The sequence below is a fragment of the Ruditapes philippinarum genome, unplaced genomic scaffold (genome assembly GCF_026571515.1).
Source record: "Ruditapes philippinarum isolate M1 unplaced genomic scaffold, ASM2657151v2 ctg2576_1_1_1_1, whole genome shotgun sequence".
Classification (NCBI taxonomy): Eukaryota; Metazoa; Mollusca; class Bivalvia; order Venerida; family Veneridae; genus Ruditapes; species Ruditapes philippinarum.
The window spans coordinates 28,091-172,269 of record NW_026853689.1 but is presented as its reverse complement, the minus strand read 5'-3'; the positions used below and the strand labels follow the sequence as shown (position 1 = coordinate 172,269).

The 144,179-nt window shown below is 30.6% G+C and overlaps 1 protein-coding gene across 1 annotated transcript; it reads right to left on the bottom strand.

The window, feature by feature from the left end:
* Nucleotides 1–37,094: 37,094 nt before the first annotated feature.
* Nucleotides 37,095–129,939, bottom strand: LOC132737541 (5-hydroxytryptamine receptor-like). The gene is made up of 6 exons (XM_060724842.1): nt 129,522–129,939; nt 128,891–128,940; nt 89,434–89,462; nt 71,927–71,964; nt 43,398–43,964; nt 37,095–42,549 (listed from the first exon to the last, which is right to left on the bottom strand). The coding sequence occupies exons 5-6, from the start codon at nt 43,683–43,685 to the stop codon at nt 41,587–41,589; spliced, it is 1,251 nt and encodes a 416-aa protein (XP_060580825.1). The 5' UTR covers nt 43,686–43,964; nt 71,927–71,964; nt 89,434–89,462; nt 128,891–128,940; nt 129,522–129,939; the 3' UTR covers nt 37,095–41,586.
* Between the last annotated feature and the right edge of the window lie 14,240 nt (nt 129,940–144,179).

The window sequence follows — 144,179 nt, the reverse complement described above, 5'->3', positions numbered from 1 at the left end:
CATTGAAGTATAAACGCACAACAAATTTCTACACAATATGTAAATGCTCATACGGACTTGTCTTGCCTGTGCTGGATTGGATTTAGTTTAGAGAATTAGAGACAATTCGAAAATTATAAGAGAATAACGGACACTCAGGGAGAATTATAAGTTTGTTCACCTACAGTATGTATCTATGATGTGATTTTATCATCACCTGATACGAGGATAGGTATTAAGTAAATATTAAATTACAAGAACGTAAGGTTCATGAAGTCTCATAAACGTAATGTGAGTGTTTTTTATTCCAACCTTAATTTAGCAGCATATACAATAAAAAAATAGACACACGATAATTGCATCATACTAACTTTATCTACAATTAGGTATGGATTTGGCTACTCAGTAGGACAGTCAAAAAGTTCAATATAAAACAGATCTAGCGCAGAGAAGATGTAGAGATTCTCAGATCTAACATTTAGTGTGATATATTTATCTGAGTAATGATCAACGTTTTTAGTTTCACATATATAAGTTGTTTAAATGCTAATACTCCTAAACGCAAATGTAGAGGTTCCGCATGTGTATTCCGTGTATTTTTTTTTGTATGTTCTAGTGATAACAACAATAAAAACTGAGAGTATATCATAGCATAGAGATATTATCCTATGTATTCATTATCATCAACATGTAAATATAGCATGACTAATTACATTGTTAGAACAAGAACCATGAAAACACTATTTCTAAAATGCTTACTCAGGAAAGTGCATCAGTATCAAAGTATGTTTATTAGACATATATACAAGCAAAGCAAGATGCTAAATGATACATGTCTGGGACCTGACTAGTCTATATTTGTTCTGACCGCTCTAGTGGTTCATGTATGTGGGTGAACAGTCTATAAATGAATAATATGACGCATTAGGAACTAAAGAGACACACAGCGTTAGGATACTTGTAACAATGTGCGCGTCTCCTATAAGTATGGTCAATATAAGTTGTACGACATATAGTATACTTCAAAAATTTCATCCTTTCAGGAGGATCTTTACTTGTAGACCGGATTCCGCCATTGTACGATTATTAATTTGTGAGAGAGGATAGGAGTATGATGGAATCAATTAATTTAAGAAAAAGTACAAAGGTTCTTGAGATTTTAATGCTCTATTGCATCAATTGTAGACTTTCAGATTAGTATAGTACTTCAGGAAACACTATTTAAACGTGATACCGATCAGTAAAGACTGGTGCTTTACCGTAATGATTAAGGTCGTCTAGATCTGTCTTCGGAGGATAGAATAAGTAATACTTTGATCGTGTTCATATATTTTTAGCATACTACTATTTTTGCATCGACGCAACAAATAACATATTGAGTCTATGTCCTAACCGAGGTTGTCAATATAATTCGTAGTGATATAATGCGTAACGTCGCAGTTTGAACGCTCGACCTTATTGTTTACGTTACAGGTGGAACGGATTAAAGAAGATATATAGAAATAGTTAAGATATAATAATGCATTAAATAGATTTGTAATTACTCCGTAAATGTGGTTTGCTCTCATATGTGTTTAAGCATGTATTGCATTCTATATCAACATAAATATGGCGTAAGCTATAAGAAAATAGTAGATAGCAAGATACAGTTTGAAGAGGAGTAATATATTAGAGAGATGATGTTATTGACTTATCGAGATCATGTTACTCCGCACTTAATCTAGTTGCTCATGTTTTCTATTTCTAGCAGCATAAAAAATAAATCTAACACAGAAGTGCACATTAACTACGGTCGAATGATTTAAGATTATAGCACAATGCAACACTCACCTAAATCAGTATTCAAGAGTAGAACTATATATGCCTCTTGGGTAGTGTGCTTAAGTTTCTCACTATTTAAGAAGCACTTAGAATTGAGGAGATGAGATCAGTTTCACTTGAATTTTATTAGAGATATATAGATAGCGAATATTGTACAAGTACTATTAGATTCAAGATTGGTTGTTTAGATACAGTAATGCAGGCCTAAATAGTACGTGTTATGTAATAGAAGTGGTATAATCTAATCTCTACTGTACAGGGAGTCCATACATTTAGTAGCTGTACAAAAAGATAGATGCAGGAACAAAAATAATACAATCACATGAGTCACATAGAAGTCGCATCTATTGCTATTATATTGTATGTGTTGTTTATAAACAGAAGAATAAGAACAAGCACAATAGTGATTTAAATATCTACGAGAAGTGCATCATTAATCTAGTGTTATCAAAGCAGCATAATATAATACATCTTTCATTTAAGCATTTTTGTCAATGACTCGCTCAGTAGATTATCTAGTGCAATTTATATACACAATAATGTCACGACATAGAGAGATATTAAAAATCTATAAGACGTATCATTGTCATTTATAATTCTTAGACCCGGTGTTGTTAGTTTGTTGGAGTAAATAAACGGCAGCAAGATTAAAATCTACAAGAAGTTCATCAATATCATAGGAATGTCAAAAGTTATATCATATTATTTAGATTAGCAGCACCTATTATGATTTAGTGTATTACAACCAAAAATATATACGAGCATATCATAGAAGTTGCGATCGAGTTAATGGATGTAGCTTGTATCAAATTAAGTTGGTTGATGATAAATTATAAGAGGTAGTGCTAGCAATATATACTACTGAATAATCACGACACTCATAAGCAAGTATAGGACGAGAGGTGCATCTATATGTCGTCGGTATAGTTGTTGTATCAAATATTGCTACGAGAGAGAGGATTATAAAATAAAACAAATAACAATATCGACAGTGTTCATCATTGTCTTTGTGTGTATTATTCAGTAAAAGTAGTATATACTATAATCACACAATAGTATCTAACTAGAAGATTGCAGTTAATGAATGTACTAGGAGTGATTGAATATATTGGTTAGAAGCAGCCTTTAAATAGTTATATATGATAAATATGACTACCTCTGAAAAGACAGCGCTTTTATTATCGAGAGATAATGTTGGGTATTTGAACAAGTAGCAAAATACATGGCTAAAATGTAAATTGTAATCCATGCCTTTAAGAAGAACGATGCTATTTATTCGCTTTTATTAGGGTAAGGTGTTGATTTTGTAAATCGTACGATGTGCGAGGTCTAAAACTATATATTAATCGCTATAACAAACGCCAGTTTAATGTACATTGCTAGTACAATTTTTCCTGTAGTGAGTTATTTAGGAGCAGATTTATGCAAGATGAAAGTATTTAGCAATAACAAAAGATGAAGGTTCTCTAGCTTATGTGTAGAGCAATCTCCAGAGTAATAAGTGATAGATTCTTAAAAATTAGCACTTTAGAAGCTGGTGATGGTGAAGAACCAAATCTAGTATACCTAAAGAGGGAGAATTCTCTGTTTCTTTCAATAAGTATTGTGTCTATATATTTAGAAACTTAGGCTAAATGTAAAAGAAATAAAATCCTACACTCAAAAGAGAGTTGTGATTTCACTTCATCTCCTTAGATGTTGTATCTTATTATGATATGCAATACAAAAAGTTTATGGACTTTAAAATACATTCACAAGAAGTGCATTTATCAAAATCTTGTAGTGTATATTATATTAATAGTACGACTAACGACTTATTTCACATACAAATAGAGAGTGTTATTATAGAATGTTGTCTAAATATTATTACCGATGTTGTTAGATTTTTGCCTACATTTGATTAAAGTTAATGTCGTCATAATATTAAATGTAAAAATCTGATACAATAGAATGTTTCGCAATAAATGTAATTCATCAGTGTATACTGAGTATGTATATAAAATAGTAAGCAGCAACAGTTATTAATTCTACATTTACTTCAACTCGAAACATATGTTCTATCAAAAGACTAGACTATGGTCAATTTTATCCGTTTGAGATTGTCGATTTCATTTTGGTCAGCTTAGACAAGCAGAAGCTAAAGTTACTAAGGTCGCCGGCTATAATCACTTTGGCAGCACCAATCGACTGAGAGTGAAGTTGGTCGACATTTACAGTTCAATAGAGACCTAGGTATTCTTATCCTAGAGGACATGGGCAGAATCTCTACAGTGTGTCGATGGTTCTACACAAAGGGATATCTTACACAGGCTATCAGTTTCGCCATTGACTATGATTCAGCAAGTGCTGCGTACAATACAATAAAGTAAGACAACCCCCAAAGCAAAATGAGGTAATAAAAAGAAATATTCACATGTCAAGCAAAGGAGCTGGCATATCATATAATGCTAGACTCGTAGCATTGTCAAGGTGTGCTATATTTAGTTGATTTAATTCTCAGACGAAAATATGCTATACGCACGAAACTAATAATTATAATGACATCATAATCAAGGGAGTTTGGCATCAATTTATAAGGTAAGCTCTATATTTTAGAGATGACAACAGACGTATTGTTACTGTTGAGCATGAGATGGTCGCAATGCGTACTGTCGCTATCTTTATCATAAGGTATATAACTTATCATGAAAAGATATACGGAATACGATTGATTGGACTGTTGAAGACTTATGAGCTTTTGCCATAGTTGCCATAATAATGATGAAAAAAAAGTGCCCTGAAGTATCAAAAATTGTATTTTTTTTTGTAAAAATTATAAATATTAGGTGATGATTCCACGAGATGATTCTGTCTCTTCGAGAGGTAGAAGATCTGTGAAGCAGTTCTGGCGTACGGCCGAATAGAGTATAACCATGTGACCAGTGTAAGGTCTTATTTACATTCTGAACATATAGTATATGGGTCCTTTATCTAGGTGAAATAACCCTTTAAATAGTTAATAGGAAGCGATCATCCTAAGTACACCTAAATGACCTTGTCCAAAATTATGCTAATTGTAGAGGAATAATAATCAGAAATAATAAAATATATAGTACGAACATAAAATAAACTATACAGTCAACTAGAATATGAGAGTCACACATATATAGACATTTCACGCACTCTTTTACTATCTGAGAAGAGATAGGAAAAGGGAATTAACAACACGAATAAAAGTACATTTTTTATATATTACAACTCTTCTTTTCCAGAATTTGACATGGTTAGTATCAATCATTCTATCACTATTTGTCATTAGACTCTTAACATGCAGATGGCAGAAGAACAACAACATCCAGTTTTACTCAACATGTCGGAGCTATAGTATAGAATTTCTATACTGGGATTTTGGCGAACAGCCAGGAGAATAAATATAATCACACATTTAATTATTCCTAATGTGCTAGCTATATATGTAAGCATCGAGGAATATATTCAGCTGTTTTTAGTATTGTGAGAACGTATTGGCGATCACAGAAATGAATTGTCCTTTGACTACAATGTAATAATTTAAGCGATAACTTGATTGCGAGCGGAAGTTTGTTATTATCTTGTACTTGTTCCTTATAGCTCAGAATAGACCCCAGTAGAAAAAAATGATCGTCATACACGCATCGACGAAAGACTATTTGACGATTATGGTTAGGAAAAGACTTTTCAAACAGCTGATTCACATTAAAGTTTGTCGAACTATATATGCAGATGCAAATTGTTCCTTCTCGATTGGTTTTATATCTCACTTGCTTGCTCAATGTATATTGACTGTTATATGACGGAAAATTCAATAACGAAAACTATTCACTTTTTTATCCGAGTTTCAGATGTCAGAATGTGCTCAATATATGGAGAATCGCTTTGGCGAGGACACTTGATCGTGGAGCGTCCTGATCTAGTAACTTTTTGGGATGAATATTTCTCCATAGTTTAGAGCTTTTAACTCACCTCATGGTACACAACAAACACAATCATATTTTGAATATATTTTAAAATGGTAATCTAATGTAAACAGATTTATATTTACATGGCTGATGGTGATACTAAAAATTAGCAAATATTTATTTCAGTTACTTTGTATAATTTACATGGATAAATTACTCTTAAATACGGAATGAGGTTATTATCTTTGTGTAGTAAAGACGTAATTGTACGTATGGTATAATATGTATAAGCTGATACAATACTAAGTACGGAAAAGGCTATTGAGAGAATTGCTGGTTTAGTTAGACAAGGAAGAATAAAGTGAACTAAGGGGAAGAATTTGGATTAAACTCATCATGACGAAGTAGAAGTAGCAAATCACGATGAGAAGGATGCATTACATTAATAAATGTTTGAATTGGCTCCAAAATGTGTACGATTATAAAAGTCAACGTATGTACATGATTTGTATACAAACTGTATATAATAAACATCTTTGCTATTTGTTACACTCTTTCTTTTTCTATATATAAGTAGGTATCTGTTGTGAAATAATTTTCTACATTTCTTAAAAAAGTACATGTATTTGATCGACATTTATCTCTGATTTTTTTAATAATATGTATAAATAGTATTAAATATTAAAATAAACTTATGACGAATCGTAGAAGAATATCATATAAAAACAACACACACGTAGCCACACACTGAGTTAAAAAAAAACACAACAAAAACAAACGAACAAAATACCCCAAACAAACAAGAAAAAATAACAACAATAACAACGAGCAAAATCACGTATTCAAGACCAAACGGGTTGTAAGTTGTACCACACGCGTCTCGTTTAAAAGTCAACATTCTCTTTGATTATCACACAGGATACATAATATGTCAGTCACGTCAACAAGTACATGACCGTATTAAATAAAGCTGCATGGTCAACACAGATATCAATTATAAGCTCCCCCCTCCCCCAAGAAAAAACAACAAAAAAACCAAAAACAACAACAACAACAAATAAAAAACAAAATACACATTCCCTTCTTTGACGTAGAAAAGGGATAACAAACTACACGTAAAAGACATTTTTTTCACTCTTTTTTTCAGAATGGATGGTTATATAATCCTCAAGCTCATCTCTGTCTAGGACTAACAGCAGAAGAGAAAACACTTCAGATACTCAAATGCGAAAGTAACGATAGATTTTACTGGGAATGGCGAAACACCGGAAATGAAAATACTTAATACTTCAGAGCTATAGAGTCGGAAATATTCGGATTTTCGTGGTTGAAGTATTCGTAGAAATTGAATGCTACATGTATATTTAACGAACTTGATTCGGTGCTTGTATTCTTTGATGTATTTTACGAAAAAAGAAAATGATGTCACGGAAAATTTAGATTATGTTTAGGAAATATTCAAACAAGACTTCACATAAAAGTTGTCAACAAAAGTTCCGGTCTGCATTTGACTTTTATGGAATCAATGACAAAAACCAAAAATGAATGTTCACTCGTTGTAAATGTGTAACTGTGGAACATTCAGCGGATATAATCACGTCTGACCTATAACTTTTTTGTGAATTTTACATGTTTAACTATTTATCTCAGAAACGAACACAATCATTAGAATATTTTAAAATGTAATTAAAAGATTTATTTATTATGTGATGAGATAATATATATATTTATTTTATGCTTTTCAGTGGATTACTGATTTATCCGTGAAAATTATATTTGATAATTTCACAGTGAAAATTATCAAAATATAATTTCACTTTTTTCAATGACGAAACTACTTTTTTAAGATTTTCCCCATGTGGTACCTCAATTTTATTTTTACTGACAATTCTGACAATGTCAGGCTGTTAAAAGAAATAGCAAAGCTGAAATAGATAAATAACTTAAATGTCAAAAGTAATAAAGAGAGAAAACTTACTTCTTTTCTATCAAATTCCAATCACCAAATTTCGTCTCTAAATTTTTTTGTTTCGTTTTTGCAGTCTGAAAAATACATTCCTTCCCCATGCAAAACTGCTCTTGATGACATTTGGGCATATTAAAGTATCCTACGAGCAATAACTGCCGTATGCTTTATGAAAAATTGAAAGCATTGATAGCCATCACTCGTAGAATAAGTAAAATAACCCAGCGTTCCTTAGCAAACTTCCAAGTTTTCCATTTTCCTAGCTCCTTTTCTGAATGTTTTCACTTCTGTCAACACTTATTTCTTGTCTGTTACAATCCTCAAATAAGTTTTCTTTCTTTTAAAAAGGTGTATGACTAACAAATCCAAATTATATCCCTCTGAATCTTACACAATTATTTTCCTCCCATGAAATACACAACTTTAAAAAATGGCTGCCGCTTACATTTTACAAAGCCAGGTCTAATATAAATTCGCAGTAAGTAACAGAAATATGGATGGATGGTTGGACTTTTTCTCCTACAAGAATTGTTTGTTTTTATTATTAAAACAAGCGATCATTCATATTTTTTTAGTAAAATGAATAAATATCACCGTCATTTAACCTTGATTGGCGGACTTATTTTTCAGCTTAAGACTTCTTGTTTTTAATGAGAAATTCCGTCTAAATGGGGCTCTCAATGGGGGAAACAGATTTTAATATTAACGTTAAAATTATGGAAATTTCGTTTTAACTTGTTTTTAAGCATAAAATAAAAAGAAAATTTGTCTGTTTGTTGTGTAAGATGTAATTTTATTTCATCTCGTGAACTTTAAAAACAGTATTCTCACTCGTGGCTACGCCACTCGTGAGAATACTGTTTTTAAAGCCCACTCGATGAAATAAAATTTCATCTTACACACAAACAAACAAATATCCTCTATTTCTTTATTCATGATAATACTTTACGGTGAGTTATTATCTTTGTGTATAACGAATTTTAATAATGATTTCGCCTTCGTTCTCTATGGAGAGGGATGGTATCTTGCGATAAATATATATAGCATCATAATGTACCAGAAAAAATGGGCAGTATGTCTTTAGTTCTTTCTAGGAAGAATAAAACCAGAAGTAAAGATTTAGCTTAGAACTGAAGACAATCAATGAAGGATGCATTATTATAAATGTTTGAATTAATAAACGTCTTTGCAATTTGTTACACTCTTTCTTTTCTACATATATAGGTATCTGTTGTTAAAAAGTACATGTATTTGATCGACATTTATTTCTGATTTTTATAATATGTATAAATAGTATTTAATATTAAAATAAACTTATGACGAATCATAGAAGAATATCATATAAAAACAACACACACGTAGCCACACACTGAGTTAAAAAAAACACAACAAAACAAACGAACAAAATACCCCCAAACAAACAAGAAAAATAAAAACAATAACAACGAGCAAATCACGTATTCAAGACCAAACGGGTTGTAAGTTGTACCACACGCGTCTCGTTTACAAGTCAACATTCTCTTTGATTATCACACAGGATACATAATATGTCAGTCACGTCAACAAGTACATGACCGTATTAATTAAATAAAGGTGCATGGTCAACACAGATATATATATGAGAATTGTTAAATATGAAAGTATGTTAACACATGAACATAATATTTTTCATATATTCTTATGAAATCTATAATTTTGTAAGGTCCCCCCCCCCAGAAGTACTCGCGTGCAAAAAATATGGAAGTTCCAGTTTTTTTTTATATAAAACACAGTTTGTTTTCTTCGTAAATATGATGACACTGTAAAACAAAAGTGTTTGTGCTGGACAATGTTTTGACTTGGGGAACAAAAAGAAGTCACATGAGGTGTAGCATTAAGAGAGCACATCAACATTTTCCTGCTTCAGAAAGTCGATTACATAATGGGTGTATTGTGTGATGACGTATTTGTCATTTAGACAGCAGTTTAGCACATGCTCATCTTTAGCTTAAAGTGACATTATGCCCATCCAAGTGTGTATAGTCAGTGAACGGGTGAAAGTCAAAATAGGTTTTCATTTTGCCATAATTCCTTTTAATTTAATAATTAAGTTCGCATAAACATTGAATAACTCACAGATCCACACGAAATTTCTGTAAATATCCATTAGAATTTACCTATAATGCTTAGTTTATAGAAAGAGTGGGGCAGTCTTTTTAAATTTTAGACAGATTTATAATTTTACCCCAAAAAATGAAATAAGAAAACTGCCATTTTTTAAAGACCCAATCTAATTATGCTGTGTTTACATATAGTGTTTAAAGTTTAAAACATTACATTTATTCTCTGTATGCACTCAAAATATGTATATCTTACATTTTCAAAGAGACTGTATAACACTTAACAGTATTTACAAATACTAAATGTAAGCATTATGCATCTTTAAGGTAGGGCAACTTATATATCGGGACCATGAGTTGTGAAGAATGCGACATTAATTACATGGCCAGACTTTGCCACTGATATTTTGTTATAAATCTTTTGATTGGAGCGTAGAATTTTCAACAATGGCGAGATTTACAAAATAACGTGCCATTTGAAAACTTTTTGTTGTATCCAAAGAAATCGCCGTCGTTCTATTCCAGTTTTTGATGTTACAATTTTACACTGAAATGTTACAAAGAAGCGAATTGTGAGAACATTTTACCAAATCTTTATTCCCTTAAGCCATAACTAATTTGTGTAACCACTTGATTGAATAATTATCGGATAGCGGTATTTATATATTTATGTACTGATCTTCAATCGAACGCATCCGATATTTCAATTTTAACAGTTTGTTTTAATCGAGGATTTTTTAAACGTGTTTTCCTTGTTCGGGACATGAAATAAAGGTTCGCTATAGCAGAATTTCGTTTTAAGAAAGTACGTTTAAAGCGATGTGATTTAATATAGAATAGAGAAGGAATCGGTCGGGGATTTCATATTTAGTTATTCACGATAATTCGTTATAAGCGAGTTCGTTATAAGTGGAGTCGAATGTACTTTTGATAATTTTATACGCTCCTTTGGTCGAGAGATCTATCTTGCATTTATAACAATTATATTTGCCACCCTACAGACGAGACGGTGATGTGGTCATTTTGTGTCGAGACTTCTAAGAAAAACAAATTTGAATTTGAAACAAACGAATAACTGCCGAAAGGGGCATTTTAATATGTATGTCCCATGAATTTCATCAAATCATACGCCAAGAAAACAAAGAATTTAAATATAGGATCACATTCTGATCCTCTTTTAACCATTTAATATTAGTTAACACGAGTATGAAATCCTCGTTGTTCATCGAAATACTGACGCTTTACTTAGTGGTAAAACAAATATCCAGCACGGACCAGCAGAAATTCAACAGAATAAACGAATTAGAGACTTATCTTTCATGTGAATTCACAAACAAGCCGAAATAGATATACATGTACTTAGATTAAATATTTGTTAATCTCTGTAATTATGATAATGCATTATACTATAATATTTACTGCTCAAGTGGTATATTTGCTAAGTAAGGGATAAATCTGTCAAGAACGTCTCTCCTAAATATGTTTAAATAACCTCCCGTTTTACAATGTTTTCTAAAAGTTAAGCCCGTATAGTGTACTGACGTATTTTTTCAGAATGAATTCTTTTATCACTTATCAATCTACCAAATAATGTTTGCCGATAAAATCTTGGTCAAACCGAGCCGTCCTAGGACTTTGGAGTGAAAGTTTACAGTAAGACTGCAAGCAGATTTGACAAGATCGTAGACGATGTGACAGGAAAGGCAATTATTAAATCAAGTCAAACCAACAGAATGTTGCTGATAAGGGAAATGATATAAAATTAAACAAGGTAGGTGCAGATGAACAAATGAAAATCTGTAGAAGAAATTGTTTAAGCATTTCTGAAAAACAATTTTAAGCTTAAGGATATGAATGGTCAATGAATTTGTCTTTACCGAGAATTTGAGAGTAAATTAATGGATGTTGATCACAACCAATATACTAAACCATTTTTTTATCTTTATAATAAATGTTTACACGTCATACATTAGTAGAAGTCAAAGTGTTTGCAACTTTTGTCGCCTGTAGTGCACTTAGCAATGGTCAAACTGTTGAAGATTGTGCCTATATGAAAGACCTTAGAGGAAATGTAAGCATTTGTCACTTGACAACATAATTTGTTAGCTTCAAGAATTCAGTATATCTTGATCGATAATGTTTCGCTATTGTTATGTAAACTATATCAAAAATGCTGGAATAACGCCCGAATAATCATAATTAATGTTCTTTTGGATATTATCATAGTTAGACACATTATTTTCTCACGATTTTCACATATATTTTCTCTTGAATAGCGATAAAGAACATTCCTTGAAATTTATGTATATCTTATTACTGCAACAGAAACAAAACTGTAATGTTATGATTTATTTTATAACAAAACATAAGCAAATAATGTTTTTGCAAATTTGGTACATTGTATGACCATGGAGGTATGTGAAAGAAAGATTTATGCATATAAACACTTGTTAGCTGCATGAAGTTCAACACATTTTTTCTTTACGGACGGGTAACTATCGCTCAGTCTTAGTTGCAAAGTAGTTTGTCTTCTTTTTGTTTAAGGGTCAGGTGTGCATATCTAGCATGCACATTAGGTACAAGACAAATATATGTTTATATTGTTGAAGTTGTTGTTGAACGCCCTCCGTTGCTATGGTACGTCAATATAATGTACCGTTCTTCCGCGCATGGGCAATCGGCATAGCAAAAAACATCACTTTTGCTCCGAAACAGAATTATTAGAAAATTTGTTTTACTGTGAAGTACTGTGAAAAAAATATGAATGCATGTATATAATGCAAGACCCTTTATTGTTTTATAGTTATTGTAGGAAAGGGACAAATAAAGAACGCACCGGTTTTATATTACATGAATATATGATATCTTTTTGATTGTAAAACATGGCACAGGGCTTCGTTAATAACATTTTAATGACAATTTATAGGTTATTTATGATCTATTTCAATCATTTTAATGCATGCGCAACTTCAAAGGCTAAGGACAGACCTGCAATTCAGGTGATCTAATCAACTGCTAAAACAAAAAAAAATGTGATATTGCCATTCCTTGTCGATCAATTTTACATTGTTGAATTGATTACGACATCAAAAAAATCATAATAATAAAACCCCAAAAGCTTATATCTTTATAACACTGACTTCATTTAATGTCTTCTTTCAAGTTGTGAAAGAATCATATTAATTCATACTACACATATTATGCATGCAATAATTTTCGTTTTCGTTTAAGCTACTCGTGTATTTTATTTCATAAGTAAAATGAAAAAAGAAATTTCAGTTGATACTTAACTGGAATATAAGTTTGAAATAATGTCATACAATGTACCACATATTTTACGTATGCATATCCCCTCTTTTTATGTAATCAAACATAAGTAGATTAAGAGAAATTATCACCTATGTATGTAACAGTACATAGCCATGCCAACTTCACAATATTTTCCTTTGTATAAAAATGTATAATATCTCCTGTCCTCTTAGGCTTATATTGTTCGAATTTGCGCTGGTTTTGTATTTTTGTTTATTTATCAGGTGCTGTGCCAAAATGTATTTATCGTGTTTGTCCATTAATTTTAAGGCAAAGTGCCCTTTCAGTATTTTATGTCTTTGTTTTGTTTATAGTCCAAGTAATTGCACTTCGCGTTGAAATATTGTGCTAATTTATGTATGGGCAATATCTCCCCTCTGACTCAGAACAAAACTATCTCAGAATCAAACTTTCGCACGTCAAAATATTTTGACTATTTTGTTCATAAACCAATTCATGTGTTTAGAAGTTCATGTGTTCATGCTAATGTATAGATGTACTTGGCTCTATATCGTATAGATGGCTTTATTTATGATCTTTAACCTCTTCGGTTTCAATCCCGTTTAAAGGAAACAGCTATCGCAATGTTTTACAGTAGTACGGGTTAAAATGTTTGCAGTTCTTGCTTCATAAGATGCGCTTCTTAGGGTTCGTAAAAACTGATATCATCGTGTGATTGTAGATGATTAGGTGGAGCATTTCAATGCGACAAGGTAAACCAGTAGCACGTCGCTGATAACGTATATTATGTAAATCCATCCTTACAGAGAGGGTGTTTCTTAAATTAATTCTATGTGCAATAGTTTAATTAGGGAGAAATTGGTGAATTATATGACTTCAACCGACATCTGTTTATAAGAGATTGTTTATAGAAATTTATCATAGTTCGATTGTAATGATAATTGGAACGCCTCTCTCTTATCTGTTCACCTCGCTGTACATTATGTTCATGTGCTAGTGTCATGTGAAAAAATGCGGTCGTGACTCCAGTAGGATTCGATTTAACAATTATTCGATTTAACGATAATTCGATTTACCGATCAATTAGCTGAAATGCAAATGTATCAACCTTAAAAAGATAATAATAATAATAATAATAATAGTAACAAGAGCCATGTCAACATGGCCATCCCCCGCCGAATGTGTTTGCTCATTGGAAGAATGTATATGTAGTAGAGCAGAATAATTCCATTTTAAGAGGTCTTTTGGTAATGAAAACTGATGGCTATAGTGATAACAGATTTGAAACCTATGTGAATACTGATGGCTGAAAATAACAAAGGGCAATAACTGAAAAATAATGCAGGGTAGGTTATCATCCTTGTGTGCTGCATCCCTCCTCAGTAAAATCTATCCACCTATGAAGTTTCAAGTTGATACTTCAAATACTTTTTGAGAAAAAAATTGAATTGAAAAATTAAGTATGAAAAATAACAAAGGGCAATAACTCAAAAATTATAAAAGGTACAGTTATCATTCTTGTGCAGTGCACACCTCCTGAGTGAGATCTATGCACCTGTGAAGTTTCATTTTGATATCTCAAAGGCTTTTTGAGTTATGCTCTGGACAAAAATTAATTTTGAAAAATAACAAAGGGCAATAACTCAAAAATAATGCAGGGCAGAGTTATCATTCTTTAGCACTGCATTCCTCCTCAATGAGATCCATCCACCTATGAAGTTTCAAGATGATACCTCAAATACTTTTTCAGATAAGCTCTGGACAAAATAGCATGAAAAAAACAACAAAGGGCAATAACTCAAAAATTGTTTAGGGAAGAGTTATCATTCTTGCGCACAACATTTCTCCTCAATAAGATCTATCCTTCTATGACATTTCATGTTGATATCTCAAACACTTTTTGAGTTATGCTCTACTCAGGTGAAAAATTAGGTATGAAAAATAACAAAGGGCAATAACTCAAAAATTATGAAAGGAAGAGTTATTATTCTTGTGCACTGCACACCTCCTGAGTGAGATCTATGCACCTATGAAGTTTCATGTTAATATCTCATAGGCTTTTGGAGTTATGCTCTGGACAAAAATCAATTTTGAAAAATAACAAAGGGCAATAACTCAAAAATCATGCAAGGTAGAGTTATCATTCTTGTGCACTGCACTCCTCCTCAATGAGGTCTATCCACCTATGAAGTTTCAAGTTGATAACTCAAATACTTTTAGAGATATGCTCCGGACAAAAATTTCGGACGGAAGGACGGACGGACGGAAGGACGGAAGGTCGGACGGACGGACGGACGGACGGAGACTATTACTATATCCTCCGCCGAAAATTTTCGGCGGGGGATAATAATAATAATAATAATAATAATGATAATAATAATCAAAATAACCCCGAACAAACAAGAAAAATAAAAACAACGAAAAAAATCACGCATTCAAGAACGAACTGGTTGTAAGTTGTATCACACGCGTCTTTGTACCACACGCGTCTTTATACCACACGCGTCTCGTATAAAAGTCAACTTTCTGATAATCACAGGATACTGGTTTATGTCATTCACGTCAACAAGTACGTGACCGTATTAAATTAAAGTGCACGGTCAACACAAAAAATACATATATATAGGAATCAGTAAAATGTATCTTTATTTGTACATAATTATTCTAATGAAATTTTAATTTTGCATTGTTCCCCAAAAGTACTCACGCGAATTACTATGAAACGTTTCAGTCTTTTGATGTAAACATAGATTTTAATATAGTGTTTTGTGTGTATAATATGAAAACACTGTAAAACAAAAGTGTTTGTGCTGGACAATGTTTTGACTTGGGAAACAAAAAGAAGTCACATGAGGTGTAGCATTAAGACAGCACATCAACATTTTCCTGCTTACATAATGGGTGTCTTGTGTGATGACGTATTTATCATTCAGGCAACAGTTTAGCACATGCTCATCTTTAGCTTAAATAATGTAATGGCAGAATTATTTTGAATTCTAGAAAATTCTTACTGAATATGTCTTAAATGAATAAGAGAATGCACAAACTATGACTGGGAGCTGCACTTCCTGTTACTGGTCTAATTTAATTTGGTAATTCATTAAAAAAAGAAAATAGGAAAACAGCCACATGTATTTATTCTGTGTTTACATATCGTGTTTACAGTTTAAAACATTACATAGATTCTGTGTGTACTCAAAATATTTACACATTTTCAAAGAGGCTCTATAACAATTTATTGTATTTACAAATATTAAATGTAACAACTAATGTAATACTAAATGGACAACTTATATATGGAGACCATGAGCTGTGAAGAATACGACATTAATTACATTGTCAGACTTTGCCACTGATATTTTTCTTCTAAATCTTTCGTTTGCAGTGTAAACTTTTCAACAATGACGACATTTGCAAAATAACGTACCATTTGAAAACATTTTCAGAAACATTTTTTTTGCGTATCATCTGTCAGTCAAGTCAAGTCAAGTCAAATAGTTTATTAATGTCTCTTCATACGTACAACATGATATAAAACTGTAGTTTAAAACATAATAAAATACGTATGCCTTTCAATGCAGAAATATAAGAGACAAATCAATCTATACATTACTTAAAACATTAGATAGCATCTATTTTAAAAGACCAAGTATTAAAATAATGATTTGGCCTAAAATATTGTTAACTATATTTATACAATGTTGTTAATAATGTGAAGTTTAAATGTATATGGATCATGAGGAAACTGTGTGTCCATCTGATACTAGTCTAGTAATATGTATCCAATAAATTTTACACTATAAACAAGTGTGTCACAAAAAAAAAAAAAATGTTATTGACAATAAATTGATCCATTGTTAACTGTTATCTGACTATCAGCATTAAGTGAAGTTATTTTAGAAACAATTATCCAAACCCCAATGCTTCAAATTGATGCTGATAGTATATATCCACAATTTCAAGTTCTTTATAATTGTGTGCCTGGACTAAAAAAAGAAAAAAATGAATACTATTTCCTCATTACTTTTCCATAAAAGAATGTAGTAATAAAAATAACTACTAATAATACAATTCAAATGTTAAAATAAACACTGTACTATTAAAAAGACATTTACATATTGGAGATCAGTAGATCCAGGACATTTTTGTATCCAAAGAAATCGCCGTTCGTTTTATTTCAGTTTTGCTGTCGTTGCAATTTAAACACTGTAATGTTACAAAGTTATTCAATACTAGCAAAGCGGCTTGTGAGAACATTTTACCAAAATCTTTATTCCCTGAAGGCATATCGACTTGTGAAATCACTCGATTGAATAATTATCGGGTAGCAGTATTTATGTACTGATCTTCAATCGAGAGCATCCCGATATTTCAATTTTAACAGTTTGTTACAATCGTGAGACTTGAAAAAAAAAAGTTCGCTATAGCCGAAAAATCGTTTTAAGAAAGTACGTATTAAGCGATGTGATTTAATATAGAATAAAGACGGAATCGGTCTGGGATTTCAGTTTTAGTTCGCTATTTACGATAATTTGTTACAAGCGAGTTCGTTATAAGTGAAGTCGAATGTACTTTTAAAAATTTTATACGCTATTTTGGTCGAGGTATATCTATCTTGCATTTATAACAATTATATTTGCCACCCTACAGACGAGACGGTGATGTGGTCATTTTGTGTCGAAACTTCTTAGAAAAACAAATTTGAATTTTAAACAAACGAATAACTGCCGAAAGAGGCCTCTTATTATGAATGTTCCATAAATTTCTTCACATTTTTTTCCACACAATACGACAAGGAAATAAGCATTCTAAATATTGGATCACATTTTGTTCCTCTTTTAACCATTTAATATTAGTTAATACGAGTATGCAATGTTTAGCTATTGTTCAAATTTGAACAATTCTCCTTATTCATTGAAATACTGACGCTATACTTAGAGGTAAAACAAACACAGCAGGAAATCAACACAACAAACCAATTAGAGACTAATCTTTCATAAACCGAAATAGATATACATGTACTTAGATTAAATATTTGTTAATCTCTGTAATTATGATAATGCATTATACTATAATATTTTACTGCTCAGGTGGTATATTTGCTAAGTAAGGGATGCAAATCTTTCAAGAATGTCTCTCCTAAAAATGTTAAAATTACCTCCCGTTTTTAACAATTTTTATAAAATTTAAGCTCATATATTGTACTGACGTATTTTTTTCTTTTTATCACTTACCAATCTACCAAATAATGTTTGCCGATAAAATCTTGGCCAAACCGAGCCGCCCTAGGACTTTGGAGTGGGAAGACCTTGAAGAAAATGTGCTGCTGGCTATTGAACAATAGAGGCATTGGACTTAGGTACTGTTTTAAGTATGGTTATATATGACGGTGGACCTATTGACCTACATGTATTAAAATTGAAGGTCAAGAACTGACAGTCCAAGTTGATTTTACGAGTACGTTCGCTGAAGAAATATTAGTTTAAAAGGGCACCTCTACGCCCGGCTATCCCTGTAAGACCATGCATTGTCGCAATCGACAGTCAAATCTGGGTAGATAGAAGAAAAACATGTCATAAGTACGTGAACAACAGCGCAAGATCATAACTAAGACGGGGCAGATTGTTATCCGGTGTAATGTTGTTCAGATCAGTCATTATCTACGACAAAAAGGGAATGCGATACTTAATGTACTGCTAATTAGCAAAACAGCCGATGGATTACAATAACATTTAAATCAGCTAGAGGACTATTGTAACCGATGGTGCTTAACTGAAAATGTAGAAAATACAAAAATGGCTTTTCAAATAAGATATCTCTACACAAATATTCCAGTTTATATGTTATTCTACAAACATGTTGTCTTCTTAAAATATCAGTCCACTTTCTTAGGATGCTACTTTAAGTATAATGGTTGATGGTGAGCTGTGATGATTAAATTTGAAATAAAATCTTTAATCTGCTCTTTATTATATTGATATCGTCCAAACTAATTGAAAGCACCGTTACAAATGTAAAACTCTTAATCCTGCTATCGGCTTTATTATCAATTTTAGTTAAACCATTGTCCAGTGGTTAAGGTTGCTGATCACAAAGCACATATTTTCACTGCTGTGGGATTCATATACCACCAGTGACTTTCGATTCTTCGTGTGTGGAAGCTATACATTAACAAGCTCCATAAAAGCTCAGTTGTTCACCCCACGTACCTGAAATAATGCACGTAGGGGCTATTCAAGTATTTTATACCAGTACAAATTAAAAGTCCCAATATAACATTTACAACATGACTTAAGATCCAATGAAAATAAATTTCAAGTTTTTGCAAAACGTTTTTTTTTATGTTGAATTGTTTTGGATTTTTATTGTATATATTAACCCCATGAAAAATATTTTGAAATAAGCTAATAAAGTAGCCATGATTAGAAGCACATTTTGCATTTCACCAATATTATATCTTCAAATATACAAAATGTATACATATATTTTAACGCCAATTGCAATATGATACAGATATCGCTTTTTCTGTTAAGCAAAATTTTCAAAATCAAATTGAATTTGCAATTTTCATGTAATTTTGTTGTGATTTATGCACAACATAAGGTGTCAAGTGCTGTTTGGCAGCTGTAAAATGTTTCTCGTACTACTCTTCGTTGTAGTTATATTTTTCTGGTCCTTTGGTGTTATTTATTCCAGCACTTTAAAGTGTTGAAAATTTAGTACCGCTCAGTCGGTGCTAGGGGAATGAGGGATGTTGCACTATTTCATTATCCCTCAAGACTCGGTCAATCCGAATCCGCAATTTTCATGTAATATTGTTGTGATTAATGCTTCCGAGGAATCACGCTTTCTTCAGGTTTTAAAAGTGCAGCAATCTATGCAAGCGTTGTCAACAAAATATAATAATATAAAACTTGTTCACCAGACTTCTTCTTGAAGACAAATGTCCTTTTACAGTAAGACCACAAGCATATTTGACAAGATCGTAGACGATATGACAGGAAAGGCAATTTTTAAATCAAGTCAAACCAACAGAATGTTGCTGATAAGGGAAATGATATAAAATCATACAAGGTAGGTGCAGATGAACAAATGAAAATATGTTGAAGAAATTGTTTAAGTATTTCTGAAAAACAGTTTTAAGGATATGAATGGTCAATGAATTTGTATCTACCGAGAATTTGAGGGAAAATAAATGGATGTTTATCACAACCAATATACTAAACCATTTTTTATCTTTATAATAAATGTTTACACGTCATATATTAGTAGAAGTCAAAGTGTTTGCAACTTTTGTCGCCTGTAGTGCACTTAGCAATGGTCAAACTGTTGAAGATTGTGCTTATATGATAGACCTTAGAGGAAAGTTATAAAAGTAAGCATTTGTCACTTGACAACATAATTTGTTAGCTTCAAGAATTCAGTATATTTTGGTCGATAATGTTTCGCTGTTGTTATGTGAACTATATCAAAAATGCTGGAATAACGCCCGAATAATCATAATTAATGTTCTTTTGGATATAGTTAGACACATTATTTTCCCACGATTTCTACATATATTTTCACTTGAATAGCGATAAGGAATATTTCTTGAAATTTATGTATATCTTATTACTGAAAAAGAAACAAAAATGTAACGTTACATTTTTTCTATAACAAAACATCTGCAAATAATGTTTCTGCAAATTCAGTATATTGTATGACCATGGAGGTATTTTAAAGAAAGATTAAGACCTATTCTGCATGATGTTCAACACATTCTTCTTGGCGAACGAGTAACAATGTCTCAGTTCCAAACTAGCATATCTTCCTTTTGCTAGGGGGTCAGTTGTGCATATCTAGCATGCACATTAGGTAAAAGACAAATACATGTATATTTGTTTAAGTTGTTGTTGGGAACTCGCTTTGTTGCTATATATAATCAAGAATATGCACCGTTCTTTCGCTTATGGGCAATCGACATAGCAAAAAACATCACTTTTGCTCCGAAACAGAATTATTAGAAAATTTGTTTTATTGTGAAGTACTGTGAAAAAGAATGAATACATGTATTTATTGCAAGACCCCTTATTGTGTTATAGTTATTGTAGGAAAGGGACAAATTAAGAACTCACCTGTTTTATATAACATGAACATATGATATATTTTTGATTATAAAACATGTCACAGGGCTGCGTTAATAACATTTTAATGACAATTTATAGGTAATTTATGATCTATTTCAATTATTTTAATGCATGCGCAACTTTAAAGGCTGAAGACAGACCTGCAATTCAGGTGATCTTATCAACTGCTGAAACAGAAAAAAATGTGATATTGCCATTCCTTTCCGATAAATATAACATTGTTGAATTGATTACAACATCAAAAAAAATCATAATAAAAAAAACAAAAGCTTATATTTGATAAAACCGACTTCATTGTATGTCTTTTTTCAAGTTGTTAATGAATCATATCAATTAATACTACACATATCATGCATGCAATAATTTTCATTTTCGTTTAAATTACTCGTGTATTTTAAATCATAAATAAAAAGAAAAGAAAAATTCAGCTGATACTTAATGAAATATAAGTTTGAAATAATGTCATACAATGTACCACATATTTTACGTATGCATATCCCCTCTCTTTATGTAATCAAACATTGGTAGATTAAGATAAATGATCACCTAAGTATGTAACAGTACATAGCCATGCCAACTTCACAATACTTTCCTTGTTCCCTCTTTCATTTCGTCCAGGCAGTATTTACTCAGAATATTATGTATATAAAAGACATAATAACGTACTTTCTAAGCATAAAGTTGCAGATGTGCAGTCAAACTGTACTTCAGTGCTTTGATTTATTTACATTGTAGTCGAGTCTTATATGGTACAGGAAAACATGAGATGCCCAGTACAACTCTATAATGTATAACTCCTGTCCTCTTAGGCTTACATTGTTCGAATTTGAACTGGTGTTGTATTTTTGTTTATTTATCAAGTGCTGTGCCAAAATGAATTTATCGTGTTTGTCCATTAATGTTAAAGCAAAGTGCCCTGCCAGTATTTTATGTCTTTGTTTTGTTTATAGTCAAACTAATTGCACTTCGCGTTGAAATATTGTGCTAATTCGTGTATGGGCAATATCTCCCCTCTGACTCAGGACAAAAGTATCTCAGAATCAAGCTTTTGCACGTCAAAATATTTTGACTGCTTTGTTCATAAACCAATACATGTGTTTAGAAATTCATGCGTTCATGGTAATGTTGGCTTTATATCTTTACGATCTTTGACCTCTTGAGTTTCAATCCCGTTTAAAGGAAACAGCTTTTGAAATGTTTTACAGTAGTACATATTAAAATTTTTGCAGTTTTTGCTTCATAAGATGCGCTTTTTTGTGTTCGTAAAAACTGTTTGTATCGTATGATTGTAGATAGTGAGGTGGAACTGAGCATTTCAATGCGCTAAGCTAGCTGATAACGTATATAACGTTAATCCTTCCTTACAGATAGGGTGTAAATGTCGAGCGTTAAGTTTCTTAAATTAATTCTATGTGCATGATTTTATTTATGTCAAAATTGGTGAATAACATGGCTACAACCGACATCTGTTTATAAGAGATTGTTAATATATACATAGATAATTATCATAGTTCGATTGTGATGATGATAATCTGTATTACTGTTACGTTCACCTCGCTGTAAGTAAAGTTCATGCGCTAGTGTACGTCATGTGAGGAAGCGCGGCTGTGACTCTTGGATTAGATTCAACAATGATTCGATTTAACGATCAATAAGCTGAAATACAAACGTATAAACCATAAAAAGAAAAACAAATAAGAATGAAATTATGTTTTACATTTTTTCAGAGGGCTAAAATCTAGAATTTCTGCATAAAACACAACAAAAACAAACGAACAAAATACCCCTAAACAAACAAGAAAAACAAAAATAATAACAACGAGCAAATCACGTATTCAAGACCAAACTGTTATAAGTTGTACCACACGGGTCTTGTTAGAAAGTCCACATTCTATTTGATTATCACACAGGATACATAATATGTCAGTCACGTCAACAAGTACATGACCGTATTAAATAAAGGTGCATGGTCAACACAGATATATATTTATGAGAATTGTTCAAAAATGAAAGTATATAAACACATGAAAAAAATATTTTTCATATATTGTTATCTATAATTTTGTAAGGTCCTCCAAAATGTAGTCGCGTGCAAAAGATATGCAAGTTCCAGTCTTTTGATATAAAACACAGTTTGTTTTCTTTGTACAATAAGATGACACTGTAAAACAAAAAGTGTTTGTGCTGGATAATGTTGCAAAAAGAAGTCACATGAGACGTAGCATTAAGAGAGCACATCAACCTTTTCCTGCTTCAGAAAGTCGATTACATAGTTTGTGTCTTGTGTGATGCAAACATCAGTTTGGCACATGCTCATCTTTAGTAAAAAAAAACTGTAAAAGCAGAATTATTTTGAAATCTAGAAAATTCTTACTGAATAAATTGAATAAGAGAATGTACAATTGTATTTATTACAATTATATCTGCCACCCTTCAGACGAGACGCTGACGTGGTCATTTTGTCTTGAAAGACAAATTTGAATTTTAAACAAACGAATAACTGCCGAAAGAGTACTGTTATTATGTATGTCCCATAAATTTCATCATAATTTGTTTCTACACCATACGCCAAGAAAACAACGATTCTCAATATAGGGTCACATTCTGATTCTCTTTAAACCATTAAAAATTTAATATTAGTTAACACGAGTATGCAATGTTAAGCTATAGTTCAAAATTGAACAATCCTCGTTGTTCATCGAAATACTGACTCTATACTTAGTGGTAAAACAAACATCCAGCACAAACCAGCAGAAATTTAACACAACAAACGAATTAGAGACTTATCTTTCATGTGAATTCACAAACAAGCCGAAATAGATATACATAAGATAAAACAAGGACTTTGGATTCTTTCATGCGAGGAAGCTATCCAGCTAGCTTACGGAACGTCGATGGTTCTACTCAGGTACCCTTTCGTGCCCGAAATAATGCACGGAAGGGCATCTGAGGTCTTCCTCAACCAGTAAAGCTGGAACGTCGCCATATGATCTTTAATGTGTCGGTGTGACGTAAACCCAATAAAACAAACAAATAAACAATAAGAATATTTTATTTCAGTCTCATTCACATAATATATACACATACATTTTACATATCTAATCTACAATTTACATATAAGTGACCAATCAATTAATGATTTGTAAGAGACCATATATTTATATTGATATAAAACACATGTACATTGTAACATCTAAAACCTTAAACAGTCTATGTATTAGTTAGCACAAATCTAAAAATATTAAGATTGACTAGAATTTGTGCATTTACCTTATGCAATACAATGTATATTTCACAATTTAAATGTGCACACTCAAATCTATCATACATATACGTATATACCTAAAATAAGATTTGTAAAAGAAAATAAAATTAGTAAAACTGCTTAGCGGCTATGACCTAGAATATAAAAATGTCTTCCTATCTTTTAAAATGTTATGGCAGGTTTTGCCAGCAACACACATTAATTTATCGTTACTAAGAGTCAAAATTACTTTATCTATGTGTGACTTATTATCATACATTACATCTGATATAGCATTTAAGATGAGATTAAATCAGCCCAGACTTCATAAAAAAAAGCTATAAGTAAACATGTTTTTCATCCTCAACAACACCTTCGCAGTTAAAACAGCATCTTCTATCTAAAGTTAAATTTTCATATACCCCAATTTCTAATCTAAGAGGAGCTACACCACATTTTAATTTAGTATATGCAGATTTATACTGAAAGAGTATGTTCTTTAAAATATATTTTTCAGTTTAAAAAATATATATGTTCTGAGTTTGTTGCCACAATTTCATCTAACGGACTGATCCCTAACTAACATATTTTTTCATTTTTCTTTTTCTAACTCAAACAATTTGAACTTAATCAAGGATATTATATGTTTTGCATTCCCAATATGTTCCACAATCAATATCTGGCACCAATTTTAGCATTCTACAACATTAACATACCTTGACCACATGAAAATGATTTTGTTTTTCCTATAATTTTGCATATTACAAACTCTAAATTCAAACATTTAGTGGTTTCCAGCCCATCTCAATTTACATGTATTTAGATTAAATATTTGTTAATATATTTAGATTAAATATTTGTTAATCGCTCAGGTGGTGTATTTGCTAAGTAAGGGATGCAAATCTTTCAAGAATGTCTCTTCTAAATATGTTAAAATTACCTCCCGTTTTTAACAATTTTTCTAAAATTTAAGCCTATATATTGTACTGACGTATTTTTCGTAGTGTACTCTTTTATCACTTATAAATCTACCAAATAATGTTTGCCGATAAAATCCTAGGACTTTGGAGTGGGAAGCCCTTGAAGAAAATGTGCTGCTGGCTATTGAACAATAGAGGCATTGGACTTTGGTACTGTCTTCAGTATGGTTATAAACGGCGTCAAGAATTGACAGTTCAAATAGATTTTACGAGTACGCACGCTGAAGATATATAAGTTAAAACAGGGGCGCCTCTACGCAGGGCTATCCCTGGTCGCAGACGACAGTCAAATCTGGGTAGATACATGTACAAGAAAAATATGACATAAGTACGTGAACAACAGCGCAAGATATAACTTAGACGGGACGGATTGTTATCCGGTGTAAGTTTTTTTTCAGATCAGTCATTATCTACGACAAATAAGGAACACAATACTTATTGTACTGCTTATTAGCAACACAGCCAAGGGATTACAATAACATTTAAACAAAAAGGGAACGCAATACTTAATGTACTGCTAATTAGCAAAACAGCCGATGGATTACAATAACATTTAAATCAGCTAGAGGAATATTGTAACCGATGGTGCTTAACTGAAAATGTAGAAAATACAAAAATGGCTTTTCAAATAAGATATCTCTACACAAATATTCCAGTTTATATGTTAGTCTACAAACATGTTGTCTTCTTAAAATATCAGTCAACTTTCTTTGGATGCTACTTTAAGTATAATGGTTGATGGTGAGCTGTGATGATTAAATTTTAGATAAAATCTTTAATCTGATCTTTATTATATTGATATCGTCCAAACTAATTGAAACCACCGTTACAAATGTAAAACTCTTAAAACTGCTATCGGCTTTATTATCAATTTTAGTTAAACCATTGTCCAGTGGTTTAGGTTGCTGATCACAGATCACATATTTTTCACTGCTGTGGGGTTCATATACCACCAGTGACTTTCGATTCTTCGTGTGTGGAAGCTATACACTAACAAGCTTCATAAAAGCTCAGTTGTTCACCCCACGTACCTAACATAACATAACATAACATAAATTTATTGCATAAAACTCTTTTACAAAGTTTATAGCAAGCAATACATAATTGCGGCAGGTACATGAAAACGTGTTTTCAGAAAAGAAAAAACAAGTTTATTAAATTGACTTATGAATACATAGTATTTTGCAATTTTAATTAAGTTCAGTGTATTTTTTCTAACATGTCAGCTTTTGTTATCAAAATAAGAGCATACAGTATTATGGAGGTGTATGGACAAATTATGAAAGTCTTATTCTATTGGCAAAATATATATATTTCGATAAATTACAAATATATTTTTTAGATGTGGTATTCATTAATTGATCAAATTTATGTATAGATGGCCAACGACAAAAATACTGCCGAAAATATTTGGTTCTCAATTCGCGATATTTAGGACATACTTAAATAAAGTGGAATTCAGTCTCAACTTTTCTCATATTACATGATTTACAAAGCCGTTCTTCTCGCGCGATATTCTCGTAACGTCCGGTTTCTATAAGTAAACTGTGCGACGATGTTCTAAGTCTTGCTAGTGCAACCCTATACTTGTTCTCTTTAATGCAATCTAAATAATGTTCTGTGTGAAAATTATGCTTAAATATACAGTAAGATTAAGGCGTGGCGAATTATTTATGTCTGAGTACCAGCGTTGTAATATGTATCTAATATGCGTTGTTTTATCAACTGGAACGGTATATTATTCACATCCGTTTGTTGATTCCAGACATAGCTTAATCCATGTACATCTAAAATACTTTTCACTTGAGCAGCCAAATTAAGACCACGATAATCACGACCGATATCAGCGTCAGCTTTTAATCAAAGGGCTGCAACCTCTGTGGTATTTTCTGATCTTTGCAATCTAAATCATACTGACTATCTGTATGTATTTTCCTGTATAAGTTTATATACTATAATTAATCGTACGCAGCGACTGCGTCTATAACAGTTTGAGAATGATACAAATGGAATTTTGCATGACTAGAGTTGCATCAAAAAATCATTTTTCATTTTTTATGACAGCCACACTTTATCCTTGCATATCGTGGCTATTTACTTAAAAAAGACACTTCAAAAATAAAAAAGTTGCCTCGACTAGGATTTGAATCTTAGGCCTCTCACACCCTAAACGAGCGCGCTACCTCTGCACCACGGTGAAGTTATACATATGTAGCTTGAATAAAAACAAATACATTGTAATTCTAATTTGAGAATTTCCATTCCTTACTAATTTCGAGGTATTTTGTTTACGATAAACCTGTTGTTTATCACTGATGAAAATAATTTAGCGAAAATCTTCTCGACAAAACAGTACGACATGTATATATTCCACTACTCGACAGTCAGATTTATTTGTGTACTACGCTCTGGAGTATTCGGTAATCGACATAGCTAAAAATAGCATTTTCATTGATTAAGCTTTACGGAAATAGCCGAACATTTTTCATTGGGTAAAAAAGATATTCATCCGCGAAATTTGTGATTGTAACCTCATATTTCTATTGACTACTCTAAACTTTTAATGCACTGTAATTCGTTAAATGCCTACATTAAAAATTATTCTTTCTTTTAAACTGCTGGTTTTTAAGCAGTTCTGAGTGAGAACTACTTTGCGTTGTTAGGTCTGTTAGGAAATTTTGTGTTAGACCGTGGATGTTAGCTTTGTATTTACTGATCTTGCGATCAGAAAATACAAAAACGTATAGGTCTGCTTTATTAATGAAGAGTCCGTGTGCCTTAATATTTTAATCCAATATTTAATTATGTTTATTTTTCTGAATACGGCTAGTGGTACGCGCCCGAGTTCTCCATAAAGTGCGGAAAGGTTTGTTGAGCGTTTCACACATAATACGCGACGTAAGAATTTAGTATGTAGTAGTTCTATGTCGGTCGCTTCATGCATTCCCCATATTTCAGAGCCGAAATTTAAAATAGAACCAACCAAACTGTCAAATAAGCTTAATTTTTGTTTAATTGGTAACTCGATATTATTAAAGATGGTGAACAGACTATATAATGCACGAGACGCATGCTGTGCAATACATTTTTGACTGCGATACCAGTTTCCATTTTTAAATAATGTAATACCTAAATATTTAAATGATGTAACTACTTCTAAGGGTGTATCTTCAATATAAAAGTTATGTTGAGAGTGACGTCCTCTTTCGAATATTAATATTTTAGTTTTTGTAGTATTGATTGTTAGACCCCACTCCCTACAATATGTTACAAGATCATTAATCATAGACTGTAATGCTTCCGGGATGTAGCATAAAGTACTTTGTCATCAGCATACAATAATAAAAATCATTTACTATGTTAATTGTGAATATATCATCAATATTTGTATTAATATTGAGTGTGATTACATAAATAGCAGAGGGGAGCTCGGGTCCCCTTGTTTCAATCCGATGTTAGAGGTGAAGAAGTCTGATGATTCTGAATTGAACTTTACACAGGACTTAACAATAGTATACATTGCTTTTACGGCCCGTACAAATTTACTACTAACTTTTTCTGTTAGAAGTTTTTGACATAAATATGTTCTATTAATTCTATCAAAACACAACATATAATCAACAAAACAGCAATAAAGTTTTTTACCCAAGTCTAAAACTTTACTTTATACAGAATGTAGGACAAAAATACAATCAATTATTGACTTCCCCTTTTGGAATCCGAATTGATTTTTGATCAAGCGTATCGTATTTGTTGGACCATCGTGTTAATCTATTTAAAAGCAACTGAGAGTAAATTTTTGCAAGTACATTAATAAGACAAATGCCTCGATAATTCTTATCATCATTTATGTCCCCTTTTTTAAAGATAGGAGTAATTATTCCTAAACCCCAAGAATTAGGATATTCACCACTGTTAAATATTATGTTACATATTTTCAACAAAAGAGGTGAAATTAAATCATAGCTCGACTTAAACAATTCACTTGGAAGATTGTCTAACCCAAGCATTTTATTATTGTTTTGGTGGAAAACTGCGGATCTAAGTTCTTGTACTGTAAAATAAATATCAAGGTCAGCGTCGGTCTGGTCGTTCTGCGGAATATAGTCGTCATTTTCACTACTCGGCGGTTCCTCACCAAACATGCCTTTAAAATGGTTAAACAGACTATCGATATTAAGATTATCGGCCTTTAGTGGTGCCTTTTAAAAAGATTTTCGAATCTTTTTCCAAAACTGTCTAGGTTGAGATTTAGCTAAATTGCTAACTTTCTGGCCCTGTCGAATTTTGTATATATTGTATGTTTTCTTCTTCACTTTATTATACTTAGTCCTAGCACGCGTGAAAAATACCTTGTTTTCATTTATTTTATTACGATTAAACTTATTACGTGCGCGTTTAAACTCATTTTTTGCGGTAGCGTAGTTAGCGTTAAACCTGAAATGATGCACGCAGGGGCTATTTAAGTATCTTATACCAGTACAAATTAAAAGTCCCAATATAACCTTTACAACATGACTTAAGATCCAATGAAAATAAATTTTAAGTTTTTGCAAAACGTTGTTTTATGTTGAATTGTTTTTGGAATTTTAGTGTATATATTAACCCCATGAAATATATTTTGAAATAAGCTAATAAAGTAGACATGATTAGAAGCACATTTTGCATTTCACCAATATTATATCTTAAAATATACAAAATGTATGCATATATTTTAACGCCAATTGCTATATGATACATATATCGCTTTTTCATGTTAAGCAAAATTTTCAAAATCAAATTGATTTTGCAATTTTTATGTAATTTTGTTGTGATTAATGCCTCCGAGGGATCACGCCTTCTTCAGGTTTTAAAAGTGCAGCAATGTATACAAGCTTTGTCAACAAAAAATAATAATAAAAAAACTCGTTCACCAGACTTCTTCTTGAAGACAAATGTCCTTTTACAGTAATACCGCAAGCAGATTTGACAAGATCGTAGACGATATGACAGGAAAGGCAATTATTAAATCAAGTCAAACCAACAGAATATTGCTGATAAGGGAAATGATATAAAATCATACAAGGTAGGTGCAAATGAACAAATGAAAATATGTTGAAGAAATTGTTTAAGTATTTCTGAATAACAATTTTAAGCTTAAGGATATGAATGGTTATTGAATTTATCTTTACCGAGAATTTGAGGGTAAATAAATAAATGTTGATCGCAACCAATATACTAAACCATTTTCATTTTAAATAAATGTTTACACGTCATACATTAGTAGAAGTCAAAGTGATTGCAACTTTTGTCGCCTGTAGTGCACTTAGCAATGGTCAAACTGTTGAAGATTGTGCCTATATGAAAGACCTTAGAGGAAAAGTAAGCATTTGTCACTTGACAACATAATTTGTTAGCTTCAAGAAGTCAGTATATTTTGATCGATAATTTTTCGCTGTTGTTATGTGAACTAAATCAAAAATGATGGAATAACGCCCGAATAATCATAATTAATGTTCTTTTGGATATAGTCATAGTTAGACACATTATTTTCTCACGATTTTCACATATATTTTCACTTGAATAGCGATAAGGAACATTCCTTGAAATTTATGTATATCTTATTACTGCAACAGAAACAAAACTGTAATGTTATCATTTATTTTATAGCAAAACATAAGCAAATAATGTTTTTTTTGCAAATGCATTACATTGTATGACCATGGAGGTATGTGAAAGAAAGATTAATACATATAAACACTAGCTGCATGAAGTTCAACACATTTTTCTTTACGGACGGGTAACTATCGCTCAGTCTTAGTTGCAAACTAGCGAGTCTTCTTTTTGTTTAAAGGGTCAGGTGTGCATATCTAGCATGCACATTAGGTAAAAGACAAATATATGTTTATATTGTTGAAGTTGTTGTTGAACAACCGTTGCTATGGTACGTCAATATAATGTGCCGTTCTTCCCAGAATGTGCAATCGGCATAACAAAAAACATCACTTTTGCCCCGAAACAGAATTATTAGAAAATTTGTTTTACTGTGACGTACTGTGAAAAAAGTATGAATGCATGTATTTAATGCAAGACCCTTTATTGTTTTATAGTTATTGTAAGAAAGGGACAAATTAAGAACTCACCTGTTTTATATAACATGAACATATGATATATTTTTGATTATAAAACATGTCACAGGGCTGCGTTAATAACATTTTTATGACAATTTATAGGTTATTTATGATCTATTTCAATTATTTTAATGCATGCGCAACTTCCAAGGCTGTAGACAGACCTGCAATTCGGGTGATCTAATCAATTGCTAAAACAGAAAAAAATGTGACATTGCCAGTCCTTTCCGATAAATATAACATTGTTGAATTGATTACAACATCAAAAAAAATCATAATAAAAAACAAAAGCTTATATTTGATAAAACCGACTTCATTTTATGTCGTCTTTCAAGTTGTTAATGAATCATATCAATTAATACTACACATATTATGCATGCAATACTTTTCATTTTCGTTTAAGTTACTCGTGTATTTTAATTCATAAATATAAAGAAAAAAGAAATTTCAGCTGATACTTAATGAAATATAAGTTTGAAATAATGTCATACAATGTACCACATATTTTACGTATGCATATCCCCTCTCTTTATGTAATCAAACATTGGTAGATTAAGGTAAATTATCACCTAAGTATGTAACAGTACATAGCCATGCCAACTTCACAATACTTTCCTTGTTCCCTCTTTCATTTCGTCCAGGCAGTATTTACTCAGAATATTATGTATATAAAAGACATAATAACGTACTGTCTAAGCATAAAGTTGCAGATGTGCAGTCAAACTGTACTTCAGTGCTTTGATTTATTTACATTGTAGTCGAGTCTTATATGGTACAGGAAAACATGAGATGCCCAGTACAACTCTATAACGTATAAAAAATGTATAATGTCTCCTGTCCTCTAGGCTTACATTGTTCGAATTTGAGCTGGCGTTGTATTTTTGTTTATTTATCAAGTGCTGTGCCAAAATGAATTTATCGTGTGTGTCCATTAATGTTAAAGCAAAGTGCCCTGCCAGTATTTTATGTCTTTGTTTTGTTTATAGTCCAACTAATTGCACTTCGCGTTGAAATATTGTGCTAATTTGTGTATGGGCAATATCTCCCCTCTGACTCAGGACAAAAGTATCTCAGAATCAGGCTTTTGCACGTCAAAATATTTTGACTGCTTTGTTTATAAACCAATACATGTGTTTAGAAGTTAATGTTTTCATGCTAATGTTGGCTTTATATCTTTACGATATTTGGCCTCTTGAGTTTCAATCCCGTTTAAAGGAAACAGCTTTTGAAAAGTTTTACAGTAGTACATATTAAAATTTTTGCAGTTTTTGCTTCATAAGAGGCGCTTTTTTGTGTTCCTAAAAACTGTTTGTATCGTGTGATTGTAGATAGTGAGGTGGAACTAAGCATTTCAATGCGCTAAGCTATCCAGTAGCACTTCGCATATCACGTAAATCCTTCCTAACAGAGAGAGTGTAAATGTCGAGCGTTAAGTTTCTTAAATTAATTCTATGTGCATGATTTAATTCATGTTAAAACTGGTGAATTACATAGCTACAACCGACATCTGTTTATAAGAGATTGTTAATATATACAGAGATAATTATCATAGTTCGATTGTGATGATGATAATCTGTATTACTGTTACGTTCACCTCGCTGTAAGTAAAGTTCATGTGCTAGTGCCATGTGAGGAAGCGCGGCTGTGACTCTTGGATTAGATTCAACAATGATTCGATTTAACGATCAATAAGCTGAAATACAAACGTATAAACCTTAAAAAGAAAAACAAATAAGAATGAAAGTTTGTTTTACACTTTTTCAGAGGGCTTAAATCTAGAATTTCTGCAGTAAAGGGTATATGTCATTCCGGCAATAGCAAAAATACTTCCTTTGAATCGGTATAGTACCTTACAATGTATATGAATTAGAGTTTTTTATTTATAATATATAGTAATATGAATTTAGCTCACCGAACAATGATAGTTGGTGTAAAATAATACATATGATAAAAATAGGTTAGACACACGTGTTTTGTGATCTTTTAGTATACGTTCAATTTGTTGCAATTGGAAGTTGGCAAGTTACTGAAATGGTCGAACTGTGTGATAGTTGAAAACAAAAACAAGTCCCTCATTTAATATAGAAAACTATCACACCTCGTACTTGAGGCCCACATGAACTTCGGGAAACCGAATGTTTAAGTCTCATTGAATAACATCGTTGCACACTTTCTGGCTTACGTGAAGATCATTAACATCAGTTCATTGGTTATAAAAAACATGATCTGAGTTGAAATGTAGCAATATTTTAAAAAATTCCTGAAGTGTAAGGGGATAAATTCAAGTCTGCACATTCAATAAAGTATGTTAATGGTTTAGTTATTATAGAGAAGGGAAAAATATAAAACGCACCTGCTTTTTATAACATGAACATTATGATAATCTTGTTGATAATAAAACATGTAATAGGTTTTATTGAATGATATTTTATTGACCATTTATAGGTTATTTACGATCAACTTTAATCAATTTAATGCAAGTGTCGCTTTGAAGGCTTTATTTTTACATTTTACATACATTAAAGGAAGGTTATTAATTAGACTGTTGAAAAAAAGACCACATAGATCGTACATCCTGTAATGTAGATCTTTAACATTGAAATGTGACTTTACATAAATTTTAAATTTAAAAATACATCAATGTATATATGTCGATTTTTATGTTATTTTCATATGACATTTGTTTCAGATATCCTAACATATTGTCTTGTTTACGTAACGCAAGGAATATTTTACTTCGAAAGAAACATATTGTGCCGTTTCCTTAACGCAAGAAACACATCTTAAAACTTACGTTACGCAAGAGACACATTGTTTCGTTAATATTTCTAGGAAAAGACACATCTAAATCACAACAAAATACAACATTGTTTCCTTTTGGATTCCTTTTTATTTAATTCTGCTGTATTTTAACGTTAGTCTTAGTTTGTACCGTACTGTATAACATTCAGATGTAAAGTGCTCATATTATCTACTTTTTATTGGTTTACACCGAACACACAAGTGCATGTTAGTATTCTTGTTTTACTTAATCATCATCTGTGTGTCGAGTATGTTCTTCATGTGATTTTTTGTAAAAAGTCAAGTTCCCAGTTGGTTTTATTACGTCTTCCGTTCATTCATTAGTCAAGTTTCCAGTTGGTTTAGTTATATCTTTCGTTTGTTCATTAGTGAAGTTCCCAGTTGGTTCTATTATGTCTTCCATTTGTCCATAAGTAAAATTCTCAGTTGGTTTTATAATGTATCAGTAAAGTTCCCTGTTGGTTTTATCATGTGTTAGTAAAGTTCACAGTTGGTTTTATTGTCTTCCGTTCGTTCATTCGTGAACTATCCAGTTGGTGTTATTATGTCTTAAATTTTTTCATTAGTCATGTTCCCAGTTGGTTTTATTATGTCTTTCGTTCGTTCAGTAGTGAGGTTTCCAGTTGTTTTTTTACGTATGTCTTCCATTTGTCCATTAGTAAAGTTCTCAGTTGGTTTTATAATGTATTAGTGACGTTCCTATTTGGTTTTATTATGTATAAGTAAGGTTCTCAGTTGGTTTTATAATGTATTAGTGACGTTCCTATTTCGTTTTATATATGTATTAGTCAGGTTCTCAGTTGGTTTTATAATGTATTAGTGACGTTCCTATTTGGTTTTATTATGTATAAGTAAGGTTCTCAGTTGGTTTTATAATGTATTAGTGACGTTCCTATTTGGTTTTATATATGTATTAGTTAGGTTCTCAGTTGGTTTTATAATGTATTAGTGACGTTCCTATTTGGTTTTATATATGTATTAGTAAGGTTCTCAGTTGGTTTTATAATGTATTAGTGACGTTCCTATTTGGTTTTATAATGTATTAGTGACGTTCCTATTTGGTTTTATTATGTATAAGTAAAGTTCACAGTTGGTTTTATAATGTATTAGTGACGTTCCTATTTGGTTTTATATATGTATTAGTAAAGTTCACAGTTGGTTTTATAATGTATTAGTGACGTTCCTATTTGGTTTTATATATGTATTAGTAAGGTTCTCAGTTGGTTTTATAATGTATTAGTGACGTTCCTATTTGGTTTTATTATGTATTAGTAAAGTTCACAGTTGGGTTTATTGTCTTCCATTTGTCCATTAGTAAAGTTTCCAGTTGGTTTTATTATATCTTAAATTTGTTCATTAGTGACGTTCTTAGTTGGTTTTGTTGCCTCCCGTTCGTTCAGTAGTGAAGTTTCCACTTGATTTTATCATGTCTCTCGCCCCTCACCACTGTGGGTTCGAATCCCGATATGAACTTTGGATTCTTTCATGTGAGGAAGCTTTCCAGATAGCGTACAGAACGTCGGTAGGCTTACAAATGTACTCATTTGTGTCTTAAATAATGCACGGAAGGGCACCCAAGGTCTTCCTCCATCAGTAAAGATGAAACGTCGCCATATCACCTATACTGTGTCGATGTGACGTAAAACCCGAATAAACAAACGAACAAATTACTACATCTCCCATTTGACAATTAGTGAAGTTTCCAGTTGGTTTTATTATGTTTTCCATTCGTTCGTGTACAATTATATGCGTGTCTTTTGTGCGTTTGTACGTTTATGTTCTAAAGTAAGTGTATAGTTCTTTCCTTGAAATTTTAGGCGGCTTCATGCACGTTTTCTGAGCGTTTGTTTTACCTTTTCAAGTATTTCAAAGATTAACATATCTAAACAATTAATTTTACAATGGAAAAAAAACCACAAGACTGTAATTTAATGAAATGATGTCAACATCTAGTCTTTTTAGACGGATAGACTTGCTGCAGACAAATACTTTTTATATCATGAAGTTACTGTATAATGATCTCTCTACTCTAGATTAAATGTCCCACACTAAATCATGTATGTCACAGCTGTGGCACATCAAAACTGCAAAGGTTTTCAACTTAGAACAATAAAGTCATTACTATCAATATGATCAGCTTACATTTCACCTTTATGAGAGTTTTACGACCATCTAAGCTGTTGCAAACATTCACTCAATAAGAAAGCACTGCTTGTTTAAAATCAGCTGTTAATCAGCCTACAATGCAGACGATAAACCGCTTATATACTCAGATTATATGCTCATACCTGTGTATGTACGGTCTTACATGATATTTTATTTGGCCATCATACAGTCTGTTTTATTGACAATATTTACCGCTTACCCTGCTGGTGACTGCAGAATCTATCAATACGACCAGCGCAGGCCAATATCAGCCTGCTCACCCATGTCGTCTGCTAATAGTCTGCACTATTAGTTATCCATTCAGTTCAATGTTGTTGTTTTTTTCTCAAAAAAATGATCAATGGTCTTGTCCTGATTGAAAGAGTGTTTACCCGAACATTTACACAATTTCTTGAAGAAAAAATACGGAGTTTATACAATATTTATAGAATACATATCATCCATTGCTTCTTAATGAAATACATCACGTTGTCGTAATGAATGACCAGTGAATGATATAAACCTATATCCTACTAATAAATACATTGTTAAATACAAAAGAATAAAACATATATATGAAGCAAATGGAGTTCTAACAATAAGAAAAAAGAGAAGACAAGATTTTATAAGATATTTATTAGACATTTTGATTAAAAACATTGCATTACACTGTACGACATATGCAACGATTATATGTACATTTAACTTTTAATATGATAATAACAATATCAAATATAACCTAATCTTATTTGTTTACTAAATAAATAAACGAAAACAACAAAAATGGAATTCGTAATATTAAAACAATGTTTCTACGGAAACGAGTACATAGTTTTATAATGGTTGATACAAAATAGTAATTTGATGTGAAATGTTTGAATGGAAATAATGGATGCAAATCTTGATCGCATGCATGGTCGATAAATGACTTCCGTTCTTTAAAAGTTTCCCGTATTCAATATTTAAACAAATAAGCGTTTAAGTGATATAATATGCGAAATATTCACAAAACATGTAACAGAAATATTTAGTTTACTTTGTAAGGTTAGTGTGAGCAAAATGAATATACACTCTCATGTTTAATGATATTTAAAAATGAAGAAAACAAAATATATGTTAATTAAAACAGCGATAGTAAAAATGTTCACTGGTGATCACAGCGTAAACAAATTACTGTCGAAAATAAAAAATACTTTCGTTTATTTATATTTGTCATGCAATGGAACGTCTGTGTTTACGATAATATTTAAAAAAGTAAAGGACTCAAAATGAATCTGCGTGTTTGCAAGATGACCTAGATAAAAAGTTTATGAAAATCATTTTATCATCATTATTTGTATGGAATTATTTCTTTTCATACATTATGTAAACTTATTTAAAGATTATAATTATTTCTTACAAATCAAAATATGTATAAAATGGCTTTGCATAAATGTATAAAACCATATAAATCAGATTGTAGCAAGTCAAATAAATGAGTTATTCTTTATTTGCTGTTTATATTAGTATTTGTTTTGAATGTTCTGTTGATTGTGAGAGAAGATATTTAAGTGATAATTATGAAATGCATGCACGATTTGTTCCCCTTGAAAACTGCTATACGGCCGTTCAACGGACAGAAAATAAAACATAAAACCTTAACAGGAAAAATACGGAAGAATGATTTTTGTTTGTTTGTGAATTTTGCATACGTGAATCTTTTTAACAGATTGTTTTTCTTTTAAATAAAAATATAATGATATGTTTGGAAGAGACCTGCAATGTGTTGTTTAGACTGTATGTTATGAATAATGTATTTAAAAATGTATGATAATTCTTGGTTACAATAACACATACTTTTTAACCAGAAACTGAAAATAATGGGGAAATAATGTATTTTAAATAATAATGATGATGATTTTAAAGACATAAATATTTAGCGTTCTAACTATGCATATATTTGAAATTATTTGAAAAATCTGATTTGGTAGTATAATATTCATTCGACACAACATCTTTTTATAAATATTATTATTTTCCTATTTAATCAACAAATGATTGAGACAGGCCTGTCCAAGACCCATATATATGTCCTCCGTATTTGCATATTTAAAGCATCAAAAGTATTTTGTTTTAGGCATCATGCTAGAAAAGAATGTATCAAATTGATACTTAATTTTACCGTTTTTGTTCCTTCTTTCCTATTATTTTTGTTATATATTCTAGCATAGACAAATTCCATTTTATGCATAAATATGGCGGATAAAAATATTTATTACAGTGAATAGCAAGTTGTCTAAAGTAGAAAATATTAAATATTTTGTTTAGCATTTATTCATTCTTGTAGAAATAGACAAGTCTGAAACATTCAGAAAAATCAGACAAATATATGTCGGATATGACGTCATTGTAATTTTAAGGACGCTTTAAAGGTTTGTACGCGTATTGATGAGAAAAAATCAAACTGTCATTATATTATTACTTTGTAAATTCAATTAACCTGCATCAAACCTGGATCACTATTTTATGTCGAATTCCTACTGGAAAGCAATTTTTAAAGAAGGAAATAAACACGGTTGCAGAAGCTTGATTAAATGATTATTTGTGATACACTTGGGGAAATTGTTAATTGTAAAGCATTTTTCCAGCACACGGCGGTTCATATGGAAGCATTATCATATCAAATAAGTTTATCATTTACTTTAACGGTCCGCCATTCTCAGAAAAGGTAGTTATTCTCTGCCCTATACATGAATGACAAGCGGAAGAATTCCTGTCTCTCGCATACAAGCATTTTTGTCCTGAAAGGGGAGGAAATTATCTTTAAAGTGTTAACGATGCCGATTTGGTCTTGTAAAGAGAGGGTAAATGTTCTCTATCCCTAGAATGGTGTATTAAGACGAAAGGGACGTAACTCTTCATCCAGACGTGGGTTCAAAACCGGAAGTTACCACCATTACTTACCTTGTGCAAATTATATCCGTACATTAAAATACGAAAAGTGCATTTCAACAAAAGTGATCACTTCTTAATAATAACACGTTAAGCCAAAATCCAAAATTTCGAATATGCATTACAATACCGGGTGAAATATCACTCTCCCACCAGATACGGTCAAATGAACGTTTAAGACATAATATATCCGTATACATTTTAAGCCATGGTTAAAGCGCAGAACAGAACTTTAGACTATAATATAGTCGTTAATACAATATCAGTAATAAAATTTTAATGGCAGTCACATTCTTAGAAAAAGGGAACCCAAAAAGGAAATTTTCTGTTATACAGAGCTTGGCGAACGGAAGTTTACCCTGATGTTCAGGTAGGATCATAATCGGAAGTATCACGTAAAAGGTAAAAATGTAAGAAACAGCATTATTTTAAAGCAGTGCATTACTTAAAGATTGATATATTAATTTGCAGTTACTTAGCATACTTAGTTAATTACCAACTTAACAAATGATTCAAACATGTAATTTATGACGTTGAAATTTTGCTATTAGTTATGGGTGATTTTAAAACAGACGTTATGACCAAGGGTAAACACAGTGACATCACAAAACTATTATATACATGTATTGAAAGAGGCGAGTGAGATTCATCGTAGTGTGCATTTTGACAAAAATTGTAAAAAGTAAAAACAAACAATTCAATAAATAAAACAAATACTACATTTATATTACTAATAGGTCATGTCACAACATCGGTGTCTGTGTTTTATAACTTCCCAATCGTGATCTTTTGTTATAATTGATAAAATAATATAAATAATGCGAGTACTGTACATGTCAAAGGGACATATAGGAAGATTTTTTGTGCAGTTATATCCTAACTACGGTAATTAACTAAATCGTTATCAATAATTTTTTTATTACTAATGATATTATTATTTGGGTAAAGATGCAATTAAAATTCAATTTAGTAGATATTTATGTTTGTTATCAGTAATGCGCACACAGGTTAACCCCTACTAATAGATTTTCTTTCATATTATCACATATAAAGAAGCCAAAAGGTATAAAATTGGTCATTAAAGATTAAATAAATGAGGATATAAAACATCGTAAAATCTTCCTATAAATGCCTTTAATTGACAGGTCACTTTCAGTGTATTATTCTATCCCTACATTGTATCAGGTACAACCATGTAAAAGTATCTAATACTCTTACCAAAATGTAATACAAATTCTGCAAATATTCCTATAAATTTCTTTTTGATGCAAGGAAACATATGTGTTTACATATAATACTTAATCTAGTTTTCCTTCATTTTCATTTCGATAAATAAAACACATATTACATTTTACAGGTTTGCTTATAACATACGATTTCATAATATAACTAGTTTAATTTCATTTTTGTTTCATACAACAAATTGTAGTGATTGTACTTTTAAATATCTAATTGTTTACGAAACAAAACAAAAAATAAGTTTTAGCTTGATATCTGAAAATATATAGTTTTGAAATTTAAATTCAATACACTAACATTTGCATATTAATAAATGCATGACTACAAATCACCGATTGATAGCTAACATGAGTTTGTACTTCACCTCTATATTAAAGTAATTAGTATCTTAAGTTTAAGTGTAATCAATCACAAATCAGTGTTTTTTTAATACAAGTTGTTTCTTTAGCTAAAACTGAAATATGTGAGTCAAAAATAATATTTATACAATCTTTACCGAAAAGTTACTTTGGAACAAGCGGTGCATTATCGTACATCATAAAAATATATCAATTTAAGATATCAATTTAAAAACAATCATTTTAAATTACTTAATTAAGTATAGATTGATTAAAACACTATCAATTAGAATGGTTTGCACTTATTTACACAGTAAATCACACATGATAACACACACTTGTATGGTACACCAGTCCGTCTTTGTGTACAACAGATCTGGATTGAAAGACATTCTCGGAAAAGGACATTAAATGTTCCTTCTCACCCCCTATATTGCTCAACCATTCTGATAACATTCTCCGTTTCTTACTTTGTCTCGCGCCGTTCACGCGCTATTTTTTGCAGACGAATATACTCCATCTAGTACAACATATTAATTCGGAAAATATAACAGTTATTATTGCTTAGATAACAGAGGTTGGAAGGCATATTAGTGTAGTCAAATACACTAAATATATTTCATCTTGTGTTTCGTCTGTACTTTCTAGCATATTTTCCGAAAAGAATCTTTTGGAAGGCGATACGAAACTCCGGATTAAACACCGTGTAAATTATGGGGTTGAGTAAACTGTTGCAATATCCAAGCCAGAGAGTTATGCTTTCTACTAGCAAAGGGATGTGTACTTGCGAGCGAATGAATGGCGCCATTATGGCTAGAATAAAAAATGGCAGCCAACAAATTATGAATGCACCAGTGATTATAGCTAAAGTTCGTGCCGCCTTTCTTTCACGTTTCATTTCTAGTTTTTCTTTCTGTTTTTTGGCCTTCAATATTTCATGGCTTGTTTTTGGCAACATTGCCGTCTGCGCCGAGTCAAGATGGCCGTTGGTCTTGCACTTATTTTCATTGTCATCGTGTTCACCGCTACCGCTACTTCCGTTTAACGGCATTTCGGATATTTCCGAGCGTGACACCGGGGAATCCTTCCGCGGAACTGTTAACAGAGTCATTTCCGTCGTGTTATTACATGTCGGACTAGACTCTCTATTCTTCTGTTTTTGCTGAAATTGCTTTTTCTGAGCAAACCGCTTTTTACGAATCCTTTGTCTAGCAACGACGAAGATTTTAGCATAAATGATTAACATGAGAACTGTCGGTAAATAAAACGCTCCGACTGTTGAAAATATCGTGTAAACATGATTTTGACTAATCATACAGATGCCTGTAATTGTTGGGTCGTTATCGTCTTTAAACAAAAAGATGGAAGGGATTGAAATTGACATGGCAACAAACCAAACAATCGCAATCATGATTAGAATCCTTTTAGCCGTTCTATTCCGGATATAGTCTATATTAGTAACGGCCCAATATCTGTCGATGGAGATGGCGACTAGGTGGAGTATTGAGGCGGTACAACATAAAACGTCCATCGACACCCACATGTCGCAAATCTCAGCACGCATGAACCACTGCTGACTGACCTGAATAAAATATATATAATGTATCAATATTACATTTTTTTAAATATTAATAAATTACATATTTTAGCATCAATATGTTCGTAGTCCTCTCAGTAAAAAATGTATCAGACATATAATTAATTCAATTATTAATTTATTTGAATTTATTATAGTGATGTGATAAAATATGTCATTTAAAGAATTTTTTATCGTTTTTTTACTTATACAAGAAGCTACACAGGTTGCATTAACAGCACGGACCATAATATATCATGTAGAAAGTAACATAACAAAAGTAATAATGCATAATTTTAAAATGAAGTGTTATCCAAGATCAGTTCTGAAACGTGTACATTGTATTTTAGATATAATCACTACTTTCGATGTCTGATGTCAAAATTGCTAATTTGCAGCAATTATTCAATTTTACATTAATTGTTAATATAATCAAAGGAACCGTTCTCGGATACTACGTGGTACATATCTGAATTCATTGATTAATACACATACAGTTGCTTTAGCATACCTAAATTATATGATGAAGACAAAAGATTCTATACATAATTATATTACAATAATAATAAACAACAGCAAATGCCTTCCTTGACGTAGACCAAAAGTAACCTTTTTTAACGAAGGTGTGCCGTTTTGCTCTTAAAAGATGTATACATTCTCTCTTTTTAAGTTGGAAACAAAGTCTTGTTATCTTTCAAAATTTATTCCAGAGTTTCTTAAATTGAAAATACCAGCTTTTGTCCCAGGAGTCATCCTTAAACTTTAATGATAAAAAACTATAATCATAATTTCTCGAAAAAAGCACTTGTTTTGTTACTTTATTTCAGGAAAACAACAACAAAAATTGTACGAACCTCATTAACGGCGCTGATTGGCATAACAATGGAAGCCACCATGCAATCTGCGACAGCAAGTGAAAGTATCAAATAATTTGCTACACTATGCAGATTCTTCTCTAAGATTATAGCTGCTATAACAAACACATTGCCGATAATTGTACACAAAATCATTAGACCCAAAATCACAGACGTCACTATCAGATGTTCTATACTCCATATTTGTGGTCCGCCTACAACAATTGTGACGTTTGTCGTGACGTTACTAGCGTTGCTAGCTTCCGTTAACATTGTTACTGACTCCATGTTGAATATTCCGATAGAAAGATCTAGTTTAACAAGAACTGGCGCTGATTTATAGCACTCAGATCTAGGCGTAAATGCAATAGTTTCAAACTGAATGTATTGGAATGTCTAAAGGAACACATTGCAAATGTCCTTATAAATTTGATATATTCAGTTCATGTGAATCGCGAGACATTCGATTTCCAAATATAGCTTCCATGCTATGACGTCATTATGAGATGCCATCGTTTTTCTTGCTGTGACTAGAAGTTCCTTATCTGCGATCCAAACATTGAAAATCTGAAATTAAAAACAAATGTATAACAGTCATTTAATATGTAATGAAACGTTATTTTCATACAGATTTTATGGAAATATTTCATATAAACATTTTGAAAAAGTGGAAAACCATCCAGATCAAAGAAACAAAAATATTAACTTGAAAACTACAGCCTCGGTTTGATAGAGTCTGTTCATGTGAAATAATGAAAAGTGCAAATATTTCTCATGCCCCTAGCACCGCCTAAAACAATATTGAATTTTCAACCAAACATTGTCAGAATATTCTATACAGCACCCAGTAGAGATAGCATAGCATGCCCCGGCGGTAGTGACTTTATTTCATGCACCTATATCTCAGTAATTTTAGGACAAAAGTGATCTTGTCACATGCGGATGTCTCTTAATTTTTGCTTATGTTCTGCTTAAGCTGGTGCTGGGATGGGAGGGTACTTGGGACAGGCGGTAGCTTACATTTACCAATACCTTCTATAAACAGGCTCAACCTAACCATGCATCCACAAGCAGCTGACACATCTTTCAAACAGTTCAATCATGGATAATCAGCATGGTTTTCTTTATTAGACAACGTTATCTTACTCGATGCATTAAACGTCACTTTAACAACAATTATAAATAATGTATAAAAGGTAAGTCATTATTTTACCATTCAGTGATTAATTCAGTAGCTTTAACTCAACCTTTTTTGCAGGAAAACATAAATTCCAGTTTGAAAACTGTAATGATTTTTTCAAACATATCTATCTAAAAGAACAACTGTATGTCACTCAAAAGCGACAAAAAGAAGAAAGTATTGTTCTTCTCCATTTCGTCAAAATGCTTGAGGGAGATTTATTCCATTATTTTGGTAATATTTTCTAAATATTATGAGGATATGTATCGGGAATCATACACCATTAAGAATATTTTTAAAACATTGTGTCATTAGACTAATAATGCAATGAAAAAGTTGTTTTGGTCCCTTAAAATATTTTTAAAATCTACAATATTTATTTGAACTTCAATATTAATATCTTTTGAAAAATTTTAACGTCGTACATTGCATTGTATATAATTATCTTTGATCAGGATTTATTAATCAAATTGACATTAATGACCTTTTCCCATAAATTATGATTTAATTTAAGAAAAATAGTAACCGTTATCCGATATTTCGTAAAAGTTCAACACTTTTTGTTAAACGATATAGACAAAAGGTACAAATACAAAAACAAGAAGGAAAAAAAATAGAAGAAAAAATATAATTCGATTAGAGTGTCCTATAATAAGTAACAATAATAATAACAGAAATTTTACACAATATCAAAATATAAAAGGACATCAGGAAAATATAATTAAAAGGAATGCATGTATAATATGCAAAGGTTTTGTAAATTCAGCAAAATTTATGCTGCTCACTGACAGGGGTAACTTTGGGTAATCATTGACCATGCTTAGAATATTTTAAATTTGAGGGATATCAATCAAAATACAAAAACAAATCGGTCAATTATAAAGAACCTGGTGGCTATCGGTTTCAACAGATAAAGGGTTATTCAACTACAGAATTTACATGTAACCTCATTAATCCGACCACGATCATTTAACATATGTTTTTTTTCTTTTGTATCATAGCAATTAAATTTTTTATTACATATGACGAAGAAAGAAATATAATCTTAATCTCAAATCAAGCGTGAATTTATGTGAATAAACCCACAATATTATTACACCCTAAGCTGTTACGAGGGTCAATGATTCAAGTCATCATCCCTTATCAAATCACTTTTTGTATATCTCACCACAGTAAGAAAATAACAAAGAAAGGAAGTGGATCCCTCAAAAACACACAACGTGGCAAGCATTTAAAATTTGCTAAGAATGTTTGTTCATGGCCGGGCTGAATTTATTTGGCATATTCTCAAACAAAGACGCTTACAGCACACCACAGTAACTTTAAAGTAATGTTATGTAATGTTGACAGCCTTGTTTTTAATCATCGGACAATTTTTATGCTTTTATTACGTCATAATATGTACGTGGCAGAAATGAAATAGGAAACTTCGACATGTGTTACGTCATCTGTTACTAACAGTACATGTATATCTAAGTTGTCTGAGTTATATACATACTAGTATATAAACACATTGGCATAGTAAAACATCAAGCGACATCACCAGGGTAAGTCAAGGATACAAGCATGAAAACGAATGTCAAATTTTGCAGTTGGGTATTTCTTTCGCTACAAAAGCAACTATTGTCTGAATCAATTATTAAGAGGTAATTCAGTACCACCCATTTCTAAAATGCCCTTCACACACAAAATATCTAAACTAATGATACAGTAACAACCAAAAGTAACGTGCCGTCTGAGCATGGTTTGCACATTTCGCTATAGTCGGTACATATTTAGAAACGTATCTATAATTTAAATAATTTTGTCTAGATTGAAATATTGACAAGTCTGTTTAAGATATTTAGCTCGGTTAGGCTTAATAATGTAGATGATAAACATGCATTCTAATTATATCATTTCACAGTACAAGGTCGACGTGTATTTCCTAATGGAATTCGTCCTCCGTCGAAATTCATCTCGAAACGTTCGTTCATATTATGCATTTACATAAGGACCTTTCGACTTCGTGAAAATCGTGCAGAAATGAATCTCCCCAGAGATGTTCTATATCAGGAAATGCCATGTCTTGTATCAAATTAGTGAATGAATTTATAACTAGTAATTTAAAACGATTGTTTTCCAAATTTGATGTCGGATACAGCTGTAAGTATTAAAAAATGTAGAACCTATTTTAGACATATATGTTAGACACAATAAAATAATGTTGTACTTTATTTTTGAATTACATGTACTGAAATGGGATATAAAATTGCTTTTCTTTATGTATAAACATGACCCGACTGTTTAGTCTCACTTTTAATAAGAGATATTAGAACTCGAAAATGTAAGTGAATAAGTGTATTTCTTTAAATACGAGTATCAGGTGTTGATTAATTCCAAAATAAATGTAATATAGTTTAAGTATATAGTGAAATAATGAACAAACGTATATTATATAGTAAAAGTATATGGTGAAATAATGAACAAACGTATGTAATATAGTATAAGCATATAGTGAAATAACGAACAAACGTATATTATATAGTAAATGTATATAGTGAAATAATGAACAAACGTATGTAATATAGTATAAGCATATAGTGAAATAACGAACAAACGTATATTATATAGTAAAAATATATAGTGAAATAATGAACAAACGTATGTAATATACTAGTAGTATAAGTGTATAGTGAAATAATGCACAAACGTATGTAGTGAAATAATGAACAAACGTTGGACAAATTAAAAAGTACATGTATGTCATATGGATCACCAATGAACTAAAGGTTACACCATACATTATAAAAACGGTACTTGAAGATATGTGAATAACGCTACAGACTCAAACAAAATAGTGACGTCATGTGACATTTTATCATAAACGCAGCTTTAATCATTCCGTTGATGATATCATTTCCTGTTATGTTACAAGTGCTATCAATGCTTTTATAATTCCCCAAGAGTATCAGTGCACGTATGGTATACCTTTGTAAGGTTGAATCATAACAATAAACAAAGCGGATAGTGTATCGTCTGCTGATAACGTCTGCTTGACAAGCACGAAAGGCGACCAGTCCATTGGGCTTATCATGAACCCTCTATCTATTTAGGGCTGTCTGATATGTAATGTAACATTATATTGAAGTGCAATATTTTTCTTTTTTTTTAACATTAATCATACGTTCTGTTGTGCAGAACATCATACTTGGTTGCAATAAAGTTTTTCCCTTCTTTTATCTAGCATCTGATGTGAACAAAACAGGAATCATGAATAAAACATTACAGGAAAAAAGGAATCGTCAGGAAATAAACACTTGTAAGTATCTTCTGTTATTTTAGTTTGACAATAAAATGTTTCATCTAAATGAAATGATTCATAAATGATTCAAAAATGCTCTGCCATGTGTCATTGAAAACTAACGTATAAAATACTCTTGCAATTTATCCTTACCACACGCATGTTTACATACTTACAAAAAAGTACATGTCTAATTTAACTCCCTACAACCGTAAACAATTAAACTTAAACTAATAAAATATACGAAACGCAAAACCAGTCACAAGTTCGTGTAAACATATACCGGATACACTTTATATACGTGTATTTAAAAAACATTTTAAACTATTAGTAAGCTACAAAATTAATGTTGTTGTTTGTTTACAATTAATTCATTATTAATAACAACAGTAAATAAATACTTATCAACCTTAATAGAACAAAATTATTGAAACAGAATAAAAAAATCTTTAAAAAATCTAAACAGTAAATATAATAGAATTAAATAAATAAAAAAAATAAATACATGAATAAATGCATTAATAAATAAAAAATAAATAAATAAAATCACACCGACCTATAAACACACACACACTACATTTTTATTTAAATACCTTATTTATGTGATATCCAACTCAAACAACACAAACGTGTATTACATTTATATGAGACAAACACATTTATATCGCTCATTCAATTAAGAAGTACACTTTTCCAATAACTTAACTTGAAAACCAATTTGAGAATATGTCCACTCAGCATTTACATTTCATTCTAATTTACGAACTATTTGTTGATTATCAGTGAGATATTTTAAATATCAATTAGTGTTTATGTATCTTTTTTTTGTTGTTTGTTCGATTGTTTTTTTATTGAGTTTTCACAATATAGTAGTAAATACATTTAAATGTAAATTCTCGATGCTATACCTATATATATTTCACAAATACTACGCATATAACGCTCGGGGAGATATTATCCATATTTTCATATCAAGTCTCGCAAAGATAATCATTCTTCCCTTTTCAAATGGTTGTACAGAATTTGCATAAAACAATGACTGTAATATAGGATATACTTTTGAAATATATTGTTTATCAGTTTGGTCAATGACTTCAAAGATCAATTATTTATAAAGTGCTCATATTGTGCGGCACGTAGAGGTTGATTTGTTGTTTAATATTCCTAAGAATTGTTACAGACATATGTAAACAATGCTATAAAAAGATTGGATAGTAATAAGCAACACACACTTTAATGCGTTTCAAGGAAACGTATTAGGCAATATGCCAGTGTAACAAACAAATTGCTTAAAATAGATAGATAGATTAAATTCAAAAGCGCAATGAACTAATGGTTGGTGAATGCTGGTGTCGGCCTTTACCTTTTAATTTACATTTACCCAATGATAACTATGTTGAATACAAATTGTACTTTAATAATATCATACATGTTGTTTATTCAACACACGACTTGTATAATGGTTTCAACAAGACTTCAGTTATCTCATGAATTATATGTAGATGTTAAAATATGTTTGATCCGATTCTATAGGAGTGTAAACGATAGTTTTTCTTCTAGGACGGTCCTTCAACTTTCAATTTTATACTATCTTAATTCTTGTTTAAAATAAATAAACCGGTATTCAAGTACAAACTGACAAGGTAGCACAACCTTCACAAGACGAAACCCGTTGAAATATACAGCGTAGTACGGCCAATAGTACAAGATAGTGACAGCTGATTATAGTCATTGGTGCTTAGCCCTTTTGCTCAGTCCTTGTACGGTGCCCTGCTGTACTCCTTGCCGGTTGCCCTGTGTTGCTGGTTTTCGTTGGATTATTGAAAATCACCCTTTCTTTGTTGATATATGTTCTTATATGTGATGTAAAACAAATAACCACGTACAAACAGTAGTATTCATCAGCTAATATACAATAAGGAAACTTACTTTTAGCTAATATATTAACATTATGTTCATTAACATTCTGTTTTTTGTTTAATTATTATCATTAAAACTGTCTTGTAACAATAACAGAGTTATGAATCTAAAAACCAAACCAACAACAATAATAGCAACACAACGTTACAAAGTTGAAATGGGTACATTATTTCTAAAATAAATCCATCAAAGACCAAGATCAAAGAACAGATGTCGATGTAAATGTGTCTTCAGACACGAGGAATGACAAATGATAGCAAGAGTTTGAGGATTCTTGAAACAGAATTATTCAAAACAACTGACATTTGACATAAAACAGGACATTACTTCAAGAAGAAATAACTAAATGTGATAACAATAATTCAACCATCTGACCTTTCAGCAACTTTATGGCAAAGGTTCTCATGAGTTTGATGTTCATCTACGTTACAAAGGTTCAGATGATATTTTCATACCTTTCGGAAAGGCTTGAATAATTACAAAATATATTTCATTTTTCCTGCTATCAAATCGTGATTGTTAATGAAAAAAAGCACATAAACCGAAATTTTATTTGAAATGTGAAACTGAAGCGTTTTATTAGAGGTTAATGTGCCTTCTATTATGCATTATTATCTCCCGAGACCGTAGGACATTGGATTTAATAAGTTCGAGGACCACTGCAGAATGATATTAATGCACGAAACAATGTGCATGAACGTTATTCTTGCATAAAAATGTACATCTGATCCGATAATTCTGCGTTTAGTTGCTTTTTTTGTATATGCCTTTCGAATAAAGAAACTATTAAGTAATGGTGGCATGTCATTTCATAAATAATTTTATATAAATGGCACAATCGGGGCAGTTATTGCAGTAAACTATTTTGCATTGCGCTTTAAATGAAACATTTTTAAAGACATGCAACAACGGCGCGTGTTTATGTTTTCTTCTTCGTTAATGTATACTTGTGTTCGCAGTTTTTATGCAAGAATATATTAAACTACAAACGTAACATACCATTTTTATGATTTATGATTGTCTTGAATTTTAAAGAAACATTTTAACTTCTAAGCAGGTGCTTGTTTGGTATAGACAGTAGATTGCATTTACCAGTACCGTCAATAATAGGCTCAGTCAAACCAATCTTGCAACAGCTTTATTTTGCCATTTTGCGTTCATTGAATGCCACCCTTGTTAAAGATTTTAATTTAATATATTCTAGGTGCTTTTGTCTAAAATAATTTTAAAAACATTTCTTTTTATTGTATCTCCAACCATTAAATTTGCTCTGTTCAAAGCTTGTCATGCCATATTCTACCCACTGCCTCTGTATCATACAGTTCTATTTTAACAGCAATATCAAAAGACAAACAAATTTTATATCGAAGAAGTAGCATTTATGACAGAGCAATATCAATAATTAGAAAATACATGAAATTAAACATGCGTGCATAAATAACTTTTGATGACCAGTATTTGATGGGTTATTTGGTCTTTTGAACATGTCTGATTCAACAGAACAAGACAACAATTCAAAGCATCACTTGAAATAGCAAAATATTTTATCACTGGATAAAAATGTGTGCATACAATTATGATTGGACAGAAAACATAACTTTGTCCTTGTACGCATGACATTATTAGGAAAACAGTTTACTTTACTTGTGATGGATTTGCGTACTATAAATATTTCAAACCTCTCAACCTCGATATGAAATATTCTTCAAATATGTTGTTTGTGTAACATAGCTCAACATTTTAAGTCGGTCACAATATATCTTCAAACATGTATATAACCAGCTGTAAAGTGGCCGCAATGAAAACGTTTAATATAAATTTATTCCTTTTTTAACATGTACATAAAACAGAAAGAGAAAAAAAATACAACAACACATAGTCAAAATCGGTATACAATGTTAGAACAAGGTGTTATTCTTAACGTCAAATCCTTGATGAGTTTTTAATTATGTTACGTATATTAATGGTTTACAAATATTAGATAGGTAACATGGGACAATAAAATCACTGGAGTGTGAGGCAAATTAAAACAGCTGTTTTTCTACAAATTCCTAAGTATTCCTCATTTTTGCCTTAAGCAGTTCATATCCTGCTGTTGCTAAAAGCAAAATTTTATTCTCATCAAAATGATAAGATCTTGTCCTGTTTTTATTCTTTGACATTTAAAAATACTTGTTTGTTACCTTGCCTATGATTCACTTGAAAAGCAAAACGATTTTATCGGAAAAGTACATGCTTTCTTCGGGATAGAACACACACACATACATAAAGAACGAAAATAAATACATGTAAATATTTGTTCGTTTAATAGAGTTTGCATTAGAGGAAAGTGAAAATTGGGGCAATTGTAAAAGTTTTTCCCTTTCAGAATGCATTTTTTATACGAGTAACATGAAAAGAAGCTTTATCAGAGTATCAAAGTATTCTTTCTATTTCTCTCATTTGTTTGCGTGCATGTCTCGCTTCCTATTCAAACCTTCATATTTTGTTGGTAGCGCTAGAAACGGAATTGCGTGCTTTTATCAAATTTGTTCTCGGAAATTGAATCCCATATGCATAAAAAGGGCAATTCTCAAGTTAGGTGTGACGTTTCGGTTTCAATTTGACTCAATCAGCCACTATTTAGATGTAAATAGTAGAGGGATTTATTTGATTATTGGACATATGTTTCCAATGCTAGACTTTTTATACAAAAGGATTGTATAACGCAGATTTAGCTTCTAGAGAAACTATCATTCATGAAATAACATAAAAAATACATTTCAATATAATGCTGTTACCCTTAAATTGATTTTTATAGCTATTTGCCGATTTAAAATCATTCTAAATAATTTGCTTTTGAAGTTATTGCACCATCGCATAGATATATATTTAAAACAACAACAACAACAAAAAACAACAACAACAAATGGTAAAGTAATTGTAAGTATTTAAAATATCAAACTTAAAAGTAATAAATATATTAACTGAATAAAGTTAAAAATAAAAAGCGGTCGGGCAGTGATATTTTCCCCTGCAAGTATAACATTTTTATCTCATGTAGAAATAATGGTTTAAAACACAAAGACGACAAAGGCTGATAACACGATCTGTAATTTCTTATTTCCTCCATTAATCAATACCTTGTCACTGCTCATAAGGTGACTTAAGAAAAAATGCCGTCATTAGCACTTAATGATGGGAGATTTTGATTACGTTTCATACAGTTAATTTTGTTAGATTTTAAGTCACTATGTCTGAAGGAAAGGTCACGTAGTTGTTTTTAAGGTTTTACTGCTGGAGAGCGAACAACGAATGTAATAAGTGTTTATCTAGACTACAAGGGTTGCTTTGGTTGAAAATAGATGTGAACAGAATAGATGTGAACAGAATGTATAAGTATAAAATTAAAGACAAGTGCACTGGCTTTTGAATTATTGAATTCTAACCTTAAAATAAAAGAATGTTTCAGCTTTCCTTTTTACAAATATGAGACAAAAGGTCTGCACAGGATAACAATGTACACGAAACTCAGTCCCGTAAATATCCTGAAGCATTGGGTATAAGAAGGGGCCATAAACGGGAGGTAGACTAACGACGATGTGTTGGAGGGGGTAGAAGAAGGTAAATCAAACTAATTGGCAGTAGTTTAGAGTAATTTAAACATTCAGCAGATGATTTTTCAAATAGAAAAGTTGAATGGGGCATTTTATTAGAAAGATCAATACAAATGTATATCGTGTGGCATAGCAAAATTGAAAATGTGGCAGATACACATAAATTGACATGTCATGAACCCAAAATGTTGCTCAACAATAAAATAACACAGATTGGAAAAAGTCATAGTTATTCCTTTACCACTAAACCCTCATTGTACATTTCCTTTTATCAGAATCAAAAGGCTAGACAACTAAATATAGCAGAAGCATCTATCAGTAACCACCATTAACAGGAAATACATGGAATGACACATGTGCGCAGATATTTCTCTTTATGACCAGTAATTGATGGGGTGATTGATCGCTTTAACATGTCTGCCTCAACATGAAAGAGAAGTATTCACAGAATTGCAATTTATGATTTTATTACAAAAGCCCTACCGGCATTTATTTCCCTAAATGTTTTTTATTCTTATTGATAGAATTCTCCTCGTGAGATATATACATGTTGCATATAATGTTCTTCAATAAACAAGGCATTTCTAATTATTCTAGTCAGACGGGATAAGTTTCTATTTGAACCTCATTAAATCTATGTAATGACATTGGATTATAGAATGACTCTTGAATCTAATTCTCATCCCAAGTGACCGATAAAGCATGGTGAAAATTGATCGGAAGAATCTCGTAGATGTTTATTATTCAGTCTTGTCTATCTATAACACAAGGTCTCTTGTTGTTTGTTACCGTAACACGACAGAATAAGTCCTGTGAACGTTTGACGAATTGTAATGAATCAGCTTTATAACGCTTAAACTATTGTCTGTCTCTGCAATGACCACTGTTGTACGGAAGAGGTGGTTAAATGGTTTGCAATCAAAATGATGGGTCAATGCTAGAAATACAAATTAAAGAGGTCTCTATATGTCTGATATTTGATGTGTATTTCTATGTCGGAATGCCATGAATTTTAAATGCTGCAATCCATTAATGTATACACGTTTTTTATTACGAAAACAGATAAAAAATCTCGCAAAATAATATGCAGGTGTAGTATAATTATACAAGAAATGATCATCAGAAATGAAATAAAGCCCATGTTATAAACAAGGCAACGCCTTCTGAACACATCTGTGGATGAGGCTTAATCCAAAATTTCACCTAGAATACTGCCTAAGCCGGTGTTAGTGGGCGAGGACGATAACTTGCAATTTCCAGTACTGTCCATGAACAATCAAACAAAGCCTGCAGCATAGTGAATTTTGCCATTTTGGGTGTTCTTGAGGTAATCTGTTTTATCTCTGTCTTAGGAACAAGTAAAACCAGTAACTAAGATTGTATGATGCTTTGATGTTAGGCATTCTAATGCAAATTATTTTTTATTGCGCTTCAAGCGGATATAACTTAATTAAAGTACTGCTTGTTCATGGGGAAATAATAATATAAAGCTTATAATGACTTGAAGTGGCTCTCCGCTTGGCGATTACCAACTTTGACTTGTGTAACGAGCAAACTTAGAATAAAATAGGAAAATACCATCTTTTAATGTTAATAAATATTAAATAACCTTGCTATAGGTAAGCTGTTAATTTATTTGATTTATTGTATGACTCTTCGTCCTGCTGGGTGCCTTTTTTCGATGGTCTTATCTGGTGTCCTACTGGGATCCTTTCTGTGGTTAAGTTTGGTGTTCTTCTGTATGCCTTTTCGGTGGTCCTGCTCTGTGCTTAATTGTTTTTTCCCCACATGTTTTGTTCGGTGCCTAGGTGCCTTTGTTCTGTTAGCATTTTCACTATGGTAAATGGGTACAAAGGGTTGTTATGTATGAGTGTCGCTGTCAGTTGTTGACCTTTCTATACAAATTTGTATGGATATTCCGTTATCACCAGTTACAAATTTAAAGAGTTGAGGACGAGAATGAAAAAAAAAATACAAAAGGAAGGGCATAAATAAATGCCACAAAAGCGATGTATTTTTGTAACAAATGTAACCTTTCTTTCCTTCTTTCCTTCTTAATTAACGTCAGTAAGCTATTTGGAGTAAAGCTGATATTTCAACTCACGTCAGACATACGAGTATTCTAAGTGGATTCCAGAACATGGAAAATAGACCAATGTAAATTGGTAAATGAGAAATGTCCGTTTCTATTACATCTTGTAGTCCGTTTTTATTGGATTTTTTCATGTAGTGAGGTCCTGTAAATATGATAGTTGTTGTATATGCGTTGGTGCGAGTCTTTTAAAACAATGTCTATATAGACGCAATTAAAACACGCGACTGTTGGTCGCTATATAAGCATGCAATTTGCATGAAGGCACGTAGTAAGGCATTGCAATTTTTTCCTCTGTGAAGAAGAATTCAATAGTAAAAAGAGATGATAGAAAAACTACAAAAAGTACACGACACCATATGGAGTAATAGTACTTATCATAAAAAACGCCCCAACAGTTAATGGTATGAATTCAAATTTCCCATTGGGAAACGAAAAACAACAAAACAACAAACAACAAAACAAAACAACTTCCCAAACCCACCCCCAACCCCCCTCCCCAAAAAAAAAAAAATAAATAAAAAATAAAAAAAGAGAAAAACTATCTGCGATATAGCCATATATAGACACTCAGATATATCAAAACTTTATTTTAAACGAGCGTTAATCATATACGTCTTGTTTTTACAGTAGTGTCGATTAAATAGCAAGATATCCCTTTGAACAAATTTATCACTAGAAGAAAAGAGGAAATGCACACACTGTTTTATAAAAAACTATTATTCTTACAATTTTTCGTTTGTGTCAAACGATTCTAAACACATTGAAGCACAAACAACATTTTCAATTCTAATAATGTTTTAATGTCCGCGATGCATTACATATTTGTTTTATTTTTTATATTTGAGATATATTTTGTCATAATTATAATAAAAGTAATCGAAAATTGATAACTGTTCCAAAAATATGACCTAACTTACAATAATAGAAACAAACAAACAGAAAAAAATCACAGCAGAAATATATGGAATAAATGATAAGAAATGTAGGGAAGAACTAATCTTTTGAATTTCACCTGAAACAATAGCAACAGCAGCCTCTGATAGATTTATCCTAGATGAATGTTGTTCAATTTACTTTATTATATACACATGTATTATGCATATGTGTTTATAACGTTCGGGTGCGTTCATTCACCCTGAAACATATAACTAGGGGAAATCAAGGCGTGTTTTATACGGCGCTTGAGAATACTAATACTTGCCTACTTTAGCATATCAATATTTCCTTTAACAAGTCTTCACTTACTAGTTTATTCTAAAGTTAATGTACGTTATTAGTTAGTGTTTCTCTCGCAATATCATTGCCTTCCCATATCATTAATATTAAACATATTTTCGGACAGATCGTAAAAAAACCTCATTACTTTTCCGTTGTATAAGCCTGCAGTGACTCTAGGAAGTGAAAGCAAGAGAGAGGGAGAAAAAATAATTACGTATTCTAGACAATATCATTAGGTTATTTAAATAATGTAATCACAAGTAACATCGTGGGGTGAACTAGTAATTAATGTCAAACCGAAGCCTTGTACTTGCTTTATTATGGTGAGAAATACCGCATAAATGTGAATCAATACCCTTTCCCATGCTTGTAGAAGGCACCAATGTCCTCGGCATACATAATCTCATTCTAGACTAGTTCATATATATAAATATATTTCAATGTATTTAAAATATGATTACGGAAATCTAATTAAACAGCATGAAGTCTGAAATTTGAAACATTTTTTCTTTTAAATCTTAAATGCTTTTAGCAATCAAGAATAGTATTCTGTTTTGATGCACGCAATTTAAAAAAAGCAAGCAACAGCAGCAACGAGAACTCCAGTACACAGTAGCATACTTCTACAGTTCTACAGCGCATGCGTCAGAGTCAAGCGCCCACATACTGTAACAGCAGTTTCTGAGGACAACAAAATGTTGTACATAGGAAATGATATTGCTTCCTAATCAACTTATACCAGACGAACTAAATATATTGTAATAAAGAGTTCCACCGGGCAGTCTGTTAACGTGATTTCTGTGGCGTTATAAAGTGGCAGGACATTGTCAATAGTATGACGTCATATAGTGTACTTCATATGTTGGACTACTTTCTTGGAGGAAGAATAGTTTTTCTGTTTGTAATGGAAACTTTTTGATTTAAACTTAATTGATCTTCAATGGACATATTTTTTTTAAATATTTCTTTCATATATTGAAGTATGTATAATTTGGATATTCTTTTGAAATTTTTCTATATAAAACATGTTGGAAAGCGATTCAAAATGGACACTCTCGTGCTATGAATAATGATATTTTGGTCTGAAACAATTTTTAACCTGTTATATTCAGAAATGTAACATCGGATCATGTATCCAAATCTGATTAACAAAACTCACACATAATTCTTTCATAGACAGTTGTCATGTATGGTACTAAATGCTATTATTTATGGTATCAAAACCTTTGCATTATCGACCAATTCACTTTAAAAAGAAAATTTGTTATTGCACTAAAATTAAGGCAATTGAACATTCATCATGATTTGATAGGTTAGTGTAAAACAATCACAAACACTTTTTATGCAAAATGCAAATTTAAAGTGAGCAATATATAGTTTAATATCGCAATAAGACATCTAAATGATTTCAGCATTGACATTACATCAGATAGTTTGTTGTTTTATAATCTGTTAAAATCATAACTCACAGCGGTGTGACTTATCTTACTTATAAGCGACGTTCATAAATCCTCCTATACAAATAACGTTTTTTTTTTTATCAAATTTTAGGACAAACTTTCTTGAAATTTTAAAGGAAATCTATTTATAATTGACATATCATAATGATAATGATGATGATGATAATAATTATAGTAGTAATAATAATAATAATAATAATAAAAATAATAATAATAATAATAAAAATCATCATCATCATCATCACCATCATCATTATCATCACCATCATCATCATCAAAAACAACAACAACATCATCATCATCACCACCACCATCATTGTCACCAACAACATTATCATCATATACATTATCATTGACATTCATCATCAACATTGTCATCATAAACATTATCATCATCATCATCATCATCATCACGAATCATCTTGAGAAAAAAGCTTTGAGTTTTATAAATGATATAACTTGATTCAAATTTCTACATTACATTAACAAATAATTGATATGATTTTACACGTATTCCATTACGTACATTTGAATACATTTTATTAATTCATGCCCTGATACGGAGTCTTACTCCAACCTAATCATCACGGGTATCATTCTGTATATCAAATAAAAGAATAGTTGATGTGATCCAAGGATTACACTTACATCATAGAAATATTTCTTATACATAAATAGACAAATACACATTCTTACGTACATCAACAGGGATGAAGAAGATTTGTCCTAATTGATTTTGTCTGTATTCAATTAGTCAAAATCAATCTCTATCTTTCAATAATAGTCATAAACGGCCTTACGAGCGCCGCCAACGACCAAATCAACAACGTTTCTATAGCAACGTTCCAATAAAAATTACTGACACTACGTTTTTTATTACGGAAAATGTATAATTCGGATCAATTAAAGGCTAACTGTTGGCAATGATAGCTTGAAAGATGATTAGGAGATGGACATTTCTACTCTCGTTAAGTCATAGATAAACGCATTCACACTGGCAATTACATAGAAGATATACACGAAAACTTGGAATTAAAGCTGCTGAGAGAGACACAGTGATAATGTGTACTATCACGCAATTGCGATTATGTTAAAGACAAATAAAACTACGTTTTTCCCCTGCCTGCTCAGTGCTTTGGTACTTAAATGTGAAGCAAGCAGTTCACAAACAATTACATTTGTGTATTTGTAACATTTTATATTATATCTAAGTATGCAAAATTAAATGTCAAAATAAATATTTATCAAAACAGAGCATAAATGCATCTGTGTCTAGAATCAAAAATCCCCTGAACAAAATTAAATTCACCCCAAGTGTTGAAACTAGTTTTTTACTGCGGTTATATTTTAAATATTGATAAGCATTCGATAAGAAAAAAATTCGATAACAAAAAAATACATATCTAAAAAGAATAATTCCAAAATAAATAAATAAATAGTGATGATAATTGTAATATTCATACAAATGATGATGATGATGATGAAGATTATAATAATGGTATTAATAATAATAAAAAAAACAAGAGAGCCATGAAGGATCTAGATCGTTCACCTTTGTCTCTGAATGACAAATTAACAAAGGAAATATGAATTAACGAGTAATACACGTCAACACTAGGATGAATGCTGTTGATAATTTTAGATATAAAGTCATTCATGGTAGAGGTCCATAAGACAAAATACAATGTATCAAATATCTAATGTTTAAGCGTTATGGTCTTAGATGTAAAGATGTTTAAAGGTAAACTCCTCAGGGTCAGGCTTTTATAATATGATGAAGAACCAAACAAGAAGAAACTGTTAGAAAGATACAAAATATCTATTATAGAATTTACAAAAAAAGCCACACTATTAACTCAAAAGTCCCTTGTATATCAACACGCATGTGTCTGTTATATCGGAAATATAATTGAAGAAATCAAGGAATATGTCGATGTAAAGAAAACCAAGTGAATACCTTTTTACATTTTGAAACTTTTTCAAAACTGAATAATAATGTTGTCATCTATTTCAGAAAAATTATTTATCTAATACATTTTACGTGTAGTTCAAATATTTTCACAGCAGTCTGGATGTGAACTAATAGTAAACTAAAGAGGTGAATACAATTTCTCATCGTAGTTGTAAAAAAATTATGTAGCAAAGTATAAAAATGTTAACAATCCAAAAAGACTAACATAAAAATGTAGACAGTCTGAATATCATAAATAGTTCATGTTATTTATTTTGATAAGCACCATGTTGTGAAAATGAAAACACGTTGAAGGAATCATTCCTCCTGGCTAAAGGGAAAATAAATCGTTTGCTTTATTACTTATGTATAAAATATTATGATTATCCAAAGAAAAAGTCTGACTATTTGCAGAATCCAACAAACATGATTTTTATTTTAGTAAACGTTGTTTTGACGTATGTTTTCGTACATTAATGACTAGGTATATGATTTTTATTATAGGGTTTTACGTTGCACCGACACAGTATAGGTCATATGGCGCCTTGGTAGAACCACCGACGTTCTGTAACCTAGATGGATAGCTTTCTGACATGACAGAATCCAAAGTCCCTGTCGAGGTTAGAACCCATATACCTGAGGGGTAAGAGGTTTTAAATCAACGGTCTTTACCATTCGGTGGACCGTTTTAAAATTTTATAGAAGTATTTAAGAAGTATTTCATTACATATGACTTTATACCATTAGATCTTTAACACTTCAATGGCGTATAAATTGTGTATCTGGTCTAAATCGGCACGATACGCCCTTTCTAAAGAAGCTGATTATTAAGGGTAACGACCCTAAATTTGTATATATGGGGACCGCCTTATTTGTTCTCTTATAAGTAAAAACGTCACAGTAGAAAGCAACCTTTCACGTGACAAACACAGGTTCGATATAAGGCGAGAGAGGCATCGGTAAAATTACGATATCATACGATGTTGAAAAAACAAAACAATAAAAAAAAAAAAAAAAAAAAAAAAAAAAAAACACTTCCTTACTGTATTAAAAGAATTAAGTACATCTGTAAATATTACCGTTTGAAAAACCTGTTTATTTCCTCTGATAATTCAAAAAAGACCGTACAAGTGAAAATATTTTGTTTAAAGTTACTATCAAAAAGATTTGACACACATTTATTGAGTTTTAATTGAAACTATTATTTAACATAAGAGTTATTTGTCCTATTTTTCAACAATAGACAGTTCATCCTGGAAGACATATCTCGGAAACATTACATACATTAATTTTATAAAAAAAAAAGTCATAATACAAAAAGATCCATAAAGTTACATAATGTGTTCAGTTTGAATTTTCTTACTTTTGCACTGTAACGGATATGACATGTGTTTAACAATATCTTTAACAAGTTTCCTTAGCATATGACAGATTGTTCATCGATCTACGTTTTAGTGAGGCGCGTAATTCGATCTGACATCTCATATGTCTAACTTCATTAAGCTTGCTTAAGTCATATATTTAAATGTGATATTCTTTTTCCGCTCACTTGAACATCTTGAAAAATGGATGACAAATGAGGCAGACGAGAATTTATGCATTGCTTAGATGTAGATAGTTTCTGTCATTGGTGTTAGCACGAACAACATTTTCTTTGATATATCATTTCAAATGTGCATCTGTTATACTGTGTCTAGTTGACAAGGAATGAATTGACAACAAAAACGTAAGGCGTATAATTGAACACAATGCAACATTGGTTAGGCTTTAAACATTGGACTCACGGTTTCTATTATATATAAAAGATTATACTGTTTTACATAAAATTGATATTCTAATATCCTCTGGAAAAAATCGTATTTTTAAATTATATCAAAACAAAAGTTCATTAGTTTATTAATATACAAAACATGAATCCTTTACTGTATAGCATAGTGCTAGGTGAACAAAACAATAACCACAATTATCGTTGAAAAAAATGTTTCTAATCTCTAAGCATTTCTATTTTTTATATCCTTAATGAATTTAATAAACTTTCACTGGCGCTTTATACATTAATCTTTGCAATGTATTCTTTCCGACAAATAAATTTAGCCAACATTTTTAACGTAGGGGCGGTGAGAATGTAAGATTTATCATTTCTTTTCACGGCATAGAGACGCTTGTTTTAACTTTTAGATTAGGAGGTGCATAAAGAGGTATGATTATTTGATTTCATATGATTATACTTTTTATGTATTATCTTGAAGTGATCATATATATTTCGTTTTAAGTTATCTAGTTGAGTTAACCGAAGTCGAGTTAACCGATATCATAAATATTTATATGTGTTGATTATTCGTATTTGTTCGTGTACAAAAAGGAAACAGTGACACATTTTATCTTTCACCGTGGATCCTACTCGGGCTGCCATATGTCAAAACGCGTAATCCGCCATAAATAACATATTACGTATTATTATTCATAACATGCAAATATGTCTTAACGAAATAGAAAACGTACAGGCTTACAAGACATCAATATACAGACAAATGATCGATACTAGAGAGCTGATTTATGTCTAAAACAACTAGAGAATATAAAGCGCGGCTTTTGATATTGGAAACACGACTATTACAAGATACCATTAATCTCCGCTTCTTTTAAAATGTTAGATAAAAAATCAAATTTGCAAGTGACGTCATAAGGTCTAAAAAGAATAAAACAAAACAACACGATATTCCTACAAATTTAGTCTGAAAATAAAGTAAAAAAATAAAATAAATTGATCATTATAAAATGTTGTTCATTTTTTTTCTCCCTGAAATATGACTGACGTATATTCGTGGTTACATTTATTTTAATTTGAGCATATTTAATTTAAAAAAAGAGAAAAACAGAATCTCTTAAGAACACCTCAATCGGCAAGTAAGAAAGTTTTGCAGTCTCAGTTTTATTGAGCCTTTCAAGATCGTGGCAATTGCACGCGCCAGTCCATGCCCTCTAATACCGGCTTAGTAGAATTCAATTTTTAGGTATGTAAATGGCAAACACCCGCAGATGTGTACATACGGCCGAAACCTGAATTCCAGACTTTGATGTGTTGACGAAATATATTTTATTCTTGCTTTGAAAAAGAACAATCTTTAATTCAAAAAAGGAACGAGAAATTTAAGTATCTTATATGTCATATGTGTCATGCATACTTACAAAAATTAAATGACCTGTCAGAAATAAGATGTTTTTGAGATTAACATAATTGTATAATGTATTATATGTATTATTTACAATATAACAGCTTTATCTTTATATCACAGTAATAATGATATTCTTTCTAAACATTGATTTTAATTTTAAATTATAAGGGCAATTATTTGTTTGTTTAATAACATTATATTGCATATTTAAACACAAATGTTACAATATGATCAAGTTTTTATACATATGATACTTTTTAGTTAAGCATACATATTAAAAATGGTCGGAATAAGTGTCAAAAGGACTTTATGGACCGTCTGTCGAAATGGTTTTTCATGACAAGCAGGTTTTTTTTAAATAGTTCTTCTTAACAATAAAGATTAAATTGGAGGAACTTTATGAGATGTTTACAAATCTTTGACACAAATACTTATGAATCTGCAATCAAATGTCAAACATACACTAAAATTTCAAAAGCATTAATATTAATCATAATGTTTTTATCACAAGCTAAACTTTTTTGTATCAGGTAAATTTGTTACCTATAGTACGCTTGTACTTACTTGCAATAATTGATTATATTTCGACCGACATTAGATTTATTATCTTGTTTATTACTAATACCAGTGTGATATGAATCCTTAATGAAATGAAAGGTTACTTAATGTTAACTATGTGGAGAACTATAGCAAGATGGTACACATGTACTTCCATATAGATTTACCATACTGATAAATAAGTGGATAACTGCCATCTTATATAAGATATTGTTTTCCAGAAGGTCTGATTTTCAACTATTTTCAAGCAATATGTTTATCTTATATCTTTAAACTGAATAGAAATATACTTAAAAAGTACTAATGGTGGATGAAATATAAACTTAACGTTTAGAATATATTAAGTAAATATAAATTGTATTTATAATATTTTTGTATTCGAATTTGTTCTTATATGTGAACTGTTTGTAAAACACTCCCTTTACACGTTATGTCATCTTAATGAAAAGCAATAATCACTTTTGTTGAAATGTACAGTTAAAGCCCTAGATTTTATGAACCTTTACATTTTATTCAGTACTATATTCAAGAGACATTGTAAGCATGTTCCCTCATGTCCTCGTCACGACATTTATTCGTTATATTGTCTGAGACAATGTCATGTCATATTTTAGATTTATTCCGAAAATGTGTATTATTCCTTCAAATTTATTTTCGTCTTCCATTTCTTGTTCACGTTTTCAATTATGTGTTTGCAACTCAAGGAATTAAACGCTTAGGTATATTCAACGGAAACCATGTTTCCCTTTGGAATAGTTTTGCTTTGCATCTTATTTTGTTTCATATCCCTGATGTAAAATGATTTTAAGAAATTGTTAACGTACATTTAAATGTATGTCATGTGTATCCCTTGTAAACAAACAACAATATTTATATTAACTTGAAACTTTGTTCCATTAATTTGTGTTTGTCCAAACAGATAACTTTGTTAAAACGTACAAAATCATAACAATGTTCTGTTGTGAAATCATTTTGAAAACTTATTTTACAATACGTATATACGCATTTGGTTTTATTGTTATATGTTTATCTGTGTGTTCTAACGTATGCGTGTCTTTTCAAATTTATTTGATATTTGTGTAAAAGTTATCAATATAAACGGTTTGGCCATTGTAAGTTCATAGTTTACACATGTTACACGAGCTCTTACTCTCTCACCCTGTTTTAGACTGTAACAATGACCAGAAGTTACGTGTCATGAGATATGTGCGAACCTTTTATAATGACCTTTCGTAACAAAGTGTTATAAAAAGTAGCACTGTCATTCTACATATCATTCAGGCACTACTCTTCTTTTGAATAAGGCTTTTACCTGAGATCAAATGACACAATATATCGCGTTCGTTAAAGAAAACAACAAAGAAAAACAACAACACAGTTGTTACTTTTAGGATGAACGAAGTATCTAATAACACTGCCCTTTTCCAAACACTTGAATCTCTCGCCTCTGGATGATCCTTTAATATCAGACCTTGTACATCCAAGAGTAAAATCCATTTTGCCATTATAATAATTTTTATTGTGCATAACGTGTTCAAACGTTGATAACTCAAATTGCGCTTGCAGTTTATATTGATTTTAAACTTTGTTCTTTTCCATTTTGAATGCCCATGTTGATCTAGGAATGATCTTCAAATTTTTATGTATTTAGGCATTTGAACCTCCGTAAAGTTCTTTAAACATGATAACGAACATGAAAATTCCCATATTTCATCTATATAGTTTTTATATATTCGGATGATTGTGCTTTTCTAAATATAGAAAGCAATTACTTATAAAACCGCTGTTTAAGATATTCTTAACGTAAATATTTTACATCAAGATGTTTTGTTTTAAAAGCTTAACAAACAAAACAAAATTGATATCATTTTAGTTGTGCCCTATATACATCTGAATGGAGCATGGTTTGCATTTTCTTTCTTATCAATACGCGCTGTATTTTGTTTCATTGCAATTGATTTTCTTTACGTTGTCGCCTGTTACTCCTGTTTGAAAATGACAATAAAGTGAAAAATAGTTGGTAATAAAGATTCCAGTTTTTTCTTAATCAATCGATGCAATAGCAAATTAATGCTCCTAGATTATTGCACGGAACTGTCAGTTAAAATGCTATGATTCTTGTTTAGGAGATAATACTGAGCAAACTAAATGGTATGCAGGCATGCAGCCTTATCAATATCACTTAATCAGAGGGAAAAAATATCCATGCAATCACCACATCCATAAGTAAAATTAAACATGTAAAATGTACTTATTCAAATAATACAAATTATTACAGCAAAATGTACGTTATTGTTGGGCATGATAGCCTTTATTTTTTAATGTAGTCATTTGATGGTAATATTCAGTATAGCATAATTATAATGAAACAAGCAGACGAAAATCCCTTGGAAATCTACTAGAATAACAATATAAACATATTTGTTAACCTAACATCTATACACTGTTAGGTAGAAAACAGTCGTATAACATTATGCCTGTTTACAGGCCTCGGACATTATTTTATTGTTATTTCTCAAAAGCTTTAAATGTTTGGTTTCTGCTATAGTTACCAAAAAGTAACTCAGTATCCAAGTACATGAACCATCTTTTTTATCTATTGCTGTTTGGCAAGACGTAGAGGTATAGTGAATATTTATTTTATATGGAAGTTAAAATACTAGTTTGTTTACATTTTGCTACTTAAATCCGCACATATAACAAACAATCTTACATTTATAGCTACATTCTTCGGACGAGAAGTATCTAACATGCTCTAAAATCACTATTATTGATTATTGCCTGTTTCTAAAGAAGTTAAAATATATTCATTGAGGCATAATGTGCCTTTAATGCCTACACATATCTTTTTTAACAAAAAGCATTCTTCCACTGTCGCGAAACACTTCCTGAAGTAAATGCCATCTGACAATGATGGTAACAAAACCCGGATATAACTTTAGAATCAAATATAAACAAGCACTACTTATAATCATTTCATGAGAAGATATTGCCAACACGAAAAAGCTTTTATCTTTTAAGGGACTGAGCGAAATATGAAAAAGCGAAACGAATCACATGTTGATATGAAAGAGATGTGTCAACATTTCGGAGATATAAAAGTATTAATCTTAATTATAGACAAATCATCATTGTGTGTTAAGAAGCCTGGTATAATTTGTAAGAAAGAAGGCTTTTATACTGTCAGGGATTTTTGTTGATGTATCATTAATCATTCCACGGTTTTTTACGGATAAATTACATCACTACAGTGGCTTATACAAAAAAAGACGGTAATATCGCTGAGCAAACCGATGTTTGATTGAAATGCCTATAATATGTTTGCTCTGACGGACATTAACACAGCTTAGTTGTAATTTTCTTAATTGACCAATATAATTGGAAACGATGACTTATTTGTTGCACGGACAAAGGCTCGTGTCATATTTGACATTGTGTCTAAATTCGTGAAAATATATATAAGAAGAAGAAGGTGAAGTGATACCATAAAACATAGAATATCCGACATTGTTGATAGTTTATTGTCGGTTATTTTGACAAGATATGAGAGGTCATTCACGCCAATAGACTTAAATTATCACGCAACAAAGACAAGAGTATAAGGCGGTACACCATGTACAGAAATATGATACTTTTAAAACATACTTCTAACCAACTTGAATGAAAAAATAATTCACTTATGATAAGGCTTACAACTGCTGTGTTTTTAGATAAACAAATGAAAGTAAATATTCCAAATAAAAATGTTCAAATAATTTCTTTAACATAAACAAGTAATTTGATTGACCAATCCGCATACAAAAAGTATAGATAGGTTGTTTGAAAGGTGTGAACTTTTATGTTAATCTAATCATATTATGACTATTCTATATTGAAACATTGTAAGTATAATTCAATGTACTAGACTAAATATCATGTACAATGTAAATAAAGTCAATGTCCTTCATTGCACAAGTGCACAAAGCTTTTAAAGTTCAAAGCTTCCATACAGCCGGCAATTTTTCAAAATTTATGCATCTATAAACAGCTTAGAAAGCTGCGTAATATACACTAATGTACACGTAGATAGTTTAATATCAAGTTTAAACTAAAGAATACTGCCTCATTTTTATTCCGAAACTGTAAAAATACTCTCCTATAATTATGTTTGACAATATGTTATTCTATCTTTAAATGCTCAAAAGGTTACAGCAGTTATGAATTACTTTCATTGAATTCAATCTTCACATCTTCTATATTTTAATAAATTATTCAAACAATTTAGATGAAATCTTTGCTGTATGTCGCCGACAAAGGTTACATTAATGTTTTATTGTTCAGCTAGATATATTTCTATCTGCTGCATTTTAACAATCCCATTTTCTGTCAGAATGCAGCAGACGACTGGATTTGAAATTAATATTTCATAGGACATCCATATACGGCGGCGTTTATATAAATGATTTCCGCAAATCTCAATAGATTTGCTAAAAAGGGAAAGCACTTATACACGAGAACGTTAGAGAGAGTGTACCATGTGTATAGCATATGTACATTTAATTGTATTACCCATTTATTTGGTCATTTATGTGCACAAAGAAGAACCTTGCACATAGAATAAAAAATAACAAACCCATATCAACTCAATCAAAATATATAAAACAACAACATCAACAAGAACATCAGAAAAAAGGTTATATTCTTCAAAAATGTTGCACCCTGTAAACCTCATTATGACATAATAATTATTCAGTATCTTAAATATCTGCCAAGAATATAATGACTCAATCTGTTAGAATTCAGCAAGTTTAGATGTTCTGATAATAGGAAAATGCAATGTAAACTTTTATAATTTCTATATAGGAATAGATTATTAAAGTTGTGTTGCTATATATCGTTTTAATAAAATGATATTAGATTTAATATTTGTTGATATTGTTTCTGTCTTAATCAAACAATGTTAAGAATCCGGTTCAATTTTCGGTGAATTTATTAACGCAAACATAAAAATAGAAATCTAAAACGTTGAGTTTTATTCATTACACGTATTTGAATTCCAAGCTCTATTCCCTAGTTATTTATTCTATGTTTTCTCTTGTTCTTTTAAAACCTAAACGTTGAAATAAAAACATTACGGAATTATGTATCTATCTCTTTAATGACATGATTTTAAGCAAAGCCGTTATACATGTGTTCCTTATTAAACATTCTCCATACATTTAGTATATAACAAGTGTTTTCTTTCAATTAAACATAAACATTTTAATTCATTTTTGTAAATATATAATTAGAACAAAAAAGGGAGCAAAAAATATAAAAACAAATGAAAGATAAACGTTAACTTTAAATAGGACTATTTTAAAGTGATAATTTTGTGGACATTGCTTTAATTGCTGACTGTTGTGCTTCAAACAATTAGGGCTCGTGGTGCTTAGATCTTGCTATACTGATATATAAAATCAGGTGCTAAATGACATTTTCTAAGTGGCAATATAACTGTTGGAAAATGCTAGTAACTAACTTTCGGTACCAGCAGGGAAAGTGTTAAATTGTTAGTATTCATATGTATAAAAATATAACTCGTTGGAGAAAAGATAAGAGTTAAAAACTTTGATTTATCACAATAAAATACTCTTAATTGAAAAGTTAAATGTGTTTCTTAATGGGTGAAAAGATAAATCTGGCGAAATATACAATATTAGTTTCCATAACATCAGTGTTGCTTGATATAAGTATTATTAAACGGGGTAAAAAACGTTCACTATCAAAACATTCCATTGTTATTTCAAAGTGGGCAGCGGTGAATTAACGATGCACTGCACATCTTTTTGGAAATATAAAAAAAACATTTTATTCTTAGTTCTCATAATTTATAATGATGTTGACAGTAATTTGTTGAATATATCATTTATAAACGAAAGCAAAATATTTGAGATATAACAATTGCAGTCTTCTCTTTAAAGCAATATAACTGAAGTTATGTATATCGGTGGTATCAAAACGGCATCTTCGCATTTTTATATCATATTAAAAGATGTTAATTATGGAATTCAAGTCTAAATATGTACGAATTCAGTAGCATATCTTTAAAGTGATATTCATTTTTGTTCTCATTATTTCTGTGTTTGAACATACACCATGTCAATCATAATGCCCATAGGTTGAAAAGTCTTACCCGTTATATAAGTAGAAATTTTCACATGAAGCAAGTGAGTTGATACACAGAAGTTGTATCATGAAATTCTAATATTTAACATTTTAACAGATATAACTGCTCTGTTCATTTTGTTATCTAGTACGGGATATTCTTCTACACGTTATTTTCCTTCAGCATATGGTTGTAAGTCTTTTATTACGTTATCTTAAAATGTTTTTAATATATATACATATTAGCTCACATTATACCTTACTTCTAAAACATACTGTTTATAAGAGATTCTACAACAGCGCACAATAAATGAAGAGCAAAACAATTCCTAAAAAGGCTAACATTCAAATTAATAAAAGTTGCAGGCTCAGTTTGTTTGAACATGTTCATTGGCGGTATTTAAAAGGGCAAGCTACCGTATACGCCCCTAGCACCGGCTTAAGCAAAATTAAACATTTAATATGAAATAGCAAAACTCTGCATGTTTTCATTATATCAGAAGATATGTAAAAAAGTGCGTCATTATTCGAATCATTAAGTTGCTTCATTTATATTGTTTGAAATAATAATTACAACATTTTTTTTGACAAAATAAATATAAATAAATCAAATCGCATCTAAAATATCATGGTAAAAATATCAGTTTTAGCTTTACTGTTATTCAATTCATTATATTTCAAGAATTACAATTGTTTGCAGGTATAAAGAACATGTTTTTTAACAAAAGCACTTATAAATGAAATACGTATTTCTTAAATATGAATTTGTAATCTTTAAATATCCCGTTATATCCAGCATACTGATCATTTGATTGTAAGCTCGGTGAAAATAGTTTTGAACATGTACTGACAAATGAAATAAAAAACGTTGAGATAAAAACACAAGGAAAATGTATTACCTATTACGAAACAATACCTATATCCAATTCAGACAGCACGCACCTCCAATTTAATTTAAATAACTTTTAGATTTTCTATTAAATTTCATACTTGTTCACATTATACCACATTTCTGACTGCTTCTTGAAAATACACTCACGTTTATTCTTTTCCTTTTTCCTTATATCTGGTTCTTCAATTGACAAATTTATATAATTCCGTACAATTTGCTTCAATTACAGTATCTATTATATAAAAGTAAGATCAGTGAGTGTTATTTGATAACTAGCTTCATGAATTAGGTTTCACAGAAAGCTGACAAAATAAGTCACCCGTCTATGACAATATCAAGTTGTCAAAAACAGTCATAATATACTATTGGCAGGAGTGGTGCGATATATGGTGAACGTGATGTTAGATAATTGAAATATGACTAAATATGTTCATACCTTAACACGCTTCTCATTATTTTGACGTTTTTGGCGTCTGTTCATGAGAGTTAAGCAAAGGTGCAATATTTGAGCTGCGTCATGACAAAACCAACATAATGGGTTTGCGACCAGCATGGATCCAGACCAGCTTGCGCATCCGCGAATTCTGATCAGGATCATGCTGTTCGCTATCAGTTTCTCTACTTGTTATAGAGTCGGAAAGCGAACAGCATGGATCCTGGTGAGACTGCGCGGATGCGATCCATGCTGGTCGCAAAAACACTATGTTGGGTTTGTAGTGACGCAGCTCATTTCTTGTTTATCTAGCACTGATTTAGCCGTATTCAATTTTTAGTCTGCTTTAATATTGAACCCACTGGTCACGAAGGACAATAACAGTGTACCAATAATGACATAAATTGTGGGACATAACCCTTAGCACATAAATTTCTACAGCAATGAACTCATTAAATCATTATGTAATAGGGCCTTTAAGTTAGTGTATGTTGCACGGTACATACATGACCGCCGTGCATATTAACATTGCATGTTGTAAGTGAAAATCTGAATAAGTATAGATTGAGGACTTGCATGTTAAAAGAATAAATCATTTTGATATATATATATATACTCGTATATACATTTTTATAACTTACAATCTATTTCAGGTTTCGTCCTCCAAAAGTCAACATTCCTGCAATTTATAAAAAAGATGTTTTTAATTAATTTCATAAAGGAAATGATATTTAGCAACGAGAACAAATAAGATGTAAAAAAGGTTAAATGTCGATAACTTTGGAAAATTAACAGTAAAATGTGTCGATGTTTTATGAAATATTAGAAAATAGGTTATTTCGTATATCTTGCGATCTTTCTGATGTTGCAATTGTGAACTACTTGACAAGTGTTTGGTTCTCGAGTGTCTGGGTCATACTGCATATTAAATTATTAATTGTTAAATAAGTATAGCAAACAAACAAAAATATAATAAATTATACCATACTACCCCTCCCCCCCCAAAAAAAAAAACAAAAAACAAAAAAAAACAACAACAAAAAAAACAACAACAATAACAACAAAAAAAAAACAACACCAAACAAAACTGTCAGATAGGATACTTTGATATTTAGCTAGTCTGCTATTTAATAAATTGAACCGATCTTATGCACTTTAAGCTACTCTGATTATATTGCTACAGAACTTGCTTCATTTAAATTATATTTGCATTTTGCTTCAAATAAATTGGTTGCTTGTATATACAGACAGATATTTCATTAATCGTTCCTTCACATTATACGATGAGAAACTATTACAGTTTATTACCAAACACGTGCTTTACATGTTTTAAAAAAAACTAAATAATTCTTAGAGTTTTATTGTTACTATCAAAAACCTTAGTAAGTGTTAATTTTTGTTACTAACAAAAACTTTTTTAAGTGTTATTAGGTATTTTTTTTTCGTTTGCATACAAAAAAAAATCAATTAAAAGTAACAATTCATTATAAATACATTGCGTATACATATTAAGCATTATTTTTTATCAAAAACTGCAATAGTGCACAAAAATATTGATTGTTAAAAAATACTGGATTTAAAAAAAGGAGTACATTACGATGTTAAAAACACATTTTAATATTATCAGGAGACTGATATTTGACATATTTTTATAGAAAAGAAGGTAAGGCCACTTTCTAACAGTGGTTTATATCTACACCATTTTTGAAATATGTTTGATAATTAAAATAGGATCCGAAATGATAAAGGGTAGCTATGTTCACACGCTCATTTTAGTCGCGTTATGATACGTGAATCTCCTTTGCCCCAAACACAATTTACAAAATTTAAAAATGATTGAACACTGAACAAATAGCAACTATAAATATTGAAAAAAGCTACTGTTTGTTTGCCTTTAAAAACAGGCATCATTTGCACACCACACAAAAGAAAGTATGAACAAATATGAAATCAAGTGTCTTACAATTTTCTCTCGTAAAGCATATGCAAATCAGTCCTTTGTGAATACAAAAACAGACAGATAAGAATCCCGAAGACTGTCTCATAAATAAACATGCCTATCAGAATGTACAGTTTTAACTAGAAGGATCTAGACCAAACTTCCGACGCTGTTCAATCTATAAGCCTCGGTATGCATAATGTTTCAAACATCTATAGAAAAACTGATGAGTATTTTAGAGCTATTATTGAACCTATTCTATCAAAAGACAAGTTTACATATGTGTGATATTTTCCTACACATTATCGTGATTTAACCATAGCATAGCATAGCATAGCATGACATGGCATTGCATAGCATAGCATAGCATAAAATAGAATTAAAGCATAGCGCAGCACAGCAAACTTTTAAAAACTATAATTACTAGGCGAAATGATGTATGAAATTTGTCCTGTCATCGAAATGTTTACATCTTTACCAATAAAACTTCCACTGTAAGTTTTCCAAAAAAGTGAAAAGGTCAATTCTGATTTTGTCAATCTTGGGTAGTACAATGTAAGTAAATGGTACATCAATTAACAACACAAGAATGTGGAATAAAGCATGCAATGTTGAAGGTTATGGGGTAGCAAAGAAAAATGACAAAAAATGACCTTTGTGAAAGTACAAAAGTAAAAACAAGTTCGAAAGAAAAAAGAAACAATGTTATGAATTTGTTTCATTTATGAGTTGAAATTTATGTCATTTTGCCCTGAATTGATTAAAAGTCACTTTTTTCGTTTCTGTTTGTACATTTTCATATCAAGTTACATTGTATATATCTACCGTGAAACTGCAGCTATTCTTTTTTCTGTAAAAAATGTTCATAAAGGATTATTCAGTTTAATCCATAAAAATCATTTAAATAAGTTTAATCTGTCAAAAACATTTAACGTGAAAAGAAAAAAAGATCCATGCATCGGTTATTTTTATTAATCTTATTGAATTATACAATTTGATATAAAAGTTTCGTAGTCGTTTTCACTCTCATACACATTTGTTTACATTCCAGTTTATTTTATCCAACTTCTTTTGAACTGACATAAAAATTTCAAATTGTCTTAATAATTGTAAAAGCCTGTTTTCTCCTTTAATTGCTGAATAAAAAGAAATCCCTGCTCAGCAATAGTTAGAGGTCATTGTACTCTCCATTATAAGTATAACGTTTCTGTTTTAGATCTGTTATGTTTTGTTTGTCTTAACAAATAAATAATGCATGTTGATGCGTGCTTATATGTTATTGAACTTTCCTTTCCGTAGATCTAATGCATTACATGCCATGATAAAAAACTGCCTTATTTGCACCTGCTCTTGAAGTACATTTGTGCACGGTTTGTATATCTGTTAGAGCAAAAGGTCCAAACTTTCAGCCTATTGTCGTAATTAATTAATTACAATTGTGGACGCTACTAATTCTTTTGAAGGTATTTCAATAAAGGTAAATACTTTGATACTAACAAGTTATAAACGGAATGGTATAATACTGGAACGCAAGATTTATAATTCAAAGAAAAGATCGAATGAAGCTGTACTTAAAATGTCACGCATCTCTCATTTCACTTTCAAATTTATATGATTTATTGCTAGTTATTCAACTGCAGGAAAAGCTGAACTATGATTTTAAGCAGTTTATATCGTTCATTGGTGTTACCGTTTCTTTATGCGGCACTGACATACGATTTAGGACATTTTGTCTGTCACAAGCAATCATTTTGCAGAGAAACCGACGTAAGATTTCTCGGAAATTATCTTGTGACAGCGACTTCTTGTTAAAGTTAATGACTAAAGACTGTCAGGCAGCCTTGCTTCGCTGACATAATGTGATAAATGAGCACGTTGTTTGCTGCTTTGTGTCTCCATCAATCATTCCAAGCTGTAATGGTCGTATAAATCAACATTTAGTCACATTTTGTGCCTATAAAAACACTTTCACGTGAAACACAATCACTTGCATGTAATTATATATGGTGTACAGTTAAAAAACAACACAAGACGCAGGAACAAAATTACATAAGTTCAGACAATATTTCAGAGTTTTAATCAGCAGAAATAAAAGTAGGTTTTCTTGGTCTCAACTCTTTCTCTGCTGAATTTGTGAAATAGATTTGCTCGGCTTTAAGTTTGGAACTAAGAGGTTTCAAGACATGTATATCAAACTACGTAAAAGCTACTAACAGTGCAGATTTAACAGTGCAGTACCTGGTCAGTCTGCACTGTTGTATCTTTATTGATGTCAATCCTTCTCACTTCTACGGTTCCAGTATGATAAGGACTAATAAAACATTATACGAGAGGTGGTTCATATTTATTTCAACACTTTTTAATTTGATTAAATTATTCCATAATTTTTATTTCATTGCAACAACTGTTCAATTTGTGAACCTTGAGCATAGCAGATCATTCTACATCACCTTGGCCAACTTGCAAGAGTCTTATGAATGGTAGATTGCTCCAGTTTCTGCCATTCCGGTTTCAACGCTTTTTAGCCCACTCAAAGTGTATATGTTTCGCTTTTGTAATCGGCGTTTTAGGATGCCACAGATTACTCCAAAGTCCATGGGTGCTGCATCAGGACTCTTTGGCATCCATTCTTCTTGGGTTACATATTTGACCTTACGTTCTTTAAAAACCCTTTTGTCTGGGCAGCTGTATGGCTCGAAACACTGTCCTGATGGAATACAATTACCTTTTCACGATCAAGAAACAAACGCGAAACGTCTTTTTTCATACATGGCTTACATAGTAGCCTGCATTAACTTTAACACCTTTATTTATGATTTGCAAGGACGTCTTGCCGGAAACTAACTCCTACCCATACCATAAACTTTGGTGCAAACGAATCTTGCTTAATAAACTTAAGATTTTTGTCTGTCTGTCTCGTTTTCTCTTACATAGCAAACACACCTTCGACCAGAGCTACCAGAATATGTATAGAATGTTGACGCATAAAGTTTAACGTAATACATATATAGGTATAAAATATACAGATGTTTGGTAAGACGATTAAACTAGTTTTTGGTAAGTTGAAATGACAAGTATTTTTGATAGACGAATTACAAGGTTTATTTTTTGTATGTTATAACATTTGAAAAAACCTCGAAATGGTTTAAAGTCTTAAGTTTGCAAAAGCGACACAAGTTAAAAAAGAAATAAAAACATTGACAGCAAAAAGTAACGCAAGGAGAAGTAAGTATATGCAAATCTATTTTTATGATATGTGACATAAAATAAGCATGTTTACCTATGACAATATATTTATAATAACAGTTGTTATATCACTATTGATTTTTCCGTCAGTAACCTAAATATTAAGGATAAATATGATATCAAATTAACAAATTGATTAACACATTATTGTAATACTATACGAAGAACAAGCATTTCGTCAATAAAACATAATTCTTTCCCATAAAATGTATAATAAAAATAACGATTCAGCAAAATCTAGACACAATATTAAATCCTATACAAAACGAATGTTTACAGACGCCCTAGTGTACAGACACAGTTTTGCTATTTTTGTAATGGTGATAATGCGTATTTTGTTTCCTCTTATCAAGTCTTATAGAAGGATCAACAGCTATCATTTTACGGAGACGGTTGTTGTCACCCTCTTTCATTGCGGATATAAGTGGTCTTAAGACAAGATAAAATGTTGTTGCAATCAAGAAGGCTCTTTCTGTGGATCCACGCTAACACATACTGTGGCAGCCACTTTTCCTGTCATTTCCGGCAACAAAGTTTGTTTAAGCTATCGATCGAACGCTGTTCACAATCCCAGAGTAGCAATTATAGGTTTTTATGAATCATTGTATCAGTTGGAAAATATTTCACAAACAACCGTTTATACAGAGGAAGCATTAGAAGCAACACACCATGCAAATATGGGGAAAAAATTTAATAGATTATTCTGTCACCCGGAAGATGTGTCCTTTTGAAATAATGTTTCTATTATATGATAAAATCTTGTGCCGTATACAATATAACTGACAATGATTAGAGTTAAAGTCAGATGGAGTGAAGCATTGTTGGATACAATGTTTTATGTGTGTTGTCTCATAGGTCAAATTTCCCGATGATTAACGAGAAAATGTCTCCATTTTTATTTTTCGGGACAAGAAATCTAGGTCAAATAAATACTGAAATTATTTTCGATTGTACTATTAGGTTTCAAATGACAATATACAAAAATGATAGTAATATTTCAGTGGTTTCTGTAAATATAAAAATCAAACAAACACATTTATATCATTATGTAAAAAGGCATTTGAAGATATAAACACATGTTTCATTTTTGCTAAAGTTTTATGACATGGATTTTGAATGTAAAACTGGTAAACAATACAGTGATTAACCCGAAATAACGTTAATGATGACGTAAATCTGGGAGCTTTCAAAAATAAAACAAATCATTATTTTATAGATAAATGCCTTATTTAGATAGAGATGTGTGACACGTGTAAGATAATGTAAACATAACAATTATGGGCAAAATTCGCGCTTATTTAGAAAGGCAATGTTTAAACTCTTATTCAGAATCAATTAACTTTTTGAAATATCTATAATTTCTCACAGTATCAAATTAAGCTGTAACAAACGGTTATGTATCCTCACTGTATTGTATTTATCACATTTCCTCAATTGAGATGAATAAACCATAACAATTATAACGATTATGGACAATATAAACAAGTAGTACTGATTTTTATGTAAAAATATGAACCCCCCCCCCACAAAAAAAAAAACAATTACAAAAAAAAAACCAACAAAAAAAAAACGCCAACAACAAAAATTTTACTATGCCGAAGTTTGTTAACCTTATTAGTTGTAATTAACTTTTATCAGATCGAATTATATGTAATATGTTTTGTTTTCGAGAACAAAATTATGAAGCTAATGTCCTATTATATTGTCTTTTTATCAGTAGAAAGATAAGTTTTTTTTCTCTTTTTTTCAAGGTAGAACCATCAAGATAATTAGATTTTATTTTGTAATATTTAAGTCTATTACATATACCACTTCTATATTCTATGAAAACAAATAAAAGCAAATTACATTTTGTGACATATCATCCGCAAGCTTTCTCTGACTTTTGTTCTTATGTCAACAACTGAGATAAATCCCACGAGACTTCGATCAAGATGTATTATAACACCTTTCCTGTCCTGGTATCAAAACAGAATACATGAAAATATATATTTATAGGCTATATTAAAAACCCTAGTGTCACGGTGTTTCCATGAAATAATATTGTACACCGTAAATTAAAGTGCCTTTTTGCAATTTTTAATGCACAATTTCTATACGGTGAGCCTTTAAATTAGGAATATGACACAGCTGTTGCCCCGTTCGAGAAGCGACCCTATTATTTTGGGGTAGATCACTCTGGACACTCAATCAAAAGACCATTAGGTTTAGTGGAGGAACTGGCGATCGAACCAACAATCCGTGAGCTACGAGTCTTTCGAGTCACCATTGGTCTTCGGATCTGCTAATCCATTTGTTTTGTTATCAGGATGTAGCTTTTTGTTTTCGTTACGACAATCCGTCTGTATAAATCATAATCTAATACGTGCATTATTTAGACAATGTCCTTACTGCATTCATTTTATTTGACTGCTGCACATGTATGATATAAAATTACTTAAACCTAGTTCTTATTTCTATTTCTTGGGGACTTTTTTGAATTTCCTCTTTCGTCAGATCTTCACTTCTAATTCTTTTTGATATCTTTGATTGAAGCCATATCGTAGTTTATTCGTAATATTGAAGTCGTATATATATGCCATAAATTGATCTTTTAAGAAGAACTGAACATTCCAAATTAAGATTCTTGCATTTAATATTAGTACCTTGAGGAGCTAGGTTTTATGTTGACTATTAAAAGAGTATATATTATATGTATGATAACATTGTCATATAAATAATCATGTTATTTGAAAAACAATGTTCGCATTTATCATCTGCAACTTAGACACTTGTGGAAAAGTCTACATATATTTTTCACAAATCATTATTTCATTTTGTCTGCACCACAAATCACTTTCTCAGTAAGGCATATAATCAATGTTATGTGAGAAGACAAGTTCAATTTCAGAAGGTCGAAGATACTGCTATAATCTAAAGTAAAGTTGGCTTCACCGGCCTGTTATAATATTTCCTTCTGTCTTCATTTATCATATGATTTACGGTATCTGAATTTTATCATCTCATTTTATCATTGCTTTCTTGAAATTGAAAGATGAATTTTAAACATCATTTCAACGCAAGTGTGATGAAAACATATATATACAACTGGTGATTACATATCAGACTTTACGATTTTCCGATCGAATGAAAAACACTTAAGTTTTAATACATTATACAAGATTTATAGAGAGATCGTGTCGGTAAATTGAATCAATGTGAGATGAACATTTGTCAATCTAACTTAACAGCCTTTGGAAAACTTAATAGATTGGATGCAAGTAATTCTTTGATAAAATCAGAATATAAAACTGATTAAAGGCTCCCACAGTTTAAATGGTATAAAACAAATAAAGGAAATTAATATTTAAAGGAACCGGTGTGTAATGCGGTTTCATTGTGTAAATAGAGTTAAAACTACGATTCCGTGTAATGACAATAGTATCAAAGTTTGACTTTAATGATTTTTTGGAATTGAACTTTATATAAATACATAGAACGAATGTCGATTCATATCGTTTTAAGGGCAAAGAAACAAAGAGTTATTATGTCATTATAGTAAAGCTAAAAGCGTGCAATATTATGGATGAATCATTTTATATGCTTCTATAATAGAAATAGCGTCTGACATATATATTTGCAATTTTACATGGAGTTCAAGCACAATGCTACACCATCATCGGAATACAATGAAAATAAAAATAAAAACACAGATGTTCAATTCAATGAAACCGGTTTAAGGGCTTCAGGTTAATAATATGAAACAATATTTGCAAAGAAAAATTAGACTTGTTTTCATAAGAAACATTTAAAATACAGTTTTTATGCAAATAATCCTTTAACGTTTTCTTAGATGTACAAACGCATGTCATTTCCATTTACATCAATGTATCAAATAGAGAACGAGAAAGAAACAATCGAAAAAAGACATTTTTTTGTAAATTGCTTCATTTTTCAAGTTAAAAGTAATATTATGAGTCTACTAGGTATTTGCTTGTGTGGTCATTTATAGTCGTGACTGGAATACTGATTGATCGAGTGCCATCAGACAATAGGGAGAATACCATTAACAAGACTAAAAGTGTAACCTCTTGCAATGCTTGTTGTGAAGATCTCAACAGGAAGCCACCTTTCTGATCAATATAATGCTAAAATATCTACCACGAGATTGTTGATCTGCAGATTTGAAGAGAATATGTGATGATAATCGTTTGGAAAATAGCTGTGCTTCTGTATTTCTAGATATAAAAAATGTATAAATATTCTTTTCTATTGACGTAAAGAGCGAAATGATATTAAGTAGAAAAGTACACGTGCCATTGTTTCTATTTTGACTTAGAATAATAGTGACACATTGAACAATAAATATTCATCTAATTTTCAGATATAAATAAATCCTTATACGGCGAAAATAAGGCAACATAATTATATTGTTATTATATAGTGTCCATAAATAATTGTCAAAGAGGATAAATACTGTGAGAATAGTATCCAGTAATCCAGTACGTGATCGGAAACATAGATACAACCAATTTTTATTTTATTCTGGTACAACTTGCTAAGTATCCATTTTACTTAATTACATTTTATTTAATTACAGGTAATAGCACTAATAGCATTATATAAAAGGTATAAAATTGGTACCCAAGAAAAACATCCTGTGCACAAAGTCTTAAATTAATCATATTGTGTCTGTTTTAACTGTAAGAATTGAGAATAGATTATTGAAACATCATAATTATATTTATCATTCAGACTTGTAGTTTCAGTATTTTTATAGATTATAAAATGAGAAAAAAACAAGATAATCAAGGAAGGGCGCCCCTCAATGAACGCAACCCCCACACGATCCAGCAATATAGGACCAATGGCAAGGACCCCAGCAGGACACCAAACAAAAACAGGACAGGACTTTAAGCATTCATCGCATATATTTACATGTTAAGCTCACCAATTAATGCTCATTGGTGAGCCAATTATCATCTATCGAAACCATACTGCCATATGTTAAAAAATGTTATTAAATTAATTAATGTACGATGATAATGAAATAAACTTATTGCAACATTTGAAAGAGGACAAAGTGCGGAGTACGGTTTTAAGCAAGAAATATTGATAGTACGAAATGCCTATAGTACGAAATATTGAAAGTGCAAACAAATAATAGTACGAAATATTGACAGTACGAACTACAGATAGTACGAAATAATTGGAGTACCAAGTATTTAATAGAAGAGATATGAAATGTACAAAGTTCTAAAGCGATCAAGCAATATCATCACATCATTTAGTATAAAAACCATTATTTTACAAAGTTTACTTTTATCATTGTTTGTTCAGCCACAATATTTAGTTGAAGCGAGTTATATAACAATTTTGGCTCAAGACTGGGACCAAGTTATTTTTGGTCCCAGCTCAATAATAATTTCGTTTCTATTCAACTGGCTACGTTCACAGTATTATCCCGGAGAATGCAATGTTGGATCGTCTTTTCAACTGCGTGAACTACTAGTATTTCTAAGAAGTTTCAAAACATGTGTTCCAAATTTAACAGTCTATCAGCATTCTATTGTGAAACATTGACATGTTTCTTGAGTAACTGAGTTATATCAGTTGATGAAATATTTTTAAATTTGCTGTCGATTTGTTTGATAAATTTATATGTTTCCGAGAGAAAAGATCGGAGGTTTTACATGTTTCAACTTTCTAAAACTAGTTTTCAATATTAGGAAAAATGTGTTCTGTCTAAAATGTGATACAAAGCAATTTTGTGCAATTCCAAACTTTTAGCAGATCACGTTTATATGTTAACATAATTCGAAATGTCCAAATGTGTGAATGAATGCAGTCATTTGCTAAAGAAATTCGTCACAAAAATAAGAAGGAGATTCTAAAACATTATGAGGAAACTCTTTGACTTGGTTTAGACACATAAAAATGTGTTCTTACTAGAATTGAGATGATTATGTTTCCTATAGTATTTTGTTTTGGTTATTTTTGTTTACCTAAACTTGCCAAGCTTTGAAACAGAGCGTCCATTATTGTCATCTCTATGTTGACGATGGCTATCCTATTCCAAAATGCTATTTTTTATTTATCACACAACAAATCTATGGGGATACAACATTAAAACGTCATTATTTGTCATCAAAATCCCAAGATAGAACATTTCTGTTCATATCTGCTTTATCATAATAGACATAAAAACATATCTGATACCAATTTGTAAAGGAACCGTCTCTAAAATCATTGTTAATTTTGTCAGATACGACATTTAAAGTCGCAAACGTCCTTCCGATTTTCAAGACAAATGTCAAATCTTTAATAAATCCAAAGTACATTGGCTTTGTTTCCCGAAATCATCTAAAATGATTATGTTTTCGATGTACTTTAGATTATTATTTTTATTTTGAAGCGGTCTTTAACTGGCATAATTATATTATTTGAAAGGAATCCGATATACTTATAAGAAGCAGAAATATAAACAAATAAGGAACTCCATATATGTAGAAAACATTAGTCTGCTTACACAGGAGGTAAGGTTTGAAGTGAAATTTCTAAATTTGAATTATACGACTTAGCAAAAGTACAAACAAGTCTTGAAAGGTTCTATGAGCAAATCTGCAGATAATTTTTAATTAAAAATTAAACGCTGTTACATATTTAAAAATTGAATTCTACTTTAATATTGAATAAAACACATTTTCGGTGATATTCTTAAGTATTTAGTCCGGATAGGTAATGAAAAACCTTGCACTTTAGCAACTGAAATAAATAAAGATATTGTCAAAAATTGATGGTTGACTTATTTACTAATGCAAATATATACATGTATAAAATGTATTACATTACATTTAGTTTAATACAATTGATATGATAGTAAATCTAAGATTTAAAATAAATGATGTTAAGAACTTACTTATGTATTCCATTACATTATGCAACTATTTTGAGATGAATTGATCATGTTCCACGATATCCTATATATATAGCTACTCCCAGTTTAAATGTCTAACTCCTAAAATGTGATATTACCCGTTCCGTTTTATTTGAGGAGGCATTTTAATAACAGTTGAATCATAAACATGCAATAATGAATCAAGTTGTTTGTGAGATTAGAGATAACAAGGCTAGTTGGCAAGTTATAATAAGTCAACAAAACCAAGATAAACTTTCTTTGTAAAACAGGAACATCTAAAGGATTCATCCCCATTATGAATTCAACGTACTTTTAACACGTAATTATTAGGTGCAAAGGATGGTCCAATTGGGACGAAACAAGACGGTATTAATTGGCACGAAACTGTAAAAACAGAAATATACTAGATGAAACAATAGCATGTTTGTTATCAATAAATAACAACATTTTACCGTAAGAGAGGGACATGAAGTACTTGATCAAAAGCAGACAGTGTATCACTCCGATATTTCACATTCTGCATGCTAACTGTATTGATCATAGAGGCAATTTACCGTCCAATGCCTTTCGAAAATCTCTGGTAAGATGGACAATAGAGGTCCGGTTAATGGACATATAGGCGTCCATCATTGTCCGATAGCACTTTATCAATCATTATCCAAGTTGCGATATAAATGACTTCGTAGAGAGAAAAACAGACAAAAGGGAAAACGTGGTCAGTTCTGTGTAGGATCAAGCAATTTATATACTGACAATATCTATAGACTTATAGTTGCAAAGATGTATCATGGAAAAGAGGAAAGGAAAAGGTCTATAGCAAACAAAAGTGTATCATATTACCAAAAAGATACAAAAAAAAACAACAACGAAAAAACAGATGATTCGATTATTTGTGAATTAAAAACAGTTTACATTAATAACAACCTACTAAATAGCTAATACAATAGCAGATAAAAAATGGATGTAATTATGTAATAAACTTAAGTTTTGACTATTCCATTATTTCAGTACTACAGGATTAAATCAAGAAAGTGCAATTTGCCAAATATGCTTTCAGAATTTTTTTATAGAACAATTAAGATCTTTGTGAATATTGAGTGAGTACAATTTAAATTGGACCACACGAGCAATTCGTGTATTGAAAATCATTCATTAAGCCTATCAAAGCAATGAAATATAAAGCAAGACTTTATTCAAGTAGAGCATGCGACTATCATTAGAAACGTCTGTCTATTATCATCTAGACAAAATACAGTATTCATTTTAACCTGGTCAAATATAACTCCCAGAATAACTGAGATCAGAATCTCCGCACGTTTTTCTGTTTTCTTCCGTGAGTTTTCCAAGTCTTTGCCCCTTGATAAGTGCCAATCTTACTTGTTTTATTTATAGAGCGAACAAACATAAGAGAGACCGTTCAAACACCGAATCTATTTCCCTGACATTTCCTATTCGTGATATTACATTTTATAATGAATCAACAGTATGATATGTCATTTCACCCCAGGGTCAGGAGGGGAATATTTATGTTAAATGTCAAATGAAATGAGCTTTTTTGCGAGGAAGTAACATTTGCAATTTCGTCCTCCTAAGTGAAATGAAAACATATTTAGCTACTGTGGAGGAATATATTAGGTTTTATAATGAATTCGAATTATAGAAATGAAACATGGCGTTAAATTGTCCAACAAAACAAGGTTTTTGTGCCATTTCTTCTCATTATAACGGTAAACGACAAAAAACTAAATTGTCAGGAAAATATTGTGAGATAAACATATCTACGGAAGAGGATGTAGAATATAATCCAAAGATATTCAAGAAAACACATCACGATATAAAATTGTCTTTATTGTACAAAAAAAAAATGTATCATAATTTCATATAAATTTGGTATAAACACAAATTCTTATTGCACTATGTTTCTAATTATGTAATTCAGAAGTCCACGAATGTTCTACCGTGCGTCTACTGTAACAATATGGCAAACCTAATGTATATATTTGTATTGTTTAATTCCATGCGAGTACTGTTATGGGCACTGTTGCTGGCACTTCTATTTGTAAAATGTAAATTATTTTGAACATCATGAGCAATCTGTTTAATGCATATCAACATATTTCAGATAATTAGCTTTTAATTAAATTAGTAATTTCTAGTTATTTACTGATTGTCTGAAAGTAATATTTCAATCATATGTTCAGACTTGATACACGATTAATTAACTTTGTAATATTTAAACTATGTTAAAGTCGACCCAATGGTCGTAGATGTGAAGCATGTTTTACAATGCGATGGCTATTTTTTTTTCTTCAAATTAAAACACTTGCCTTCAATATTTCACTTTTTCTATTGTATGGCATTTATGAGAATCATCACTGTTAGCTTGACACTATCAAGTGATATTTTCTATTATGCTATACAGGTCATACTATTTTCATGTTCACACGGGAATAGTTGTATACACAAACAGATAAACAGATTCTCCCATTAGAGTAACCTCGTGAATTTTTAACATTCTATCAGAAACTCATGATGACCAATCATGTGTAGAGTACACCGATCAAACTATGTATATCATGGTTTGATTTCGTACCGTTTATTTTAGTGACTTGAAATACAGCTTAACAGGTAACGCACAGGGAGACAGGGTGACAATTCCCCCCTTCCTGTATACCAGCTCTATCTTTTTAAGTGGATTTATAATTGTAAACCTCTCCTTAAATATCGTTAAACAGTTTTTTCAACCATTTAAACATTAGATGAGCATCACTTGATGTATAAAATGAAATGACACTCCGACCCCGCTAAAAAAAGAAAAAAAAAGAAATGAGCATGTTATAGCATACGTTATATAATGAACGCTCTGTCACACTGTGTTTAATGAAACATTATAACAATTTAACGTATATGCTTGCAAATTTGGGTAATGATGTTATTTTTGATATTTTCAGCCACGTTCAATTACCTATAATAATTTACAGAGTAAATATATAGCGGTTGTGTGCTTTTACCGTATATAATATTTGTATTCTGTGATATATTACCCAATAGCAGTACTGAGCAAACATTGATACAGCGTGAAAATACATCTATTGTATGGCAAAAGTTTGAAAATTTACCATTTTGTATCATAATGCAAACATCATATGTAATAGTGTCCGCTGGTATACGTTTATGACATTGTACGGCATTTTCTAAATCATGTTCAACCACTTGTTCTACCTATCCCAGGACATTACAGACACTAAATACATTACATCGGCAGTTTTTGTCTGCAAAGCTTCATAGAATATCCAGGCAATGCATAAATAAATATATAATTGATTCCATCTGGCTAAATAGAGCAATATTTGAATATTTACAATATTAAGAGGAATCGCTGGAGTATAACATCAAAATTTAGATTTAATAGGGAAATACAAGTTTGGTTAATTGTCTATTAATATTAATTTAATTCGTTAAGGAAGCAAAGTTGGCTTACTTTTTTCATTAATATCTATACATTCGTCAGTTAAAAGGAATAAATTTGACTCGTTGCCAACAGTAACTGATAATAATATATGGCGTCATTTCTCTTCCCAGCATAAATAAATATTGTATAAAATAATGATTAATAATCTAATATATTCTTTATATAATAAATATAATATGTCAGATAACATCTTAGCAAACAGAAGCTGTTGCAATAGTTAGAGGGCGCTGTGGAAGACAATGTATGTTCAAGTTGTGTTTTAAAGGAACTCAATTGATGTACAAAAGTCTTAACACATACAATTCTACTTAAATCAGTTGAAATACTTAAAACATATCATTGAAACATACTTAGAATTGAATTGAAAATCGTATTTATGCGCTATTTATAGTCCGATCTGATTGAAAAGCGGTCACAAAACGAATAATTATTGTTTAAAAAGGAGGATTGAGCAAATGATGTGAAATTTTTCAAATTAGTTATTGGTGTAGACCTACATCATCTGGAAAATTGATCTCGAAAAATATTTACAGTCCCATTATGTCAAAAAACCTCAGTCATTTTATAATAATGCAAGTTGTTTATTTCATTTTATGGCAGTGATGGTTTTTCTTGCTCGTTTTAATGGAAATGGCTTGTCTCCATCAATTACCATTAAATTTATATTCCTCAACTAAAATAAGGTCAATATTTTTTGGAGAAAAGAACATGAAATTAATTAATTATGAAATATGTTTTATTATAATTATCACAAATAATATAGTATTATTATGTGTTTTTGATAAAAGCGTGTTGTGTAAAGTAAAATAAAATATATTTCCATTAAAAATTAAAGAAAACAAATTGTTTTTCAGAAATTTATAACAAAGATCAACTGATTTACGACACATAAATCTTTTTTTTGGATTAAACAATTTATAGGTATGAAACATGAAAAGGGAATCAATCAGTCTCGTTTCCAATTTTGATGACTCAACACTTTTATGTGACTATTTTTGAGCAAGTAATGGAACATTTAAACAGGAAATGTCAACGTCATTTAATAATTTAATTACGATGTCATTTCATTTATACATATCCAATTAACTAGATGTTTATTGATACAAAACCAATAAAAAACATTCACGAGACAATAAAAACTCATTTATAAGCCACGAGATAATATGAAATACCATTTTCATTACTCATTTTATTTTAATATTTGATAGCACACCAGACTATGTATCTATATACACAACGCAACAATCCGAACTGTGTATCTATGAATATTTGTCACTTTATAACTGCTCTTTTCCCCTAGATTAATCACGTGATTTGTGTTGCATTTGTTTGTTTTATTTCACAGAAACGAAGCAAATTGTGACAGCGCTGACATTTGATCAATGTTGCGGCAGTTTTGCAGCTTCATATTGCATACCAGTATTTCAGAAATCCCAGATAAGGCTTTATAGAGAGGAAATTACGATAAAATCTTATAAATTATGATTTCATTCCAAATTATAAATAAATAAGCGGAATGCTGAGAGAGAAACATTCAGCCATCGTAGATAAGTTTGCAGAAGCCTTATGTATATATTTTATTGCAATGAAATCAATTTTCCTAATAAAACCGAGAGAGTTGCACATCTAAATTATTTATCAGGTTGTTGTCATTTGAAATATAACAAAGGAAAATGAATTGCTTTTCGTAGGTTCCAAAACAAGTCTAAATAGTAAAAACTGAATGTTAATTAACAGTTATGGAACAACACAACATAACACAACAACTTTTAAAGACAAGCGATTGTATACCAATTTAAGATTCTTCTTTATTGTATATGTCTTATTGTATTGGTTATAACTGTTTGTTTTCTTTAATTCCCATTCCTGATACTATGTCGATTTAGTGTGTTAGCGTCGATACGTTTTTTTTATATTACCATAAAACACAATGATTATATCATTATTTATATTATTCTCAACAGTGTAAAAAGTTCAAGTACTTCAGTACTTCAGGTAAATTCATGCAAATCAATCACTTTTTCCTCGCATTTTTCCCCTTGAAATTTGAATAACATCGCCTATACCCCTTTCAATTGCTCAATTCAAAGCTTTGCCCATTGAAATAAAAAGCATTCAATCAGTATTATTAGGTTTATTCTACCATTAATACAAAAACAGAAAAGCACGATTTATTTGGATTATTTTATGGAGAGCAAACATAACGGAAACAATGCAAACATTGTTTTCATATAATTGACATTCCCACTGTCTGATATTGCATTTTGTATTACGGGCAAAGTTGATGTAAGATAAAAGCTCACAAAGATTGCATATTTTATGTTGTCAATTTACATAACAAATACGCAGCTTCTTATTCAACAACGGACATAATCTGATATTTAAATGAACTTCGACATTACAAATTACAAGCAATGCATAAATAATAAATAATTGCATGATAAATTCATGTTTACCGGAACAGACGATAGCGGTTTATTTAACGAATCTACCAAACACTGTATTGTTTGTTGCAGGGTGGTTGGCACTTATTTCAATCAATTATATTGAATCATTGTATTGTATAAGGAGATAAAAATAAAATAAAACTTACTTATTATTCTTCCTTGCACACAATAAATCCTGAAAGAAAAGAAAAAAAGAATTTATTAAACGAAAGAAAGAACAAGGGCAATGATTTTGATGAAAAGAACGTCTAATACTAGAATAAAATGTGAAAAACTTATCTTTAGGTATCCATGTCCAGAAATAACGTTTAGAGTAAACTGATCAGCATATTTGTTTTAGATATGATATTGTTAAATAGATTACGATAATAAATTGAAATAAGACAATGCTACATTTTAGCGTGTTTTTTTTTTAAATACTCGTATTATGCAGGTAACATGTATATACATGTATATGTTCTTTTATTAGGAAATTACTTTTGAAAAAAAGAGAAATTATTTTAATTATATGCAACCTTAACTTAAAGGCTTATGAAATACAAAAATCCAATTTTTAAAGATTTAATTAAGTTGTGTATGCTTTTGAAAGCGAAACGTTTGTTAAGATATATATTTCCAATAATCATGAAGACCTTCGGAGGCAAAATTACAAGTCGCGTTTTCATTGTTCATTTATTCGAAAATAGCAAGTAATCACACAAAAAAATCAAAAAAAATAACAAAAACACTCCCACAAAATGTCCTGGTATTTTAATTTTTGACATTGATATTCTAGTTAAGGATGTTTTTCATGAGTTATTTTGACCGAGAATGTCGTTTATATGACGACTGTTGGATCTCGTATGCAAATATACAGAATATGATTAACCATGCAAACTAGATGTCCTACCCCATCTTCAATCATCTTCGGCGACACAACCAACTTGATATGTTTAAAGTTCAATAAAGTAAAACTGACACAATGTTAGATTGAGAAAATAAGACGCCTTTTAAAATATGCTTCTCTCTAATCTATCACGCAATCTGTCTGATGCCATTTCTAGGATGTCTTATTTCTTTATACTCTTTTCGTTTTTTTTATCTGTTAAGACGTCTGGTTTCATTAAGTAGTTTCAGTTAGTTATACAGATCTTCATTACAAAAGCAACATCAATGTAATACAAAAATGATGTACAACAATAATTATGATTAATATAAGAACCCGCATATCACAAATATAAACAGAATGTAGAACATGCAACAATAACAGTTTAGTGAATACTTGAAATAAAACACACTAACATTATGTGTTTTTATATACTTTGGAGAAGAAAAAACACCAAGAATGCCTTTATCAATTCATGAAAGTGCGAAATTTCGATAAAATTTATATATAAAAATGATAAGCTTGTTGAAGACAGATATTCATCTTTACATCTAGAATTTGAATGCGTAAAGCAAGACTGAATTTTTATTTCCTATTCATATCTGCAATCATATGGTTTTGAAATGGATTGACAAATCTTTTTTTCATCGAACAAAACATAAAAGAACATTAATACTAAAATATAAACTATATTTTCCTATCAATCAACTTAAATATTTTTGTCTAGCAATGGGCTTTCGTTTCTTTAAAGTGTGTTCTTAAAGGAAATGGATATTTAACTAAACTTCTTATTCAAACGCGCCAAAGAACACTTGTAGCGAGAAAAATCTCAATGGTAAAGAGATAATTACATTTTCTTGGTCTGCAGAAAGCACTCCATTTTTCAGACATTGCATTTTAAGCTCGATAGCAGATTGTTCACATTAGCTTTAAAATACTTCTTAGAAAAATCAATTATGTTTCACATGGTTATTATAATGGTGAGTTAAATCTAATCATGATAATATTTGACATTATAAGATCAAATAAAACTGAAAGAAGAGTAAGGCAACAATAAAAAACAACAGAGAATTAGAGTATTTTCTTCGTTTGTCATGTATCTTCGCTCGAATATTTGCTTCTTTCGTAAGAGATTTTATACGGAATTATAACTATAACAGAAACAATGTAAAAGAAGTAACGCTTGAATGTAAGATTAACGAAACATACATATCTTAATCACACAACTAGAATTTGTTAGTTCATACGAAGAAAGACAACAGAAGTAACAAGAACAATTTAAAATCACATTGTCGGCATGTTTGTTAATATGAACTTTTATAGTAACTGTGGGAAAACGTGAAGCACACTCTAAACATTTCATTTGTTAAGCCTTAAATGTGCACTAACGTTAATTATTTTGTGTTTAATGAACTTCTAAGCGTGATTTTATTACAAATAGGGTGGTGTCAATTTCAATAAAATGCAACCAAAATGACAATCATGCCATGAAATACATTTTAAGATGAGTGCATGCATTCATACAAACGTATTTTTATTTAAAATCATTTATTAAAGACTTCTCGAACAGTTTATCAAAATGCCTTTCATACAAACCATTATTGCAATCTTTATTAAGCGCAAACATAAAATGGAAATGAAAGCGTGCCCTGTTTCCGTAACAATAAATCTGTTCTGTTAAAAGAGTACTTAAAGAATAACAAAATCGAATTAAAACACGTGTCATTTCAGAGACAATTTTCAATGAAGTGTTTAGGTCTAATGGAAGCGTAAGTGATTGATAACATGTATTTTTAGGCGAAATTTTGTCAAACAAATAAAATCTATGATTCTGTTGTCAATTTAAGATCGAATCTCGCCAGAGATATAGAAGAAGGTATCTACAAGCAGTAAGCCCACTAACGTTGTTATTGTACCTTGAATCAAGAGGTCTTCATCCACCAGAAAAAAACTAGAATGTCACAATGCAACAAGCCCCAATCTAAAAATATTATTAGGAAAGTAATAAAATAAACCCAAAAAGAAAACCCACGACAATTCCAAAATAATAATACTTAGTAAGCAACAAAACCGGCGGATAAGTAAACCCAACGAGCAAAGGGTATATACGGTTGGTTTGCAAACACTATCTGCAAACATCGTATATAAGAAGAAGCTTAGATGTTATTTTTAATAAAAGTTTTGTCTTTAGAAATTCACGCCTCATTTTGATACTTGAAAGAGTAACATCAAAATTGTATAGATTTTGAATAAACATGATATCTACAAGATGTGTTTTTTTTTTGAAATAATAACAATAAAAGAGATTCACATTCAAAACTCGCCTACATTTATTGACACGCGATAAATCTGATTTTTATAGCGACCTTGACATTAAACAAAGAACGAATGAGATAATAAAATTTTCCATTTGTCTCAGGATATACATAAAGCGGCAATCTAAGAAATGAACAATTCACCTTAAAGCGAGTGAGGTGCTACGTGATAATTGTATTATCATGTCTTTTATTTCGCCGAAAAAAGAGAAAGTGCCGCGTCTGCCAGCCATTAACTGGCAGATATATAAATAGACTTTAAGTGAATGTAATGCCGCAATACTACTGTATCTCTTTACATATATCTATATGGAGTTACAATTACTTTGTACCAATCGCTCGAAAAAGTATTCACACGACGTCAAACCGAACAATGAGGATTGAGTGTAACAATGGAATGAATGCACAAATAGAGAAAGAATTCATATAGAGGGTTATATTATATAATTACTTAATGCATTTCTTAGATGCCATATATACTTTGTAGCATTATTTGATAAGTTCGAATACATCAGATATGACATCAGATATAACATGTGTTATAGTCTTATATCATAATTTGTAAACAAAGTTTGTTTTAAAATGAAAAAGGGTAGTTAAAATATCAACGAATTATATAATAGTAGTTTGGAAAAAAAACAAACATTTCGTTTAAGTGAAAACAATTATGTTTGACGGTTTTCCGCTGCAATTTCATACCAAACTTTATTTCTTGATGTCACTTGCTTGTTCAATACATATTTGTTTCTTTATTTATTAACCTTACACCTGCTCGAACCAAAAATGATGAGCCTTTGCAATCACTGTCTGCACGTCCATGCATTCTGACCTGACTCTGTACCTCAAATTGCCTACTTTTTGAGTTGATTGTTCAAAATTCAAAAATTGAATACATAAATTTATAATATATATTATTGTGTATGGCAAATAAACTGCTGTAAAATGTCTGCATATATTGCAAAGGCATTACGCTATATGTATATTATAGTATCAATCTGTTTATTTAAACAGTTGCACAAGAAACAGCTGGAAGCAAGGAACTTTACTTATTTTGTTTTGTTTATTTAAACACATGCAGAGAAAAGGAAATTATATATGCAAATTGACTAAGATATAAAAGCAATTCCAATTTGAAAGTTATAATTTTGGAAACTTTTGTTATTCTGTCAAATGTTTCACTTATTGAAAATGCATTTTACTGACAGAAAAATTTCTTTTAGTGAATCTGGATAAATCGTATACTTCTATGTATGCTCTTTTCCACAGCTGGTATAAGCTACAACAGTAGAAATGCATGCATTATAAAGCATTCCGTAGACATAATATTAAAGTTTAATTTATTTCCAACATTCTCTTCTAGACACTAATTTCCTCAAAACTTATTTCTAATCTATATTCAAGATTAACGTTAATGAGAAACAATTCGTATAATCAGATGCTAGCCTGTGCTTTAATCTAAAGCCAAAAATTTAAATTTCTAATGTATAGTCTATTGAAGAAAATTCAATACATAAAACTGTTGGTGTAGATTAAAAAAGTGTTTTTTTTTTTAAAATATTTCTATATATTTCTATAAAACTCAAATATAATCACTTCAAATAAATTATGCTGATTCCAAACATAAACTACAAGGCATCACTTTTAGTTTAAAGTATACTCTCCGAAATTAACAAAAATATCTGTCAAATATTTATAGCTGATTTTGAATAGTAAAAAAACTCTACACTTTAAAAACAATAAAAAAAACACTCACAGAAATCCCATTTACATATATTGTTAAAGTGTCTTTACAAAGAAAAAGCAGACATTGATACTTTAATAAAATTAATTATTGTTTAAACAAGATAAATATATTTCTACAATTTTTGTTTTCAAAAATATCATAAATGCGTATATTTCGCAAGTTCACATAAAAGTTTCTGAAGTGAAATATATACAACAATATTCGTCGATATGTACTATTTCTTTGAAACAACAATACTATTTGACTATACTGTTTGTTTGCTTCAGTTTACGCCTTTTCTCAACAGCATTTCAGTCATATAGGCGGGTAGTTTCCTAACCATCGTTCCTGGAGAGTTACACCAGTACTAGACTACCTTCCTCCGCGCTAAACTACCAAAGCATCTCCCGGGGATCGAACCCACGCCAGAGAGGTAACTGGATTAGAAGTCATCGACTCTAACCACTCAACCACGGAGACTATACTACTTGATACTTAACCCTTGAATCTACCTCGAGATAATCAATACACAATGTATTTAATTACAAACCGTAGGTCTTTAACAAATTAAAAAAACAACAAATTTTAAATTGAAGCACGCGTGATATAATGAACACATTGGTGACCTTGCTTATTGTTATACGAACGAATACCATATTAAGTATCTGCTTAAAAGATAAAGAAGAGAAAACCCCAGTTTATAGCTATCGTTATCGGACATAGGATTGTAAAGTTCAATGTTTTATTTCGCTGATACTTAATTTGTTTGATTAATTGTCTCTTAATTTAAGCAATTACTCAGTAACTAATCAATGATTGTCAGTGTTTCTGCTGTTTTATTTAGATTTACCATGTACTGCTTTTAATTATTCAAGACTTAAATTTGGAACATATGTCACAACGTCAGTGAGCGGATTTCCTAAACGCAATCAAATTAAATTGTTCGTGGTTTTTTTTGATGTTGAAAGGATACACGATACGGAAAACAGAAAAACAGTTACTGTAGATCAATAACAGGAAAACACTTCTTTCGACAAACGATATCAAATTACCCTAATCATTTGTGATTCTAACAAATTATCTTTTAAATTAAGTATATCTTTGTTAAATGGAAATTACCTTTAATCATCAAATTTCAACGTTGCGGATGGAAAGCAAATAGGTCTGATAAAAGCTCGACAAATTACTAGCTTTTATTGTTTTGATAGGGGCAGCTCGTTAGACCGGATGATACCATTGTTTTAACGATGTTATTTTTAATGGCTTTTATTCCTAATTACTACTATCTTCTGTTTGCTACAAATCTATCCGTTGAAATCAAATAATGGACGTGTTAACTACATTCAAGGTCAAATCCTTATTTTTAACCGCCGCTTGGATTTATTGTGATTTTAGAACTGATTTCTAGCTGAAGACCTTGGCGATATTCTACAAAAGTGCAATCTAGACTGACTTTTTATTGAGATCCCCTATCTGTCATCATCACACTGCACGTGTAAAGAACGAAAATAAAGTTGAAATGTATTTGTGTTTTTAAACATACATCTATTTGAAATTGTTTGTGTTTGACTTTAAAAAAAGATACGTGAAATGACGAGATCAAGTAGTTAAAGATAGATTTTAACAGAAATCTATTCTGACAAACCTTTTTGAAAATGTGATAGATCCCTTCACAAAGACATTGATAACTAAATGAAGTGCTCATACAAAATATGACATCATTTTTGTCTATCTGCGATAAATTAAGGAAAAAAACCGTAAAACATACCTATCTTCTAAGTGCATATTGAATGACTGAAATAATCTTATTTTCTACCTAAGGTTTTGGGTTATAATCTTTGTCTTGTATCTAAATAACAATTAGTTTTCATGTTCAAAAGGAACGAAAACATCATTAATTATGTCGCTTGATAAATTAGATATTTTGCATATTCTCTAAAGAAAGCTTGTTGTGCATTCTTATAAGATTTTCCTTTCGTCCTCATGACCATTCTTTCAAACATTTCAAATTTGTAACACAAAGATGGAAAGGAATCAGGAAATCATCTCTCCCCTTAACAGATTCAAATTAACGACCATTGGAATTAAGCACAAGGCTGATCCGAAGAATGAAGTCTCGGTTTCCAGGGGGTGTGTTAACAAGGAAGCGGTGTGTTATCCTACTTAGCTCATATTCATTTATTTTTTTGCACATTTAATTAAACATATTTTCCAAATTGTTATGATTAGAAAAAGTGCATTCGATAGATTTAAGTTTAATTACTATATCATATAGAACCATTTAAAAAAAAGCCTTCTACATAAAGCCACTGTTCCAACATTATTTAGGTTTAAATTGAAGCTTCGTTTTAGATAAAAGATCTTAATAAATCGCATGTTTGCACTTTTCCAAAACAATAATTAGATTTTTCAAATAAAAGTCCTATTTCTAAACATATCACGTCCCAGCGTTCAATTTGATTAAATCATTTTACCATCTCAAAATAATTGATAAACAAAAACAACTAAAACTGCCAACGCCATATCTGTTAATTTACAAAACATCTCCATTTACAAAAAAGGGAGAAAGAAAATTGCAGAAACATAAAATTTCAGTTTCATCAAATTAGATAATAAAACATTCATACAGTATGCTTTTAACCCTTTGGAAGAGGGTAAAGAATAAAATCAACATGCTTTTGTTGATTAAATTAAGACGGTATCAAAGGAAAATTTCAAATTTTGTACTGCTTTCAAATATCAAATGCCTTTTTCATATTTTGGCTCATGTCAGCAGTTGACAGGATAAAAATAGATATAAGAAAAGAAGCAAAAAGGAAGTCGTGTGTGGTTATAATTCACGTAAGTGTTCAACATTACTTTTGTTATCTCTCTTCTTTCAATAAAATGCAATTTACTGTATTTCTCTACAAATGTCCCCAGTTCTCCTGCAATCACCAAAAGAGCAAAATAAAGATTAACAAGACAAAGGCACAAAAGTTTGAGCTTTTAGATAAGATTCTTGTAATTTGACAACATATTTGTTGTTTTTTTTTCCTCAAATATTCCACTCAGATGTCTTGCACTTTAGACGAAAACATTTCGTTTCAAGGTATGTTTAATTAATCATACATATGTTGAATGTTAAAGTAATTACAGAAAAGAAGATGGTAATGAGTGGTGTTGCTAACTGAGAATTACCACACAGGCTCCGTAGATAAACTACTACGCATTATCAACATTGTTAAAAAATCCAAGGAAGGCATGCGTTGAACGTTTTGAATGTTCGTACTGAAGCGTTTAAAGACACAGGTGAGACACGTAAAGGCATCACTTCGGGAAAGTCGAAATGTTGCCATTTTTCTTGTTACAAACTTGCCAAGTGAAGAGGTGTGCTCTCTACAGGTATTTCCCTATCTTTTTGTTACTTCGTAACACGGTTTTAACAGTCAATTCATTCCTTTGACAAAAGAAGTGTTAAGTTTGTTTTTCAATGGGACGAGAAGTTTCATAAATGAATAAAGGTGCAAGGTTGCTTTTCCCCCCGCTTTTGTACTGCTCTTTCTATTGTTAGTATAAGAGTTAGAAAACAAACTTTCATGCCAATAGAAGAAAGCTGAAAGTTGTTTTGAGTGAAAATTATAAAGCATGTGACAAAATCGTGAGATAAAAAACAACGTTATTCATGAACAAGAATTTAGTGTTCGTTGTAGAGTAAGATGTATTATTTATCTTTTTCAAACGAATTTCCACGAATTGCATATTTGTTTACACGCCATATATTGCTAAACAATTACTTGTTACTGTAAACTGTTCAGATTGATAACTTCGAGTCACTCAAACCACCGTTTCAATTATACGCGTATAACATTTATAGGAGAGGTGAGTAAGTTCAACTAATCTGTCATGTTTTGTTTTGTTTCACTTTCTATCTGCTTGAAAAAAAATATGTACATGTATATAAGTTATAAACCTTCTCAGTCAAATGATGCATTCGTTAAGTTTATACATTAAAGAAATATTTTGTGACGGGTAAAACGCATCTGTTAATCCTGACCTCAAATGTAAGACGGAACGGAATACTAAGACATGAATATAGCTGATGATATTAAAAATAAGAAACCAAATTAAATTCTTTGAGAAAATGTAAAGCATTGATTTATATTATAGAAAATCAGTTTCAAAGCCGTATAAATCTACAACAAAAGCTTTTGAAAAATAATTAATTTAACGTTTTTTAACGACGAGACAAATTAAATCTAACATATTTGCGTGTTATCTTTCTTGAATAATATAATGCCAGACTGTTTTTTAGACTGAAAAGAACTGACTAGATTGATATTTTTATAACCGTAATTGCAGGAATTGATATTTCAGTAAGTAATTTTCGGTATAAAATCATATTTTATTATAGTTTAACTGTATATTTAACTGTTGTAGGTAATTCTATAACATTCTCAAAGAATTTGACATTTTATTTTCAGTGAATGTTTTGTTTTGCAGACACTCTAAATAAATAAGATGTAAAAAGATGAAGGTCAGTGATTGCATGGGGTGATCCATTTATATGATTAACATTTAATAGAAACAGTTATCTTCGTTTCAGATCATCACGAATGATAAAATAGGCAACAGAAACATAAAAAAAACACAACAAAATCATAAAAACACACACACAAAAAAGATGAAATAAAGAAAAACATAGTACACGATATCTCTGTCATAATTTTTAAATAAACATTGACGATTAACAAGATTTAACGAAAAAAAATATAATAATAAAGAAAAAAAACATCTACCTGATGTACAAAAATCCTTTGCAGAAGCTATCACATCTGTGAAATCAGTTTTTAAATTCCAAGACACAGACACAAACACGATAAGTACAATTCTAAATATTGCTATTTTCACTGGAGCAAAACAAAACACAAAATACGATCAAACATAATATACGAGTTACCGAAAATCCATAACAAAGGGGAGTTATTAGAAATTTTGGCCGAGATTGATCGAATGTCAGTTTCATGCCATTTATTCTTGTTCTGATGAACGAGCCAGAAAAAACGAATTCAAAGGGGCGTCTGAAATTTTGAAAACATCTAAAAGAGTTTTCGCGAGAAACAGAGCCCACTGACATTTTCGTAATGTTACTAAGTAGAATAATCATTATGCAAACAAACCATGTACGGCTTTAGAAGTTATGTTTTAATGGGTATTAACGATGCTATTGCCTGACAAAATGTAATTGTAATTAATAGAGATAATTTACGACTTCCCAATGACTAGATAGATTGCTTTTATCCACGAACTTCAAATATAGAACTTATCATATCTTTATTTCGTTGAACCCTAAGTAAAAAGGGGGCTCGGTATCAAAATGCTCGTTAACTAAATTCTCGTGTGTAATCATCATAAACTTCTAATGAATAAAATTATCACGGACTTCACATGCAGAATTTAATTCTTGTTCTATAAAATGTCAGAAATAGAAAATTATTCAATAGATGACGTTAATAAAATTCATGCACAGTTTTTTGTCGTAAACATCTAGTTTTTAATGAGCAAGCCTTGATAAACGCCCTGATACTAAAACCCTCGGACTTAATTTACCTTTAAAACGTTAAGGTCGCTAACGTACCGCTTGCCACCCACTACTGTAGGTTCGAACAACAAGGGAGTTTTTGATAATTCATTTGAGGAAACTATCTAGCTAGCTCACGGAATGTCGATGGTCCGTCCGTGCCTGGAAAATATGTACGAATGAGTACTCTACCAGTTAAGCTGGAAAGTCTCCGGATGGCCTTAACTGTGTGATTTAAATTGTATAGTACTGTAATTATAGCGATCATTGCATAAAGGGTTCTCCAACAAGATAAGAAACAAAAGAATATGACACACGATTGTCAAAGGGACTTAGAAGTTACATACTGATAATGGCATTCATACATCGAATGCCAAAACAAATTGTTGCGCAAAAAGTCATAGAATCACGTTTACATCTATTGGTCTCAGCATATACAAATTGTATTATAATAAAACCTACTCATATATACTATGGCTATGATTTTTATCATTGCGAAAATGCCACACAGGCAAACGGTTGAAAAATCAGCGGACCTATTTTATTTTTAATGCCCCATCCGTGAAATACAAAAGAAAAACACCACATGACGCCAAGAACAATATAATATAAACCCGTTAATATTTGTCACTTTTTACATCTTATTTTATGAAGAAAACGTCGCTTGGACCTAAGTCATATAGACCAAGGAACGGAAAATGCCGATTATTGCCGAATTGTGCCGAAATGTTTCTATGGATGCATTACCTTAAATCGCCATTACCGTTGTCATTCTGAATGTTTGCTTATGGAAAAGCTCTGAACAAAATGTTAAAACAAAATGCCATAAATATTTAAAAGCTTCAACTCATAAATATTCATATAAACAGCGGTGAATAAAAGTTTGTTTTAAATAAAGTACAATCTAACTCCATTAGCTGAAGGCACAATGGAATAATTTACATTTAAAGCGATCCCTCCTAACGTGATTGTAATGGTGCATGTTAACAAAAATTACTTGTGAGATATACTGCTGTGATAATATATAAATATTTAATGCCAGTAAACAATGATTTATTGATCTGTCCATATAATTCGTCGCGAGTTAGCTTGCTTCAAATACGTTTTGAATAAATAAATATATAAATGCAATAACAATAGACAAGAAATTCATTTCTGAAATTTATTATGTTATTGAATACTGTGACTTGGTTAAGTTGATTATAACACTTTTTTGTTTGAAAAATTGTGTGTTTGAAAATTTTTTTAGTTTCTCTACAGTATCTACCCTCTCCCAGGAATACACAGCATTTTATTTTCATTAAAATAAAGAATCATGTTAGTTGATTATTCTGTTTTAAATATCATATTACATTACATTACTTAATTAATGCAATTATCTTTGAATAGGGTTATATAAGTTTTAGAATGATATAACCGTATATCCGGGACATTCGAGTTTGTATGGCGCAGTGTTTTACTCATCTAATAAAATATATAGCTTCATAAATACATACGGTATATCTCCTAAGAGACACGTAATATCAAACTACAACACTGAACGAACTGTTGTTAAGTGCTTAAGTGTGATTACCCGAGTAATAACAATTAATTTGCTTTTGATGTGTCGCGTATCTATTACTTCCAGGCACGGAATGATGATTACCGGACCGTGCAATTCCATGACACGAGTGACAGAAAAGAACGAAATTCACGTGTTCTATACGTAATTACTATTATAATGAATTATTCATTTTCTAAATGTTATGGTTTCTGTACATGCTATAATAATATTGCATCAGTGATAATCAGGCGTTCGTTAAAATGGAATCGGAGTTTTTACTAGGATTAATTAAAACTTTTTCAGAAACATAATTCTGGTCTCCGCCGACATATTAAATGACGTGTGTGATAGAAACTTATTTAGAAAAAATATTAATGAACTAGAATTTAATCAAACTCATTAGAATGTCGATTCTAATGTATTCATTGAAAGGAAAATTCTTAATAAGAATTTTGTAATAAAAATATGATTAAACCAAGTGTTTTTCCCGTCTAAATAAATAGATAATATAATATAATAAATAAATGGACTAAGACATTGTTTTCTCGAAGAAATTTCGTTCTTTACTTTGTAGAACTCTGAAAAATCATTACTACTTGAATGTTTGTCTGACAGAAACTTTCGATGACTGAAATGATATATGAGCCGTGTCATGACAAAACCAACATAATGGGTTTGCGACCAGCATGGATCCAGACCAGCCTGATCAGGATCCATGCTGTTCGCTATCGGTTTCTCTAATTGTTAGAGAGTTTGTAAGCGAACAGCACGGATCCTGATCAGACTGCGCGGATGCGCAGGCTGGTCTGGATCCATGCTGGTCGCAAACGCACTATGTTGGTTTTGTCGTGACGCGGCTCATATTAAGAAGTATGATTCCAATCTTTAATACAACATTTGAATAATATTCAAAATGCCACATTCTTTAAAGACATTACCATGTTTAAAATAAAACTACAAAGAAATAAGGAATGATATATTTGGCATGCAAGTTTATTTTGGTTGAGACGAAATATGTTTTTCTTTTGTTTAGCAAATATTTGAAATTATGTTTTCACCTGAAATAACATTAGTCTGTAAACCACTCTTTGGTTCTATGTGTTATTCTATCAAAGCTTGTTAAACATAGAAGGTTTTTTTTTATAACCGCCTGTTTCCGAGTGTCTAGAAATGCCACGTTAATTGATCATTGGTAAATTCATCAATTCTTCTATAGGAAGAGGCGCATACATCATAAGTTGATGAGAATATGTAACGGAATGAGTCCCTTGGCGCAAGATCTTTTCTGTATAAATGGAGCGAGGATTCGCATAATACGCAACGCTGGTTTACTCGTGCAGTTGTCAGAGGATTTCGATGTTTCTTGGCTAGTTGAAACACGCCAACGATTGATTACATTTTCGCGTGATTTTTCTTGTTTCTTTCTAAGATTGAGCTTTTACACGGCTTATGCTAGTAATAACATGTATGCAGCTGGTATCCTGTGAATGACTTGTTTAGATTATTTGAAAGGGAAGGTCCGTGCAATACTGAACAAACGAATGAGTTCATGGCATCAGTTAGTTTTATTCGTTACATGTTACATAAGTCACACCTTATAAGCATATGATATAAAAGTTTTGAATCAAATTTCAATACCTTATGTTACAAAGCTTTAATGGTTATTGCCTTTTTTACCTGATAAAACGTTGTGTTGTTCTGTCCGATATGACTCAACATGATACATGCTGCAAAATATATTTGCAATACGCCATTTCGGTTAAGTTGATTTCGTGTATTTGTATATTTTGGCATTATTCTTTGATTCTATCAATTTTAACATTAAAATGCATCCAACGAAGTTTTAAATTTTAAATAATTGTCTCTTTCCGATGATCTGCACTGTCATTTCCAAGAAATTATTCATGCATTATGCGGCATATCTCTTAATATGCCATTTAAAACTTCCTCTTTTCTTCTGATATTAAAATTTGCAACAGTGTTTTTCAGGCCTTTGAGACATTCAGACTCCATTTCTTGGAATGTTATTCAAAAGTGTCACTACCATAATAGATGTCTTAAATGATCGCAATTCTGACAAGTTTCCTTGTAAAATCCACATCAAATATTATTGTCAATCCTTAGCAATTTATTTTAAATGTTTTAAAAACAGCCAGCGTGTACATGTACATGCCGGTGTTGTTACGTAGAAAAGAAGTAAAAATGAACGTCCGTGAACAAGTATTTGGCTTTTTTTGTTAAAAGCAAATATATACCTAACTAATTTCAGATATATAGGGAGAGCGTCGCCGGTCCTCTGGCGAGACTGAAACTTTTCTATAATAGTTGACCCTAATGGTTATTTGCCTATCGCCATGGATAACTGTTTCATGGTCAGGTGTCGGTCACTTGCGGTAATTGGTAATTTACTAGATAAAATCCAGGACAACCGGTTAGGTTGATATCCCCAAGGTATATGACAGAAATATGTTAAAATCGTCGAAGAAACAAATCAAAAACAAGAACAAAATAATAAATAAAACATACGTGCTTGAATACGCGTAATATTTTATCATAAAATATTTTTATTAGCACAATAAAATACTGTGGATCATTATCTATTCCCAAAGGATAAAAGAAAAATATATATACATGTACACCATTGATAATAAATTAATCATTCTAAAGATGACTATACCATGGCTGGTACGTATGTCTTAGAGATGGAGTGTCGTTCCTATACTTTCAAATGATTAAGTGTAACAAAATCTCTAAAAAGATAACACAGAAACGTATAAGTTATATAACACGTGTTGCCTGGGCGACTCAGTATCAAAACGTGTTGACATAAAGTTTAATTGCATCAACATGTGTTTTCAAGAACGTTTACGTAACACATTAGTGTTGTAATGAGTTTTCAATATGTTTTCAATCGTGTGGATGTTAAGTTTGAACTATAAATGTCTTGGTTCTGAAATATATCAACCACCTGATGTTTATGGTATCTTAAAATTACATGTAAAATAATTTAATCTTATATGCATGAATACCCCTTAAAAGTTAATTTTAATAAACATACCAAACGTTAGTTTTATATTTTCTAAGGATCTGTCTTAAATAAGTTTATTGTCAAGGGGCCTGAAGTTAGTATACTGAATGTTGAGGGGGTATGTCCAGGTTGATGTAAAGAGTTCTGTCTTAAGTAGACTTAATAAATGTATTATGGGGTCCTTCTTAAGCAGGCTTGATATTAAGATGTTGTAAATGAGACTATATAGTGAAGACCTGATGCTAAGGGGTATGTCATAATATGTTCAATAAGTTGTCTATCAAAAGTAGACTTAATGTCAAGGGGTGTGCATTAAGTAGGCTTCATCTATGGGTTTGTCTTAAGCAGGCTTAATTTAAGGGAGCTGCCTTATTCTTATTTATTGTTAGTTTTACGTCATATCACCATAGTAGAGGTCAACTTTCCAACTTTACTGGTGCAGGAAGACCTCAGGTGCCCCTCCGTGCATTATTTCGGGGCAACAGAGTGGAACCATCGAAGTTCCCTAAGTTGGCTGAATAGCTGCTTCACATGAAAAAATCTCAACACGAATGTCCCATTAGACTATACCTGAAGTAAGCTTAATGTAAATCTATCTGCCTCAAGTAGGATTAATATCAAGGGGTCTGGCTTATATATTATATATTAAGTCCATATTGTTGGATATGACTTAAGGAGTTGTAATGTTAACGAATCTCTGTTAGGTAGGATTGATTTTAAAGAGCCTGTATTAAGTTAGCTTTATGTTAAGATGTCTGTCCTAATTAAGACTGCTAAATGTAAAGAGGTATGTCTGAATTTGGCAATTCCTTTACCCTATAAAATTAACATTATAAATACAATCAAGTTCTTAACTATTTTAAATTGATCAAAATACTGTATGAATTCAAACATATTTGATATCTTTATCCCCTGCAAGAAGGAAACAATACATACAAGAAGAATTCCGCATTGTTATCAGATATTGTTGCTTAAATATACATAAATAAATAAATGCATATGATATGTAAACGAACGCAAACATGTCGGCGCAAACATGGGAAGTATTTTTCTCTTGAATTTACAAAAAAAGTGTAATTTCCAGAAATTCTTGATAACGTTTCGGTTTTTTCACAACGGATTCGGAACTCCGATATAATTGCAATTTTCTCATTCGATACTGCAATTAGCAATTCAAATGATGTCTGACTGTGCCTTCTCATCGAAATCAACAATTATGTGTACTACGGAATATTAAAGGCAAAAGGAAGCAATACTTAATAGCTATCTAGATGCCATAAAATGTATATAGTTTATGGTATTTTATTTTCGTTTAGCAAAGTAAAGAAAGTTTTTCTTTAATGGATGGACTTCTGGGATAAAACTGTTTGAGTTTGATCGACGGGTGCATACATTAAAGGTTTGGGTGAATATGTATTTTGAAAACGTGCTTCAACCATCGTTCATTTTCTTTGTAAGATACCAATATTGCTTGTAAATAAATCATACCGATAATGTAAGAGAACTGTTCAGTAGTGTTCAATAGCAGTATAACCAATTCGGATGAATGGGAACAGTGGCTTTGTGGTAGCAGTGTATGCTTTGTGGTAACAATATCTGATTTGTGTTTACAATGTCTGCTTTGTGGTAAAAGTGTCTAATTTGTGGTAACAGTATCTGCTTTGAGGTAACAGTGTCTGCTTTGTGATAACAGTGTCTTATTTGTGGTAACAGTGTCTCCTTTGAGGTAACAGTATCTGCTTTGAGGTAACAGTGTCTGCTTTGTGATAACAGTGTCTTATTTGTGGTAACAGTGTCTCCTTTGAGGTAACAGTATCTGCTTTGAGGTAACAGTATCTGCTTTGAGGTAACAGTGTCTGCTTTGTGATAACAGTGTCTTATTTGTGGTAACAGTGTCTCCTTTGAGGTAACAGTGTCTACTTTGTGGTAACAGTGTCTTATTTGTAGTTTCATTATCTGCTTCGAGGTAAAGGTGTATGCTTTGAGGTAACAGTGTCTGCTTTATGGTAACATTGTCTTATTTGTGATAACAGTGTCTGCTTTGAGGTGAGGTAAAAGCGTCTGCTTTGAGGAAATATTGTTTGTTTTGTGGCAACAGTGTCTTTTTGTGGTAACATATCTGTTTTCTGGTAACACTATCTGCTTTTTGGTAAAAAAGTGTCTGCTCTGTGGTTTGGTTATAGTGGTAACTTTAGTTCGCACCCTGATGTTGTGTCAAACATATTTTATCTAAAGACACAATTACATGACTTGCTGGTTAGTTGCAGAAAGTGGCTGAAAAGCTGGTACAAGTAAAAATTTGTTTCAAAACCGACCTTAAAGATATGTATCTAAACTAGTTTCAATTCAATCAAATAGACAAGTTTTAATATATTAAAAAACAAAACAAAATCAACAGAAACATCTAAATCTAAACTTGCAAGCATTTGCGATTTGTAAAGTTTATTTTTTTGTAATTGGAATCATCATATGAGCCGCGTCACGACAAAACCAACGTAATGGGTTTGCGACCAGCATGGATCCAGACCAGCCTGCGCATCCGCGCAGTCTGATCAGGACCCATGCTGTTCGCTATCAGTTTCTCTACTTGTAATAGGGTTTGTAAGCGAACAGCATGGATCCTGATCAGACTGCGCGGATGCGCAGGCTGGTCTGGATCCATGCTGTTCGCAAACGCATTACGTTGGTTTTGTCGTGACGCGGCTCATATATCTGCTTAGGATATAGTTATAACAGAGCCATGAGAGCAGAGTATATAAATGCGTGTTGCAGAAATAGTTATATTAGGGTTAATCTTTCTTTTGAAAGTTTTATGCATATACATATTTCCACTTTTAAACTTCGCAAAAATGCTATAGTAAAATTGCTATTAAAGTGGCAATATATAATTAACACTTAAAATCTATTTTGAATTACAATATACAAGTGCCTCTCGGTTTTGTCTGTAAGTAGCGTCGATATATTATACCACTTTATTAATAAAATACTGTATTTTTTATAATAATTTTATGGGTATATCAATTAACATAATGTATGTTTTATTATCACAACAGGCGTTTTTATGGTGTTTTCAGTTTTTATGAGCTAAAAGTAGGAATGTAATATGCCACTTTTAATCTAGAGAATGAAAGAATCGTATATTACATTAACATTTTTGATTAATAAATAACCAATAAAATCCATGGCATAAATAATAAGTTTCATTTCTGAATGTATTATTTAGAACTTGGCGTTTAAAGTATTTTCCAAGAGAGGTTACGTCATTCTTTCAGATGCTAGTCTATTTTGTGGTACATGTTCTTAAACACATATTTTTGCATTTTTATTGTTTTTGAATAAGAATGAAATAAAATAATAATTTTATTTAAGATCTTGATAGAAAAGCATATTTAAAAAATGTAATTAATTTGTATACTAGTTCTTACGATAATTTTAACATTCATAAAAGACATTATCCGGAACTCAGCAAATGCTAATCTGTAGGTACAAACTAACCTTTACAGTTATAGCTCACGGTGCACCCGTCACACACCTGTTTTTTTTTTTTTTTTTTTTTTTTTTTTTTTTTTTTTTTTTTTTTTTTTTTTTTTTTTTTTTTTTTTTTTTTTTTTTTTTTTTTTTTTTTTTTTTTTTTTTTTTTTTTTTTTTTTTTTTTTTTTTTTTTTTTTTTTTTTTTTTTTTTTTTTTTTTTTTTTTTTTTTTTTTTTTTTTTATTCGCTTATTTTATTTCGAAGCTGTAACTGTAAAAGTTTGTTTATACCTACGTAAGTAGCTGGACAAACCCACGGAGTTAGACAATTGAACTACAACAGTATCCTTTTGCGTCGGTGCTTCACGGCTAGAATGTCTTAACTGAATCCTATTACTATTTAATGTTTGAAATTATTTGTTGTCCAATAGAATAACAGTATTTCAAATGAATCGTAACACATTTACTTTGGCAAACTGTTAATTAGTCTAGTAAATCGACTGTTTGTTAAAAAATTTTAAAACACTAAGCTGGTTAAAATTTATTAGTACGTATTTACCGCGCCTGGCCAATTTAATTTTGTAAAAACGTACTAATAAACTTTAACCTATAGATATAACTAATAAATAAGTGCATGTAAAGGTTATTTTTTTATTTGGTGTTGTTTACACCGTAAATTTATGTCAGAGGCATCTGGTGGCGGTATAACAATTGTTACCCGGGACTGTTTATTAATTGTTTATTAATTGTTAATTCGTTAAAAATAAGTTTCATCAACCATATCTACATCAGCTTTGAATCATTGTTCTTCATATTTGCACTCAAAAAATAGTTTGTTGAAGACATTGTTATACATAACATATACAGGCTTAACATAAGTAATGTCTTCGACCGTTGAAAACATATGTTAACGCTTAAAGACAGTTTTGTAATTCCCTATAGATACTAAATCATCTGAAGATGTGAAATAAATCCATTCTACTTGAGAGGTATTTTGTTTGATGAAACGTCGGGTGAAAAGTACAAGAATAATTACAATCTTACAGAAAGGAACAGTTTAAAACAATCATTATATATTATATGTATAGATAGAGATAGACATAATCTGTCAAATGAAGAAGAAAACACATTTAACATTGAAATCCTAATGGTTTGTAAATTCGTTCATCAAATAAAGCATAGGTAATTCAAACTTTGTATAAAGACCGATAGAATAGTTTCTATAAAGCAACAGTATAAAAGTAAGCACCAATAAAAAGATCAATTAAAATGAGAAATGAATGTTGTTTATCAAATTTACATATTTACATATTCTACATACAGAAACAGGTTAAGTCAAATGCAATATATATAAAGTATTTGTTAAAAAAACTTAACAAAATAAACCTTGAATATCAGTGCAAATTAGTGGATATAAACATCTAATTTATAACAGAAACTGTAAGTACAGACGAACAGAGGGCATGTATAACGCTGCCAACTTGAATGGTAAAGAAAGAAAAGCAATACTACAAAAATAAATATGTAGAATACGTCTTTATTCTTTAAAGCGTAAAGTCTATGAGTCTAAGTTCATCATAGCGGCAAAGAATTATTGTGTGACGCGAATTTTTCTCTTATTTCTATAACTGCCTGTCAATCAAAGAAAAAGATTGCAAAATTTCTAACAGTTTATCTGTATCTCTTTTGTTACATTATACAGACGATTCTAATAGTCTGTCAGAACTCAGCGAAATCGAACAACAATTTTACACAAAATATAATTTCGTCTCGGGATAATTTAATGGTAGTGCAATATTATTGTCTAGCGTGTCCGAAAATATTTACTGATACAAATAAAACAACGAATGCAAAAACGCTTTACAAATTTAAATTCGCATTATGATTTCTTCCTTCTGTTGAAAAAAAAAATGAATTGTTTCCTTAGCTCATGACTAATCAGACATTACTTTCGTTTTTGCAAGTTTTTTTTTACACCAACAATTGTAGGACAATTTCATGGAAATTGCCAGAAGAAGTTAACTTAGACACCGATAAAATTCCTTGTAAAGTTTCATTTTCTCGGCTTATAAGAGTACATTGCTGCGAACACCGAACACGTTTTTCTGACTAAATGTACTCTCCGGGTTAATTGGAAATTGAACTATGACCGTGATTTTAGCTGTTATGCCTCTTGCACAAGACATATAATATATATCATAACACTAATGTGTTTAAATGGTACAACTCATTTCAGTAACAATTTTAAGGTCATCGCACTTTGAACAAACCCGTAGCCATCAAGAAAATCAATGGGTTCCAATAAAACCAACCATAGCAAAAAGTAAATAAAAATAAATACGGAATGAAGATGCGACAAACGTTTAGTATTGTTATGACCCGGATGAATCTACTTAAAAACCCATTTTTTATGTTGTATAAAAGATGTACGGAAAAAAATCTTAAGATAAAACTTCCGTTCTTTTAAAATATTGATTATATTAAGTAAACCTACATAAATAATAAATCAATCAACACTGATACTCTGTATTATGTTTATAAATGTTATTGTTTTTCATCGTTTGGTCTAGATGGTATCATAACACGTGTCACCCTAGCTTTTACATCAATATACCATGTGTTTCAAAAGTAAATGGAAAATATGAAAAACGTTTCGTTCGTAGGTTGAAATCAAATATGACTGTTAAGATATTTGAGCAGTTCAGAGTAAACAAGCAAATAACAATAACCTCTTGTTCAGGTTCTTATCGGATATAAAATGTTCATAAACATCGCAATGTATTGTAACATCTGCGCGCGCATCTGATAAATCACCGTGTGATCATGAAGATTTTTTTTGCATATATAATATAGATATACGATAAGACGTAAACATGTATACATGTATATCAATTCCTGTCAACTAATAATCCAAACCATATAACAAGAAACATTCATGGTGTAAAAGTAAATTGACTAACGCCAAAATTAATGAAAAACATTTGAGTGGAATGTCAAAAGCACAAGCCACAAATCAAACAATTTACCATTTTTTGGGTAAGTAGCCCATATCCATGTAAACAATTTTAATTGTTACCTCATGTAAAGTCCGACATGGCTATTAATTCATTATAACAGCACGAAGTTCCCGCGGATATAATTAGCACGGAGAGATAAAAATACAGGTTATGAGAAGTTCAAATGAGGTCGATACCTGGCCACTGGATTCATATATCTGATATTTAGCTTCTGCATAATCCGATTGAAATTTGCAGTTGGAAAATGGAAAAGAAAACATGTTCGGAAGAGGTATACGAAAGTGTGGTACCATTGATTATAGTCTCTTTATGTGTTACATGTGTAAAACAAGTTAACAAGAACACCCGTCAAGTCTGACCAGTTGTTGTACTGTCGCTTACTTAATTCCATTGTTTTGAACTAATCTCGAATTTAAGACAGGACAAATCCACACAGTCAGCAGGTTAAGAAATTATAAACTTCCCTTCGACTGACTCGTTGACATTTCGTTTGTTTTTGCGATCGCTTCTTTGCGGCGTATCGTAATATACTCTTTTCAACACCATTCCATATATTCTAATTGTTTTTATTGTTAACGTATTCGTTCAACATCAGTCCAAGAGAAAAACTGCTAATGTTTAAGTGCTACAACCACTCGACCTGTTTTTGTAACGTACAATAACAGCATTAAGCATTTAATATATTGTAAGGGCATCTTCTGTAGAAAATAAATATGTCGCGGTTATATTCGATAGAATTATTCCCAAGTGATACATTTGCCAGTGAAGGATGTTTTACTTCTAAATTGAAAGTACTAAACTGATCTTGCAATAAATCGTCTGGAAAGATTGAAAATATCAGAGATTTATTCATCTGGGGAAGTTTTCATCTTTGCGAGTTTTAAATTATATGGCGTTAATTACATGAAAGTCAAACCTCCGAGGAAATTGCCCAACGGCTAAGATATATTTATTTCATCATATTTTACCGTAAATAGTCTTAGTTTGTCGTCGATATGATAGGCTACGAACATATCTGTTACGTATATACCGGTACATTACTTTAAGTCGTCAAAGATATCTGTGCATGTATTGTATATTGAACCTTACATTGAACTTTTGTCATCTCATAGTAGTTCTAATTATTGAATAATGCATATAATTACATTGCAACATATGGTGTTATTGAAAAAAAAGGAAGAAGAAATAACTACACAACAAAATCCAGGGTATGTACATTGACCTATATAGGGTCACCTGCTACAATATTTAAACTGTAAGTGCTTAGCCCTGGCAACAACCCAGTATAGAGCCAGGGTCTTTTAATCAAAGCTTGCAGCTTTTTTGCCATTTCAAACGTTTTTAATACTTAATATTGTCTTTTCTAAATTGTTGATATTATTTGTATTTTGCATTTGTTATCCCAGAAAATTCAACTGGACTGTTCCAAATGCACAGTTTGTCAAATTTATTACTAGTATACAATTTCAGCTGGTAAAAAGTTAATAATATTTATGTGTATGTTTGCATAAACTTTCACGCCTGAATTGGCACCATATCTTTCTGCAGGTTTTGATAAAGAAGCTTCCTTCATTTATATAATTAATTACCCAGCTTTTAAATTCGAACAGTCCATTTCAAGTTTAAAAGATTTCAATATAAAAATACTAAAATTAAGCTAGCTACGGTATAGGATGTGGTCAGATAACACAGGTGTGACTATATATAGGTGGCAAAGGTCAGATTACTGGAGCTCCAGCGATTTTATGGGTTAAAAGAAGAACAAACGTTTCAAATATAGGAATATACACATATGGAGAACGCAGACTTGGTTTGACTGGGTCTGAGAGACAGTGCACAGAAACATACAATTGAATAAAATATAGAGCATTTTTACAGTTGTCCCACAACACTATAGACGTTGTGTTGTCAGCCCAAAGAACTTTGGAATAGGGACCAATGTTTTGAAGTTTATATCATATCACTCTAATGATTTGACTTGTCACTTATACTTAAGTAAACAAAAATTCAAACAAAAGTAACGCTATTTATTTTAAAGTTTGAATTCATCAAAGTTATTGTTTCTTTGCTTCTAACTTAAAGATTATTTAGGCAAATATAAAAATGTTCGTCTCACACAAATGGCAGACGACAGCCGACGACAGCAGACGACATCAAATACGCGTAGAACGTAGACAGAATGTGCCTTTTTAACTAATAAATGTCATTATAACCACCGTAGATAGTGTGATAAAAGATGGCATTACTTAATTAATACCAATAGCTTACTTCATATCAGTTTTAAGACGTCTCAGATTTAACTTACCCCCTCCCCCCTGATTTGTGATTACAGATAGTTAATCATAATATTCATCTCGTTATAAAAAGATGGAGGGAAAACTTTCTTCACTGTAGACTTTGAAGCCAATTTACAGCTAACTGCAGATTAAGTTACGAGTTTAACATTTTCAAAGCAGTATCATGTCGAGATAGAAATTACCTTCTTAATGATTACTTTAGATCATACTAATTTATAGTGTTTATGAAATACAGTATCACACCTGCTGGTAAATACAGTCTGAAATTGAAGATAAACAAATCACTAGTAACACGTGCTCAAGCTAAATTTGGCTCAGCATTTTTGGAATGCATGGATATACATGCAAAACAAAAATCCATGTTATGCATTTGATATAAGTCAATCCCAATTTATAAAAAATAGTATGACTAGTATTGTTAGTTACCAATCATTGTTATTTATAGTTTGTTCTTAGTGTTAATTAAACATATAAGCATATCTATAGTTGTATCGATAGTTTTATACAGGTCGATATCATAGGATTTGTGTGTATTATAGTCATGTACGATAAATACAACAGTTAATAATTCTATTTATTCTGCATTAAGTCTCGCCTGTCATTTCGGAGTTCTGTTTGATTGTGTCATTTATCCCAGAAGACTTCTCTTGTCGCATTTATTAAGTTCAAATAAATCAAGGATTATTGTATTATTTCCATTAGTTAATGAACAAGACGGCAGAAATTCAATATTAACAAGGGCGTTTCCTAACCAATGCTGAATATACATATCATAGTACTGCATTTCAAATATAATAAATATCAAGGTATTTTCTATACGTTTTCTATACGTTTTCAACCTTTTTTTCAATAAACTTTAATTTCTCGTTTCAGAGAAAATAGCTATGAATATAGCAAAATATACCGAGTAAATACTATTAAAACTAGAACTAAGCAATAAATATAAGAACAGAACAACAGAACAATATACATGGAATACTTATTTAATCATAGTTTGAATATCAACTTAAAACATATTATCTTTTAATGATCATGTGGTAAGAAACATAAAATCATCAATACTTCACAGATGCTACATTCATTTAATACCCATACATTATGTGATTTAGCATCAAGAAACACTTTTGTGTTTCATACAACGATTTAGCATAAAATTGAAACACATTTACCATAAAGTTCACAGTTTTTTCAATATAACATACTGGTTTAGAGATATAATGTTTCGAGAAGATTTTGTTTTTACATGTTATCAATTTAATATGACATATACTTTACCGAAACGTGCATTTCGAACAAGAAGAGGAAACTGTGATATGCTTCGTTCTTATGAAACTGACAGTTACTGCCATGATGTTTTTGACTATAAAACCATAGATGCTTTAGATATGTGCTAATGATATCGGCTAACAACGAATCATTATATTTCTCCTATACTTTAGTTGTTGTTTTTTTTGTATATGAACAGCTTCGAAGTTTTTAGATTAGAAAAGAGACGATAATTCATATAAATAGTTAGACCGATTATTTTACCAGTAATTAAGAGACAATGTTGTGAAGTAAAACCTTGTTCTATGTTCAATTTTATGTATATAAGTAACAAGAAACAGAATTTTAACTGTATATTGTAGTTTGAGGTAAGATACGTACACCGGCATCCCTTTTTGTCTTGTCAGGAGTTTTGCTTGTACCGCCCGCTAAGGTGAGAGAGCACCGAATTTGTAATCCAAGGACGTAGGTGCGATCTTCGGAAGGACTTTCGTAGAATTCATCGTAGTAGAGGGGTCAGTGTCACGATTCATAAACTTATACGAAGATTATGTTGTTAAAGAAGCATGGTTTTTTTTAACTAACCTTAATATTCTTTATTTAACTTATGATACCATAAATAAAACAGGTTTGATACAAGATCTTGAGTTCATGGTCTATAAGTATCTTACTGCTTAGGTTATGTTTTATATAGAAATACAGAATATTGACATACATTATTGAATGAGTGTAGGTTTAATACTAAATTTTTAGCAAGTGCACTTTAACGCTATGTTTGTATATAAGGCAAATGAAGTTAAATACGTCAAAGTGCCATTAAACTATATATAGTATGACATCGTTTTTATTAAATGGCATTATTACACTCCTGTGCCGTATTTTATGTGATAAGGTTATGAAACACATTGTAAGGATGGTACTCTCCTGGGATGATTGTTAAATAAATTATCAACATATTTTGCGGGTCACTGGCCGCAGAATAAGAACAATAATATTCATTGAATAATGTATAAAATTAACATTGATGGTCGCCACTCATGTTAAATATTGAAGCCTTATTCCCTATACGTATATATAACACTTAGCTTGTAGAACAATAGGCAATCTGGCGTAATAAAAGCAAAGGCATATGCTTTAGGACTAAAGTGAATATCCATCGGAATAACCAGTGTCTAGTCGTGAAATATTGTGACTTTATTGCAAGCCATAGATTTATTGCCACAAGTTACAATCTTTTATTAATTTGTTATAACATTTATATCTAGACAACAGAATATTCGCTAAAATTATGAAACTTCTCCTGCTCATTTTATGCGCATCCTAATTTCATGTGTATAAATACGATATAAATGTAAAACAAAAAATGATATACTCCAAGGTAGAAATGGTACAATTTGAGCAAATTGTTCATATAAATATGGGAAATTCGCAAAAACAAAACGTGGTGTTGATACCGTGTAATGTAACGTTTTTATCAACAGATTTTCCCCTCGATATGATAGGTTCCAAAAAACATAACAGTATCAACAAATGATTTTACACGAAATTTATCATTTTATTACAAAATCTCTTCGTTTAGTTCTCCGGGAAATTGTTTGCCCTCAGTAAAATTGATTTCCTATGAGAAAAAATATATTTACGGTATTGTGGAATACTCAGGAAAATTATTAGGTAGCGTGTTTGATGACTACTTTATTATCGAGAAAGGCCTCCTTCAAAACAATTAATGATACAGTATCGAAGAAAATAACCTATCCTTGTTACATGAATTATTTTGATAATATCTATTATTTGAAGAAATCAACAGTTTTCTTTAAACAAGCAACGAAAATGTTGTTTTGACTGAAAATATATTTTATTTAAAGTAATGATTTTATGTTTTAGATCAAAATGTTATCACGTTTTAAACAGTGACGAACAATTTAAATTTTTTGAATGTGACTTCAAAGATCGCTTTGTGTTTTATTTCATGGAACACTAATTAATACTTTGAAAACATGATGTGCGTGGGATTTGCATAACTTAGAACATAGAGATAAGAGCGTTTAACGTTATTTTAGTGTCAAGTCAACTCGGGTTGTCGGGGAAAAAATATTGTATATGCCACTAAAAAAGGGCAAGTTTTGTTAATATGTTAATATAGAAGAAGGAATGACTGTATGAGTGTCACTTTCAATAGCGTTTTAAAGGGTTTATTCTATTGCTATTATTGCATGTATGTTAATCAAGTTACAAAGAATTTCAAAAGTTATAAGGTGTCCACAGATAACCTCTTAGATGTTAATGGAAGATGGACGATGGTATGTAAATTAAAGACAAATGATACGATATGATAACAAGCATCAATCTCATCAATAAATTCTATGTTATTATATAGAAAAATAACACTTCTTTTTTTAATTTAATCATCAGACGACACTCATTTGTGTACGTGCGTACGTGCATGCCTATATGTGTCTTAACTTTTTGACGGACAAAGCAGAGCAATGTATGGTTTTTATGAATTCAATATATTCAAATATGCATTAATATCTTGTAACATGTAGGCCTGCAGTTTTAATTTTAGGTTCATGTAGAAACATCAACCTCTAGATGCGTTATTGTTGATCAGATGGCGCTTGCAGTTTTTTTACTGTGTTATATATACAATATATACTTTATAAACAAAGGCATTTACGTAATTATTTGTGGCTTGCTTTTCTTAATTGCTAGTTTAGCGTATATTATCCTCCCCCGCAGTCATAAAAAGCACTTAGTTTTCAGCATCTCTTAAATATTCTGTGTTTGCATTTTCACTGTGACATGTGATAATAGTTTATTACATTAATGCATGTTTTGTCAGTGAATTTTCCCTATAATATACACGTTAAATAATTATGTAATGAATTACATACATTATAGATATGATATACTCGTTATTGTTCATAAATAATCGGTGTCTAAATTAACAAAATAATTCATGGGGACAACAGATAATAAATTTTCGAATCATTAAACCCTCGGTATATATAACATTCTTCTGGCTCATATTTAGAACAAAATACTGCTGTTACAATTTACTCCCGCGTTATGATTTGTGACTTGAGCTTCGAACATTTACAACAACTTTTAACTTTTTTTACCATAATACATTGCTTTTCTATTCACTCTAATCAAGAGTAGTATAGATTTAAATAAAGAAGCCTTGGTATTTTATATTAGAAATTATATTTTCTTCTATTCTTTGATATTAGAAATTATATTTTCTTCTGTTCTCTTGATAAGTAAATGTGTAAATAATCTTCTAAGACATTCATACCTTGCACACCATTTCTAAGATTAATATATCTTAAACTTGAACATGACTTATAAGCAAATTAGGAAGGAAGGTTATGTCATGAAAAATGGATATATCACTGCTATGATAAAAAAAGAACTTATTAAAGATCCTGTATGCTGAAATTAAGGTTGTTACCACACTTTTAATTTTATATATGTATATAATTATGCTTCTTAAACAATTTTCAAACATCGAAGTATATGTAAAATATGTACTGCAAATATGTGTCCACTTTATATGTAATCATTAAAATATATGCATTTATTTCTCATTGAAAAATTTGACTTAGACTTTATGGGGAAAAAATTCTTATTACCTCCCTTTATTAATATGAAATGTAAATTCGGAAATATCTTTACAAATAATGCTTTTGGAACTTACAATATTGATAAATCTTCATTAGAGCATTATATTTATGTAATTAAACCATAAAAATTGAGTTACAGGATCTTTAAAAACTAATCTCATTTTCCTAAACTAGCTAACCGATATGTTGTTTAAAGTAAACATGAACAAGAACACAAACATAAACTGATGACCTCTTGATAGAAAGTGGTGCATAAAGTATGGTGCAAAATGTTTACATTTTCAGAAATAAACATGAACAGATTAACAAAAATATGCAGACGGCTTGAGGTTTTGTACCGTAAAACATATGAGCCGCGTCACGACAAAACCAACATAATGGGTTTGCGACCAGCATGGATCCAGACCAGCCTGCGCATCCGCGAAGTCTAGTCAGGATCCATGCTGTTCGCTTACCAACCCTATTACAAACTGAAAGCGAACAGCATGGATCCTCATCAGACTGTGCGGATGCGCAGGCTGGTTTGGATCCATGCTGGTCGCACACGCATGACGTTGGTTTTGTCGTGACGCGGCTCATACTATATTTTCTTTTTTAGATAACGACACTTCAAGTACGATTATATTCTCATTACAATTATTATCACTAAAGTAAATTATAATTAAATCTGTATTCTAAACATATTCTACCCGATCTATGTAAACGTTTTACAATTGATAGTTATTGCTAAAAAATGAAGAAAAATATGCTTATAGTATATCTCATTTGATAGATCAGCTCTCTTTCAAAATGCCTGAGGACTAAAAAACGCTGTAATATCAATTGTATGAGAAATATATACTAACACAAACTGACAGACCTTAATACCGAAAGTCTTCCGAGTATTATTCAGAATTGGATAGAGCTCCCATGTGGCCCCGACCTTTGTAGACGTATAATAATGTAATATCTGTTATCTAAAACATATTTATTTCAATAATAAAGCATCCGATAGAAACAGCAATTATATCATGACGTCATTATCCAATCGGAATTCAACCGTATTATTTTGATATATAAAGTTCTAACGTTTGACGTACTCAGTAAAGATTCTATATGACAATGTTGTCGAGTCTGTGATCACGCCTACTCTTCCGATAGATTCAACTCGAGACATGTAGAGAAGTTGTGATATCAGTAGCTACATACAACAATTTTAAGACACTCGGTAGAGCAATTTCAACATACTTAAGGCTATTAAAAGTCGGTCAAGATGCAAGGAAAGTTACTGAAAATAAAAATCATCTCACAGATATCGGCTCATTATCGTTCCAAAATTGAAAAAAAAAAACGTATGCAAAATAATGTAAATATTGGTTAAAACTTCAAAACTAAGGAGGGCAAACTTTTCAATTTAATGGTGAATTCAAAACTCTAAATTTTATCTAATATATAGGTTTTTTCATCGTTTAATAGGCATTTATTGTCAAGGCGGTGTCTCATTTCCGCACATCACAACCAAGAGTGTTTCTATAATAGAAATATTTCAAGTGCGGCTCCCGACAAGTGAAGTTATTTAGATGTTTATCAATATCGTCGCTTGAAAGTTTAGATTTTCATTTACGCGCTTGCGTTCTGGATTATCTATACATTTATTTCAATGATAGACGTTCTGTTATCGAAACTACATGCCTACATCTAAATGAAATTATGTTCATTTTGCCCCAGTTCTTAATCTGAAGTGCAAATAAAATATTTTACAAAGAAAGAGAAAATGCATGTTTTAACTTTTACGTGTTTGCTTATTTTTTAGAGAGTGGATGCATATCTTATACAATGTTCGTACAGAATGACACTGCCAATTTGGAAGCCGCAAGTCCAATACTACTTAAACGGTGAGTTAAAAATAAAGGTTCAGTTGATAGACATCTTGCACGTTAAAAAACATGTGGCTACTGGTGGAAATAAGGAACGGCCAACAATCCCTTATTAACACGAAATGACAAAAACATTTGTTCAAAGGTTTGTAATGTCAGAACAACAGTAGACAAAACAAAAACAACCTAAAAACAGCTGGAACAGAAACAATGACAACAACTTGTAGCAACAACATAATAATAATAATAATAATAATAATAATAATAACAATAATAATAATAATAATAATAATAATAATAATAATAATAATAATAACAACAACAACAACAACAACAACAACAACAACAACAACAACAACAACAACAACAATAATAATAATAATAATTATAAGAAGAAGAAAAATAAAAGAAGAAGAAGAAGAAGAAGAAGAAAAAAAAGAGAAGAAGAAGATGAAAAAGAAGGAGAAGAGGAAGAAGAAAATGAAGAAGGTGAAAATGAAGGAGAAAAAATACAGAAGAAGAAGAAATAAGGAAAAGATGATGAAAAACAACATCAACAACAACAACAATAACAAACAGCCGCAAAATCAGAGGCAGAAGCAGCGACAACTAATAATTAAATGCATATCCTAAGTCTAAGGACACCAAATACTGGGAATGAAATGCGACGACCAATTTAATCGTGAACTCGTTAATCTACATTAGTTATACCGGCGAATGACTTATTATGAATAACTAACGTTAAATGTCTGTTTACTGAGATCTTATCATATCCCCATAATGTAATGTTTGATTATGTTTTGCAAAATAACAATTCAGATAGGCGATTACATTCTCGTTTAGCGTCATTATCAAAGCTCTATCTCACTTTCATTTTTACCGATCTTTATTGATCAATAAAACGCGTGCAATTATTAGTTTTTAATTATGTCTATTATAGATGGCTTGGAGTAGAATTGTTTATGAAGTGTGGAAGGTGTTTTTAGTAGATGTATATATAAAGATGGTGTTAGATGTTCCTTGCATTTATGTAGAAGCTGTTTGTTTATGCTTATTTTTGTATCTGTTTTATGTTCCTCATATAGTCTCTGTCTGTATTATAACAATATTATTTATTTTATTGTTCTACCACAAAGAAGCTATAAAATAATATCCAGCAGCGAGAATTTAGACGCTTTTAAAAAAATAAAGAACTGAAAGGAAAGTGTATACTAACGCTTTAGTTATATATAATGAAATTTTTGAATAAATTCATTGTTATTTAACAAGATTTGGGCATTTTACTGTTGATCCAAATATTTATCCTAATCCTTATTTTGATCTCGACTATTTTTGTATTTGTTTTTGTTATTTGTCGATGTCATCCCGAAATAGTGCTGATTCCGTGCAAATAGGCCTTTTTACATTCTGATAATGTACCATTTAATTCTAGGACAATGCGATCAATTTTAGTTTTTATCAAATGATGAAAATAAAATCAGGATTATCAAAAACTGATCTTCTCTTAGTGTACATGGGGAACATTTCTAGAGTTTGTCCTAATAAATGTGACGTTTTAATGAATAACTATATACTATATAGTGGAAAGAAATATAGTAAGTAGTGGAAAGAAATAAAGTATAGAGTGGAAAGAAATATATTATATAGTGAGCTGCAGCAAAAGTTAACGTCGTCTTCAATACAGCTTTATATGAATTTACATGATTGTACATTCGGCCTAGCTTATCTGAAATTTGACTAAGAATTCTATCATAACCCCATTTATTTGCTTACGAATATGAGATCTCGGAGACCAGAAAACACTGTTGTACTTTTGTTAAAACCTTTTAGATACAAATTGTTTTCTAAACTAAACAAATCCTACCCGGAAGTGCGTATTTTTCCTGAAAACAAATGAAATCTGACAAACCTTTCTCTCTCAACTTATATTTATACCAAGTGGGGTCAATAGAAATGATAAACGTTGTACATACCGTACTAATTCCTTGTTTTGATTAATGTTTTATTGTGTACAATACATGAATGATTTTAATATAACTTCAAAGTAACAACTTTTTCCCCTCACAACAAACCCCCATAAGAACAGTTCTATGCGGTATTTTGTTTTTTTTTAATTCAATATACTTCAAGAAATTATATTCATTACGTTTAATTTATTTACATTAATGCGTTTTACGAGAAAATGTTACAAATGCATTTCGAAAATTATATCATGTCTTATTAGTAACACATATAAGGATTGGTTTAAAGGGAAAAGCTATTAAACATTAAGTGCATATACATTAAGGGAATAGTTTATGAAATTTTAATCATCGCCATTTTTAAACAGAACGGAAGAAATGTTAGCTATTTCTGTATGATTTCACGATCGATTATGAATTAATACAGAACAATTTGTGTGCTATTATTGCCTGGTTCTCAGTATGACTTGCATAATGATTTGTTAATTTTATAATATTGTAAAAGAAATAGTTCCAGACAAAGGCAATAAGAGAATTTGATTCAAGAAATTCATATATTCCATTTCGTATTTAATAATAATTTCATTAAATCGTTTCAAACAGTTTCATTTTAAAAAAATAAACGACATTTTGTATTGCACGAGTAGCCTACCATTTATGTAAGAAAAATCTTTATTTCACACCTAATAAATCATTAAAATTAATTTCGAGAGTTTGCACCATTGATATAAATATTTTAAAACCCTTCAGGTCAGCCTCCTTTTCGTTTTACGAGTCTCACAGTCTATACGAAATTCATAATCTCGTTTTCATTTTTCCATGGCCGATGAAATCTTTATGAAATCTATCAATGCGATTGGATGTCGTCTGCTACGGACAATTTTTAATGTAAACAAAGTTCGGTCAAATGTTGAAATACTATTTGTGTAAAAATCAAGCTGTATTGGACTAGACAAATAAAGGTGTACAAAAGATTTTATCATTGTATTATATTCATACTTATATAAACGATTTATTCTGTATCAATTAAGAAAGGACTATATTTCTACTGCATTATACATCAACTGCTTTTGAAAAATATAACCAATTTTTAGTAGAAATGCAATGCATATAAATCAAATAAGTTTAAACACTTCTCTCTATGCGACACAAGTTCTTACAATTTAAATTAACCCAACTATTACCTGTGTCAAGTAGGACTCGAAACCATCATCTTTTGGTTTAGAGGCACACACCTAAACCACTAGGCGACCGCTTCCCATTAATTACATAAAATTAGACCATGCTTTTAAATAATAAACTACAGGACAGACCATGGACGTAAACATATTGGAATATTAGCCAGGTGAAGTGATATCAAACAGGACAATCTACAAACATCATCTCTTATATACATTATGATACCTATATTAATATAAACATTGCCATTGTTCTCAAATAACAGTACAGATAAAAGTACAAGGCACTTAAAATTCACTCCCATGAGAATGAATGCGTCAATATTTATGGAATTGCGTGATATTTCTTAATACATATTAATGATAATTATAACATGTATCGTTTCAGGCTATTAAATACCATTGCATATCTTTGGAAAAAATACCCAAAAATAAGGTTTTAATATAATAACAATATACAATATTGCTATATGTATTGGCAATGGACATTTTATATATGTTAAAGTAAAAAAATTATTGAATTGAATTGATTATAAAAATGTCGCGTATAAATCAATTAAAGAAAATCACGTGTCCATCAATCCACGTTAAATTTGATGAAACTTTAACAATACTATAAAATCTATCTTGATATTAAGTTTTTCGTCATTTAATGCTAATATCTCTAGAGACATCGATTCCTTTATTTCAACGTTTTTGTAATCATTAAACTGTTGTCACGCAAACCTATTTTTTGAATGCATGTTTATTGCAACTTTTCATCAGTTAAATAAAAAAATGAACGCATTTAATGCCTTTATCAGAATTGAATTCCGTCACCAGAAAAAATGTAAACATTTTCGAATTTTACCATTACGTTTTTCAGAAAGCGCCAAGTACGCAATATGACATAAAAACAGAAACATTTTGAAAACAACTTGATATTTCTATTGTGGTTATTCTCATTTAATGCCCTCATCAAATTATTTCCTGCTGATAACTTAAATAAATCCCCCGTTATATGACAGGATCTTAGTTTTCTCTTTACAAAGAATGCATGATTCGAATGGTTAAAACAAACTATGAAATGCGAGCAATTAGCGATCCATTAGATAGATCAAGATGCCTTCATGTTTCAGATTTTCTGGATATTATCCCAGGATCAAGTAAAGTTCTTCGCGTCGTTTCGAGGATTAGGCCGAGATAGATATACATCTTAGTATTGATATTGTGCTATTCAGGTTTTTGCCTGTCTTTTATTTCATATAATGATAGTCTTGGCAAAAATCAGACTATTGTGGAAATATGTAATGATCGATGTTTTACATGAAAACTATGCTTTTATTTAATAGTATTATATTTATAAGTTCTTTTTTTCTCAGTTGAAAATATTATATAATAATATAATGGGTACTCTCGTGAATGGTAAAAATGATTTGAAATGCCAAATATCCGATAAACCAAAAATTTATAAACATGTACAAGGATAAAAAATGAAAAGTGAATACAAACAGCAAACAAAATATTTTCTTAAAACCACAACATTAAATTTGACATATTTATATAGCGTTTATCTTCGAAATGTAAGTTAATTATACAAATTGAGATATTATTCATTTCAGACCTTTTAACAGTTCAATGCCCGACTTGTGTAGAAAGAAAAATAACAATAACCATAACTTGAAAAATGTATTAAACATCCATTTGCTGTTATCATTTTTGAAGAAAAAAAATCTAAAAAAGTTTTGATTTTACTATTAAAATCATACAAAACATAATGAGCACCGGGACACATCAAAACTCAAGTAAATTGCGATTTGATTGAATATCACTGACAACTTAATGTTTTTTCTCAATCTAAATTCAGTTTTAATTAGATAAACACATGGTCATTAATCATATATTTAAGCGTATTACATTATCTGTAGACAGTAAATCTCGAGGGTAGACTACAGGAGGAGCTATCTGTCACACATACTCAATACTCATCCATTCATCTTTCATTTAACTGCATAAAACTGATCATTTTGTAATGTTCAAAGACCCTCCACAACGGCGTACGTTAATATTTACATAGGGAATCAGCAGTCGCTGAACCTGCTTTCACAAAACTTGTAATTTATGTTGAGATATTGATATCTTATTTTGACTATTTAGTATGATTCTGTGATATTGACAAACTTTATTACTACGAACTTAATGTAACTTTTGATCATGAATTTTGAAACATCAGCAGATATCTTTATACATTGACGGTTACCATATGTTCAAAAGGCTCAAAACATGAAGTAATACATATTTAAATACGTATTGTTTTCTTAACAAGAATTTAATTTAAAGAAAATATATAAGAATATGGTATGCATTTATTTCAATTTAACATATATTTTTAAGCTTGACAATTGTTATTATTCAGCGCTATAAGGGTAATTATTTCTTATTTGGGGCAAAATGGAGAGTAATAATTCTGGAAATCTTGTTAATAAAAACATATCTTTTTGCAAGTAAACCTAAAATGTTAACATGAATCATCAAATTACTGGTACACCCTTTATATATTTGTAAAGACATGTAATGTTCATCTAGATCATCTTGAAATAGGCACAGGGAAATTTGATTTGAATATGCCTATTATGTAATCACCCCAAATTCAGTATGCAATGACTGAAATGTTTGATTCTATGGAAATACTCCGACTAGAAGCATCAAATGTTTTCACGTTCGCGCATCCCATTTCCTCTTGGATTTAAAATTCCCCGGGACATAATTATACAGCAATTTATTTCTTGTCTCGCCAGGAACGCCAGTAGAAAGAGTTTTGCTATCATATAAACTATATCCTAGCATTGTTTCTACATGTAAATATACTAAATGATCTTATTATGGCGACTAAGAGGTCAATTTACGTTATTTTTTGAATTAAAAAACTTTGATGTAACGTTGTCTTTTTCTGCTTCGAAAATAATGAAAGATAATAAGAGAGACGCGTACTTATGACTTTTATATTCACTCTATAATTCATGATAAAAAGACGAGAATGGAAATTATGTTTAATAATACATAAAGCTAACGGCTAAATAATATTAAAACCTTTGTCATAGGACATTTATACGGAAATGTACTTTTATTTGTGATATAATGCCATTTCTTTATTAAAAGTTTCAAACAATTTAATTTTCGTTCGGATTATTTTTACCAATCTCCTGTCATTTTAACACAGTTTACCTGTATAAAAAAACTTGCTAATCATAATGAATAACATGATATGATAAGAGGAAAAAAATCATTGATGAGAATCAAAATAGAAACACATTGAAGCACGTGCTAAGAAATAGATCGAGGAACGCGTTGTAATCATCACGACAAGGTATCGCTCATTAGCATGTTATACTTGTAGTTTTTTTACGTGCTATTTTAAATATTCATTAATGTAGTGCTTCTAATTTGCTCATTTCTTACATTGAGAAAATCCATTTTTTTGTTTTACTTCATTACATATCTAATTTGTATTTATCGGCAGTTCTTTGATCTTTAACGATCTGTTAAAATCAGCTTCATGTGTGAGCATGATCCCAGAGCGTATGTTTGACAAGAGAATATCGTGCTTGAGTACACTTTCATATTTCAAGTCTGTCTAATACAATACAAATACATTTTTCCAATTATCCAACTAAAAAGAGGACTGTTTATTTACAGTTTTAAATGCACTGAAAACTGAAAAATATTTGTAAGAGATGTTGTTTTTACCACTAAAGTTTAATAACCACTCCTTCTAAGGTTTGGGTAAAGAATGTGTACTATGAAATACCTGTTTTAAACATAAGCAACTTGAATACATTTTTAAAACGTTAGAAATTTATATCGTTACATTTTTATATTTCTGATTTCTTATTTTCAATCAATTTGTTGTATTGTATGATTTATTTATGCCTAACTGTGCATTACACTTAGCATTAGAAATGAATTTAGTGTGAGAAACAATATCAAATAAATACGTGTTGTGTTGATACCCACATTTTTGTATTTTCATTTTATTTACGAGGAACGCATCTAAAGAGATAATTTACAGGCCAATTATAACTCACATCGATATTATATAAATAGATATAGTTTGCTTTAACATTTCAGTACATATAAAATAATTTTATTGGGCACAAAATAGGAAGTTTCGCTTAACAAGATACCCGTATACTAAGTAATGCCTGATGGTCTCTTAATAATGATATTTACATGTCAAACTAAATGATATACATATATATATCGTCAGATGTGAAATATTTTGTTTGTTTGTTTGTTTCATTTTACGCCTTTTTCAACAGTATTTCAGTCATATAGGCGGGTAGTTTCCTAACCATCGTTCCTGGAGAGTTACACCAGTACTAGACTACCTTCCTCCGCGCTAAACTACCAAAGCATCTCCCGGGGATCGAACCCACGCCAGAGAGGTAACTGGATTAGAAGTCATCGACTCTAACCCCTCGACCAGATGTGAAATATAAATACATAAATGTTGATGTAAAATATAAATACATAAATGTTTAAACATTCCGGTGTATTTTGTTATTGTATACCTTGTACATTATATTTGTTTTTCTAATTGAATTATTACTAGTGCGGTATTGTATTTATTTGCATTATGATATATAGAAATCGATCAAAGTCTGCCGCTAATGACTTCTCTACCAATACAGGTACATATAATCGCAGTTGTAAACCTTGTGATAATTTCCACACTCACTGCAATGACTTTTTCTGCACCTTGTAGATAAACTTTAGAAATAAATATCGATGTTTCTTATCGTGTACTTACATGTTTTGGTGTCTACACAAACATATAATAGAAAATATATAAACATTTCTATGTTCAGGTCATAGTCTAACGTATTCTGTAGATATATTAAAATGAGTTTCAGCTTTGTACCATTTTGTTAACTGTTGTCTTACAATATGTGAAAAAAACTACATCTAAAATTAAATTGGCATGTAATGCATGCATAAGTGTATATAATATTTATAACTTCATTTAAAGGAAAACATTCAAATTTATTAGCAAACTAAAAGTGCATCAATCTACAGATATAATGATTTAGAAATAGAATACCAGGAACATAAGCTAGTAAATGATTTTATTTTACTTTGGCAACAATTATTGACACTTATTTAAATTGACCTTAATATTTCTTGAATTTAATTGAAAAGAAGCATTTAATTTATATGGCGGGAAAAAAGTAGTTTGGTATATATAAAGCAGCTCAGTTTATATTTCCATAAAAACGTAAACAATAACCAAGTAGAGTATGTGGAAAATGTGTATTTATTTTAGTTTTATATTGATATTTCACAAAATTGATAATCGCCTTAATTTCTGAATAAAAAATTATCAGGGTAAACTTGTCTGGGTCATCTTAATTAAAAAATCATATTTATAAACTGTTTTATTTGTTATGGTGCATGAAAGAAAGTAAAAGAGGTGTTTTATATAAAATAAATCAAAAAGGAAAGAGAAGATGGAATGTAATACTGTTAAGAATTCGAGATAAACGACTGTAAGTTATGCTAAAAAATAATAATAATAATAAAATAAAAAAGAACAAAAAGAAAAATTAATAGAAAAAATCTTTAACCAATGAAAGGAATAAAGAATGATAAGATACTAGATTAATATTTACATTTCATAACTTCCGTCTATTTTTTACCGACTAACTTCGCTAATTTTTGTAATACATACCAACGTAGCGTATTTATTTCTGGATATAGAATGCACGTAGAGAAAATGTATCCTGTTTTTACCGTCTTTATCAAGATATAGAAATAGAGTAATATCCTAATAAGCTATCATAAGTAAAAAAAATATATACTGTATTTAATGATATATATTATAATGAATAAAATTTTAGAAAAAAATTAAAAGAGAACTTACCAAAAATGATGATAACTCGAATCTTTGTTTAGATAAAGTATAAGTATGTCCTGAAACACAGAGAAAGTTTAAATTCAGTTTTGTGTTGGCACACTATATATACTTTTTTCTGTTCGTTGCATACAACGTGAAAAATCATTGAAATAACAAAAGAAAGATAAAAACTTATTATTCCCATTAAAATATCAACCGCTTTGAGCATACTTTTCTTGAATATTCTTGTTATTTGGAATGAATACATAAAACACGTAAAACTAACAAGGTACTAGTTTCGGACGCATATTAATTTCCGGTTATATTTGTAACCGATTCACATGATTTCGTTTAAGCACCGATGTCAACGTCAGACGCTACAGACTAATTACAACATATTAATACTCTGTCGCCCATGAAATGTGTACATCTCTATTATCAATCGCATGCATTATCAAGATTAGAACGCTTTCAAAAGCGGCGGAAATTGCGAGTAATCAATCCATTAAGTCTTTTATATTATTAAAATTACATGCTTGATCTTCATTTTACGTGTATTTATTGACACTTAAAAACAATATTTCAAAGAGGAAAAAATAATAAAATCCTTTTTGAAATATTTTATGCATGAAAAAAGTAAACAGACCATTGAAGTTACCTTTTCCATAAATGCTATCAATAATATCCAATGTTTCAAGTTTTATCCATTGTATTTAATTTCACAAAAATATTTACTGTTTCGTTTCTTCGATGTTAATTTTTATTACAATTTTAACATCTTTTATATTATTATAATTCAATCTTTCTTCATTGAAAAGAAAATACACACTTTGCGTGTCCACTATACTAGTCATTCAACGTAAAAACTTCAATTAAAAATAAGTATCCAAAATCATTATTTCCAAGTCCGATACAGAAAACAGTAAAAGTTGACCATACGTTCTCACAACCAAAAGCTGTCTGCTTATATTCACAGTGTAGAAACGCGCTCTTCGATTTCCTATACAGAGAATTGTTTCCTCAGTTAGACTAGGCCGTTAATATCTCGCACGAGAATCTGCTCTACCAAACTTATTTAACGTTGTTTTCTCCCCCTTTCCCTTCTCCTATTCTCTGCATCTCTCTCCTTCGTCTTTCTTCAGGCTGACCAGTGCGATTGTAATTATGGATGTAATTCTTGTAATATATTTGATTTATTACGGTTAGTTACTCATTTTCTTTTAAACGGCTTCAGGTATTATACGCATTATTAGCGTATAAAAATCGTCCGTTTCGCTTAATTTCCCTTAGTTGTTAACATTGTGAAAAGCATGTAAAAAAATAAGAATGTTATGAGTTTTTTTAAAAGAAAAATGACAATAAAAATATGGAATTGACAATGGACATTTATCAAAAAAAAAAAAGATCCTTTAAATAAGCAGAGTCTATCAAATAAGAAATCTATGTTAGTACACACATCACTATGGAAATTCTGAAGAAAAAGGCGCTCATTTGATATAGGTCAATCATGCGCTGACAATAACGAAATTTTCCGAACTTATACGAACTGTTGATAGCTGATTCATTGTAAACATAGAAGAAAGAAAGAAAGAAAGAAAGAAAGAAAGAAAGAAAGAAAGAAAAAATAAAAAAAAAATGAATAAATAAATTAATTAATAAATTAATTGACGAAATTACAAATCAGAAAGGATAATTTATTGATATTTTTTTTTCGTTTAAAACGGAACTAATAGCACCTTTCACACTTTTTGGTGTTAAATGGACACACAGTTGAAAGTCATGCTTCCCACGGTTCAACTGTAATCATTGGTAAACACATTATAAATTAAGAGTGCATTACAATGTGATTTTTCACAGTGTAAAATTATGACAAAAGTACATCATTATGACGTCAGATAAGATATCAGTATACTAAATGACGTCAAATAAAAATCATTATATCATGAATCAAGCTAAATATTTTTCAATATTTTATTTGTGCACTTTATGTAAGATATAAAATATTATGTACATGTTATTGAATACTTTGCTGTTCATATGTTAAGTGGTAAATTGCACAGGAAATACGACTTCAAATTGCATCGTGAACGAACAAGAACAGTTATAAAATATTACTCTATTATTAGCCCCTTCATATTACAAAGTTTATATATGCGACATAACGTCCTGGAAAAATATTACAAAATCAGCTTTCAAATAATTGCCTAGATTCAATTTCCTAACGATTTCAAACATGTTTATCAAATTCTACTTATGACGTAGTTCTTACAATCCTTATTCATCATGTGTAAGTTAGTTGCTTTAACCAAAATGTTGTCAATTGACAATATCGATTTCCTCTTATGCGCTGTGAAATTTCATTAAATATCCATGTTTTAATTGCTTTTTGATTACACAGTTACCAGAGACTTCCATCCAACAGCGCAAGCATACCTTTAAAACAAAACTTTTTGTATGATTATTAGAACAAAACTGAACAGAATAATCACTTTGTAGCAAGCAGATTATATACGTACAAGTGATCAAGCGAAAAAAAACATATGCTTATTCTTTGTAAGTTTAAGTTTTAATTAAAGCATGAATAACCCGAAGAAACGTTAAACTTCACAAACTCCTCTCATTTGAAGTGCATACAAAATATAAGAATTGTTAACGAACCAATACGTTTCTTTTCTTTTCTTGTTTTTTTCTCTCTTACCCATTAAATATATACGACTGTCAAAACAATTATACGATGGCGGGATTCGGACCCACAGCAGTAAGGTCCTATGACCTATCAAACTTATAATATGCCATTTAAAAAAACACACTTTGGAGATTATTGAAATTTGTAAGCGGTTGTAGAACACGAAAACAATTGATAAAATTGTTAAATCGGAACAATTGCAATTGGCAAGCACATTCAATAATTGCTATATCAGAACAAACAGAATTTAACGGTTAAGTATTGTGAATGTTTCGATAGATATTGTGAACCATTTGCAAAATGCAAAAACCTTCATTTTTTCGTTTTTAAATTGTCAAACTTCTCAATAACAAGCGGTTTTCGGTTCCCTTTATTAAAGTGAAGCATTGTTTATTTATTAGCGTTTGCATTGAATATTACAATATCTGTATCGGTTTCCATTAGCGGTATTTTACATTATAGTTGTATGGTAATAATAATATCGTGTATAATGTTACATGTTCCACGTATCAAGTTTTACATTCATAATATATTATTTATACAACGTTTTACTTGTTGTTGTTTTACTGTATTGTCATTTACCGACATTTGAATTTGATGTAGTAATGCTATACATCTTTCATAATACATAATACACAGTTTTATCAGTTTTTGCTTGTAATCGATGCAAAATAAGAAGAAAAAAAGAAAAATTCTTTTATGAAAGTATTTTTTTACAATATTTATTTCTCGTATTTTTGCAATCTTTGTAGGGATGCTTATTAATGAATAAACTATTTCATTAAAATATATCATAGTATACTATAACTTTTTTTATAATAATTATAATATTTCCATAATATAACCATATTGTCAGTGATTATAAGCGAATAATGACATTTTGTAATATAAGCATTTATAAGGGTACACTTATGAGCCGTCCTAGTGGTGAATGTTGTTGACTAAACCGCCTGCTCACTTTTGATTATTTACCGTATAAAATAAGAACATTTAATTTTATACTTAATTCTAAAGATTAACTTTTGTATCTTATGTTACAATTTTATAATATTAAATTGCATTAAAAACATTTTCATTGTATATTATAATGTCCAATAACACAAATCTTAAAGTATTCTCAATTCTTATGACACATGCATTTCATAGTGTAATCGTTTCATCGCTCATGTATACTATCTTTTGTCATATGCTTAGAACGAGATATCTGTTTATCATATCAACTGCTATAACATAAAACAAATTATTATACAATTATATTATTCATTGACTTTTATCATAACTATTGTTTTTATCTGAGCCAGTGTAATGTATATAGTTTTTAACGTTTCTGCACTTAACAGCGAATTGATAACAATATACGGTGTTTAACTATGTTATACGCTTTAGTTTTGTTTTGTTAAAGTCTATACATTTATCTAGGTACTTTTACATTTCACAAACTAACATTTCAAACAAATCGTCGAAATACGAGCTTCTAATATTGATTTCCTTTTAAGCGTTGTGTAATTTGATTATACACCCATGTTTGGATTGCTTTCTGGTTACATAGTTACCAGATCAATTACTTCAAAATCACACCAAATTTCTAGAAATAGACATCAAGCGTAAAAAGAAGTTTTAATTGCAAATAGAGAATATGATTTCCGATTTGTTGAAATTATTTAATATTTATAAACAAAATCCAAATAGAGGAAACCCAAAATATATGTACATGGAAATTAGATTAAAACTTAAAGATTAAAAAAAAAACCCACAAAATAAACAACACAAAATACAACTAGAACGCAAAGTAGGTGTCAAATGTTTTATATACATTGTACATATATAGATATCACGTCAACACATTATGGAATTTTGTAATTATGAAATAAATATCTCACGTCCTCCGATACGATAATATCGATACTTCACACTGTTTGTAAAGATGATATAACATTTCCTGTATTTTGGTAAAATGATATTAATATTATTTCACGCCGCTTGGTGTTATGAAATCAATATCGCACACCCTTTGGTAAGACAACATGGATATTCCTGTCAAAAGAAAAGAAAATACTCCAAACAAACATCACATAGTTAAGTCATATGAAACGATGATAAAAAGCGAGCAAGCTTACATAGTAACAGCGACAACAAAAGCAACAACTATAACAAGAAAAAAAACCCAACTAAAAAGCAACAATAAAACACAACAACAAAGCATACACAAACAAACAAGCAATTGTAAGTGTAAATGATATGTGACAGCATTGTTTTTTTTAAAGCAGCCCGTACATAATTTTACAAAGTATGTGTTTCAAGCTGAATTTAACCACAACAAAGATAAACCTGTGTAAAAAATATATAAGATAAGTTTTGCAGGAACTGTATCAGTTAAATAATTAACATATTTGTGAGGTTAAAAATACATGTAAAAAAATGAGCTTAAAGGTGACATATACGATTTTCCACAAAAAGGAACGTTAATGATTATCTTCGAAGACAGGGTTACAGTCAGATTTAACTGGCGATTTTTTTACAAATAATAGTGAACCCGACGTCATAAATTAAATTTTCTGACAAAAGCTATATTTACATCCTATGATTAAGTATTTAAATCAGTCGCAAGTAATGGAAAATGTAAACAGAATAAACATGCTGTAAAAATTTTCAATAGCTTAAAACAGTACTAGCATTTTAAGGTTGAAAAAATCCATTGACATAAAGTGCCTTATGAAGTTAGAAGTAAGAATAAACACAAAACGACATGGTGATAGACATATTTTTGTACGCTGCAATATTACTTTTGTTATTGCTTTCTATACAATATATTATCGGACATTAATGCTTTTGTTATTTCTTTGTATACCATTTAGTACTGGACATTAATGCTTTTGTTATTTCTTTGTATACCATTTATTATAGGACATTAATACTTTTGTTATTTCTTTGTTTACCATTTAGTATAGGACATTAATACTTTTGTTTTTGTTTTGTTTACCATTTAGTATAGAACATTAATACTTTTGTTATTGCTTTGTTTACCATTTAATTTTGCAAAAATTGAGCTTGGTGTCATCCTGATAAGATTTTGCGTCTTTTAGCGACCGAGATACATCAAAATGAAGGCAGATAATAGCTGACCTTTTTGAATTTATTTTATCACAACAACAAGAGGTCATACTGTCTCTATATTTATTGATATTAGAAACTCTAGTCTCATAAACAGGCGCCATATCATTAATAAAATGTCAAATAACAGCATCTTAATACACATTATTAAGCTATTAAATGAAAAACATAGAATTTAAAAGATAGACGGTTTTTGATATAATTCTACAAAGCATAAAATCATTTTCTTTAAATACAATACATCGCAACACCAAAGGATAATTTACATTGTAGTGAGCTTTTATCTATGAAGCACCTTATGAAGCACTGCCAAACATAAAATGTGTTGACATAAATATTCAATTAATAGATATGAACACATTTGTACATGTATGATTTATTCACATGCTTAAAAATAAAACACAGGTAATTAATCTTAATAGCATAAAAAAATTGTTATGTTAATCTTAAAGTGACATTATGCTCATTTTTTCGTAACCAAATTAAACCCTTAAAATCCGATAATAGGTATGTCTCAAAAATAAACCACAGTTTTTCTACCGTCAAAAATACAAAACAAAAAAAAAACAACAACAAAGTTTTTTTTAAAAAGGCCGGTCTGAAAGTTCAACAGATATTTAGGATAATATAAAGATTTGCCTTAAATCTCAAAAAACTGCCCCACTCTTTTCATAAATTGAACCTGGAACATGTAAATTTCGATGGATATTTACGGCCAAGTCAGTAATATATCGTTCATGCAAAGTAAATAATTAAATTGAAAGGAATAATGTTAAAATGATAACTTATTTTGAATTTCACTTGTTCACTCAGTACATACGCATAATGTCACTTTAATGATTATAATTGTCTTATCTAACTCATTATCAACACACTTTTAATGTTTATTGCATCATTATTAATACACCTTTACCGCTCCAGTCGAAACATTAGAAACACACCTTATTGCTTCAAACAAATATTTAAATCGCTGGCAGTATGGACCAGCTCCTTGTATTCATGTCTTAAAATTCCACGACATTTATAGTCGTAATATTTTAATGAACCATATGGATGCAATTTGAAGATTATATGGTTATCGACATAAGTGCCCTATTGATTTAAAACGACGTTACACAAACATAAAGTGTTTTTATGCTAATTACTTTTAATTATATTTCAATAATTAATCGTTATAAAATGCCCATGTCCATTGTAAAATCTAGATATTGTAAAACATACATTAGACATATGAATGATACATTGATATATCTAAATAAATAATGTTAATTGAACTACCATAAAATTTTAAAGTAAATTTTATAATGATTATAATGATTCATCGAAATACAATAATAAATTATTGGATTGATGATACTATAAACACACCTTACAACACCTTCTCACCCCTTAAAACTGTGAAAAATGCCCTGTTTAGACCCAAAATTTGAGAAATGTTATAACAAATGTGATAATATTTTCGGCGCTATCCGCTTCAAAAAGTTACACCAGTGGGGTGCCAGAGAGAGAATGTGCCCCTTTCTACTTAGGGGTTTAAAAGTTTTTATTTGGGGACCATACGCCGCTTTTTATGGAATGGCACTAAAGTGGTGATGGTTCCATGATAACCGCCGTATGAACACATCTGTGGATGTTTCTTAATTCAAAAGTTCACCATAACCATGATTAAATGTTAAATTCTGCTTAAGCCGTGATAGGGGGCTTGGACGGTAACTTGCCCGTCCATGAACAGGCTCAATTAAACCGAGCCTGCAACATTTACAATTTTGTCTTGTTGGGTTTTCTTAAGGGATTCTTTATTTCTCTCTATTTTAACTTAAAAAAAAAACAATAAAAACACACCATTTTCCTTTTAAAATGTTCCATCTGCGTTAGCCGGTGCTAAGGGAAATTTAGGCTACACAGATTGCAAGGTTGTGAAACAATTAACGGACATAATTCGATTATTTAGAATTCGAGTGTAGTATGCAAGTATTAGATACAAAATGTAATAAGTATACGTAAATATTTGTCAAGGCGCACACACGCTTGTGATCATTTTCTTGATTATTAAGATGCGAAACATACATTGAAGAGGTTTCTGTTTGCATTTTATGAAATTTTCTATTGAGAAAAAAAAATATGTAAAAGTACCATCAAAATGAATGATTAAAAAATGATCTCAATAATGCTAAAACGATTATGCTGAAAATAAGATAATTGAGTAAATATATACGTGTTTTAATTACACAGGAACCACACCCAAGAAATTACATTCATTTTAGGTGTGTCTATCGCTTGCTAAAACTAATACAACATGACTGGACACTGAAGAAATAAAAGTTTATTTATAATAAGAATCACCTTCCGTTGGCATATTGTGAATATAAATTCTTTAATAAAATGTGCTTCTTTTATTAACAAATGATTTTTACGGTTATTTGACGGTTTTATAACATTCAAATGTGAATTTACTTTCAACAGATCAACAGAGAACAAATCCCCATGCAGCTAAACTAATTCTTAAACATAATTTGTAGATAAAAAATATATAGCTTGAAAATGTCTTTTTCTAAATGACGATACATGACGATATTTCCAATGTCATCAATGATGACGAGACCTTTCCTAAAATAAAAATTCGGAAAAAAGATATGGAGCAAAAGACATGCATTGCAAAAGCATATCAGAAAATGCTAAATACGTTAAGTAATTTACAAGACCAAAATTCTTTGAAGGAAATATCTAAAAACAAAAATCCGTAGCAGACTTTGCCAATGTCAAATTACTGAAAAGATTGTTGTGCGACCCGAGACCTTTGTTTGTTTGATTTCACCCCTTTCATCAAAATGCTCAAGAATTATATGTTTTAGGTGAAAAATGTGTCCTACGCAAACACATCTGTTCTACAATATTACAGTGTCTTCATAATGTTAACAGACAGGTCAAGGAAAGGAGACCAGTCAACGATTGGATCAGTAAAGGGGACCTCGAAATTAATTTTTATCAATAATACATATTTTTGTGTACTTATATTTATCTTTAACATAAATATGTTAGATTGTATTCTAGAAAAGACACACCTATGTATTTGATTAATATAAATGAGCTTTATATGCATATAAATCTACTGTATTATCCCGAAGGAATGTGGGATATAAATATTCCACATTCCTTCGGGAATATTCAGTAAATTTGAGAACCTATCAATATTTTAAAAGCAGATTGATATAAACTGTGTTAAGAGTAATATGAAAAATGCATTACTTTATATCTCAGGCTCCCTAGCAGCAGCTAAAGTGGTATTCAAATTTTAATGATTGAAGTGTTGAAACAAATATCCCAAAGGATGTTTGTAATGTGAGAGCACTGATACGAGATACAGGACATATTTCACAGCTGCTTTACACTACAACACAGTAGTTAGTGTTAGTATAAATGTTGTTCCAATTAAAGCAAACTTGATTTGGTTGGATAAATACATTAAAAGAAAATGCAATATCTCATCTGGTTACTATGCCGTACAATTATCGCAACTTTAATAAAAAAGTAAAATGAATATCCGGAACAATAGAACGACACTGGAATGAAGTAAAGAATAAGTACTAAGGGATTTGAAATCGAATTTAAAACTAAATAATTCTGATAGTAGTTTTTATGTCTTATAATATTGAGGCAATATTGAGATAATGTCTTAATAAAGTGATGCTAGATAATTGAAAATTACATATTCTATCTATTTATTACATTCACGATGTTAAAGATCCTGTATGTTTTGTGATTGATATTGTTGCTGTGTGTATACCACACTTGCAAAAAATTATATATGTATATAATTATGCAAATAAAACAATTTTCAAACATAGAAGAATATGTAAAATGTGTACTGCAAATATTTGTGCACATTATACTAATCAATAAATTACATGCACTCATTTCTTATTGGAAAATTTGACTTAGGATTTATAGAAAAAAAATTCTAATTACCTCCCTTTATTTACATGAAATGTTAAATTCGGTAATATCTTTATAAATAATGCTTATTGGAACTTACAATATTGACAAATCTTAATTTGAGCATCATATCTATGAAATAAAACCATGAAAAAAATGTGTTACATGATCATCTTTAAATAATCAAAATTTTCTGAAAATCAGGCGAACAAATAATATTTAAATGATGCTTAATCTATAAGTGAACTAAAAATTTTTGATTTATTATTTTTTTCCTTATAAAAACTTTGTATAACCGAAGACTGTACCTTTTCTATTTTCGAAAAAAAAAAGAAAAAGAAAAGAAAAAACACAACCAACACACAATTTATCCTTAAGTAACACGAGACTTGCCACCTTTGGCAACGAGTCCAGAAACATAGATTAGGTGGAAGAATAGTTATTGACATAAGAATTGCCGATGATATGATTCAAACTGTAGGTTAGAAGTTGTAATTCGTACGTTAATAGAAGTGTCATCTTGATTTATACTACATAATCAGAATGTTTACACCAGTACAAAAAGGTCGAGATATCTTTAATTAAAGATTAAGAGATAAAATACTTATTCATTGTTGATTAGTGTAAATCCAATTTATTGAATAAAGGCAAACACATTGAGGGAGCGCACTAAAATCAATAATTCAATAATTGCATTTCGCTATTATGATTATTGTGTCTGAGTTTTCTATGTTTTCCATTATCCATATGCGTTATGTTCAAATTAAAAAGTATGAACGTTGAAAATATCTAATTAACTTAATCCCTGTTCAACATTTTAATATCATTTCCACAGAGATTATCGACAAAGCAATCATTTCAAAAAGCAAGGAAGTAGACAAAACATTCATTTTTATACGAATCTTTCCCACTGTACCACTTCTCTGGCATATACGGCAGTGACAGCTGTTCCTTGGGAAAACATAGGTCGACATCTAGTACTGGATAACTGCTTAACGGCTTGAATAGTAACGGCTTGCTCACTGATTTGGCTCTGGCGAATTAAATGTATCCGTGACCGTGATCCAGGGAATAAACTATAAACAATCCCCTACCACGGAAAAGGAAGGCGTTATTATTATTTCATTTGTCTCCGGTGAGTAGGGTCAATGCAGTGTTTTTTGCCTTAATTCACAGAAATCTAATTGCAATGTAGAGCTTAAGAGATTTTAGTATATGACACTTACCTTAAGTCGGAGCCTTAACGAGATGTATGACAAATTAAGTCAACATATTTTTGTTTTTCATCCGGCTGTGGGTTGGTGGCTTGGGAACAACCGACTTCTGCGTTAATGTTATACTTAATTCACCTAAATTATTAACAAATTAAACTCATAATAAATTTGTAAAAACTAATTAAAACAGTCCTTAAAAACTATTTAAATCTAGATTGAACTAAAAAAATATTTAATGCAAAAAAAATAAATTAAACATAAACTAAGTCTTCAAACGGAATCATTAATTGTGTGTTTGATGTTTTATAATTACAGAGCCGAAAGTTAATAAACCTAGGGAATAACTAAATTAAACATTCATATCTATATCAACAAAAGTATTTTTACAACATTTATGTGCAGGTACATTCTAATGATTGTAAGGTTTTACAAAAGGCAGGCAGTGCAAAAGGCACACAATTATTAATTAAACTATTTGTTCGTATACTCGTTATTACACACATTTGTATTAGGCATTTTTGTAGGATTGTGATTTTGTCTCAAGGAATTGCTTCCGTGATATGTAATTTTTTGTTTGTTACAGAAATAATTATGCCATCGCTATTTTCAAAAAGTTGATTTATAACCATAAGTATGTTTATACTCAAAACTTCCATCGCAGAGTGGAATGAAGTGGGGTTATCTCTTGTATGTAAAAGATAGATTTATTTAGTCTCGCAAAAACTGAATATTTAAAATGCCATAGCCCATTATATCATTAGAGCATTTTGTGAAATACAGTGCATGTGCGAAAAAGATGTGGTACTTTTCATGAACTATTTGTTCAAAATTTATAAAATTTTTAGGTTAAGTAAATTTCATTGAGAAATATATCGCATTTACCATATTGAATAACTTAGAATAGACCAATAATATTCTTACATAGTTATAACGTAAGTTTGGCATGGAATCTATTTGTTCTGTCAAACAGTTACTGTCTATTGATGTAACAAAATTAAAATATTTCAATTTGTTCACAATTTTAAGATGAACTACATTAATACATTTGCTGCTAAAATGTTCTAGTTGTCATTTTGAGGTTAAAGCAATCCCTTTCTATGACTTATTTCTGCCTTATTTAACATAGCAAGCATATAAAGAGTTCATTCCACAATCTCTTTAATTATTGTAAAGACATCGTAATCTGTTATTTACTGTTTTATCCTTTCTTTTGTCTGTCGTTATATTCCGAAACGAATGTTAAGTTAAATTCAATTTAACCTTGTAAAGTTCGGAAATTTGCTACTACTTTCAATGTCTATTTGCTAAGCGATCATTTGAAATAAAATATTCATGAACAATTATAATGCATTTTTAATCGAATAATAGGCAGATAACAAATTGCAGTTGCAATCATATACGTTTTACTGTCACAATAAACGACCGTTAAGGGAATACGTTAATTGTGTAAATTTTAACTTTTATTTATTGTGTTTTACATTTTAGCTATGCATTTTTGTTATTCTATCGCATTTCAAATGCTTTATGTTCTAAATGGTTAATATGTTATGAACATCCCTGTACAAAATTTTACTCTTGGCGTCATTATCAATGAAGATCAAATTCTGATTTCAAAAGAGAATTTTAAGTGTATTGATGATTTTATTTGTATCAAATGTGTTCTTGCCAATACAATGTTTGTCGTAAAACCAGTTCACCAGTTAAATTATTTTACAGTAAAAACATGTGAAAATGAAATTCATTCTTGAATAAGGAATACATAAATGTTAACATAAAGTTTTGTAATAAAATGACCAGTTACCAATTTTCACGTTATTTTCGAATTAATTATTCTATAAAACTGTCTAGCAATGTATGTGGTCTTGTTTAATAATGTTTTGTGGTATGTAGGTGGGTAGTTAAAGCGATATAAAGACTGCATTATATATTATATTTATGATACTTCTTGTGATATTTACAAGCAGAACCTCATACGAAACTATGCATAAGTGTGATCCCCACGGAAGTCTGCATTCCTACTTCTATAATTATCATAAAAGAATTTACGCCGACTATCTTCTGTAGCAAAAACAGCTAAGGCTGTTTAACATTTTAACGCCAACTTTGTTCCAAAGAAAAAGTAGTAAAGCCGTTATTAACAAATTGCAATACCCTTTTATTGTCAAATCAATCAACAGTTACAAACAATGCTGGTGGTTATTCACCACATCAGTTAACAGACGAAGAATTCCACCCACTTTTTTCCTTTAATCCGCAACAGTCTTATATATCATGACGTGACGTTGCTAAAACATAATCGCCTGAAATAAATTACTGGAAAAAAGATTTGTATTATTGTTTACTTTCAAACAAAGTATATTATGCATATATGACATATCTATTTAATTCATATTTATAATGGAAGAGACGTAAAAGGTCAAAATTCATACAGTATCCTTGGTAACAAAACAATTTACAAGGTAAATGTATAAAAATAGTTATGCAAAGTACAAAACAAAATAAAATACAAAACAATTCAATAGCAAATGATTTCATTCTTGAATTGTAAATTATCGTTGAATTCGCAAAACGAACCTTAGATAGTACATAGCATCTATACAAATATACACAATGAATTATTAAACATGTTGTTGCGTTTTCAACATAATAAGATATTGTACAAAATTTAGAAGTGAAGTAAATGAAACTGCAAAATTGCCCAGAAAAGGATTATATAACATGAAAGGAAGGAAGTACATGTATTATTCAATTATTCCTTTAGTGAATATGCATACACTCATAAAGTCACGAAACATCAAACTCATACATATTGATTTGATGGGCGAAAACTAGTTGAAGAGTGAAAATAAAATTTAATAATTAATTTTGTTTTATGGCTCATACATCTATATGACCGGATTTGATTTATGATGTAAGACGATATAAATACTACATGCATTAACGGAATATCGATTTATGTTCAATATTGTTATATTTAAATGGAGTATTATATGCGATTTTATTCTTAGTAAATTATCCACAATTAAATGAATCAGTATTTAATGGGTTAAGTCTTCAATATGTGTAAAGCTTTCGTGAAAATAATTAAGATATAAATTTCAAGAAGCGGAACATAAAACAGGTGTTTAAAATTACTACATCATATCAATTACATATTGCAGCAATTATAAATAACACAGTTAATTAATTTGTCAATAATGATAATGTTCAAATAATAATAATAATGTTCAAATGATAATATTGAGCTCGAACTCAGATCTCAGATATTTGATCCGTCAGAAACCAGCACAGAATGTGCACTGACCAATATAAATTCCTGAGGTCCGAGACAGATCTAGGAGAAAAAAACAAAACTTTTTATAACCTCGATATCTTTCTTCCAGACAAGATTGTTCAAGTGTCGAACATGTTGTTTCTTGTTTTAACAAAATGTTCGAATCATATATCCCAAAGCCATATTGTTTATGCAGTACATCACCATATTTGCAAAGGTGTGCCAAAGAATGCTAACACAGTCACAGTAACAAACTCTCAAAGATCCATCTAATCTATAAACTTAATATAAATGAAAACCAAAGTCATATATATCGGCAGTTATTTGTTACATTAGATATTTATTTGGGATTTTACTTTCAGTTTTAAAAACACATTAATAATATTAATAATGAAATTTTAAACCAACGATGGAATATAATTAATTCGTTTATAGTTCATCATAAGGTATGCAATTGATAGTTATTCATAGCTTTTGATTTCATCTACGTTAATGCTTATTATCTGGAATATGGAGGGAACGAATATGAAAAAACATCAATTATTGTTAGTTCTCAGAAAACAGTTGCAGGTCTATTGCATTTTGTTATTAAGTCTAATCTTACTTGTCTTTATATTACATTATACAAATTAGTATTTGATAAGGCATTTATCCTGTTATTGTTCATGAATCCATTGAACGCCCACTAAAATCCATTTTCGTTCTCTTATTTTGTAATACACCATTTTGCCACTTTTTTACTGGAATAAATATTTACATCCTCTTGTTTAGAAATCACATTTTATAACATGTTCTTTTTCAGTTGATATTTAATCTTCATTTTAAATTTCGTTTTTATATATGTCAAATGTCGTAACGTTATTTAGTGGCGAGACGCTATATTAACAAACTTTCATTAAATAAGCAAAACATATATGCATATAAGTTGATATAATAATTGTTAAACAGATAAAAAAACTTAATACAACAATACCGAAAGAAAATGGACTAGACATTATGCAAAAACAGATTGTTTAATTCGCTGCTTCTTAACAAAAATCGGTCGATTTGAATGTTAGTAAATAATGGTACATTATTAAATAGCTTCATGTTTCATGG

Coding starts and splice junctions, on each gene's coding strand:
- LOC132737541 (XM_060724842.1), bottom strand. CDS start 43,685: ATGGAGTCAGTAACAATGTTAACGGAAGCTAGCAACGCTAGTAACGTC. Junction 42,550..43,397: donor CAATCAGCGCCGTTAATGAG/GTTCGTACAATT, acceptor TATTTTATTCAG/GTCAGTCAGCAGTGGTTCAT.